At 39.3% G+C, this 144,179-nt stretch overlaps 1 pseudogene; it reads left to right on the top strand.

Moving 5' to 3' along the window:
* Positions 1-31,838: 31,838 nt before the first annotated feature.
* On the top strand, positions 31,839-95,632 carry LOC113254906 (nicotinamide phosphoribosyltransferase-like; annotated as a pseudogene).
* Positions 95,633-144,179: the final 48,547 nt, after the last annotated feature.

Below are 144,179 nucleotides of genomic sequence, written 5' to 3'. Positions count from 1 at the left end.
AGGTACCAAAGTGATAGCTGCTGCTCCTTTATCGGACTTCATTTGGGGATGGAACAAAAGCTGAGACCTCCATTCTGTACGTTTAGGGTATTGTCTTTCATCAAGAGCCCTCCTGGTCTCCTTCAGAGGGAGCTGAATGGATATAGCCATGTGTTAGGGTAGTCACTGGAAGCCTACACAATTTTGAAAACCTTTAAGAGGAGAGCACAGGGTAGAAATTGATTAAAGTGTTCAGCAAAACTTATCTTCCAGTTGGATCCAAATACATAAATTCAGTATGAAACCGCGTAATGAAGCATCGGGGTCTGAAAGTTGAGGTCTGAACACGAAGGCCAGAAGACAAGTTTCCCAATTCTCCATCCACAAGCCTTGCTTGTGGAGAACGTCCTCAAGACCTCACCTGCCGTCTCCTCATGCCGTCAAACTTAACATTCTCATTCCCACGGACAACCACAGGAACTACGGCCACGTGGAATGTTTGCCGTGTGGCAGGGTCTATGCTGAACTTGTACATACGGTATTTCTTTTCATTGCCATTAAGAACCTATGAGGTAGATATCATTTTTGACATGTAAGCATGAGGTGAGTGAGGCACGGGGAGAGGAAATAATTCCTCCAATCTCACCAACAAGGATAGTTGCAGAGCAAGGATTTGAACTCGGTTTGTCAAACTTAAAAGCTCTTAGTCTTCCTCCCAGTATTAACCTGTAGCCTTCTGCTATTTCCCCCTGGACGAGAGACAATGAAATAAAATTGAAAGAGAGGACTGAACACTGAGTGCCCTCTTTAGGCTCCACAGACTCAGTACATAGAGACGACAAAACACGGCACACAGACCACCTTCAGTGCCCTGCTCGGGCACTTTTCTACTAAGTCCCGATGTAGCCTCAGAATTCTTTTCAACAGAGATTCACGAAATTGTGATCAATCCCAGTTAATAAACAGGGTGTATACTGTTAGCAACCTTAGATCTATTTCAACTGGCCCATTTTATACAGGAGAGGAGAGTCACTTTCCCACGATCACAGCCTGACAGAGGCAAATACGGTATGCGCACTGGATTCCAGACTTCCAGCACAGGCGATTTCCACAAACTCCCAGCGCTTCTCCTGACCAATTGGGCTCCAGGGAGGCCTCGCCTCTGTTTGGGCAGCCTGTGGAAGTCACAAGCAAGATGCCACTAATACCAAATACCGTGTCTACATATCTGTGGACAAACCAACTCTTGCCGTGGACAGGATATACACCAACGTTCCGTTAGTGTTTCTACTTGGTTCTGAGCTTCCCGTCTGCCTTGCACAGAAATCGGCCTCATGGTTCAGAAACGGTACACGGGCTAATTCATGTGCTTTGATCCGTCCTAGTTATAAATCACTTGTTAAAAAGAAAGCAAGTGAGACGGGTGGCTACTTGCAACGTGTAAGAAGGCATCAAAACATACCCTGGGGAAGCGGCAAGAGGAGTAGTCGCGATAGGCTAAATGCTCTAACAAACAATTACCAAACCAGTGGCTCAATACAATAAAAAATTAGGGTTTCACTGTCTGAAGCTGGTTGGTGGGATGGAAAGATCGATGATGAAGGGAGGCTAACCTTTAGGCAATCTTTCAAGGTCTCACGTAACTCTGTATGTAGCAGGTAGACCGGAAAAGAGAAAGAAAATGGTGATTCTTGCGGGATATTTTTATGGGCCAGGCCTCGACATGATACGCACTTCTTCCACTTCCACTGTCCGGAACTCAATCCTAGGACCAAAATTAACTGCAAGGAAAGACGGGGAATGTGGTGTCTCGCTAGGTGCCCAGGAGTTAAAATGTTGGTGAACAATTTGCTAGCGTCTGCACCAGCCATCAGACTCCCTCCCTCGCAATTTGCACACATAGGGACACACACAGATAAGTGGCCTGACTCAGGGGACATGCGAAATTTGGCCATATTAACAAAAAAAACCAAACAACAAATCAGCCGAATACTGCTTTTTCATTGGAACATGAGGTACTGAATATCCGAGGCAGGGGAGGAGAAACATGTATTACTTTTAAATGTGAATTGCTTTTTATCCACCCATCCCTTTTCAAGGTGTGGACCTGACGTCAGTGGAAAATGCACAACATGTGTCAAACGGTACTCATTACAGCATTATTGGAGGAGGGAAATAGTAGATTGCAGCACACGTCAATAAAGAATTGATTAGGTAAATTATGATGACAGCACTCTGTAGCCTTTACATCTAATATGTTTCCACATATACTAACATTTCTCTAATAACCAGTTGCAAAATCATGACTAGAGTGAGTTCTAGACATTCCTCAGTGCCACTGTGGGCCACAAGCACTGCATGAAGGTGGTAGGTGGGGCCGAACACAGCAGCAGCCCTGGCAATATCCAGATCAATACCTGTGTTGACAGCTCTATGGCTGCGTCACTCCTGCCATTTCTATCCGTAGACGGTGCCACACTAACGTGGGGAACAAATACAGTCACACCTCTTATATTTTACCCAATTCACTGAAGTTCCCACGTACCTTAACTGCAGAAAACTCACAATCTCCTTTAAAAGGGTCTTTAGTCTCCCTAAATAATCCAAGAAAATTGGGAGCACATGTGACGCAGACATCGGGGTTTATGGAGAAGGGATGGGTGGGCTTGGCTTCCATTCCCCAGCGGGAGGTCACCACAATACACTGCCTCGCGGTGGAGTGACTGATAACAGTGGCTCATAGTGCTGATCTCCCATGTGGGGTCCTGCACAGACCAGCACCACGAAGGCCTATAACGGTACTCTTTTCTCAAAGGGATCTCCCTTTGAGCTGCTCTTCTCAAAATTATCAAAAAAAAATTCTATACATTTGTATTAACTGTCCCTTATTAGAGACAACACTTACCAATTCTGTGGCAGTGTTTCCTCAGTGATTTCCAGCCATTTTGTCCTCCTCAGGAGTGCTCTTCAAGGGATTTCAAATTGTGCTCACACACATCCTTTCTAGAATTGAAGAAGAAAGAAATTCCATCAATGATGAGTGATTATGGCATCACTCGCAGTAGAAAGTGGGCAAAAATCCCAGATGTAAAATGTATTTATATGCACTTGCATAAAGTATTTTCCTTCATATATATTTGTGTATTATGCATATGAATTTTTATATGTGACCTACAATCTACAATATATATGTTATGAGAGATATCTAGAAGGATATTCCCCAGATTGTACCAGTTGTCCATAATAGTGATATTGTTTTGCTCATTTTAACTCATTTATTAATAAATGTTATTTATAAATAAAATTATTTCTTTTTCATACATGTGTTTTTACTGTAAAATTCTCCCTTCCTCGCATTTCCATGTCCTACACATTGTCTTCCTTTAGCAAGGAAGTGGGTGTAGTTTCATGTGTATGGATTCATATTTGAGTAAATCCACATGTAAATTTGTTTTAGGACCCTTAGGTGAAAAGCGTTAGGACATGAATTAGCAGAGCTCTGTGTTTAGTGCTTCAGGTTGAAGCAAACCGAGGATCTCAGAGGCTCTGGGTGAAATGTAGTTGGTCACTTCATTCTCGAAGCAATCATAATTATGTGGCTCCTTCTCGTTCTCAGTAAAATACACATCTCCGTTCACCTGCCATCATCCCGGTCCTCTCCCTCCGCCCTTTACAGAGAGACATTAGTAATCAGCAGTGGTGACATCACGCCATGCCTGTGGAATGATTGTACTTGCTCATCATTCCACAAACAGTGTGCTGATCCTAACAGCTGGAAACCTGCAGATGATGTGTCTGTAAGCACATAGCTCCAGAGCATAAGAGTGCAGGTGGATGATGGGGTTCGAATTTTTAGAACAAAAATAGATTCTTGTTTCTCTGTTGGCCATATAAGGCAGTGCTCGTATTATACAGTAGGCCCTCCATTGTGCGTTTGTCACACTGAACTGACCTGAAATACTTTAATAATTATCAGTTAATCTGCTTCTTTCAGGGTTGGCACTATCTTATAGTTTTCTCTTTCTGAGTAAACTTTCAAAATATTTCACACAAAGAAAATGAAGCCCTTGTTTCATGTACCTTCAGCAACATCAATAAGAAGGTTTCTTGTTGGCTCTAGGTTAAAGGAAAAAAGAAAAAGGCAACCCTTTCTTAGCAAGCAGTCCACTGTAGATATAAGAGAAGGAGAATACTGCTTGAGGTCAGGCTTCGGTGAGACGGAAAGATGTGCAGATGATTGTGTAAATAGGTTCTCCTTGACGACTTATCCCACAGGGGCAGAGAGGTACGTCTGAAGTTCGCGACTGTGTTATCAGAGCCCACCAGAAGCCGTGTGGCGAAGGCAAGACTCAGATTTCAAAGTGCTTCTGTCTGAACATGATGGAGGTTTCCTGGGTAATCTGGATTCTGACGGAGGATTTTGGGGATCCTAGGTCTCCCCTTGAGTCCAGGCTAAGGGACGCAGAGCTGATCTTCAGCTCTCAACTCACTTCCCAGAGTTTCAGCCTAGCTCAGTGTGGGCAGTGACAAGCTTTCCCTTCCCACCACCCCCTGACTGTTTGCTGCTGCTGACTTCAGCCCCTACTGACTCAAGTTTTAAAAAATAAATAAATAAAAAACAAGCTTTATTTTCTAATACAAAAGTATTTTCATTGTCAAAAATTAGGAAATAGTATAACTGAAAGGATGACAATAAGAAGCACCCGTAATCTCACCAAATACACACATGGGCGCGCACACACACACACACACACACACACACACACACACACACAGAGGGAGGTGAGGCAGAGGGAAAGAGAAACACACAAATACTACCTGGCATCAGGAACCATAGGTAGATCATTGCTTGGGATAAATTTCTCCTTCTCTCATGGGAAACATTTCTGCATTTGTAAACTAAGGGAAGCACTACATGGCCTTTTCTAACCAGTTGAAAGTTATGTTACTCTAAGATTTTAAAAAACTCTAAAAATCTCAATACATATTTCTTTAAAAAAAAAAAAACTTGGCAAAACCACTAGAGTAGCGTTTCAAAGTTAAAATAGGGGGTTAAATCAATCCTTACAGAATCAGGAGGATATTAATAAATTCACTCTTCTAAAAAGTACGTGTAGGAAAGGGACATACCAAACTGAGATTTTTGACAGGGCTTTACCGTTTTCTTATTTATGCACATGTGCTATGATCAAAAGCATCTCCTTTCCCTTTTTCTGCTTCTGATTTAAGATGTTAATGCTCTCTGATGTGACATTACCAGTTGTGGTGTCTCTAGTCTCACCTTCTGAATTCTATGGAACAAGTTCTGCATCTCAATGAGAACAATTCAAGGAAAGCCAGAGCCCTTTCTGATTTCTCTCCAGAGACACACCCACAGTTTCAAATTCAAACAGAACAGGTAACACAGATGCCTCCACGGCACTGCCTACGTATGTCCTCTGAACGATGACTGTAAGTAGACGTGAGTCATTGTCAAAAAGGCAGGCTCAGACAGAGGTAAGAAATGGTTCTGCGCAGCGGAGAGGCCGCTGTGACATAATGGAAAGGCCCGGATTTAACTCTTGGGTCTGTGAATTCCAAGTTAAGGGGTCTTGGGCTAGTCCTTTAACCCTCTTGCTCTGGATTTCATTCTCTGTGAAGAAGGAAATGCAATATTTCCTTGAAAGTGCAGATAAAATAACAGATGAAAATAAAAGCATGCTGTATCAGAATTTGTGGGTTTAAGTTAAATCGGGAATTATTACTAGAGAAAAAAAGGATATAAAATTAAGATTGATGTGTGCATCTTAAAAATACAATAAAAGATAGGAAAATTGAACAAAATTAACAGAAGAAAGGAAAATTTAAGGATGAGCGCAAAGCCGATAAAACAGAAAAATGACAAAATAAAGATTATGAGAACGATAAAGTCGATTCTTTCAAAAGACTAATAAGATTGATAAACCTTTAGCTAGACTGATGAAACAAAGAGAAAGAAAATGCAAATTAACCATATCAGTAATAAATGAGAGGATGACATTTAGATCTTCCAGTCATTAAAAGATTAACAGGGGAATATAACCAACAACTTTATGACAATAAATGTGTCAATGTAAATGAATACACAAAGCCATGTAACTCACAAATTGGCAATGATGACATGAGCAGAATTAGAAAATATGGCGAGTTCTAAAAACGGTTTTAAAAAACCACGTTATGTATAATGAAAATGCTTACTATTGTCATGGAATCCTTGTTAAAAGTTGATTGGCTCTAAGTGTACAGGTTTATTTCCGGACTCTCACTTATATTCCATTGATCTTTATGCCTATCCTTATGCCAGGACCATGTTTGATTGCTGTTGCTTTGCTTTAAGTTTTGAGATCTGGAAGTGTGCATCCTGCTCTATTCTTTCTCAAATTGTTTTGGCTACTTGAAACCCCTTGTAATTTCACATGGATTTTTTTAGGTGAATTTTAAGTCAGTTTTTATATTTCTGTAAAAATAGCTATTGGAATTTTGATAGGGACTGCCTTAATCTGTAGAACATTTTGATAGTATTGACATCTTAACAATATTAACTCATTCTACCTAGGAATATGGGTATGTCTTTCCATTTATTTAAGTCTTGAATTTCTTTCATCAATGTTTCTGCATGTGTGTGTGTGTATAGAATATTTCATATGTACTTGCGAAGAATATTCTGCTGTTGTTGGCAGTATCCACTGACTTTTTATTTATATATAATTTTGCTTTTCTTTACTAATTTCTCTATGGATTACTATACATCTACTTAAACTCTCACAGTCTACTGAGAGTCAATATCATATTATTTCATATACAATGTATAACTTTGGCATCCACAGTTTCCTTTATCCCTCTCACCAGTGAAATTTTTGCTCTACTTGTCCTGTTTATTACACTGACGTATGTTGAAAATTCCAGAAGACAATATGATAATATTTGCTTTAAATAATCACATGTATTTTAAAGTATTTAAGAGTAAAGCTCTCTTTTCTCTTTTTTCATTTCTCAAATATGTACCATTCCTGTTGTTTCTATATTTGTAAAAATCCAAGTTTCCCATTTCATCTTTTTCCTTTAGCATGAAGAAGTTACTTCAGTGTTTCTTACCGAATAATCTGTTGACAACACTTCTCTTAATTTTTCTTCATCTGGATATATCTATCTTTTGCCTTCATTCCTGGAGAATGTTTTTGTTGGACACAGAATTCCGTACTGATAGTTCTTTTATTTAAGCACTTTAATGTCTCCCATTATCTTCTGGTTTCCGTGATTTCTGTTCATCAAAGACATCATTAAATACAATGAATAGGCAAGCCACATACTGAGAGAAAGTATTCACAACACTTATTTCTGAAAATGGACTTCTATCCAGGTCAGACAGAGAACTTTAACAACTCAATTATATAAATACAGTTCATATAACTCAAAATTTGGTGAAAAGTCTTGAATACACTCTTTATGAATAAATATTACAAATAACAAATAAGCTCATGAAAAGTGCTCAAGATCATTAGTCATCAATTAACTGCAAATTAAAACCACAATGAGATACTTTACACAGAGAATTGCTAAGACTGACACAACAAAATCCTCTATATATTGACAAAGGCATAGAACATAAAAATTCTTCTACTTCGCTGATGGAAGTATAAAGTGGTATATCTACTTTGGAAAACTGTCGGTTTCTTTTAAAGTTAAATATGCATCTTCCCAATGACCCTTCAATTTCACTGACAGGTCTTTTACCTGAGAGAGATAAAAACCTCCTATAAACTGGAATAAGAGTGTCCATAGTAGCTTTCTTGATAAAAGCCACAAATTAGAAAAAAAAAAATACAAATGTTCACCAGCAAGAAAATGATTAAACAAGTTATCAGATATTGAGAAAATGGAAAATTATTCAGCTTTTGATACACAGAATAACTATATTCTCAAAAATATAACGCTGAGCTCTAATAAAACGCTCTATATAGTTTATAGCTCTGTTTGTAAGGAGTCCTAGATTAAGCCGCTCTAGGGAGGAACTGAGGAAAGGGAGGAAGCCTCCATACTGGTGCGGGTTACATGGTTGTATTTGCCATGACTGAGAAACTGTATATTGGATTCGCACCTGTTAAGTTAGTTAAATGACACTTAATTTTTAAAAAAGAGTGAAGGCATGAAAAAAAGGGATCAGAAACCAGACCCCCCCCCCCCAAAAAAAAGTAAGTTTCAAAAGTTGACGAGCTTTGATTTAGCAATATCTGGGGTTAATGTGAAAGAAGACATACTCTGAAAATAAGCCTCTCACTTGGAAATCCAAAATATCGACCTGAGGTAGTTACTCCAGCTAAGTCATAACGAGCTTGGTTCCTTGGGTCATGGTATGCCCAAGTTCCCCTGACAAACTCTAGTCTAAGCAGACCTTATTCTATTCACAGCAGCACCACAATACCAGCTGGCAGACAGCTTCTAGTTTTGGTCTTGCAGGTACAGAAAAAAATAGAGGAAATACAAGAGAAAGCAGTCAGCATCCCTCCAGGCTACTAAGCAAACAGGTGCAAATCTTTTCATTTGGTGCTCTGTAAGTGCAGAGTGCAGATAGAGAAAAAATGTACCCAGTTTCTCTAAGAATGAAAAATCTAAAAGCATTGTCTGCCATTTTAAGTTTAAGTTAGGGTCCAATTGGTTGATATCTATCTATGTATCTGTCTACCTACCTACCTACTTACTTATCTATCTACCTAATACACGCGTACGTATTACGTGTATGTATTACAATCCTCCATGTTCAAAGAGAATGAGGGACAGAGTGGGTTAATACAATAGTAATATATAGACAGGCTATTATATACATTATCTCAATTAATAGCCTTCCATTCTCTCCCCCTGCCCTTTTTTTCCAGTCAATTTCATCACACTATTTCATGTGTATTTCAATATGCCATCTGCCCTAGACACACCATGAAAACAGCTCTCATGAAGGTTACCAACGACATTCACTTGGCTGTATTCAGTGGACACTTTTCTGTCTCCAGCGATGACGATTTCTTTATTAGACTACCTTAGTGTTTCATAATACCTCCTTCTTTTTCTAACTCCTTTTTGGGCTCATCTGCCTTTAAACTTTAAACTTTGGCAGTGTTCAAGCCTTGGTCCTACACTCTCTGTTCTTTTTATTCTATAATCTCATGAGAAACATCCATCATTTATACCCTGATGCCACTCAAGCTTCTATTTCCTTCTGGATCTTTTATTTTTCCCCTCAAAGGTCAGACTTGCATGTATATCTTCTTTTTTAAGTTTTAGTTTGGCTATCTCACAAATGCCTCATCCTCAATACACTGACAACTGATCTCATCATCTTTATGCTGGCAATCCCTCAGTTTACTCGTCCTCATCTCAGTGTCACATCTTCCTAAGTTATCCAAGACACTTCTCTCTCACTCCACCATTGATAGACTTCATCGATCCTTGGGGCATCGCTGCCTCCTAGACTGTTGTGGGTTATCTTCTAATTGGTTACCAATCTGTTCTCTGCAGAGTGACAAGAGTGATCTTCTTTAAAAGCCAATCAGGTCTTGTCATTACCAATGCCTGAAACATTTCCCCTCCCTTTGACCCCATCCCCATATTCAAGTTAGTTTCTCACTAATGTACTTTAAAATCCTTCAAGACTTAAATAAAATGTAAAAAAAAAAAAAAAAAAAAAAATCCTTTCCTGACCACCTAGTCTGGTTCTTATAATCATTTTTTGGAAGACTTCACCCTTTTTCCATGGCCCTTACTTATTGCAATTGCCTTGGAATGATTTTGAAATCTTTCCAATTAGAATGCCAATTTAAGGAAGAAAATAACATGTCTGTTTACTTTTCTGTTCTATTTCTAGCATTTATTTATTTATTTATTTATTTATTTATTTATTTAAAAGAGTTTTTATTTATTTGACAGAGATAGAGACAGCCAGTGAGAGAGGGAACACAAGCAGGGGGAGTGGGAGAGGAAGAAGCAGGCTCATAGCGGAGGAGCCTGATGTGGGGCTCGATCTCAGAACGCCGGGATCACGCCCTGAGCCGAAGGCAGGCGCTTAACGACTGAGCCACCCAGGCGCCCCTATTTCTAGCCTTTAGTCCAGTACTTTGCACATGGTGTGTAACAGTAAATGTTTATTAAGTTACTTTGCTGTTCCCTCCAATTACTATCTTCCTCCATTCTCTGCCCTAGTTCCCTTCACTTAGCCAATCTTTGTCATCTTTTAAGACTCATCTCAAACATCATTCACTCAGAAAGCCTTACCTGTTGTCCCCAGCCACCCCACCTCTGTGCTCCTAAGGCTCCTTGCATATTCCCATTTTATAAATGTTATCATGCTACCATAGAATTTTTGTTTTTTTCTGAATACCTATATTCCTAACCTGTGAAATCCTTAAGGAGAAGAACTGTGTCTTTCATGTATATACACTCAGGGATTGGCCATGGTAAGACTCAATAAATATTTATTCAATGAATAAAAAAGTTAGTAAATTGGGGTCATGCTTCACTTTGGAGATAAAGAAATCTACGCTCAGGGAGGGGAGATGATTTTCAGAATATCTCATGTTAGAATCCAACATCTTTTCACTTACCTCATTCTTCTTCTTGGCCCTAGGCAGTGAAATTCTAGGTAATTCCCGAGGTTCCTAGCTCACAGAACCTCCCCTGTTGAATCCCAGATTCAAGTTTCGTCTACTTCCTTTTACCTTTTTTCCCACTTTGGGTAGAAATTCTAACACTATTTTTAGGATTAAAAGTGGGATGAAAAAGGAGAAGAGCAAAAATAGTCTTGCATAATTTGCTGATGGAATAGCAAGCCCGGCATAAATGAGAACAGCCTGGGTTTTTTTAACATGCTTCAAATCTCCATGAATCAGGAGGCATTTGCACTTGCATGAGTGAAAATGTCAGGGAATGATTTTGAAAGGCCCCGTTTGAGGGTGAAATGTTTCTGCATCTGAAATCCATTTTACTGAGCAAACTACAGTAGTCATAAAGGCTAAGAGGTTTTCATTTCCATAATTTTACCAATTTTTTTTTCAGGAAAAAGTAGAAAAATCCAAGCTTACAAATTTGGGCTTTCATAGCTCAGCAAGAAATGTATTTTAAATAAGAGTTCCAACTGCCCTGATAAAGAAAACTGACATCTCTGTGTGAGGCATCTCATGAAGCTTTGTCCAGTCTCTTGGCTACATAGTTCCAATACCTTGGAATTATGTCATGTTGCATACCATTTCCAACTTTGTAGTACGCTCATTTTGTTTCCTGGATTCCTGAGAACAGCGAGTTCTTTCAACAAAGCTTTATTGAACATCTTCCATGTGTGAAGGCCTTCTTTAGAAACCAGGGAGTGAGCAACGAACAAACCACAGAGAAGTCTTTGCTTTCATGGGGTCAATATTCTAGTAAACAGAGACTGACCATAAACAAAGAAGTAAATAAGAAGTAAAGAATATTTAATTTTCTTTAGTTGAAGAAAGTAAAGCAAGAAATTATAGAAGAAAGCCTCTGGCATTGGAGGAAACTGAGTTATATTTTTAAATACAAAGTTCAGAAAAGACTTTACTGAGATATTATTTGAGCAAAGAGGTAAAGGAAGTGAAATAGTGAAGTTCCTCTTATGAAATACCTAGTATGCCCAATGGTGGGCACTTTACAAAATGAAGGGGCAGTACTTTCCCAATCTCAAGGTCTTCAGTGTGCCCGGTGGCTCAATCAGTTAAGTGTGACCAACTCTTGGTTTCAGCTCAGGTCATAATCTCAGGGTTGTGAGATCAAGCCCCCCCCCCCCCCCATGGCCCCAAGATGGGCATGGAGCCTGCTTAAGATTCTCTCTCTTTGTCTGCCTCTCCCCCTCAACACATGTGCATGCTCTCCTTTCTCTTTCAAAAAACAAAACAACAACAACAATAACAACAAAAACTCTAGGTCTTGAAAGACGCAAAAAAACAAAGGAATTGTTGCAGATTGGGGGAGACTAAGACATGGAGACTAAATGCAAGCTGATAAGTGGGTTGGACACTGGAACAGAAAGTTGGGACTTGGTGGACAAACTTGTGAAATCTCAATAAGTGTGCAGTTCAGTTACAGTATTATACCAATATTAATTTCTTAGTTTTGATGATTCTATCATGGTCATGTAGGATATTAATATTAAGGGAACCTGGGTGAAGGATAAATACTATGCTATGTACTCTTTCTGTAACACTTCTCTAAGTCTTAATTTCCTCACACTAGGAAGGAAAACCAACTTCACATACCATGAGAAGAGACTTCTGAGGAGAGGGAATAGCTAGTGCAGAGGTTTCTAGCACGTTAGAAGAGTCAAGGACACAATGTGGCTGTATCTGAGCGAACAATGGGGCAGACAAGTGGGACGTGTAATGGGGGCAGGAGTGTGTAGGGCTCTTCAGGCCAGCTAAGGACTTTGACTTGTACCATGAGTTACATGAAAGCTGTTGGAACTTTTTGAACACAGAAATGTCACGATCTGATTGAGATTTTAAGAGAACCATTCTGGTTGCTGTGTGCATAAGCTAATGCAAAAAGTTGGGGGAGAAATCGTGGTGGCTTGGACCCGAGTATAGCAATGGAGATAAATTAATGAATTGACAGACTATTGATTCTATCAAACTGAAAGGAGTGCTAACAGTTCTTTGTAAAGTTTAAAATTTGTGATTTTTTTCCTTCTCTCTGGCTTGCCATGTTCCTCCATCTTAAGTATATATGTGTTATTTTCAATTTCTCAATAAAATGGGGGAAGGACTTGATTTAGATGAGCATAGTTCTCTTCTAATTCTAGGAAATAGGGCTCCAATACTCACAATATACCTTTTTCTCTTAGAATGGAGACAATTAATATGAATGATTCATTCACTTTAAGGTATTAAGAACTTCATGTGTTCCCCTTCCTAGGAAATGTTTAAAAGGCTACCAGGAGAAGATAAATATATGAAAGAATGAATAACTACTTTTGGACTGACGCAGCAGCGAGAGAAAGAGATTTGGCCATGAGGCTTTTCATGGCGCCTCTCCCCTTCCCTCCATTCCACCACATTTCCATGAGTTTACTCAGTATGCACCCATGGGGGGCACTGCTAGCCTTTTTTTTTTTTAAGATCTGTAACACCCTCAGGATCCACCACAGAAGCTGAGTGAAGGACATGCTCTTCCCCGAGAGCTCCAGCCATGACTACGTATAGTGGGTAACCAGGTCCTCCAAAGGGTCATATTTACCAGAGGGCTCTCCTTTAGGCTGGCTGAGACTCAGCCAGATGGCCTCGCGGTCTGAGGCAGTCCTGGCTCAATCTTGTTGCTTTTTCGGTTTCCGAAGAATCACATATACATTTCACTCTGGAAGCTAACACAGTGCTCCCCTTTTCCCTTTCACAAGCAACACCCCCATAAACTTCTTGCACTTCTACCTCTGTGTCAGTGTCTTCTTCCCAGAAGATCTAATGCAAATACTGGACTTATTCCAAAACTCAATCCTCGCTTCCATCTACCTCCTCTTTTTTTCACTATCTCATGTTCAGCACATGATATAATTTCTGGCACATACAGATGCTCGATAAATGCTTGTTTTATAGCATCCAGAGAACTTGGGTCCCGGTCTAGGTTTTTCCCCAAGTGTTGTGTGTGACTCACAACTAGCTATCTCACCACTATGATAAGGGGTGGAAGTAGATCTTTTGAGTATCTTATCAGCCTGAAAACACCACACCCTTAGGGAAGAACTCACCTCTGTACATCCCTACACTTGTCTCCCGAGGAGACCAAGCCTAGCCCCTCCAGAAGCATAATCCGGTTTGACAAGAGACTGAACCCACTGTGAAGCGTATTGAGCTTGCCTGTCTCCAGGGAAGAAATGTGGCAGCAAAGGCACTGCTGGCAGCATCACCACGAAATGGTCACTGCTGAGTTGGGCAATGGCAAAACAGAAGTCACAGCCAAGTCTTCCAGGGGTTGGCAGACTTTCCCTGAAAAGGGCTAGTTTTAAGTATTTCAGGCATGTTGGGCCACACATGGTTTCAGTTACATTTTCTTTGTTAATTTTTACAACCCTTGCAAAATCCAAAATTCATTCTTAAGCTTGAGGACCACGCAAAAACAGATTGGGTCCAATATGACCCGTGGGCCCTAGCATGAGAACTCCTTTTCTAGATGACCATCTTCTGTGTCTATAAAACAACATGGGTAAACACAAAAATGAATGGGTATTGTGTCTTTCTCTGCATTTAATGCAAACTCATGGCTCCACCTGTGCTGTTCCCTGAGCTGACAGTCGTCTGGTCTACAGGTACTTGTGTCCCCAAGATGACCCTGTCTTCCTGGTTTCCAGATTAGCTGCTTGGGAACGTCCCAGGAGTGCCTTAGCGGTTCATCAGGGTGGAATCCGATAAGAACCGAACCACTCGGACCCGCATTGTCCAGAGGGCTGCTCTACACAGTCACTGCAGCGGATTTCCATTCCGCAGAACCTATGTTCTTTCTTTCTTTTCTTTCTTTTTTTTTATAATTTTTATTTTGTTATACTAGTTCTTTCTTTTCTTCTGTCCTTCTTTCCTATTCTCCTTCCTCCTTCTCCTCCCTCCATCCTCCCATCTTTTTTTTTTTCCATCAAGTTCTTGAATCAAGAATTTAAAAAAGAATTTTTCTTGAATCACAAGTGTGATCAAGGAGCAATTCTCTGAGGCACTAATGACTAGAGAAAAAGCAAAATGTAGGGCAAGTGGGTGGACTCTGGAATCAGGCCCTCCTGGCTTCTCATTCGAACCATGTTCCTTTTGCAGCTGTAATAAGTGACTTGCTTTCCCCCAGGCTCTGCTTCATCTCCCCTTGGGGATTCCTGTTCTTCCCTCATAACCTTTGCATGAAGATTAAACAATCGATCCATGGGAATATGCTCATCGAGTGTCTGGCACGTGCTGGGTGCCTCTGCATCCCTTGGTGGCCTGTATGGTGCCCCGACAAGATGCCTTCCACAGCTCACAACGACAGCACATGTGTGTTTTATGTGTAGGCCACGCTAAGAACACAAGGAGTGAGGCCAAGTGATGTGAAATCCTACAAAACCTCATTGTCAACACACATTTTCTCACAACTCCAATAGATCCCATATTCTCATGATTAGAAAAACTTGCCCTTATCTGCTGTTCATTGGAGGAGGCAGGAGGACAGGACTCTACACTTCGAACCTTCTCTCTCCCGTCCTGTGACAGATCTACAGAAGATCCCCAGATTAAGGCATTGGACCTTCAAAGTCCCCAGGCAAATGCGAATCACCTAATGATGTCGGAAACATTCATCTGAGAGAGTTACGGCTATCTGCGCGGAGCTTTGCCCTTTGCATGACTCAATGGGCCTCATGTTTTTTTCTCTTCCGATAAAGATGATAGAGTTCCTCATTTCATGGCTTTAAATATTTGTCTGACAAATGTGAAGGATACACAAGAGTCACCAGTCTTCACAGAACTTGAACATCTGCCTGGATGCTTGGAGAATGCAGCCTGTGTGGTACACTGTGTTAGTCACACAGAAATACAAAACAAGAGGGACAGGAGAGTAACAGACTCTTAAAACATAGACGGCTGGCAGCAGGAGAGGGGAGGAGACCTGAGGATCAATGGAAGCTTCAGATTTTTAATTCAGAGAATCTTTCCATTCACTAAAAATTATGTCAAGTGACAGAGGGGTGTTGGCGAATGTGACCTGGGAAGCCTCACAGGATAAGTCTTCTTTCTCAGGGCATCCCTTAGAACCCAAGGGATGTTCAGTCACTAGACTTGGATAACGAAAGGATTCTCTACCTTCTGATTTCACTTTTATCCACACTGCCTCTGAAAGGTGGTAAACGAGCCAGCGTCCCTAACTAAAGAAACTGTTCTCTGGAAACCAGTGTGGCACCATTTCTTCAGCGTCCCAATGACTGACAAATGATCCACTTGACTGAAGGAAACAATCTTACTTCCCCAATTACCTACTCCATTCTCAGTGGGGCAGAAAAGAGCTGACCTGGGGCAGAAAGTGCAGAAGCAGAGACTGAGTCCATGGAGAACAGACTTTTGACAAACAATAAGGGTCAATCCCAAGTCATTCTTCTTTTTGTCTTACATTTACAGATGACCCCAATTCACTACAACATATTTGATAGTTCCAAAAAATTTTGATCATGTTCATTTTTACAAACCTACAAATATAGGAAAGAGGATCAATATTTATATGACTTATCAGCGGTGAGAGCTGAATCTAAGGTGTTTTCAGTTTGAGCTCAAGGTAACCAGAATTCTCTGAATTCCTTGAACACTGTGAATGAATGACATTTAGCTGCACAGTGAATGGTTGGAGCTGTTCCTTTTCAGCCCTTCAACTGGAATTTTATGAGGATAATATGAGATAATTGATGTCAAGTGCTTAGCCCAGGACTATACTCAATGAGGTACTTAGAAGTTAGTCATTATTGGGCACCTGGGTGGTTCAGTCAGTTAAGCATTTGCCTTCTGTTGGGGTCATGATCCCAGGGTCCTGGGATCAAGTCCCTCATTGGGCTCCCTGCTCAGCAGGGAGTCTGCTTCTCCCTCTGGCTCTCCCCCTGCTTGTGCTCTCTCTCTCTCTTTCTCTCTGGCAAAAATAAATAAATAGAATCTTTCAAAAAATTAGTCATTATTACTTCTATTTTTCTCAAATACTTTCATTGCCACAAGTTTTCAGTTACCCATAATATCTACCAAACAAAACCACCATCCATATGAAGAGCCAAGATGACTACCCCCTAAATAATCTAGAATGTCATGAGAAGTGAGTTTGTCAAGATTAGACACATTTTTATTTAAGATGTTTCTCTTAAATATGTTAGTATTTTGGTGCCATTTAGGTATGAACATAACTGTTACATAAAAAATAAAATTGCAGAATGCCAAAGTTTCGTAACTTTATAAATGTACATTTCATGGGACAAATACTCTGATAAATTTCAGTGGAAAGGTATGGGTAGCATTCGTTGCTTAAAGACACCAATCATTTTAGACAAGAAAGAGCTACCGGAATCAGATAAGTCACCAGCAGGCACCAGTTTAGCAACTTCTTGCTGATCACTACAACGTTTCTGTGCTTCTTATTTACCATTAAATAGTTTTCTAAGTATATTTTCCTATCCATTTCTTTGTGTTTAATTTTTAATTTGGACCATTAAACCCCTGGGACAGAGGGTGAATCTTAAATAATGCCTTTTAAACACCCTGTCCCATCTTTTCATGGTTAATTTCTCATTGCTGCCTGGGGCTCATTTGTGCTTTTATCTAGAATTAGCCCATTAAAATGGCATTGACTTTGGTGGTACTAATAACAAGCGTATATTACTCTGGTGTAGCTGTCCCTTTATAGAATTCTGATGGACAGTTGAACTTTTTAGTGCTTCTTTAGTGCCTCCTACAAAATGGGTTGTGTTTGCCTTTGCAGGCCTCATGGACAGCCTCTCAGCAATATGTCAGTTCTGCCTCTCTTGACATTCCTGACCTGTACGGTATCATGATAAATCGACGACCAACACATTTACTTTGACAACTGGAGTGAAACAGAGTCAAGAGACCCAAATCCATGTGCATGGCTGAGCTGATACTAACAAATTTTAATTTGTCTTATTTATCTGCTTGTCACCTAGAGTTCTAGGTAGCATTTTTGAAGGAAGACCTTTCCTATAGGAAATTTAAAAAATAAAGCCTACAAGCCATTGAAATTTCTACTACTTAACCAAAATCTAATCCAACTGTAATAAGCACTTTCTTCTACTTCAAGTTAAAACAAAACATAAAACCAAACTTATATTAATATTTCCTGTTTAGAACAATATTTCATGTGTAAAAAAAAACCCCAAAAACCCTTTCTTATCTAAATAAATGGCAACCAGTTTCCAAGTGACATTTTTTCCCTTCACTTCTTATCACTCCTATGAACAGCTGCAGTCCTACTACCAACAAGGCTTACTGGATCTGGCTACAAAACACACTGTATCATCAGTACACTTCTCTTCCCATCTACTGCTACCATCCCAGTGTAAACCCTGTTGTCTTTACCTAGAACATTGCAATAATCGCTAATATTTCTCCCTGCTTCCCCTCTTGCCCCTAAGACTAACTTTCCATGCAGCAGCCAAGGTGATATCCTAAAAACATAATTCACGCCATTATCTTCCTCTGCTTAAAATTCTCCAGTGGGTCCCATTACAATTTGAATACAGGTCAACAATATGTGACAAGGGTCTCAATGATTGGGCTCTGCCTACACCTTTAATGTCTTCAATAGCACTTTCTTGCTTTCCATGCTTCAACCACTCTGACCTTCCCATTGTCATCGAACCCACTTGCTCAGATTAGACGTTAAGCATCAAAATGAGAAATAGACAAGACTCCTTAATTGATGCTCTAACTGAAAGCCATTGTTCTTATTTCTTATTGTACTTTCTTGAGGCATAGATGAAGATGTTTTGCAATGACAAGAGCATTCGAACCACCAGGCCAGAAAACCTTGATAGCAATGGAATGCCAGAAGACCACATCCCATGTGTCCCCTTCTCTGCCCATGACCATGGGCTGAACACTTACTGACCCCGACCCATGATCATGTGCTCCCTGCCTGCTCTCTTGCACGTACTCCACCCCAACCTCTTCCTATAACACTGTAGGTATCCCTCTCGCTGGTGGAGAGGTTGGTAGTTAAGGCTTGAGCCTGTCACCTCCCCCAGCTGCCCACACCTGGAACAAATCTCTCCCTTTCTCTTTCCCAAATCCACCTCTCTCGAGTTATTAGCTGCTCTTGCCACGAATTTATCTGAGTTTTTTGGGCAACGATGTTGGCAAACCCAGCCAGGAGCTATGCTTCTGATTTGTCCAGCCCCCACGGGATTTTCTATTCAAAGCAGTTGGCCCTGCAGTGCCAGGGCTCACCTGCTGTCTCCTGAGGTAGCGGGTCAGTGACAGATTGATCAGTAATACCATCATTGGCAACTCGGAACTATTCCCATTTCATAGTCATTTGCTAAAAAAATGTTCTCCACTTATTTCTTCATGTGGTTCCACTTATACCTTCATCATTCACGTATCACCTCAGAGATGTCTTCACCTAAATACTCCATCTAAAGTAGCACCCTTGGGGCACCTGTGTGGCTCAGTGGGTTAAGTGTCTGCCTTCGGCTCGGGTCACAATCCCGGAGTCCTGGGACTGAGCCCCGTATTGGGCACCATGCTCAGCAGGGAGCCTGCTTCGCCTTCTCCCTGTGCCCTCTCTCTCTCACTCACTTTCTTTGTCAAATGAATAAATAAAATCTTTAAAAAAAATTGTTAAAGTAGCACCTTTCACTCCAATCTCCATCATGTAAGTTTGTGTGATAAACCCAATTATTGGCCCCAAATATTTATCTTCCCTGCACCTTTTCCTTTCCAAAGCTTCATCTTCAAGCAGTGTTTTTCTCTGCTCCTTGACTTTGGCTTGTCCATATGTTTTTTTGTATATGGGTGTGAGTAAGAGTTTGCCAGTTCCAAATACAAGACCTAAAAGATCTCCCTTACTTTTACTTGCTTTCTTGTACTTCTGGCATTGCAAGACAGAGCTATGCCAGTCCTACAGCCTGAAGTCAAGCCATCTATCTGAACCTACTTTGAACTACCTGAACCCCAGATCACTCCTAGATAAAAAAAATTCTCTGCAAGCTACTCAGTTTTGGGTTGATCTGTTGCACATTTTTATTGTTGTACAGGTTACTAAGAAGTTATTTTTTTTCATAGCACTTATATTTTAAAGTTACTTCCACTTATTTTTTTCTTACCTATTTATATGTCTTTACCATTACTACAACACAAATTTCATAGAAGCAGGACTCTTATCCGATTTCCTTTCCCTGAACCCACAATAAAATAAATAGTGCCTGGCACAAGAGTCATGTGCTAGCTGTTCAATAAATCTTTGCAGAAAGAAGCAATGAATTGTTGAAACAGTTTTTGCCAAAGGGCCTAATTAACAATGTAGAAGTAAGGGGAAACTGAAAAAAAATCATATGGCCATGGTAAAGAGAATAACTGGAGTACAATACTCTGAAAAACAAGTTACCATCTATTGGTCCCAATTTTCCTATTAATAGTTAGGCTTAAAATATCAAATATACGAGATTACATAGAAGTGAAACATACAACTTCAGGAGAATGTAGAGGTGATTTCCAAGTATTGTTAACGTGATGTGATAAAAACCCTCAAACCTGAACTTGAACAAAACTGAATTCTCAGGGAATAACTGTCTACATCTAAATGCTCCTGGCATCACCATCTTCCAAGCGATGTATTCACTGAGTGTTTTGTGTAAGAACATACATCAGTTTCCAACTCAAACTGGCTTAAACAGCAAAGAAAATGGAATTTTTCATATTTTAAAATTATCTACAAGAAGAGTAAATTTCAGGAAGAGTATGATTCAGCATTTCAAGAATAACAATGAGGACCTATTTCATTTTTTCCTGTCTAGACTTTCCCTTCTATAGTTAGCACCATCCTAAGACTGACTTCCCTCACAGTTATCCGGGAAGTGCCAACTCCCGAGACTGATTCATGTTTCTTGGTCCATGTCATTTTTTTTTTTTCTTTTTCTCCAACCTTTGAACATAACTCCTGGCTTCCACTCTGACTTAACCATCTTAGCCACGTGGCCACCCCCCAAACCAATCACCATGGCCAAAGAAATGCTATGTACTAATTGGCTTATTTTGGGTAGTATTATCATGCCTGGAGACAGACGTAATTTAGTTTCCCTGAAAACATACAGCCTTTAGTGCGTGTGATTGGGGGGAGACAGTCACAGGGAGCTCCCAAGGTCCTGCCATCTTCCTCGTTTCTGATTGTATCTCCTCCTCTGTGAGCCTGACCTGATGCCCCACCCTTCCTGGAACTCTACTCAGCCAGCTTCAGTTCCCATCCCATGGGCTCCAGAATGCACCCTATCTATGTATATCTTTTATGCTGATGTGACTTTAATATCTAAATTGCCTTTTTCTTTTAGATAGAAGCTTTAGCCAGCAGAATAAAGACCCCTCCAAAGATGTCCATGTCCTAATCTCTAGAACCTGTGAACTGTTAAATTATCAGCTGACCCTGAGATAGGGAGATTATCTGGGATTATCCAAGTGGGACCAATGAAATCACAAGAGGCCATAAAAGTAGGAGGAGGAGGCAGGAGAGTGAGAAAGACATTTGAAGATGCTATGCTGCTGGTTTTAGAAGTCAAGGAAAGGGGTGGCATCCAGGTGCTGGGAAAAGTAAACAGATGGATTCGCCCCTAGGACCTCCAGAAGGAATAAGCTCTGCTGACACCTTGACTTTAGCCCACGGAGACCTGTTTTTGACTTCTGGCCTCTGGAATTGTAAGATAATAAATTTGAGTTGCTTTACGGTAATTGTGGTAATTTATTACAGAAGCAATAGGAAACTAACACAGAAACAAATATACTCTAGCAAATCTTTCCTTTTGCTCTTGTAAGAAAACAGGCTTTAGAGGAAGGTGACTGCAAGTAGAAGTAGAATGTAACCAGCAAAAACAGAGATTCATTGGATCTTTGCTTCTGAACCTCTCCTAAAATCTTTCCAGAAGTTTCCACCATCATCTCATCTGGTCAGACACGATTTCTAATCTACTCCTCGGCTGCTGCTTCTTGCTTCTTCTTGCTTCAAGGTTGAGTTTGTGCCAATAATGGGCCTTTCCTACCTAATCGGAGCTCTTGCAGACATGCTGGTTGCAAATCACGGCCTTACCTCTTGTGAGCTGAGTGTCCTGAGGGGAGTCACTTAACCATTCTGGCCTCAGTTTCTTCATCTTCAAAAGGGGGCTAAAAATAGCGTTTATCTCAAGGAGGGTGTATTAGTTTGCTAGGGCTGCTGTAACAGAGCACCACAGCCTAAATGGTTTAAACAAAGGAAATTTATTTTCTCACAGTTCTGGAAGCTAGAAGTTCAAGGTCAAGATGTCAGGAGGATTATTTTCTTCTAAGGCCTTTCTTTTTGGCTTGTAGAATGGCTGGCTGTCTTCTCTGTGTCCCCTTATGATCTTTCGTGTGTGTGTGTGTGTGTGTGTGTGTGTGTGTATTCCCAGTGACTCTGCCCCAGTTTTTTCATATAAGAATATCAGTCATAATGGATTAGGGTCTACCCTAAAGAATTCACTTCAAATTAATCACATCTTTACGGATCTCATCTCTGAATACAGTCACATTCTAAGGTACTGGTGGTAAGGACCTCAACCAATAAATTTTTAAAAGACACTACCAGCCCATCATAGAGGGATTTTGAGAGTGACGAGATGTGATCAGTCAGAAGACCCTAGCAGGGTGCCTAGCTCGCTGTAAACCTTCGCCATTACAGTATTATCTTTCTTTCACGGCAAGGCTTTTGTTTTGTTAAGCAGCATGGCTATCCGCTGCAGTCTTTGAGAGGGAAACACTTCAAGTGTGAGAGTTAGAACCTCTTAAAAACTGGGGGCCGGAGAAGGGACCAAGCCCAATGGTCAATAGGCTGGGACATAACACCCCTGTTTCTGGGATCCAATGTGACTGTCTTAGAAACACATCTGGGTTTTTAGCTGTCTTTGTATAAGACATGTGTGTTCTGCAAGCCCAACTCATTTATAGCACAGAGAAAAAAATACCCTTCAGAAGCAGGTATGTGAAACATAGCTCACGGTGCACTGAAGATGCGGCTCGCAGCCCCACAAGCCACTCCCGGGTCAGAGAGACTTCCTAGACCCCAAGGTAGCCAAGCTGAAAATCTAACTACTCAGTTTTTGGTAAAGACGGATAAAACAGATGTACACCGATGTCTCAGAATTTGATTCCAGTTGACATTTAGGGAATTTAATGGAAAAAAAAAAAAAACTATTAATGATGGTAACATTAAAAATACCACACTACCACTGGCAGTAGTCTTAAATCTAGACACTATGCGTAGTGACTGATGTACATTATTTAATTCCTCCATCCAATGCATATTTATTGAATGCTTATTATGTGCCAGACTCTGTTCTGGTTCCTGGAGATACTGCAGTAAATAAGAAAAATGAAATTCATTCCATCAGGGAGTTTATGTATTAGGGGGTAATGAAAGACATTAAATTTAAATATATATATTTATATTATATACATATTTAAATTTAATGTCTTTCATATGTATTCACATAAACACATTTGAGTTATAAATATATTTAGTATGTCAGTTGATGTGAAGTCAGGCAGAGAAAGTGGGTAGAGGGAGGCTGTAATCCCATAGGCTATACAGGCTCACTGAGAAGATAACTTGGGGCAAAGACCTAAAGGAGGGAAGGGCGTGAGCCATGAGGACGCCTTGGAGGAGAACATTCCAGGGAGAAGGGAGAACATTTCAAAGGATCTGAGGTGGTAATGTGCCTACTGTGCTCGCTCTGTAATTGGTCCACGTGTGGTATCTGAAAGGAAGTGAGAGAAGGGGAAACTTATAGTAGGTTACATCAGAGGTAATGGGAACACACCAATTAGGTAAGGTTATTACCAGACCTTGTAAGGACTTTTTATTTTATGGATATGGAGTGACAAAGGATTCTGAATAGGAAAGTGATATGATCTGACTTGTCTTATAAAAATATCACCCTGGTGCTCTACTGAAATTCTAGAGGGGCAGACAGGGTGTTTTAATCCAACCCGCCTAACACCAAAGCTGGTATCTTCCACATACTTCCATTTTTACAATTTACATTACTTTTACAATGTTCTCTATGCCGTGGAAACATTGAGGATGAATAAGAAGTCTTTATTCAGGTGTTCAAGATGTCAACCTCCTTACTCAGGTCTTCCTTTTAGTCATCCTACCAAAAAGTTTTTGAGCTCAGTTACAGGAGTTCAGAATGACCTACTTTCATGCTGTGACTGAGCCATTTCTTCATTCATATTTAAAATAACTTCAACAACTGTTTGAGGGGGACTAAGAAGGACAGCCAAGCACCCACCACCAAAATCTAAGGATTGTTTTTGAGAACTACATAAGCTCATGCTATCTGTACTTGTAAACGTTTTGTCTACATACTTGACAATGGCCGAAAGCAAGGACTGGATGATAAAATTCACAGTGGAATTCTCTTGTCATTGACCACTTCCTACCAGTTACTGGGGCAATTACTCCTTCTCTTCCTCAATTCAATGACACAGGGTTCACTTTCCTATAAACCCTCTTTAGGCAATCTTATTCCATACTATGGTATTAAATATCACAAAGACCCAGTAATGCCCAAATATAAGTCTTCAACTCCTATGTCTGGCTCAGATCACCGCTCTGAACTTCCTTTTGTAGTCATCTAATTACCTGACACTTTGACATGCATGGTAAGAGGCATCTCAAACACAGCACGTCCAAAGGAGACTCTCGATTTCCAACTCTATTCTTCATCTGTGGATTCCATTTCTCTCCTTGCCCCAGTTCCTCTTCTTTCCTCCCACCTAATGTCTAATCTTTGGCAAGTCTTTTCACATCTACCTTCAACTAACATCCCAAGACTGGTGTTTCTTACTCTCTCTGGCCATCTTCATTCACAACCCTGTCAGCTATCAACTTGACTATCGCAATAAACCTCCTCACTGCTTTTTTTGTCTTCCATCCTTGCCTGATATAGTTATTTTCCATTCACCAACTAGAGTGATATGTTAAAAACAAATTCTGAAAGGCAACAACCAAAAAAAAAAAAAAAGACAAAACCCTGTGTAGGTGAAAATGCAAAACACCTGGAACTCAGGCGTTGCTCATGGGAATGCAAAATGCTGAAGCTACTCCTACCTTTGCACTTAGACTCGTCGTAAACACTAGTAATCCTACTTCTTTATATTTACCTAAATGAAATGAAATCATGTGTTCACACAAAAACCTGTATGAGGATCTTTACAGCAGATTACTTTGTAAATGGGGGAAAAAACTCAGGAAAAAGTGGAAAACAGATAAATTGTGGTACATGTATTTAACTGTGTACAATTCAGTAATAAAACAAATCACTGATGCGCTCAACAACACGGATGAATCTCAAATGCATTATGCTAGGTGAAAGAAGTCAGACTCGAAGGCTACATACCATATAACTGCATTTATAGGATATTCTGAAAAGGCCAAACAATAGTAAAAAGATTTAGTGGGGGTGGAGGTTAGAAGGGAAAGAGTCCATCCTTTTGGGTGGTGGAACTACTGCGTATCTTGCTTGTGGTGATAATGACACAATCATCTGTGTATGTCAAAATAAGCAGAACTATACACTTTTCGAGAGGGTAAATTTGTGGGTAGACTATACCTTAACAATTAAAACAGGAAAAAATGTTACATTCAATTCCCTCTTTATTTTCTTTATAATTCCCTGTTTAAAACACCAGAGTGAATTCCCACTGATTTAGAATCAGACTAAAATCTAAACTCCTTATGTACGTAACCTGCTCAAACCTACTCTCAGACCTCATCTTGTTCTGAGAAGATATGAAGTTAGTTCTAGTTTCAGGACATTTATGTTTTGTACCCTATACTGGGAAAGTCTTTTCCTAGATCTTCCCATGGCTCACAACTTACTGAATGTAGCTTTTCTACTCATATGTCCGCCCTGGCTTCTCAAGCTAATCAACATCCTCTGGCTTCTTACTCTATTTTTCTTTGTAGTAACCTAACGCAATCTAGTGTGTTTCCTAATTAAGTTCTTTACTCGACTAGAATGTAAGTCCCACTAGAGAAAGGACTTAGTCTGATTTGACTGATCACTTCTATTCCCCCAGCTCTGAGAGGTAAAGAAGTAACACATATTATTAATACATTTTGTTGAATATATGATGAATACTTTGATGACTGTTTGGAGACCTGACAATCACATAGACTATCTGCCTAGATACCTGTAAAATAACTGCTAACTCGCTATACACTGTCTTGTCTGTTTCCATTGGTGCTGGCATAGAATCAAAGTGTACATGAAACCCTACTTTTCACACACAAGCTGAGTGGTTATTTAGGAATATAGGAAGAGTTACCTGGAAAGTCCGCGGACTGAGTTCTCTGAGTACTTTAACGTTGGTTCTGTGTCTACCTTCCGGAGTGAATTCTAGGAACACAAGAAAAAAGTAAAACCAATTTACCTCACAGGAATGTACAGATGCATAATCAATTAGATGGTTTTTTTTTTCCTTTGCAAAAATGAAGTACTGTTTCTGTTTTTTTCCATTCAGTCTGATTTCACTGATTCTATAATTAGTTTTCTCAGATTCAGTGATTGTGGTATAATTAGGCTACGGCTAATACTGATTGTCATGTGCACACAGACATGCAGTTAAAGAGTTTAAGCGTTGCTGGGATGTCTAAGAATGTTATTTCACTATATATTTACGGCTAATACATACAAAGCAATTCTTACTCAACATTGCATTTATAACCTTGATGAGATCAAGTCCCGCCACCTCTGCCTTTTTTTAAAGCTCTAGATTTTACAAATTCTAAATAAATCAAGAAAGCCAACCTCTAAAACACACATACAATTATATTAAAATTGGTAGGGAAAAGAATAAAATAGTCTGTAATTGGTAATTCATATTGTTGGTGGGTAAATGATGCTACAAAGTGGGCAAGGCTGCTACACACTCTTCCTTTTTACTCGAGGCAATTAAATTATGTAGAAACTGATTCTTCATCAAACAGAAACAAACTTTAGCTGGTATGAATTACCCGAAGGTCTGAATTAACAGTGCCATGCCATAATTAGATTTTACTGAGGATGAAGTCAATAATTGACCATTGGTACACGGCCCCTTCCATCCAATCTGGGTGGAGGTAAAAAGGGGTGGAGGGTAATTGGCTGAGCTCAGTTCACTCCTGGGAGAACTGCTAGGACAATTAGAGAATAAAAATAATTCTATGAATAGCTGTGTAAGAGTGTTATTTCCAAACTCAATGCTTAGCTAATATCCAATTAACTGGCAGGACGTTAGGTCTCTGGGCATCCCCTCTGGATCAAGGGGAGAAAAAAGGAGAAATGCTGACTTCATTTCTTTCTAATATTTATTCAGTGCTGTAGCCAGGAATGTATTCATTTTTAAATAGTGTTATAGTCTGCTTGATTAGTCTCTACAGGATGCCAAACATATGAATAAAACCTGAAAATTACATCCAAAATATCCTTTATTTTCTGTGACCACTTGCAGATGAACATACTATTACTTGTTAATTGAGGGCTATTTGAGCCTCTGGGTGTTATCCAATCTGGCTCTTTTCCCACCAGTGGGGGCACTAAGCTTTAACGTACCCTCCCACTGGCCCTCATTTGTACTCCTACCATCTTGGTTAGTGGTACCATAAACAATTGCACTTTTGGTGCAGCTCAAACTCCTAACTCAAATCAAGTTTATTTCTTCTACTCTCGGGCTTGTTTTGAAATCTCTGTGAGGAAGGTGGCCCCCCCTCCCCATTAACTGATCTCTGTTAGATGCCAGGCACTATAGCACTGCAGAAATCACTTTATAGGCAATATCTCATTTAATTTTGATAATGCAGAATGGAAATTATTTAAAAACAGGGAAAGTGAGCATCCCAGAGCTGTATTTTCGGGCTACTGCAGTCAAAGAGAACCAGGGAAGGGATTCAAATGCACTTCTGTCCATAGCCTGCCTTCCTATCTTGCTTTCATATGGCAAGTCTCAAGTCAGTCCCCAAACTAATTAACCAGCATTTTAAAGAGCTCCAGGCTCTGGTTTAAGTAAAAATATTCAGGAACTGGATCTTTAGCTTTCTATTCAATTCTGCCTAATTCCATTCTTATTCATGTGCTCACCCACAGTTAATAAAAACTATTTAAGAAGCTTTCAAAACCACTCTGAAGCCTATCACACTTGCTGCTAATAAAGTTGCAAAAATGAAAAGCCGTTGTTTTAAATGCATTCACTCAGTTGTTTGAATCTTTACCTTTCTTTGTCAGGCACATGGTTGGATTAGAACACAGGTGTTGAATTTCATTCACTCTGTATTAGCCTCAAAGGTCAACCATCTAGTTTTATCCCAATTAGTTTCAGGAAGTTGGTTGGCATGCTAGCTCTGAAAACTCTAACTGGGATAAAAGAAAAGCCGAAAAACTCCCTCCAGAACTAAGGGAAAAAATTGTATCAGGGGGATTTAATGAGAAGTAAAAGAAAATGCTGTCATCTTTACTACACTGGATTTTGTCCTCATACTCCTCCAATATTATAAAATCTTAAAGCTGCACAAAAATATATGACATAATCTAATCTAAATGTCTCATTTTCCAGACAGGAAAACAGGATCAGGGTTCATGGATATGCTGTAGTACCATTATTGCTCTCATTGCACACACTTCACATGGCTAGCAAGGGAAGGGCTCAAAACCTAGTATATACGGCAGTATTCTGCACTCACGTGTTTCTGGAATTGTCCTATCTTAGGAAACTGTAAGTCAAAAATTAAAAAGAAACATTTTAATAATAAGGATTCAATCAAGAAAACAGAAACAACTATCGATGGAAACTTCCTTTTCTCCACCCATCTTTACCCACAGCCAGCACCTTAGCTGCCCATGATCAAGTTTTCATGTGCGGCAAGCCAAATCGCCACTCCTCAAGGGTCTCACCCATTGAAATTATGTCTCCGATAGGCTGCTATGAACCTTCATTAACATCTACCACTCTACATGGAAGTAAACCTTGATGACCCTCTTGGTTCCAGACATATTCAGACTTATCTCTTTGTGTGGCAATACCCTATTTCCCCTTGTTAACTGGGATTCTTTATTTCAAGTTCTTCTCTGCCTACTAATTCAGTGGCAAAGGAAACTCAAATCATCCAGGTGGCACTCTCAGCTTCTGGTCATTAGAATCATTTTGTATTTCCCGGTCAAAGAGATTCTGTGTGTCTGGTTGGTTTTTTACCTTGAAAAGCAAGACCTCACAGAGCCCACAGGCATGGAAACATGCAGGAACAAAATGCAAAAGTTTTGCAAATGGTCATCTAGGCAAAATAGTGAAAGGAACTTCTCTTATTTCAAACTCTAGGTTAGATGGGAAAGATAAGAGGCACTGGTCACTGGTTCAAAGCATATACTGCAGCTTACAGGTCAGCTTTCCTACCCTCCTAAGTGTCATTATCTAGTCAGCTCTACAACTGAGCCCTTAGTACCTTTTCCATGTTTCCTTTTGGTACGTTGCTTCTGGATGATGGGGGTACATAGAGAAGTAAATCACAAAGTCCTGAGCTTATTGTCTGACTTCTTTTTGCTGTAAAGTAAGTTCCCTTGTTAGAAGCAGTGATGTTGTATGAGACCATGATGGTGAAGAGAGTGTTAAAAAATCCATAGATGGGGTGTTGGGAGAAACAAGGTGAACACTGAAGGAAAAGTCATGTACTATGTGTTTATTTCAGTTGGGAAAAATCATGATTAAAGTGGTCTTGCGTGAGCAACTTGCCACGGGAAAAATGGTGATACATCCGTCCTGGTCTCTGTTGTTGGCAGGTTAGGCCCTTAGCACTGCTGGCATCCAGTTCAGTCATGGTGAGGGAAATCCCAGGCAAAATCTGTGTCCACGTAGCCCTGGCCACTTTATTCACAAACCCTTTGATAGAGCACTAAATAGTTGGGAAAGATTACGTATGGCATCTGGAGACTGGGTCATCTTCAACGTCTGAGTGCTGAGATTATTCCATGAAGAGGATAGCCTTTAATAAGCATTCAGGTGAGATATAAATATTCTCACACTCTATGCCCATCTCAAGGGTCTATCTACAAACTATCCTCCTATCTTGTTTCACCCAAGTCTCTGACCATCTTATCGAACTGTTAGCCACTGTCTATGTATCATTATAGACTATATTTCAGGCTATCTCTCTTCCCAGAAACAGTGCTCAGCAAAATGCACTGTTCCATGTTCTGCTCACTGGAAGCGTTTCCTTTCCACGGTATTGCTTAGGGCCACCGCTGAGTGGGGTTCTAATGCTACAGCTGTGTGTTTTTAGCCAATGTCAGCATATCATGCAATACACTCAGTAATGGGGCTTTAGTTTTTCTCCTTAGTAATCTGATGGAGGAAAATCTCTATGAGGCCGTGGGTGTGTGTTAATGGAGAGGCGGCAATGCAGATGTAAATGTGAAGAAAGTCAGAGCCAACAGTTCATATAACTTGCTTGCACCTTAAGGAGCTGCTTCTTATACATACTATTTCAGGGTCTTGAGAAATAAAGCTTCTCAAAAAAAAAAAAAATAGAGTTTCTCTGCATGCTCAAATTTATGAGGAGTAAACAGCCAGTTAATGACTGGAAGGTCTGCTTAGGTTGCAGAATCCCTTACAAGCATTATCCGACTATTACACATTCATTTCTACCAGTTTCAGTAACTAGCAGGAACTACGTCTCAAAAGAAAAACAGTTTTGTGATGTTCCTCTCCAATCTGGGTATCCGTGTTGTGATTAGCCTATCAGGGTTTACCAGAAGCTCAGCAGCACATCCTAATCAGTAACGCACACTGAGCACCTCACATCAGGTCATTAGCCTAAATACAAGAACAGCTTGAAATCCGGCCTGAATCCAACCGAAGACCCTCTTCTTTCCCTGGACTTCACTCCAAACAGCCAGTCCTACAGATCATTTCATAAATGGGCTGAAGTAACACTTTCAACTACGGTGTCTCTTGATCTAGGATCTAAAGACACCCTCCAGGTATTGTGCCTCTTTCTTATTAAAAGAACTAAAAGGTGGAGGTGGTTTTTCAGGTTGAAGGAAACACATAGTTATGCCCTAGACTCAGTGAACCACTAAAAATCTCAGTGAGATCAAAGAACCCTGAATATTTTTCGATTTTTATCTCTTACTCTGTGACACACATGTATCTTACCATATTATTCCTGCTGAATAGATCTGATTGACATTATATCATCCATTTACAGGCCAATATGATGCCATGTGGGATGGAAAGATGAAGATTCCTCCATGCTAGATTTTGACAGAAAGCCACATAAGCCTGAACTAAGGTAGTGAAATAAGCCATTATCCCTATCAAGTGGAAGAAAACTATACCTGACTCTGCTAATTGGCATAAAGCAAAAAGGCATTTGTTAGATCAATAGCTACAAACCAGAGGCTACAGTCTCTTTGATTTACACTCATTAATGGACAATACTTGGAATACCAGCTGATGTTGAAGTGACTACCTGATTAAGTCTATGAGAATCCAATCTCCAAATACCCAATCCCAAAGATACAGATCTAAAGAAAAGAAAGGGCACATGCACCCCAATGTTCATAGCAGCAATGTCCACAATAACCAAACTGTGCAAGGAGATGAGATGCCCTTCAACAGACAAATGGATAAAGAAGATGTGGTCCATATATACAATGAAATATTACTCAGCCATCAGAAAGGATGAATACCCATCATTTTCATCAACATGGATGGAACTGGAGGAGATTAGGCTAAGTGAAATAAGTCAAGCAGAGAAAGACAATTATCATATGGTTTCACATATATGTGAAATATAAGGAATAGCATGGAGGACATTAGGAAAAGGAAGGGAAAAATGAAGGGGGTGTCAGAGGGGGAGATGAACCATGAAAGACTATGGACTCTGGGAAACAAATTGAGGGTTTCAGAGGGGAGGGGGGTGGGGGGATGGGTTAAAGAGGTGATGGGTATTAAGGAGGGGACATATCACAAGGAGCCCTGGGTGTTGTGTGCAAACGATCAATCATGGAGCACCAAATCGGGAATTAACGAAGTACTGTATGGTGACTAACATAAAAAAAAAAAAAAAGAATCCAATTAATTCTCTAAGACATGTCTGCTGCAGAGGCCAAAGAGGTAAGCAAAATGTTGTAGGTATCACTACTTCGTATTTCACATCTTTGATATTGCCAATAATATCTTTAATTTCTCAAGGAATGCAATATATTGCTTTTGGCTTACTATTTTGTGATCATGTGTGTGCATGTTTTCTGGGGGTGGTGGGGAAAGTTGCAAAGGTTTCTGATTGGTTATTTCTACCACACAAGGTCTCACCCCATAGGTTGGGAAGTGAAAGCAGGGACTCATATAACAATCAAGTATGTATGTCCCTACTATGTATTGAGGAACTGAGAAATGACCAGTGTGAGTTCCTAAACCCATTTGTCCCTCTGTGAGATGGACTAAAGAAAAATCTACATTATCCACGTTGATGGTACTCTTCTGGGTGAACCACAGTGGAGGTTTAATTCCTAAGGGATTAAAAGAGTCTCAAAGCCAATATGACATCATTCCTCAAATCTGTGTTTCCCTTTCCCTTGGAAATAGCTATAGGTTCCTTTGATAAATAATGGGTGAAATATTTGGGATGCTGAGTCTTGGACTCCCTTTCATTCAAGGGATTCTGAATTTGTGAAATGGCTTATGTCTGAGAATTAGGTGAGGAAGCAGGTGGTAAATTTTATTATTTTCAAAACCCTGCTTCCACAAGGGGAATAGAACGCTTGAGTTAGTTTAAACAGCGCAATTTTTCTTCTACAGACAAGTTACATGGGAAACCAAATGATCAAAAGACTGGTTGGAGAGGATGGAGTCAGAATTGCCTCATGTTTATAGCTTCTTGTAGTTATAGCATCTAATGGTCCCCTCATTGAATATAATTACTTCAAGGACAACCTTCACAGAAAAGCCAGACGTAGGTGTGAACGGCATGGATCCACTTATACATGGATTGTTTTCAATAAATACACTGGAAAAGTTTTTGGAGATTTAGGACAACTTGACAAAAGTCACAGACAAACTGCTAGCATAGAAATCTTTTTAAAATTAAGAAAAAGTTAGGTATGTCATGAATGAGTAAAATACACGTAGATACCAATTCTTTTTATCATTTACTCTCCTAAAATATGCACAAATCTGGTATAAAAAACTGAAATTTATCAAAACTTACACATTTCAGCACAGACTGTAACTATATGGTACCAAAGTCAAGAAAAGGTAAAGAAATGCAGAGATATGGCATTAAATCACAAATGTAGAAAACTGACTAACCGACTGTAGTACTACTGGAATAACACTTTTGTGCTGTGCAGGCACCCCCGTCGCTCCTGTGGTAGGCTCAACCGTTGTCTTCGCTTCAGGTGCTGTGTGACTCCAGTCATCTCTGCTAGAGAAGTGCGTCTCTCCAGTAAATGGCACATATCACCGGAAAAAGTGATGTCTTGTGCTTTTTGTGTGTTTTTCATCGTGTTTAATGCAATAACACTACAGACTGTAAATGACACTGTGGGACCTATAGGAGGTGCTGGACCTATATAGTGATGCTGCAGGTGCTCCCGAGAATCAGAGAAAAGTTCTGACATTACAAGAACAAGTTGCATTATTTGCTATGTACTGTACGCTGAGGTCTGCAGTTGTCCTTGTCCACTTTTCAAGGTAAATGAATCAAGCCTAAGAACCGTCGTAAAAAAAAGAAAAGGGAATTTGGGAAGGTGTCACTGCAGCTAGTTGAGCAAGTGCGAAATCCTTGCACTTTTTGCAAAATACCTTTTTATCTCACATTGAAAATGTAGCTTTTATGTGGGTGCAGGATTGCTACAAGACAGGAGTACCTGTAGAGTCTAATACAATTAGAGAAAAAGCCAAATCCTTATACGACAACTTAAATCAAAAATAAAGTGCAGGATCTGAAGCTGGAGAATTTAATGCCAGCAAAGGATAGTTTGATAATTTTAGGAAAAGGTTTGGCTTTAAAAAAATGTCAAGATAGCAGGAGAAGCAGCTTCTGCCGACAAAGAGGCAGTAGACAAGTTCCCAGATGCCATAAAGAAAATCATTGATAAAGGATATCTGCCTGCAACAGGTTTTTAAAGCTGATGAAAGTGCCCTAGTTGGGGGAAAAAAATTCCACAGAGGACATTTATTAGGAAGAGAAGAAAGCTCAGGATTTTAAGGCAGGAAAGGATAGGCAGGCTAACTCCACCGTTTTGTGCAAATGCAGTTGGGTTTATGATCAGAGCTGCCCTTATCTACAAAGCTGCTAAGCGACCAGCCTTGATGGGAAAAGATAGACACCAGCTGCCCGTCTTTTGGTTGTACAACGGGAAGGCACAGACGACAAGAAACCTTTCTCTGCGCTGCTTCCATTGATGCTTTGAGCCTGAAGTCAGGAAGTACCTTGCCAGTAAGGAACGGCCTTTTATAGTTCTTTTTATATAGGATGATGCCCCTGACCAATCAGAACCCCATTAATTCAACACCAAAGGTGTTGGTCTATTTGTCCCCAAAATAGTAACTCTAATTTAGCATCTAGATCAGCATATCACAAGAACCTTTAAGGCTTATTACAGAAGGTATTCTGTAGAAAGGACTGTCAACATTATGGGAGAGAACACTGATAGTGAGAATATCATGAATGTCTGGGAGGATGACAGCAATGAAAATGCCATCACTGTGACAGAAAAGCCATGAAAGCCATCAAGCACAAAACAATCAATTCCTGCTGGAGAAAACTGTGTCTAGATGTTGTGCGTGACTTTACAGGATTTTTGACAGACACAATCAAGGAGATTATGAAAGAGATTGGGGATATGGGGCGGGGTGGGGATGAAGGGTTTCAGGGTATGGACCCTGTAGAAGCTCGAGAGCTAACAGACACCGCAGCAGAGTAACTAATGATGACCTGCTGGAGATGAGAGCTTGTGAACCAGAATGTGAGGAAGACGACACAGAAGAAGCAGGGCCAGAAAACAAACGGACGGGAGACAATCTGGAAGAGGCCTTCTGATTATTCGGGACTGCTTTTGACCTCTTTTATGACACAGACGTTTCGCTGATATAAGCACGGAAACTAAAGCAGATGGTGGAAGATGGATTGGTGTTACAAAGGGTCCCTTTTGGAGAAAGGAAAAAGCAAAAAGGTCGGGCAGACATTACGAGGTATTTCCATCAAGTTACACTGCGTGCGCCCGCCTCTCCTGTGTCCTCTCCTCCATCCTCCACCTCTGCCGCCCGAGACGGCAAGGCCCACCCGTCGTCTTTCTCCTCCTCCTCGGCCTCCTGAATGTCACAGCAACAGGGACGAAGACCTTTATGATGATCCACAACCACTTTACGATTAGTGAGTAATCATCATGCTGCACGGTTAATCAGCTTACCCGCTCTGTGTGTGTGTGTGTGTGTGTGTGTGTGTGTGTGTGGAAATCTACTGGCTGTCCTGCAAGAGCCCTAGGACATGCTTCTGTGTCCTCGTCATCCCCACCTAAGTATTCAGTGAGTAGAACATCAGTGCAGGGCTTGGATGGCAGTGCAGAGCCTGTCCTCACACAGGCATAAGGGGAGCGACGTTCAGTATAAAATTCATCACGTGTTAGTTTTGTTACTGTTTTAGAACTTTGCTTTCAAAGAACATTACCATACAATATGTCTCTCTCTGTCCTAATTGGAGAAACTGGGTAACACCCTATCATCGCAAATGATTTTTTAAAATGTAACAATGTTTCCAATACTGTATTATAAATATGACTACAATATGCCATAAAATTTTCATAATGATGCATTCGTTAGTGGATAGGCTAGACTACCATGAAACAAATGTACTGGTTACATTAAGCTACCATAAAGTAATCGTACTGATGCTTCTTTGCTACCAATACATGGATCATTATATAAATAAAGTAAATAAATATGAATTTCTTTTTCATATTATCTTTTCATTTTTGGTGTGTAGTGTTATGAATATGTGTAATCTACAGTGTTTTGTATCATATAAGACAATATTGATGTAGGTACTGACAATTTATTTTGTAAACAGTTGACGTAAACTTACCGTATCAACAAATGCCGAGCAGTATTGTAAAGGTATTTCTCTCCCTTACGATTTTATTAATATTTTCTCCTCTAGCTTACTTTACCATAGGAATACAGTATATAATACAAACACAAAACATGTGTTAGTCAACTCTTTATGTTATCAGTAGGAGTTCCAGTCTACAATTGCCATGAGCAGTTAAATTTGGGGAGTGAAATGTTGCATGTGGATTTTCAACTGTGCAGATGTCGGTGTTACTAACCCCTGCATTGCTCAAGGGTCAACTGTAAATATAAAGGATCCGCCCTAGACTAATATTTTTGCAGACAGGGCTTATGTGGGTATTGGTGAAAGACTTCTTTATATTCCCTTATGTCTGGCTAATCTTCTTTTTGATCTCATTTATTTTTTTCAAACAAGGTATACATGCATATGATGATGATGATTATTACTATTAATTTGCTTTTACCTAACATTTTCTAGCTCTGAATTAGAAATATTCAGAAAACTTTTATTCAAACTATTAGAAACGGTTATGCTAATTTGCTCCCACAAACATTATCACAGAACTAATATGGTAATTTTATGACTTTAAAGAAAGCCACTTTATTTCTAATTTAGGGGGGAGTGTGGAGTACAGACACCTCGCTATAGCTTTCATTACCACCAACAGTCATCATTAGCTTAATCTAAACAAATAGGTATCTAATACTGTCTGAACACAGTATTTGTGAGAGTTATGGAGCAAAAATTTTCCTCTCATAGCATAGGCGAAGCCAATCTCAGGGCATCATAGTCTCAGGATAATTTTTTCTCTTTCTGCAAGTTTACAGAACAAAGTTTGTCAGACTTAAAAATGGAGGAGGGTGGATTGAAATCCGCATCTTCACAGTTGATCTATAATAATGGTGATATGCACTTTGTGCAAACCTATTAAAATGAATAATGGTGCCCTGATACACCATTCAAGTCATTTTGCTATGGGAAATCATTCATCAAAAATGCATATAAATCTGGAATTCAATTAATCATCTCATACAATGGGTTAGTCTCTTGCAATTTTTATTCTAATACCTTTTTTCTTTGAATAAAATGTAGTTGTCACTGGAAAATATCAAACCAGCAATTCTTAACAAATACATATGGATTTGTAATTAAACCCAATAAAATCTACAATGAAATATAGAAAGTAAAGAGCTAAAATCCAATTAAAGTTATTATAAGAAACAATAATAGGTTACTTTTGGACAGAGCACAACACATTTTGGTTTTTAACAAAATGCATTATTAGGGGCTTTAATGATGAAATGTAACATGAGATCTAATGGTGCATTCAGTGAATAGCTGATGGCAAGAAACGTGTAGGAGCTATTAAAAAATTCCAATCGTGATCTAATACACTTTATTAAAATAGTCAGACATGCTACATGTTGACTTTAAAATATCTTTTAAGTCAAAAAAAGGAGAGTGTGGCTGGAAAAATTAAGTGTATATTGATGCTGGGGCTGTATAGCTGAACAAGTAGAAGTCAACAGAATTTCACGGTTTTAAATATATATATATATGTAAATGATCAAATGTTGCTGCCAAGAAAATAAGTGATCCAAAATATTACTTAGTTTGGGAAATCTGACAGTGACTGCTTTTTTTTCCCATTCTTTTTCATTTGATACAACCCTGATGCCATCTGAACTCATTGAACTATGCAATTAACTTATAAAGAAATGATACATTGATGTCAAGTACCATTTACAGGAAATTCTGATGATACTACTAACTGCTTCAATCTTCCTCTTGATTTCCCTAGAATACACCTGATACAAATTTCATACAATCAAAATGCGATATATAGGTCCATCATCTCCTAATGCTATCCTTGCAATGATATACTCTCTTTGATGTATTTGTGCACATAATTAGTATTTATCCCATATAAATGGGATATAGGAAGAATTATGGTATACAAGTTTTTGTATTACCAACAGGATTTTTCATAGAACTAGAACAATCCTAAAATTTGCATGGAACCACCAAAGACCCAAAAACCAAAGCAATTTTGAGAAAAAAGAACAAAGCTAGAGATCTAATAATCCCAGATTTCAAGATATACTTTATTTTCCATGCCATAAAGCAATAATAATCAAAACAGTATGGTACTAGCACAAAAAGACACAAAAATCAATGGAACAAAATACAGAGCCCAGAAATCAACTCAGGCTCATATGGTCAACTGATTTATGGCAAAGGAGGCAAGAACACAGAGTGGGGAAAGACAAGTCTCTTCAATAAATGGTACCAAAAAACCTGGGCAGCTACAGAAACTGGACCACTTTCTTATACCATACTTAAAAATAAACTCAAAATGGATCAATGATCTGAATGTAAGACATGAAACCATAAAACTCCTAGAAAAAAATATAAGCCAGAAATCTCTCTGACATCACCCTTAGCAATACTTGGCGAGCTATGTCACCTCAGGCTAATGAAACACAGGCTAAACTATGGGAGCTACACCACAATAAAAAGCTTTAGCACTGTGAAAAGAACCATCAACAAAATAAAAAGGCAGCCTTCTCATAGAAGATACTTCTAAATGATACAACTGGTAAGTAGTTAAAATCCAAAACATATTTAAAAAAATTATACAACTCAACACACACACAAAAAAATTCAGTTAAAAAATCAGCAAAGCACCTGAACAGGTATTTCTCCAAATAAGACTCATGATGGTTGACAGGCACTTGAAAAGATGCTCAACATCATTAATCACTAGCAAAATGCAAATCAAAACCACCATGGTATCATCTTACACCAGTCAGAACAGCTAGTATCAAAAAGACAAAAAATAATAAGTGTTGGTAAGGATGTGGAGAAAAGGGAACACGTGTGTACTTCTGGTGGGAATGTAAATTGGTGCAGCTACCATGGAAAACAGTATGGAGTTTCTTCAAAGAATTAAAAATAGAAATATCATACAATCCAGTAATTCCACTACTGGATATTTGCCCAAGAAAATGAAAACACTAATTTGAAAAGATAAATGCACCTCTATGTTTATTGCAGCATTATTTACAATAGCTGAGACACAGAAGCAACCCACGTGTCCGACGACTGATGAACGGATAAAGAAGATGTGGTATACATATACAATGGAATATTACTCAGCCATAGAAAAGAATGGGATCTTGCCATTTGTGACAACGTGGATGGACCTAGAGGGTATTATTCTAAGTTAAATAAGACAGACAGACAAAGACAAATACCATATGATTTCACTTATATATTAAGTCTAAAAAACAAAACAAAAAAGAGCAGAAAGAGATCCATGATTACAAAGAACTCATGGTGGTAAGAAAAATGGTAAAGGGGAAGAGGAGGTACTGGCTTCCAGGTATGGAAGGAATAACTTACAGGGATGAAAGATACAGGGAAGGGAATATAGTCGATGACACCATAATAATTTTGTATGGTGACAGAAGGTAGCTACGACTGTGATGAGCATCACATAGACAACAGCTGAATCGCACTATGCTATTCACCTGAAACGACTGTAACATGTGTGCCAACTGTATTTCAATAGAAAAAGAAGAGAAAGAAAGTTAGTATTTTAAATGGCATGTAATTAATCCAGTTTTGTGTCCTGCTCCAGAAAAATATACTCTGATGCAAGAGGTTGTTTGAAATAACTCGTCCAATGAACTAGGGGGAAAGATGTATTTAAAATGGACTCAGTATGAAGCAGGTAAGATCCCAAATAGGAATTAATTTATCCGTATCCACTTTCTGTCCTCGTCCACAATTTTCTGAAGCACCTATTATATGAGAAAAACTAAAGTATATTGTATTAGTTCCCTACCGTGACTATAATAAATTATCACAAATTTAGTGGGGTAAAAAGACAGAAATTTATTATCTTATAAATTCCAGAGGTCAGAAGTCCTAAAATCAAGTTGTCAGTAGGGCTTTGTTATAAACAGAGGCCCCTATGGAAGAATCTATTACCCTGCCCATCTCAGCTTCAAGAGGCTGCCTGTACTGCTTGGCTCTTGTGCCCTCCCTCCATCTTCAAACCTTGCAGTCTTGCATCTCGCAATCACTCTCTTTCTCCCAGTCACTGTCTTTTTCTGTCTCTGTCTCTCTGTCTCTCTCTTCTGTTTCCACCGCCATAACTCCATCTCTGATTCTCCTGTCATCATGTATCCTTCTTTGACTTGGCCCATTTGCTTCTCTCTTACAAATCCTCTTGGGCCCACACAAATAATCCAGGATCATCTCCCCCCACGAAGACCATGAATTTAATTATATCTGCAAAGTCTCTTTTGCTATGGAAGGTTACATTGTCACAGGTCTGGGGATTAGGATATGGACATTTTGGGGGTAAAATGCATTATTCGACCTACCAAACAAATTCGAGATACCAATTTGTTTTTGTTTTCATTTTCTGTTTACTTGGAAAAACTGCTCAAATATTTATTCATTCTTTTTTTTTTTTTTTTTTTGTACTTTCTGGGCAAGAATGATACTACATTGCAACGGTGGTCCATTAATGAAAATTATATCGGCACTTATATGCGCTAAGCACTGAGGAAAGAATTGGAGTCACTGATGAATATGGAAGACAGATCCATGCTATCAAAGAGTTTACAGTGTATTCAGTACAAAAGCCAAGGAAAGAGAACATTGTGCTATAGTTTACTAAGTAGTTTGGGATCGAGGATAGATGCCTAACCATAGACTTAAGAAACCAGGGAAACCTGCATGGAAGAGGTGCCACCAAGGTTGAACCTTGAAAGATAAGCAGAGAAAAAGGATTATGGGGAGCATTCAAGGCAGAGAGAACAGCATGTACAGAGGCATAAACGTAAGACAGAGCAGAGTGCATCCGAAGATGCAAAGGTGCTTCTAGAATGTAGCTAGTAAGGAAAGAAGTGAGAAGAGAGGCGAATATAGAGTTGTTAAGGTCCAGCCATTAAGAAATTTAGGTGAAGCACTGTGCAATCAGATTTTTATTTTATGAAAACTATTCGGGTTACAACACAGAAAATTTACTATAGAAATTAAACAAGATTTGAGACAGAAAGCAAGTCCAAAAGACTTTTAACTTGAGTCACTTACTCCCGGTAGATGTCTAGAAATTATTTTTTAGATTCTCTCTCCAGTTCTATGGTGAATCACCTTCCCGTTCAACATTTAGGTGACTTACTTTCTATGAAGTGCCAACCTCTTTCCTGCTTCAGGGCCCTGATGCAAGTTCTGCTCTCTGCCTGGAATACTTTCCTCCCTCTCTTAACTTGGGAAACTGCTGATCCTTATGATTTACTCTTGGAAGTCATTCTTTCAAATACCTCTGCCTGGAACTCCCAAACACATCAGGGCTTCTGCTATCTACTCTCATCTTGTCTGACACCTTTTTTGGTGATATTTATTATACATGCGATTGATTTTTATTATCTTCCAGCCTGATACATCGTAAATCTCATGCGGGCAGGATGACCGAAGAGATGGCTATTTCCCCAAGGCCTTGCATTCCACATGCATTCAACAAGTGTTTGTTGAGTGAATGAATCAAAGAAAGAATGTAAAAATACAATGAATTAAATGGAATGATTTGGACCACAGACTAGCACTTCTTCAGTTAAAATTACAGAGGTGAAAATTCATAGTACAGTAACAGTTGGCTTCTGTTCACTAAAATTATTACAGCTCCAATAATTAAAAAATGTTTATGAAAGTACATTGTGCAAACATAAAATGTACATATCATAAATGTGTCCCCTGATGAACTGTCCTAAGTTGAGCAGATTCCTCTAACTAGCATCCAGATAAAAGTAAAAATATTGTCAGTCTTCCAGAAGCATCCTTCCTATTCCCATTAGTTACTACCCTATGCCCGCAAGAGCAACCACTATTCTGACTTCTAACAATATATCTTAGCTTTGTCTGTTATTTCTTGCTTTCTTTTTTCCTATACAAGGAATTATTCTGTCTACATTTTCAGTATGTCTGGCTTTTTTTTCTCACCGTCATTATTTTAATATTTAACAATGTAACTATAGTCTACCTTTTTAAAAACATTTGCTGAGACATAATTCACCCACTACATAATTCACTGATATAAAGAATATAATTCAATGATTATCTTTAGAGCATATGTGTCCTTTCAAGAAGAAACCTTATACCTATTAGCAATCGCTTCCCATTCCCCCCCCCACACACACACATATCCTACCCCTACACCTGTGGAAAAGTTAATATACTTTTTGTTTCTAGAGACAGATATAGACCCAGTACGCATATTCCATACAAATGGAATCATTGGTGACTGGTTACTTTAGCGCTCCTTTTTGGTGCTACATTCCCTACTGTATGGGAATTGCACACTCTACCACTTCATCATTTCATGAACACTTGGGTGTTCCCACCTTTTTGGCTCGTACCAATAATGCTACTGTGAACAATCTCACACAAGATTATGTGTGGATGTATGTTTTCAGTCTTCTTGGATTTTTACTCTAGTAAGTAACTAGAGAGAGAATTGCTGTGTCATATGGTAACTTTATGTTTAATCTTTTGAGGGACTGCCAGCATTTCTACCAAGTGATTCTAGCATTTTTATTACCACCAGCAAAGTGGGAGAGTTCTGACTTTTCTTCATCTTTGCCAGCAATGATTCAGGGTTTTTTTTGTTTTTTGTTTTTGTTTTTTATTATAGTCATCCTAGTGGGTGTAAAGCAGAATCTCATTGTAATTTTGATCTGCGTTTCTTTAATGACTAAAAACGTTGAACATGTCTTAAGGGGCTTATTGGCTACTTGTGTTTTCTTTCTTTTTTTTTTTTTTTTTTTTTTAAGAAATGCTTGCTAAATACATTGCCTGCATTTGAATTGGAACTTTTTTTTCTTTTTTGGTCTTTTTTAGTGTGTTGTAAGAGGATAATGAAATGAGATATATCATTAACAAATATTTTCTCCCATCCCGAGGGGTGTCTTTTCACATTCTTTATAGTATCCATGCTTTGACTCTTTTCCTCGTTTTCTTTTAGTCTGAGTGCCTAGGGTTTACCCCTGGGTCAATTTAAGCCACTTGCTGGTCAGATCAGTCACGCTCCCTTAAGCAGTTAGACTTTCACCCTTTGCCGCTTGAGGCCCCTGTGACCCAGAGGCAGTTTCCACAGTTCAGGAAGTGTGCGTTGTTTTGCTCCACGTTCAGCCAGGGGTTAGTGGTTTGAAGGTTTCCCCTCTGATCTTTCTTGAGAGGGTACAGCCTTGGACATGGACACAGTCTTCCAGAATCACAGGGATTAGGGTGATTTTGTTTTTAAGCCTGGATTTCTAGAAGTTGCCACTGGGTTAGTGTAGCTTAGAGTTCAGGCAGTGTTTGGTCAGAGGTTTAAGCCCAACCTGACAGTAAGACTTCTATTCTGTTTCGATGAGTCTCCAGGCAGCTTTCAAATGTGGCCCCATCCCGATCTTAATGCTCCTGTCTGCATGCAGCCTCCTGCCTTCCAGGACATCCTCCCTGACCCCTAAAGTTGGCTGTGATCCATGGGGGCTTTTCTCAGCTTTATCTTTCCCTGGTTCTCTCTGTTACACTTCTGAATGTCCTCCTGTTTTTGCTTGTATCATGAAGCCAACATCCTCCTCTTACTTACTTTCTGCCAAAGTTATATGGTTTTTTTGACAACACATTTATTCATAGAGTTCTCAACATTTCATTGCAAGTGAAGTCAGTCCCCCCAAGTAGAACTGAGGAGCCCTTCCTCCTTAGGGTCTGACTTTTTCCCTGGGCAGAAATCTGTACACATGACTAGAGCTGGAGGCAGCGACTTGCTTTCTTGGAATGACCCTGTACTCTACATGTGAACACTGTAGGTGATGGCAGCCCCCAGGCTTCTCACCTTCTACCTCCCATCATGGAACATTGACCTGTAAGCAAGTTGGGGCAGGACAATCAGGGCCCCATTATTCTTGACTTGCTGGGCTGAGTAGAGCTTATGTCCTATAATGAGAGTTGGGTTGGTAAGTAGACCCCATCACTCTGCCAATGCTTGCCTGTAATGGAGCTTCTGCAGCAGAGCTCTGGATGGGGACCAGGAAGGCTGGGAGGAAGCTCCCTTCCTCTAGCTCCTCTAGGCTCTACCTGCAGGAAATAGAACACCTGGGGTAGATTCCTCAATACTAGCTGGGGGGCAGGCAGTGTAAAGAAAAGACTTAAATGCCATAGGCCCTGATTGTCTTGAGATTTAGTAGATTTTCATGAATGGAGTTTGTTTTTCCATTTACTGTGTGCCCTTAGGATATTTCCCCTAGACTTTAAGTGATTGCTTGTTTTTAAAATGTTGCACTAATTAAATTGTTGTTTAAGGGTCCATCCACCTCCTTATTTCACTCTTTTGGAACTCCCCGCACTCCCCCCCACCCCTGCCCTCCATAGTTAGCTGATACTCATTGTTATTTGCTAAATGCTACATAACAACTTGTTGTTCCACTGGATATATGTACCAAAATTTATCTACTCATGTTGATAGACATTTAGGTAACTTCCAGTTTGTGGTGTTGTCAACTGTACCGCTATTAGAGTGTATTCACGTCTTTTGCTGAAAATTCATGTCTTTAACATTTCTGTTAGATACACACAGAGGTGTGGAACTGCCTGTGGAACTGCTGGTCGTGTTATGTGTATGTTTAGCATTAGTGTATAATAGCTCAATGGTTTCCTAAAGCTGTTGTACCAATTTACACTCCCACCAAAAGTTTATGAAAACTCTGGATGTTCCGTATCTTCACTGATAGTTGGTGTTTTTTGTCTGTTTCATTCGTCATTCTTGTGTGCAGGCAAGTACTGCACTGTGTCTCTCATTTACATTTCTCCGATGACTAACAAAAGTTGACCACGTTTTCGCTTTCACATTTTTATTGACTACTAGGATTTTTCTCTTTGTGAATTATGAACTGTATATGTTTGAGGTTTTTTGCCCATTTTTTCTATTGGATTGTCTGTCTTATTAATTGATTAGTATAAACTCTCCATATTCTAAATGTGTTATTATTTTTTTAAGTTAATAAGATAAAATATATAAATAATGAGTCTGATATAGTTTGAGATGCCATTAAGAAAATTTTAAAACTAAGAGGTCATCTTAAAAAATTAATAAATAAAGTTTAAAAATGAAGGAGGCAATTTAGAAGTAGAAAAATATTGTGAAGTTACAGTGGTTATGGTCACTCAGGGTATGGATATTACTAAAATTGGATGTATCTCTACTCTAAAAATTCTTTAACAATAAGCACTAATTTTCAGTGAGTTCTAAGCACTATGGTAAGTGTTTTCTATCCATCATATTTAATTCTTCCAATCCTGCAGGGAAGATGATATTAAGTTCTAAGGGAGAAAATGGAGGCAAATTTGCCCAAGGTCATACACTGGGACTAAGAACTGTTGACTCCATAAGCTGGGTGATTAATACAATACTACAGAAAAAGATCAGCCAGTCTTTTAAATACACAGAACCACTGATGAACAAAAGAGCTTTAAGAGATAGAACAGAGGTCCTAAAAAAAAAATGTTAAATACAATTAGTGTTATTTATCCTGAAGAAGAAAAGTTTTGTCTAAATTATTGCTTTTAAGTACAAAAGCATCTTTTAGGGAAGCAAAATCCTTGGAAACTATAAGATATAGAAATGGATGCATATTGAAGCATGGAAGATTTTACTTATTAACAGTAACTTCCCTGGTATGGTTGACAGCAATTCAAAAATTATTGAGCGTGGCATTCAAAACTGAATCCCATTACCTGAATGCTCAATATTCCTTTCAGCCTCCTGTAAAAGCCAGCAAACATCTGGGTCCCAAATGCAACCCCATGTTTGACTTTTTGTATACAGAGTGTGTTAGTGAGTAAGGGACAGGTGGGGCTAGGTAGGGAGAGATAGTAGGGGGCTAAGTGATCAGGCTCACAGAAATCCCAGAAATGCAGAGGTGTAAAGAAACCAGAGATGAGGGAACAAATCAGACCACCCAGCCCTAGGTGTGGTCGGGGTGGGGTGGGGTGAGTAACTCCACACACCAAAGAATAACCAAAGAATAACCAAGAATAACCAAACCAGAAGTAAGCCAATCAAGATGTGATCATCAGTCCTTACTCAAACCAAGACATCACAAGAACATTAAGGGCACAAGCTCCCTGGTCAGCCCTAAATAAAAGACCATCAGTGGAGTCCCACATTGGCAGCCCTTTCAGGAGCCTTCTTACTCCTCATAGCCTTTTTTTGTATCCTTGCTTACTAAAACTCTATTGCTTTACACCCTCCCCTTTGTCTACGAGATTCATTCTTCGACTCTGTGAGACAAGAACCTAGCTCTCCCGTTTCATTATCTTGCCTTCTTCATTTAATGTCTTACTTCATCTATAAAATCTTATTTACGTACCACCTACTCTGTGACGCTCTCCCTGGTTCTCTGCCTGTGTCCAGGACAAAGTCTCACATATCTTTAAATGAGCTTTAACTGAAGCACAGATCATGTGTTATCATAACTGAAGTATTTATATATGTAATCTGACCCACAGGGTTGAGAGCTTTGACAGGGGGAAGAGGGGTCTTTTCATCATTATCTATAGCTGGCCTGTAGTAAATACTTCATATTATTAAATAAAAGAGCCGTAAACATACAAAAACTGGGGTATGCCAGAAGACAAAGCACGCTAGCACTGTGATATATGGAAGCTGACACTTGGTCTCAGTGCCAAGGGACAAGAAAGGTGGAGGACTGTGGAAAACAGAGAAAGCCCACATGGGCTAAAGTGGATCCTGCTCATGAGTTCTCATCAACTGTTGGTAAGCCAGAAAGCAGACCCTACGATGCCAAAACCTCTAATTTACTCAAGAGAAGCAGAGATCCAAAACCATTTATTCATCCGTCCATACATGTGTCTGACACCACCTGATGTTTACATCCTAATTCATTTTTTAAAAATCACTTTGCAAGCCAGAAAACAACAAAAATACATCTGTAGGTCAAATCTGGCTAGTAGGTCTTTGATTTGTAATTGCTGGCACAGAGGCGTTATTTCTGAACACCTCGTTACAACAGATTCTGCTATCCTTGTTTGCCAGGAACCTAGGGAAACATGTGAAAGACCTTTAATAAAACCAAGGCAACTAGAGCCTGGAATGGCCTGGAGAGGGCTAGTTGTCAATCTGTCTTGGATAAATTGGTCATTGACATTAAGTGTCTCAGGAGACGTGATCTTCTTGTAGGACCCATGCCCCTCTGGGGTCTGACAATCTGTGAGATTAGTCATTAAGGAAAAGCATTCAAGGAGTTACAGTGCGGGTCTACATTTGCGTTTTCTGTTCTGTAAAGCCTATGAGATTCTGCCAGGGCCTTATGTAAGCACCGTGTGTGTGTGTGTGTGTGTGTGTGTGTGTGTGTGTGTGTGTGTGTAGGAAATGACCTGGAGGCACCCAAGGGCTGACGCAACTCGGATGGTGAACTGGCTTACTCAGTGCATAGTAGCTGCTTTCTGCAACCTCACAAAAATCAGAAATAACAAAACAAAAAACAAACAAAAAACAAAAAAAAACCAGTAACAGTGACAACCCAATGTCACCCTTGTGAACTTCTCTCACGAATCCTGATCAGTAGCTTAATTCAACTAAGTTTTCAGGGACTAAAGCAAAGAGTTTCAACTTCTGCCTAAATAGGTTTAATCAGACAAAAATAAAAGGTCGTGGGACACCTGGGTGGCTCAGTCATTAAGCATCTGCCTTCGGCTCAGGTCATGATCCCAGGGTCCTGGGATCGAGTCCCGCATCGAGCTCCCTGTTCAGTGGGGAGCCTGCTTCTCCCTCTCTCAATCCCCCTGCTTGTGTTCCCTCTCTCGCTGGCTGGCTCTCTCTGCTAAATAAATAAATAAAATCTTTTTTTTTATAAAATAATAAATAAATAAAAATGAAATAAAAGATCAACTCTTATCAGGATTAAACCTGTAACTCTTGCTGTCACAGACCCATTCATTAATCAGCCTCGTAGAATTTTTTGTGAAAATTAAAGGGGATACGATAAAGGAAGTACTTCACACAGCATCCTGGAACACAGTAGTGGCCTAACAACTCTTACTAATTATTTCACTTTTGTTATTAATCACGCCAGCCAGACATAAAACGTACAAATGTTTGAAAGATAAATGGTTACTATCTGTTTAAGGATGACTGTAGGAAGTTTCTTATACCGAAGTCGACAGAATGCTGTTACAGGACGGCGAATTAGAGGCCATCAGCATGGGGTCCCAGGAAGAACGGGCTCATCTGGAGGCAATCTCACTCCCACCTGAACTCTCCCAGCACTTTGCTCCAATCCTCTGATGACCCAGGGCGTGCTCCTCCCATCACGCCAGGGAAGAGGGGATTTACTCAAGTGCTAGCAGAGAATGGGAGTCTATGTCACCAGTTCACATTAGAGCTCAAGCTGGAAATTTCTGGTACTAGGTCCAGATGAACGCTTGTTACTTTACAGGACTACAGAATTCTTAATAAAATATGAATTAATGTTGTAAAAATGAATCCTGTATTTTTGAGTGGGGAATAATACAATTACATTAAGTTATAATTTTCAGAGTTAGATTGTGAAATGTGAATATTTAATTGTAATTTGTGAAACTCTATTTTGGGATTGCTTCAAATTTTTTTTTTTTTAACATACGAGTTTACTTAAATAAATGGGGTGACCTGCGCTCTCTTCACCTGGGAGGTAGTCTGTGGTCCAACAGCCCTTCTCAAATAGGAGACTGGTCAGGGGACCTGGGTGGTGCAGTCGGTTAAGCGTCTGACTCTTGGTTTCAGCTCAGGTCATGATCTCAGGGTCTTGCGATGAAGCCTGGCATCAGGCTTCGCACTCAGAGCGGAGTCTGCTTGACATTCTCTCTCCCTCCAACTCCATCCCTCCCCCTGCTCATACTTGCTCTCTCTCTCTTTCAAATAAGTAAGTTAATCTTTAAAAAAAAAATACAATAAAATAGGAGCTTTGTCAGGACAGTAATCTCCTTGAGGTGTCAGATGTCCCTTCCTGGGATAGGGACCCTTTGCTTCACTCTTGTGCTTTTCGTACAGTCATTTCTCCGTAAAGATTCTAACAACACATAATATAACTTCATGGAAGGTTGCTGAACAGCTACGTGGGTTAGTTACGCTGCCTTACTTTACGATGATGCTGGCAGAGGCAATTTCTTTCTTGCAATTTCGGTGATGTTGCTGATACACAATTGATGTTAGTGGTAGACTCTATGCAATCATTTGGAAAAAATGAAGCCATTTCAGTAAAATGAAAAGTGTTCTGATACTCTTATGCAGCATGACTGGTATATAAAACATTGTGAGATGTTATGCTCTACTTCTCTCTTCTCGTACACACATGTGCCACATATCCACACATCTTTATATAAATGGGTGACAAACTCTTATGGAAAGGATGAATCAGCAGGAAGAAAAATGCCTTTACTCTTGCCTGGGAAGTGCAGTGGGTGCTGGACTGGGAGGAGGATGCCTAATTACAATTTGAGATAAGCAATAAGCAGTTGTCTTAGTGTAAGTGTACGGCACATATTTAGTAAAATATATCCCATATAATGCTAATCTGGCAACTCTCACTTGGAGGTAAAGAAAGAACACAACCACAATACTTGAAAGAGCCATGCGCGGGGTGGGGGAGAGAACGCCCATGGAAGTGAGCGCATGCTGTGACCGACACAGCGGATGTTCAGTGAATGCCAGCTGCTAACGTCGCCCAAACTAGGACGGGTAAATGGGAACTCCTCCTTTCCGATCCTCTAGGAGGATAACAGAAGCTTAGGAAGTCCCAAAACAAAGAACTCGGGTATATTTCAAATATTTAGATTTAACAAATTAACACCTTCAACGTCATTAAGACCCTGAGGTGATATATTATTTGTAATTACAGGATTTTTTCCCCAATGTTAACGTACAAAGTTCTAGACGTTGAGTGGTCCAGTGGATGGTTCTAAGTTTAAAACTTGCTGACAACTTCCCCCTTCAACACTGTTAGTTTATTATTTGGGCTATTAAATCCACCTGGCCCTTGTGGAGTACAGGGCCTGCGTCAGTGCTGGGCTCTGTCTCCTCCTGACAAGTGAAAAAATGGAGGTCTAGCCCAGGCTCAGAAAGCCAGACATGACGGAACAAGCTCTAGAACATGGGAGCAGGGCCTGCTTCCTGGGCTGAGATGTCACACAGGGCCCATGTTCAGACACGTCCTGCTCTTGGCGTTTAACGCTTTTCAGTTGCTGTCTTCAAATTCTTAATATAATGTGGTTTTTGAATTTGTGTTTTGTAAGTTAGGTGGGACAACAGACCATATATGTAGTACTCACATACACATAATACACAAAGTATAACCACATACGCAACAATTCCATAAATCACCAAATACCTAGTCCACTCTAAAATCCCCAAAATATGTGCTCAAAGATGCCTGTTTTTTAGCAGTTGGTTTGCTCTATTCAGCCTCTAAGCAACTTCCATCGGTTGCATTTCATTATTACGTCTTGGAAGTCTTTTTCCTTTTACAATACAGACCTCTCCCTTTTCTAACACTATTAATTTACTGGAGAAGCTGCTTCTTTTGTCCTGTCGTATGTTTCACATTCTGGAAGGAGCCTGGGTTATTGACCATTGTGGTACCTGTCCACCACGGCGAGCTTAAGCCTACCTAAAGAGGTCAAAAACGTGAAAAAGGAAAATCCTGTATTTCTTATCATTATCTATCGATGATTCACAAATCTTATTTCCAGCTCAGACCTGCCCACTGAACTTCAGACCCCTTTATCTAACTGCTTACTTGAAATTTTCACTTTCTTTACATGTCCGGAACAGAGTCCGATTTTTCACCTTCTTCCCAAAAGCACATTTGCAAAATTCCATATCCATTCATTAAATAGTCTCATCTTTCCAGTCTTTCAGACCAAATAGTTGATGTCATCCTTGCCTCCTCTTCCACCCAAACCTACGCATCTTCCTACAACAAAACCTGCTTATTGTACCTTCAGATATATACAGCACTGACCACTTCATACCACCCCCCCCCAACAGTCTGATTCAAGGCACCATCATCTCTCTCCTGGACCGGTCACAACCAGTCTCTTCACTTCTGCCCTTTCCTTGGGCATCTATTCTCAACAAAACTGTCAGAATAATCTTGTTAAAATATAAACCTAGGGACACTGGGGTGGCACAGTTGGTTAAGCACCTGACTCCTGATTTCAGCTCAGGTCTTGACCTTGGGGTCGTGAGTTCAAGCCCCATGTTGGGCTCCATGCTGGGTGTGGAGCCTCCTTAAAAATATAAAAAAATAATTTAAAAAGCATATATGTAAACCTCATCAGGTCACTGCTCCACTCACCAGCTTTGTTGGCTTCTCACCTCATTCAGCATAAAAGCCAGCGTTCTTACCATGAAGTACCTAGAGCTACAAGCTTCACATTTTCCAGCCTCCCGTTAACTTTCTGACTTTATCTCACATTCTATCGCCTCTTCTCTATTTTTGTCTTGTCGACTCTGCTTTTCCTGCTGTTGCGCCACCATCCCACACGTGCTCACGTGGGAACTTGCTATTCCCTCTGCCTTGAATGCTATCTCCTAACCCGTTTTATTGATAATCCTCATTAAAATATCAACTCCCTCAATATTTCATATTTTCCTTTGCTGATTTTTCTCTTTAGCATTATCAGTTTGTAACCGTTCTAGTCTCAATATTTATGTTGCCTCATAATTAATATGTTCAAACCTAATGCCCAATGTGATGGTGTTAGTAGGTGGGGCTTTGAGGAGGCACTGAGGTCAAGAGGGTGGAGCCCTTGTGAATGGGATTAGAGTCCTCATAAAATAGATCCCACAGAGCTCCCTCACCCCTTTAGCCGCAAGAGGACATAGTAAGAAGACATCCACCTATGAACCAGGTGCAGACTCTCACCAGAAAATGAATCTACCAGTGCTTTGATTCTGGACTCCCTCTCCTCCAGAACTATGAGAAATGCAATTCTATTGTTTATGAGCCATCTAGTTTGTGGTATTCTGTGACAGCAACCCAAATACACTAAGACAATGACTTCTCTTATTTGTTGTCTCTTCTACTAGAAGGAAAGCAACCCGAGGGCACGATTTATTATTATTTTTTTATGTACTACTATATTCTCAAAAGCTAGGAACAGAGCTATGCACTAAGAACCACTCCAGGACTCAATATGAACTCGCTGAGTAAACGTGGTATAATTATCATCTTCCTCCTCCTCCTCCTCATATTCATTTTATTCTACGCATGTGAGAACTTTTCTTTAATTTGCAGCTATGTGGTGCCTCCTTATTTATCTATCTGCTTCTCTTTCCTCTTTAGATGTTATCCTTTTCAGAAACAGGTTGACCACAATCCTGAAGACCTTCTGTGTCCACAGTTTTTTCTACCTCGGTGGTCATTGGTATGATATCAGTAGCTCTAATTAGCTCACTAGAAAATTTCTTCTTTAGTGCGCAGGACTGCTTCTGTTTCTGGTCCTCCAGGCACAGAGACACCAAGAAGACAAAGTTAATTAGGCACTTCGGAGTCTAGACAATTGCATGACAAAATCAAGCCGGAGGATTTCCATTTTACCCTGAAGGTTGGTAGAGTTCGTGACTGTGAGAAGTGCTTCCAAGATGCCGTGGTAGAAAACGCTGCTAATCAAGCTATCATTGAAAGTCAGTTCAGCCCTGAAATGGATGGTCTGCCTGTCTGCCTAGAGTAAAGGCCGCTGGCTTTCTGTTGATGATTTGCAATGTTCCTGATAGAGGATCAGCTCCCCCTTCACCCCAAGGTTTTCTTCTGCAGCCTGCTAGGCTGTCAACTTGGCAAGGGATCTAATGAGAATAATGTAAGTTAGAAGGTGTGATGTACAACAGTGGTTCTCAACTGGGGCCGATTCAGTCTGGAAAAGTAAATAAACAACGTCTGTGGACATTGTTGGTTGTCAGAGGTGGGGACATGCTACTGATATCTAGCGCATAGTGACCAGGGTTACTGCCAAACATTCTACAATGCACAGGATAAACCCCAACAACAAAAAAGTTATCTGGTCCAAAATGTCAATAGTGGTTTGGTAGAGAAACACTGTTATTGAAGACTCATACCTTGAGTATACAAGTCGTAATCCTATCACTTAAATTATAAGCAGCATATAAGAAAAACAGTCACCTCTGTCTTCACTTGGATTCAGGGATCACACACTTTCCTGCTTATTCTTTTATCTCTTTCAGCAAACTTTCTGAGTCTCCTTGGCCATTTGTCCTTATCTCCCAGATCTTTAAAGTTGTCATGACTCAGGGGTCAATCTTGAATCTTTTTGTTCTACATACGTCTTAGGCAATCTAGTCTTAGGGCTTAAAACAACAATGACATGTTATTGACTCCCAAGTTTACACTATTTCAGACTGAGAACTCTAGACTAGCATAACCAACTGCCACTTGACTTCTCTATTATGTGCTTATTAGATATTTCAAGCCCAGTACATCTAAAATGATATTTCCAGAGGAGAGGCCCAAGATGGGGGTGCAAAAAAGACCCAAACTCACCTCCTCCTGTGGACATACAAAATTCACACCTGCGTCTGCACGGCAAAGGAGAGAGGAGGTAGATAGAGAATGGCAGGAGAGATGGAGACACAGTAATGATGGAAACCCCACTCCAGTGTTACAAACTGTAGTTCGGAGGGATATCACTGAGGGCCCCAGACGGATTTGGCCAACCCGGGGCAGAACTAAAAATGAAAAACCAAACCAAACTAAAAGACCCACTGGTTTAATGGGCAATAAGAGAAGAACAAAGATGGATGTATAACAATTCTAGATTTTAAGCTATACTAAAAAACTATAGTCATCTAAACAGTACGGTACCAGCACAAACAAAGGTACATAGATCAAAAGAACAGAATTGAGAGCCCAGAAATAAACCCATGCTTGATTATTCACCAGGCAATGAATCAACCAGTGCTTTGATTTTGGACTCCCTCTCCTCCAGAACTATGAGAAATACAATTCTATTGTTTATGAGCCATCTAGTTTGTGGTATTCTGTGACAGCAACCCAAATACACTAAGACAATGACTTATCTTATTTGTTGTCTCTTCTACTAGAAGGAAAACAACCTGAGGATGGGATTTATTTTTCTATTTTATGTACTCTATATTCTCAAGAGCTAGGAACAGAGCTATGCAATAAGAACCACTCCAGGAGGTACTCAATATTAACTCGCTGAGTAAATGTGGTATAATTATCATCCCCTCTTGATTATATAAGTAATCTATGACAACAGAGGTAGGAGTATACAATGGGGAGAGAACAGTCATTTTAATAAATAGTTCTGGGAAAACTGGACAGCTACATGCAAAAGGGTACAAGTGGACCACTTGTTTATATCATATACAAAAATAAACTCAAAATGGATTAAAGACCTAAATTTGAGACCTGAAATCATAAAATTCCTAAAGGAAAATGCAGACAGTACTCTACTGGTTATTGCCCTCAGCACATACTTATGGATATGTCTCTCCAGGAAAGGTAAACAAAAGCAAAAATAAACAACTGGGAGTACATCAAACTAAAAAGCGTTTGCAGAACAAAGGAAACCATAAACAAAATGGAAAGGCAACCTATTGAATATGAGAAGGTAGTTACAAATGATATAAGTGGTTAATATCCGAAACAGATAAAGAACTCACAAAATGCCACAAAATCCCCAAATAATCCAACTAAAAATGAGCAGAGGGCCTGGATAGACATTTTTCCAAAGAAGACACACTATGGCCAAGAGACACATGAAAAGATGTTCAACATCACTAATCATCAGGAAATGTAAATCAAAACTATAATGAGATGTCACCTCACACCAGCCATAATGGCTACTATCAAAAATATAGACATAACAAATGTTGGCGAGGAAGTGAAGAAAAGGGAGCCCTCCTGTACTATTGGTGGGAATGTAAATTGGTGCAGCCGCTACAGAAAACAGTACAGACGTTCCTCAAAAAAATTAAAGATAAAAGTACCATAAAATACCACCATGGGTATTTACTTGGGGAAAATGAAAAGTCTAATTTGAGAAGATGAAGGTACCCTTATGTTTACTGCAGCAGTATTTACAGTAGCTAAATTATGGAAGCAACTCAAGTGTCCATCGACAAATAGATAAAGAAGATGTGGTAAGTGGAATATTAATTAGCCCTAAAAAGAATGAGATCTTGCCATTTGTGACAGCATGATGGACACAGAGGTACTATGCCAAGTGAAATAAGTCAGACAGACAAACTCGAACACCAGATGATTTCACTTATATGCGGAGTCTAAAAATCAAAAGCAAGTAACCAGCCAACCAACCAACCAACCAAACAGGAAACAGACTCGTAAATACAGAGAACTGGTGGTGGCCAGAGAGGAAGGGGGTTAGGAGATGGCAAAATAGGTAAAAGGGATTAGGAGGTATAAACCCCCAGCTGTAAAAGTAAGTAAATCACAGTTTTAGAAGTGCAGCCTAGGGGATATAGCCAATAATATTGTAGTAACTGTATGGTGACAGATGGTAACCACACTTACTGTGGTGAGCATTTCATAATGTATATAATTGTCAAAGCACTGTTTGTGCACCTGAAACTAGTATAAAAACGTGTGTCAACTATACTGTAATAAAAAATAATAATAAAATAAAACTTTTGTGGCTTCTTACTGGCTAACAGAAGTAAAATAAAATAAATTGAAAAAAAAATAAAATGAAATAAATTAAATTAACAACTTCTGCTTCTCTCTCCTTCAGAAACGTGTTCCACACCCAGTAACTCAGCTGAAGGTCAGATCCAAAATATTGCAGTCACATTCGATCTTCCTTTTTCTCAGGCCCACATTTCATCTGCCAGCAAAAAGTGATAGCTTTAACTTCAAAATACATCTAGAATCTGATCCATTCTTATTACTTCCACTGACCCAGTGTCTTAGTCCATTTAAGCTGCGATAACAAAATACCATAGCCTGGGAAGCTTAGAAACAACAGGCATTAAGGACAGCTCTGGAAGTTAGAAGTCTGAGAGGCAAGTGCCAGCACGGTTGACAGGCGCACACTCCTCACCGTATCCTCACAGGGCGGAAGGGGCTAGGGAGCCACAGCGTCTCTTTCACAGTAGCGCCAACCCCACTCATGGGAGGCCTACCTCATGACCTAGGCACCTCCCGAAGGCCCCACCTTCTAACACCATCACCCTGGCTGTTAAGATGCCGACACAGATTTTAGGGTGACAGCAACATTCAGACTCTAGAACTCAGGGTCAAACCACCTTCATGTGTTGCCTTAATCACAGCAAGAGCCTCCTCACCACTCTGGACCACTGCTCTGTGCAGTGAGGTCAATGAGGTCAATGACCAAAGAGCTCTCAGCATTCAAAAACATGTGAAAGCGTGTTTGCAGACTTACACAGAGAAGTCATAAACCACTATGTTTTTTATAAATGAGACATAATTATTGTTGCGAATTTTAACCCTTTTCTTTTATCGATTTCACAAATTCCCACAAATGTGGTGACTTACACAACACTAATGTATTTTCTTATAATTCTGTAGGTTCAGAAATCTGACAGAGGTCTCGCTGGACTCAAATCAGGGTGTCCGCGAAGCTGTAATCCTCCTGGGGAAAATCGGTTTCTTGTCCTTTTCCAGATTCTGGAGCTATTCTGCATTCCTTGGTCTGTGGCTCCCTTCTTGAATCTTCAAAGCCAGCAGAGATGAGTCTACTCTTCCACATATTCTATTAATCTCCACACCCACCTCCTTTCCCTACTTTTAAGGACCCTAGTGATTACACTGGACAAACTGAGATAATTCAGGAAAAATTCCTTATCAGTTGATTAGCAATCTTAACTCCCTATGCATTCTTAATTTCTCTCTGCCATGGAAGTTTTCATATTTCCAGTTTCTGGAAATTAGGACAGGATACCTGTGGCAGCAGTGGGCGGGGGTATTTTTCTTATTACCACACTGGTTAGAGTTCTTCCTACTGCAGTGCTAAAGTTGGGATCCTTGCTGCTTAGCAAGGACAAACAACTCACATTCTATATTTACAACATAGAACATCAAAGGAGAATAATTTATCATAAATGAAATACTGAAGTTTAAACCAAACAGTCTTTCATGGGAACATTCCTTCATTAAAAAAAAAAAAAAAATCAAGTCAAAGAAAAGAATTCTGTTTTGACATGGAATGTGTTCCAACACCAACTTTTCAAGACTTCAGTCATAAAAATCAAGTAACATTTCAACTTCTCTCTTCTTTGGTCAATTCATCTGCTTCTCCATATATTCATTTCATTGCGTTAATAGTAATAACAATAATCAGCTGAGCACCTGCTTCGTGCTGAGCTCAGTTGTTAAGTGTTTTATCACATGATTCATTTAAGCTCGCATAGCATTTTGAGAGAGATGACACTTCCTTGGCGCAGACTGACGTGTCTGCCCCAGTAAGACACAGAGTGGGCATTTGAACTGAAGCAAGAAAGCCCGTAGAGGTTTCAATGACTCTCCATGGGGAATCCAGAAAGACAGAAGAGACCCATCTGGCATTCACGAGTCTCAAATCCAATCCAGTCATTTTTGTCACTGATCAGGCAAAAGATAAAAATTATGCTGATGAAGCGTTTTTTGTTTTTGTTTTTTTTAAGGGCCTCTTCTGCCCTGGAGAGCCCTCCTTCGTAAACAAGTAGTTTGGGAAAAGCCAATTTTCAGTGGGCATGTTCACTGTGTTCTTCCTTTGGAGAGAATATCCAATTCCAGGAATATTTTTGCCAGCAATAAATTCATTTTAACCGGAAAAGTTACAGAGGATAATCTTAAGTGCCTGCAGAGCAGAAATGACAAGTCAGAGGAACCATCCATTACGTTCACTGGTAATTGGATACAAAGTGCTGACCCTAAAAGATTGTACTCCAATAATGCAATTATTTGCCAAAAATCTTAATAAAAAGCATATTTCTTCTCCTCATGCTTCTCAGAGGCAAGCCACAGTAAAAATCTCAACCAAAGACAAATACGAAAATTCAGAATACTTGAGGTTCTGGTTACATACCTGCTCTCTGATCTTATGCTAAGAAGATGAATATAAACGGTGCTGTCAGGAACCAAAACATTGCTAACTGTGACACCATAAATCATCTCCATTAGTAAATGTAGGGTCAGTTTCTCATCTATTTCAGACTATTTTAAACTCACACTTCATTATCTCATGATATGCCTGAATGAATCTGGGTGGTTTGATACTGCAAGTGGGTCAGCAGTCAAATCAACTTGTCTTTACTGGCTGAGCTCCCAGAGGGTCCTGGAGGCTGCACTTCCGGGGACAGGCTGCATCACCTCATCTGTCCTCCAGCTGCTGGATTGATGGGACTCCCTGTCTTCTTCTGCAGAAAACCGATTTTATCTTCCCTCCCACTGGGGGATGTGAGGATAGGCTAAGTTTGTGCCTACACACCTCACTGGTTCCGCCATCCAGGTAGAGCCGGGATGTCCATCTCCTTTCCCAAACCAGAATGACAGCATGACCTTTCACTTCAAAATTCTGTTCCATCTTTAAAGACACTAATTTGCAAAACCAAGTTGCCTTTCATGCTTTAAAGTTGAGATCTATCAGGGGATCTTTTTTTTTTTTTTCTCAAATGACAAAGATAAATTTAATGAAATATGTGCAAGACCTGTGCATTTACAAACGACAAAATATTTTTAAGAAAAATGTAAAAGATTTATTTATTTTTTATTTATTTATTTTTTATTTAAAATATCAGGGGATCTTAAACATCAACAGCTTCTGGGGTTGTTAAATCTCTAGAAATTGCATATAAAATATTGTGTGTAAAGAAGAAAATATGGGTTTTTGGGGGTTTTGTTTTGTCTTGTTTTTTTAGAGAGAAGAATTCATCAGATTTAAAACAAAAAGAAAAACAAACAAACAAAAAAGGTCTCATGGTCCTGTAGTAGTTTAAAACCACTTGGAAAGACAAAAGATAAAGGGTTTTCCTTCCCTAAAATCAAAATGTAAACCCTGAGCATACTAGTGTTGTAGTTTTGCTTTGACAGGTATTGATGCTTGTTCAATATCAGAGATCATTTGGAATAAAGCTAAACATAAACAAGTAAACAAACAGAAAACGAAAACAGATAAATTAGGTGCTTGTGATTGGCAACTGGGGGAGGGGAACCCTCCAATACACAAAATATTGTGAAAGGAATACGTAGGACTGCACAACAGAAACCAGCCTGCATCCTACATTTTCTGCTGTCAGAAGCCATAGAAAATCACCACATCCAAAAGCTTGCCATAATTAATCATAGCAGGTTCCTTCCCTCTGTATGATTTCCTCTTATGTACGGATATCAGTGAAAATACAGCAAGATAAGAGCTGCCATCAAGCTAAGTACAGAATGCTTCAAGCAATTACAAGGAACACCTAACCTAGTTTAAGGAGTCGATGGATAGGGAAAGCCTTTTTAGAGGAGTTGAAATCTTAAGTTTAATGCTCAACTATAAAAGGTCAGTATTAGCTAGGCGAGGATGAGCTAGGAGAGCAAGGAGGGAAAGAGCATTCCTTGACAAGACGAATAGGATATTCAAAAGCCCAGGGACTGAACAGAACATGGGTGTATCCTTAATAAACTGAAAGAAGTTCCAAATGGCTACAGATTAAAATGAGAGGTCTCATGTCTTCTATGATCATACTAAGTAGCCTGCTCTCAGTCGCCAGTGAATTTCCATATTAAATTCCTTTATAGTACAAATTGCCATCTGAAACCACATTTATTCGGTCATTCATTCAACAAATACCAACTGAGAACTTTGGTCAACATGTCAAGCTCCATTCTTGTTGTTGGGGAGAGAGTGGGGAACAAAACAGACCATATTTCTGCTATAATTTACTCATTTATTTACTATCTATTTATCCCACACTCTATAAAATGTCCATTCCATGTGGGCAAAAATCTTGTCTGCCTTCCATATTATTCTCTGCCTAGTATCCAGAACAGTGCTTAGAATGTAAGAGGTGCTTAGAATGTAAGAGGTGCTTAGAATGTAAGAGGTGCTTAGAAAGTTTGCTGAATGAACAAATCAAAGAAAGATATAGCAAGAAATGAAATTGGAGAGGTAATGAATTGGGTTTCTGAAGCTTTTTATAAGCCATGTTAGGAAGACCAAACCTTATTATTATTTTTTTTAAGATTTTTATCTATTTGTGAGAGAGAGACAGAGATAACGAGAGAGAGCCCAAGTGGGGAGGAGAGGGAGAAGCAGATGCCCCACTGAGTAGGGAGCCCAATGCGGGACTTGATCCCAGGACCCTGAGATCATAACCTGAGCTGAGGGCAGATGCTTAATGACTGAGCCACCCAGGCTCCCCCAAACCTTATTTTCTAGGCAATGTAGAGTCACAAAGTATTTCAAGGAACGATGTAATACAATAAGACTTCTGCTTAAAAAGACCATTCTCACTACATTATGGAGCATGGGTTGGTATGGGGAGACTGGAGACAGAATAACTGTTTTCTATCATTGCTTCCTCCTTGAACCACTTTGTTCTATGGATTCCAGTCCCCCATTATCACCTGATTTTCTGTTCTGTCCTCGGGCCCTTTTAACACTGGAAAGCCCACATGGCTGTCATTGGACTTCTCCATCTCATTCTTTTCTTACTCAACCTCATTCCATCCTTTCGTTTTAAATACCATTTATATTTGCGTATAACACCCAGTGCACCATATGCAAATAATGAATCATGAAACATTACATCAAAAACTAAGGATATATTGTATGGTGACTAACATAATAAAAAAATTATAAATAAATAAATAAATAAATACCATTTATATGCTAAAAATTCCAAATATTTTTCACCAGAGGGACCTCTTTTTTGAAGTCTATATTCTCATTAGGGATTTCGCATTAGCTATTCCTTCTATCTGGGATGTTCCTTTCTTATGAATGGATACAAGTTTTTCTCTCCTCTCTTTTAAATCTTGAAGCCCTTCTCAGTAAGGTCTTCTCTGACCCTAGATTAAAACGGACCCCTCCTTTTCCTTACTCCTTATATCTTCCCACTCCTTTTATTGTGTTCATGTAACTTAATATGTTCTAACATGCTACATGTTCTACTTATTCATTGTCTATATTCTCTTCTTCCCCAAATATAAGCTACTGGAAATCAGAGATTTTTAGCTATTTTGTGCCCCCCAACAGATTCATGCACATATACACATGTAATAGCACTAAATTATCATTACTCATTAGTAACATGCAACAAAATCGATAACAAAGCAATAAAACTGTAGTAGCTGTAAGTTATTGGGCACTACAATGTGCCAAGAAAGAAGCCAGACCCTAAGGATGTAAATATGAAAATGTCATCCTTGGTGTAGCAGACCTTGTCTGTGTGTGTGTCTGTGTGTATACATTCCTTCCAATAGCTATTCCAACAGCAAAGAGTAGAATAGGTACTTAATAAAAGTTTTTGACTGACTCATGACTCAAAATATGCTCTAATTTTTGAATTGGACTGTATACAAAGAAACTCATAAAGTGAGGTACTTAACAGGTTTTATGCAGGACAAAACTTAAAAGAATAGTGGTGAGTTATGTGTATATGCAATTTTAAGTGTGTAAAATTCCTGCATTAAGTGCAGTAAATAAAAAAACTTTAATGTTACCCTTTTACTTTTGGGGTAGTTTTGCACAGTGGTTAAATGTTAGTCTGGGTTTTGATTCCAACTCTTTAGCTGTGTGAACTAGGGCAGGTAACTTGACCTTTATGAATTTCAATTTTATTTGGAAAACTGAAATAACATTGCCTAATGCATGCTTTGTTCGGGTGAGTCAGAACTAAATGGGGTATTATCTGTAAAGATCTTACAGTGACCAGTGCTTAGTCAAAATTTCGTTTGATGACGTTCAACAAATATTATACGTGTATCTACTAACTATTTGGCACTGTCTTTAGTTTTGAATATACAGTGATACAGAGCTGGCATGTTCTCTGCATTTACTATTGTCTTCATTCATTGCCATAATTAGCAGTTACTCTCTTTTCATTAAATTTTGACTTATATATTTTCCTTCCTTTTCCACTGTGACAACTCAATCCAACTGAAGAAATTCAACTTAGAGAGCAAATCTCCTATGTTACTCTAATATGGAGACAAACTCAGTATGGTTTGGCCACTGTCTATACCTACATTCATTCGGTGGAGAATCATGTCATACTGGGGTATCGCCAGTGACCCAGAGCCTTCATGTAATGCTGACATTGCCCAGAGCCTCTGAAGGGAAGGTAACGTGGGAGCCATTTTATGAAATTGATTCACTGTCTTGAAGATTTCTTCCTTATTTTGCAAAGGTTAAAGAAGAAGGATATTCTAGACCCTGAGGAGACGCCATCATCTCTGAGATAACTTACTTTCTAATGAAGAGGCTTTGTAAGGGCAGGAGATGAGGGCAGACTAGCTTGAAGGTTTGCGCTGATACAATTAAGTATTCCCTTGCTGAGCAGAAGAATCAAAGTGGCCAAAAACAAGCAAACAAGTGAACAAGGCTTTCTGCCAGGAAAGTAAAATATTGGTTTTTAAAACTCAACACTCAAGGAAAGGCTTCAAGATCAATGTCTTTAGTTTAAGATAGTCAGCTTATGTTTCCTAAATTCTATCCCAGACTAAGTTACTCTTCCCAACTCTTTTTTAAAATATTTTATTTATTTATTTATTTATTTATTTATTTGAGAGAGAGAGTGAGAGAAAGAGAGCACACGCCTGAGGGCAGAGGGAGAGAGAGGAGCAGACTCCCCACTGAGCAGGGATCCTAAAGCTGGGCTTGTTCCTAGGACCCTGGGATCATGACCTGAGCCAAAGGCAGATGCTTAACCGACTGAGCCACCCAGGTGCCCAACTCTTTTCTAGGAGAAAATGACAAATACATCTGTCCGACAGAGGGCTTGCATCCAAAATTTATAAATAGCTTTTATGGCTCAAAGACAAATAATCTGATTTAAAAATGTACAGAAGATTTGGACACCTCACAGGAGAAGATAAACGAATGCACGCTAAGCACATGGAAAGATGCTCAACATCATTAGTTAGAAGCGGAACGTGAATTAAAAACAAAAGGAGATACCACTGCAGACCATTAGAGTAACTAAATGGTAGTGATAATAAATGATAATATTGTATAAAGGTGAAGATATAGAGCAACTGGAGCTCTTATACATTGCCGGTAGAAATGTAAAATGGTCCAAGCACTTTTGAACAATTTGGCAGTCTCGTACAAAAGTAAATATGTACTTATCATATGAACCAGCATTCCAATACTCGGCATTTACACAAGAGAAATGCAAATGTACCTCTACAGACAGACTTGTTCAAAAACGTTCATAGCAGCTTTATTCATAATAGCTTTGACCTGACAACACTCCAAATGGTGAACACATGAATATATAAACAAACTATTATAAATACACATAATGGAATATTACTCAATAGCATAAATGAATAAACTACTGATGTACAAAACAGCACGAATACTTCTCAGAAACATCATGGTGATGAAAGAAGCTAGACACAGATGACTACATATTGTGTTATTCCATTTACATTAAACCACAGAAAAAACAAAATCAACTCTACCAAACAGATCAAACATTGATTCTGGTGGGAGATATGAGATGAATTTGTCTGGGAAAAGGCAAAGAGAACTTTTGGGGGAAAATATGGAAGAGTTTTAAATCTGACAGGGATGGTATGTATATGAATGTATGACTACATTTGTTTCAACTCATTAACATGCACACTAAAATGGTTATGTTTTATTGTATGTAAATTATAACTCAATAAACCTGATTTAAAACAATGACTAAGTTAATTCCAAGGTAACGTATGGTTTTTGGTGCTATTGTAAATGGGATGGATTCCCTAATTTCTCTTTCTTCAGTCTCATTATTCGTGTATAGAAATGCAACTGATTTCTGAGCATTGATTTTGTATCCCACCACATTACTGAATTGCTCTATAAGTTCTAATAGTTTGGGAGTGGATTCTTTTGGGTTTTCCATATAGAGTATCATGTCATCTGCGAAGAGAGACATTTTGACTTCTTCTTTGCCGATTTGGATACCTTTTATCCCTTTTTGTTGTCTTATTGCTGTTGCAAGGACTCCTAGTGCTATGCTGAATAATAATGGTGAGAGTGGGCATCCTTGTCGTGTTCCTGATCTTAAGGGAAAGGCTTCCAGCTTTTCCCCATTGAGAATGATATTTGCTGTAGGCTTTTCATAGATGGTTTTTATGAGATTGAGGAATGTACCCTCTATCCCTACACTCTGAAGGGTTTTAATCAGGAAAGGATGCTGTATTTTGTCAAATGCTTTTTCTGCATCTATTGAGAGAATCATATGATTTTTGAATTTTTCCTTCTGGATAAAATCTATGACACTGATAGATTTGCAAATGTTGAACGACGCTTGCATCCCAGGGATGAATCCCACTTGGTCATGATGGATAATCCTTTGAATGTACTATTGGATTCTATTAGCCAGGATCTTGTTGAGGATTTTGGCGTCCATATTCATTAGGGAAATTGGTCTGTAATTCTCCTTTTTGATGGGGTCTTTGCCTGGTTTGGGGATCAAGGTAATATTGGCCTCATAGAATGAGTTTGGTAGCTTTCCTTCTGTTTCTATTTTTTGAAATAGCATTAGGAGAATAGGTATTATTTCTTCTTTGAATGTTTGGTAGAATTCCCCAGGAAAACCATCTGGGCCTGAAGTTTTGTTTTTTGGAAGGTCGTTTATCACTGACTCAATCTCTTCATAATTAATTGGCATGTTTAAAAAATCAATTTCTTCCTGTTTCAGTCCTGGTAGTTTATAGGTTCGTACGTTACCTTGGAATTAACTTAACCAGAGACATAAAGGATCTATATTCTAGAAACTATAAATCACTCTTGAAAGACATTGAAGAAGACACAAAAAGATGGAAAAATATTCCATGCTCATGGATCGGAAGAATTACCATTGTTAAAATGTCCATGCTACCCAGAGCAATCTACACTTTCAATGCTATCCCGATCAAAATACCAATGTCATTTTTCAAAGAACTGGAACAAATAGTCCTTAAATTTGTATGGAACCAGAAAAGGCCCCGAATCGCCAATGATCTGTTGAAAAGGAAAAACAAAGCTGGGGGCATCACAATGCCAGATTTCGAGCTGTACTACAAAGCTGTGATCACAAAGACAGCATGGTACTGGCACAAAAAGAGACACATAGACCAGTGGAACAGAAGAGAGAACCCAGAAATGGATCCTCGGCTCTTTGGGCAACTAATCTTTGATAAAGCAGGAAAAAACATCCAGTGGAAAAAAGACAGTCTCTTCAATAAATGGTGCTGGGAAATTGGACAAGTACATGCAAAAGAATGAAACTTGACCACTCTCGCACACCATACACGAAGATAAACTCCAAATGGATGAAAGACCTCGATGTGAGACAGGAATCCATCAAAATCCTACAGGAGAGCATAGGCAGCAACCTCTATGACATCGGCCACAGCAACCTTTTTCATGACACATCTCCAAAGGCAAGAGAAACAAAAGATAAAATGAACTTGTGGGACTTCATCAAGATAAAAAGCTTCTGCACAGCCAAGGGAACAGTCAAAAAACCTAAGAGGCAGCCCATGGAATGGGAGAAGATATTTGTAAATGACACTACAGATAAAAGACTGGTATCCAAGATCTACAAAGAACTTCTCAAACTCAATTCACAAGAAACAAACAAATCATAAAATGGGCAGAAGATATGAATAGACACTTTTCCAATGACGACATACAAATGGCTAACAGACACATGAAAAAATGTTCAAAATCATTAGCCATCAGGGAAATTTCAAATCAAAACCACACTGAGATACCACCTTACGCCAGTTAGAATGGCAAAAATGGACAAGGCAAGAAACAACAATTGCTGGAGAGGACGTGGAGAAAGGGGATCCCTCTTACACTGTTGGTGGGAATGCAAGTAGGTACAGCCACTCTGGAAAACAGTGTGGAGGTCCCTTAAAAAGTTAAATATTGAGCTACCCTATGACCCAGCCATTGCACTACTGGGTATTTACCCCAAAGATACAGACGTAGTGAAGAGAAGGGCCATATGCACCCCAATGTTCATAGCAGCATTGTCCACAATAGCTAAATTGTGGAAGGAGCCAAGATGCCCTTCAACAGATGACTGGATTAAGAAGTTGTGGTCCATATATACAATGGAATATTACTCAGCTATCAGAAAGAACGAATTCTCAACATTTGCTGCAACATGGATGGCACTGGAGGAGATAATGCTAAGTGAAATAAGTCAAGCAGAGAAAGACAATTATCATATGGTTTCTCTCATCTATGGAACATAAGAACTAGGAAGTTCGGTAGGGGAAGAAAGGGATAAAGAAAGGGGGGGTAATCAGAAGGGGGAATGAAACATGAGAGACTATGGACTATGAGAAACAAACTGAGGGCCTCAGAGGGGAGGGGATTGGGGGAATGGGATAGGCTGGTGATGGGTAGTAAGGAGAGCACGTATTGCATGGTGCACTGGGTGTTATACGTAACTAATGAATCATCGAACTTTACATCAAAACCAGGGATGTACTGTATGGTGACTAACATAATATAATAAAAAAAATTAAAATAAAACAATGAGTAAGAGAATTAGATCTGGGTCTGGGACAGAGATATAATTTTGACAAAGGCAATATACCAAAAATATTGAAAGTTGTGTGATAGGATAAGAATCACTAAGACAGAGCATATATACAGAAGAGGAGGAAAGGAACGAAAAGAAAGAGAAGGGAAGGTGAGAGAAACAAAAGAAAGAGAGAAGGAAGAAGGAGGGAAAGTTGGATTCTGGACACTCAACCTTAAAATGATTACAAAAAGGAGAGAAACTCTCCAAGGAACTTCAAGTAAGTCACCAATGGAATAGGAAGTAAATCCAGCATTGATGTTCTGAACACCAAAAGAAAATATGTCAAGTGGGGGGCAGTCAAATATATCAAATATTCCTGATAAAGAAGATGAGATTATGACTGTCCATTGTCGTTAGCAAGGTGTAGACCAGTGGTGATCTTGGTAAAAACAGTTTCCATGGAATGGCGAGGAAAACCCAGTTAGAGTGAGCTTAGGAAAAAAACTGAGGAGAGAAAGTAGAGACAGAGGTAGTAGAGATGACTTATTAGGAATGTTTTAAAACACAGAGAAACAAAAAATAAGTTTTTACTTTTCAAGGTAAAAGAAGTAACAATGCTAAGTTTAGGAGCTGATGAAAGCAATGAGGTAGTAACAAGAGAGGACAATTTCTGCATCTATGCCCTTGAGTAAGTGACGGGGAGTCAAGTATATAGTGAAGGGATTAGCCTTAGGTAGAAGCATGGAGACATCACCTGTGTTAACAAGTAGAAGGTGGACTAAGTGTGTGGATGCTACTAGATAAGTATATAAATAATTTCACTGGATCTTTATACATTCTGACTTCGAAATCATTGAAAAAGTTGCTTACAAACAAGGAGCCCTGTGCATTCACACTGGCTCTTTCCGCTCCCATTGACATGATCTGACTTCATATGCTTATTTGACACTAAGAGGAAAACACCTTGTAGACGATTCATTTAAACATTAATGTACGACACGAATGTTCTCAACAACATTCCTGAGAAAGCGGAGCGTGTTCGTGGGAACCCTGTCCGTGACAGTCCACTGTCCTGAAAGAAAATCTGTTTCACTGGAGCAGCCCCTCTCCTGCTCAGGAATCTCCCCAGATTTGGAGCCCAGCGTTTGAACATTCACTGCTCACTTTATTCTCCCCTCAGGAGCAGCAGAGCCAAACCAGTCGAGGGTGGAACTTCCCAAGTCGTGTTTCTAAAAACACTCTTCTGGGCAATGATGTTTGGCATCCCAGAAATAACAAGTGGGGAATGTCTTTATATACACGATCACATGTGAAGGTCTGAAAGGCCTGCAGTAAAGAGATTTTCACACTACTGACTTAGTGTTCTGAAACTGCTTACACATGGAACCACAGTTCCTCACATTTTTTTTTTTTTAAATTTAGTACAACATATTGGCCATCTGTAAAAGCATTCTTCTGAAGATCAACTTCAGGACTTAGAAGGTGACGATCCAGGAGGCATCTGCCCCTCCACAGGTTCAAGGCCTAGAGACTCTCTCTCAGAACGTGTTCTCTGGAGCTCGGGGACTTGTAAAATATGCAAATTCCTGGATCCGCTGTGTAAAAATCCCTGGGGCAGGGTCCAGGAAATTTGCATTTACTAAGCGTCCCTGGTGATTTTTATGCACTCGAGAGTTTGAAAACTACTTCCTCCAAACGTGGTGCCCAGACCATGGGCATTGGCATCATCGGAGCCTGTTAGAAATGAAGAATCTCAGGCCCCCTTGCAAAAGAAGGAATCAGAACATGCACTTTGACAAGATCATCAGGGAATTTGTATGCACATCCCAGTCTGAGAAGCACTGTCCTGAGCACTATTAAGCTCTCTCAGGGGAATATTTTATTTCTCAAATTCTTCAAAAGGGAATTTTCTAATTCTCATGGACCTTTCTTGTCACTCAAATCACGCCCAATAGGTAAATGTCATCACTTACATTTAGGGGGCCATGGATGTCACTTAGAATCACAGTCAGAGAGCTTGAAGTTCACGTGGTGTTCAGCATCGGGTGAGGGTTGATGGTAGGAAATTTATTCCACGGCCATGTACCCAAGCTCATATTTATTAATTCTTTGCAAGGCTACTTTTTTTTTTTTAAAGACTTTATTTATTTGATAGAGAGAGAAACAGAGAGAGCACAAGCGGGAAGAGCAGCAGGCCGAGGGTAATGGAGAAGCAGGCTTCCCATTGAGCAGGGAGCCCGACATGGGGCTCAATCCCAGGACTCTGGGATCATGACTTTAGCCAAAGGCAGACGCTTAACCAACTGAGCCACCCAGGGGTCCCTCAAGGCTACTTTGAAGACATGTATGTAGAACCCGAAAGGTAAGCCTAATAGCAGATTATAGTAACAATAAGAATAAAAATGTTGCCAACAGTGAGCTTTCACCATATGCCTGGTGTTGTGAGTCTATGTGTTTGTGTAAGTGTATGCATAAAAATTTATACCCGGTCACAACCCTAAGAGGCCAGTATTATTCTCGGTACCCCAAAAGAGGGCATAATCTTCACAGAATCCGTTACTGGGAAAAATGAATGAAAAGTTGAAGAAAGAAAAAAAAAACTATATGAATTTTTCTGGGCAAGTAAATTAGAATGCAATAAAGGCTTAACTGTAAATAAAGTAAAATCCAAACCATAAAACTTTCTTAAAATAAAAGGAATATGTTTTACAGTTTAATTGATTTGGAGGTAGAAATTGCTAAGAGGGATCTGATTACCTTGCTGAAGATGCGAGCAATTGGCAACAATCATACCGATTACAAGCCATTTAAGCAACCTCAATTAAATTAGTGGTAATTCTAAACTACTTCATCTTGTACAGAGATTGGTTTAATTTCATGTAAATTCAAATTCTGGTTGTGCAAATCTTAATTGTCTAGCAGCATTCAAGCTAGATTATTTTCATTTATCTCTGTGGAAATCTTGAAACTCCATTCAAAGCTCTGGTAGGTGTATACAAAGACTGAAATCATTCCTGCAAGAAAATCGTGCAAAGATGACTCAAAGATCAGGCCCATTTTGCTGCCTTTAGTGTGACAGATAGACTGCGTGAAATACGGAGGAAGTGACAGATAGAAGATCACAAGGATTTAAGAGCACGACGGAGTAGAAAATACGCTGGACCTGTAGTTGGGAGCCCTGACCGAATTCTGATTCTGCCATCTACTTACTGTGTATCTTCAACTGTGTAATGACTCACTGAGAAACTATCTATGACTTAGCAATTACTTACTGTGTGAGACAAAACCACACACCTGCAATGGATTAAAACAGCAAGTATTTATTTCTTCCTTAAGAACACATGCATGCAGGTTGGCTGGGGTTTGGCTGGTCTTGGCTGACCTCACCTGGGCTTGGCTCTAAGCTAATGTGTGAGTCTAGGTCTGTTCCACAGGTCACTCATCCTCCCTGAGCCAGGGTTACCTAAGGCACATCTCACCCTTTGTCAACGGACTGGAATGCAGAAGAGCAGGCTCAGTCACACAAGCTCATTTCCCGTTCTGACAGTGTCGTGTCTGCCAGCCAAATAATTGGCCAAAGCAGAACACGAACCAAGGCTAAAGTGAAGGGGGAGGGGCGAATCTACTTTGTCGCTACGTGGCCATAACATGGGATTGGAAGACCAATAATTTAAGCTATTACATTCTTCCTTTTGTCTTTAATTTCCACAGCCGTAATCTGAGATAAGTGGATTTCCTAAGCATCAGGATACTTCTAGTTCTTAATATCATTCTGCAAACATAGCAATCCTACGAAATTCTCTAGTACTATTTATAAACTACTGCCCTGCAGCCTGGGTTCAATCAACTTATTTAATCTGCAGAGTATTTTAAAGTACATTTGGCTATGAACAACGCAGGTATTAGGGGCATCAACCCTCTGCACAGATGAAAATCTGCATGTAACTCTTTACTCCCCCAAAACTTAACTACTATGGCTTACTGGTGACTGGGAGACTTACTGATAACAAAATAGTTAACACATATTTTGTGTACGTATTACATATGGTATTCTTACAATAAAGTATGTGGAGAAAACCCTATTAAGAAAATCACAAGGATGGGCACCTGGATGGCTCAGTCATTAAGCGTCTGCCTTCGGCTCAGGGTGTGATCCCAGGGTCCTGGGATCGAGCCCCGCGTCAGGCTCCCTGCTCTGCTGGGAGCCTGCTTCTTCCTCTCCCACTCCCCCCTGCTTGTGTTCCCTCTCCTGCTGCTGTCTCTCTCTCTGTCAAATAAATAAATAAAATGTTTAAAAAAAAAAGAAAATCACAAGGAAGAGAAAATACATTCACAATACTGTATGTATATTTGCTGAAAAACATGTGCATGTAAGTGGACCCACTCAATTCAAATCCATGTTGTTCACAGTCAAATGTGATCTTAATTAGTTGAACATGTTTTTAAAATCTGGGTGTTTCACACAAAAATCCAGAATCCAGCTTTTTCCTGCAGGCTCAGAATACTTGACAAAAATGATTTTTGACCAGCAGCTGCCTCCTTCACATGGGGCATAGCTTTCGAGACAGACAATGCTTAGCTCCCCAACCCCCCAACTATTGTCATACACCCAACCCACTTCATTTATTTTGAACCCTGTGAGCAGTTTTTTGTTTCTAGTCCAGGGTTTCAGGCTTACGCTCTTGCTCTTCTCTCACCAGCTACTCACCTGGCTGGGTCAGTCATTTGACATACCTGGATTATATGCGCCTCATTTGCAAATAGAAAAGGGGAGATCTGGAAGTCTTTTGAGGGCTTTCCAACTCTACCATACTGTAGTTCTAAAGACATTAGACAAGAGAGTACATGTTTTGAGACATCTCATGAGGAAAGGACAGTTTCGTGGGAGAAAGGGTGAATCTTCAGAGGGAGATCCACAGACCTAGGGGTACAAAGCGAAAGGGAGGAGGGCAATCAGGAGCTGTACTCGCCTGCACTCACTGTGGTCGCCAAGGAGCCCAAGAGAGAGAAGGAACAATTAGGGAAAAAGAGAAATCGCTGACTTAGGCTGAATATTGGCAAGGCTTTCCTAATAGGCAAGTCTTGAAACTGGCACACTCTCCCAGGAGAAGTGGCAGAAAGTTATTTAAAATAGGGCGGACCAGATCATTTCAATAACCTACTGTAAACAAAATTCTCACTTAAACCGGAGCTCAAGGATAGGCTGCTTCTTTCCTTTCACTTTGTAAATTGACTTAGTTTCCAAATGAATAAACAACGGAAAAGATCAAATCCTGGGAGGGGAGGCAGACAGATTCATGCTATGCTCACATGTATTCTCCAGGCCTATTAGTTGAATGCAGACGTTAAGGCATCTCAGAAATGATAATCTATTTTGCGCCAGCCATCTGTGTTAAATAAGCATATACAAGGCACGGATATGGATATAGTGTTTTGCACGTTGTCATGAATGTGAAGTTTCAGGCTGTCACCTAGTTTGCCCTGTAGAAGGCAGGGATTTTTGTTTTCCTCTTTATCTGCTGCACATCTTTTTTGGGAGGTATTTTGGGATAATGGTGCTTGTTATTCAATTATTTAAGACAGAGTGTTTGCTGACAACTCAATATTCTATTTTTTTTTTCCTCTCTTCTCTTTGAATTGTAAAGTGCAAAATGGGTAAAGGAAAATAACTGGCTTGGCTTGGGAATGGAGGTGGAAAACCAAACAAACTAGCAAACGAAAAGCAAGCAAGCAAAGCCCCTCTCCCTCATTTCATCAGCCAAGGCATTAAGGGTCACCAAAGAAGCAGCTTACAAAAAACACTTTGAAGAGCTCCATCAAATACATGTTGTCCTAGAGGATTAACATCATGAGAGCAAGCAGGCCCCTGGAATCAGCTCATTGTCATAAAGGGCAAATTTGATTAGAGGCCTACAAGAACGTGAACTGATTACATTTGTAATAATCCATTCTCCAAAGCTGCCCTGTACTCATTCACTGAACAAACATTTACTATACATCAGATTTATTCTCCTAAAAATTGAGAGGACAGCAACGCTTGTTTCCTATATACCCCCCACCTCTTCTGTTTTATTAACCCAGCCCCTCAAATCCAGTAACCCCTTTCTTTTTGTCCTTCTTGTGCTGCCAGGTGTCACCTGACATTCATGAAAGTCATCTGATAAATGTATTGAGGATTAAACAAATTCCACTGTGTGGATCTAGAGAAAAACCTGATTAAAACAATGATGTGAGTCATTAATGAGGACCACGGTGGGGAGGACCTAGGTGGGAGGATGGGGAATATTCAGAAGAGAAGAGCATTTCAAAAATCTGGAGTTTTCCACAGAAAGGTTGAAAAAGAATAAATTCAGGGAATTCAAAGAAAATAAGACACAAACCACCAAAAAGTATAAGTACAGAGGTGCATAAGTCCTCAAGAAAGTACAAAACAAAGCAACAAAATAAAATTTTAATCTATTAAATTGGGCAAAAATATAAAACCTAAAAGGAGCTGTGAGGATCTAGGAACCGCTACATGGGCTGGTGCGACTGCAGATCAGGTCAAGGACTTCGGAGGGCAATTTGGTCACAGTAGTTACAATGTTAAATGCCTGCTCCCTGTCCTCTAGCAGTTTGACATCACAGAATCTACCCAGAGACACTCATTGGTCCTTAAAGGAAGGCATGTTCAAGCAGTGTCCACATTAACAAAAATTTGGAGACAATCTAAACACACATCAAAAAGGAAAGAGCTCAATTTAGATTGTGGAATCCTCCAATTTAAAATTATTATAAACTAATCTAAATCTATAAAACCAAATAAACATGCATATATACAGTACGCAAATCACTGTACAGAGAGAACAAAATGTGGCTGAAGGCAAAATTCAGCCCAGGGAACTCAGTACATAACCTCTGTTTCAATAAATAATCAAGCAGTTCTTTGTAGTCTTTAATTCAAAATGTAACTCTTTAAAATAAATACTGAGTATCTACTAGGTGTCACCTATTGTCAGGTGTTTTATACACTGGGTGTGTGGGTGTGGGTGTGGGTGTGGGTGTGGGTGTGTATTTTTATTTATTTTCTTGTCCTTGCACTTGCCATGCAAAATAGCTATTTTCTCACTGTCACAGGTAGGGATTGTATGGAAATTTCTGTCCAGGGAGGACAAACTGTCTTTGTCATCAGTCTAATCTTGCAAGAGACTCGCAGCCAGGATGGGGCTCAATTTATGTTCCCAGGGAAATGGATCCCGTTTCAATAGCTTTAACGGTGAGCAAATCCAAGAAGATGCTAGATTCATTTATGCAGCTGCATTCGCTGAGCACACAAAGATAGTGCTTGGGGGAAATGTTCGGTGCATCTCATTTTGGTTGACCAAGACCGCCTTTGCATTTCCCTCAGCTCAACGAAGCAGACATTTTCTTGCTGACCTCCCTTTTCCTGAAGCATTTTCTTCAGAAAACTCGCAATTCTAATTCTTTGTTCCTTCAAGAGACAAATCTTTTGTATGTTGCCACTTGGGATTGTTTTCCACAAGGACCTAGAAGCCTTTGAAATGTAAACATGAAGGGAGTTTGCGGCCCATCTCCTGAGCGTCCATGGTAGGGGAGGAGTCCATCTGCGGTTCATCCCTTGGTCCTAGTTTAAAAGCACATGAAGATACAATTGTGTATATTTCTCCTCTGGTAAGGGGCCAATTAGCAAATGCAGATGACCCATGACAGCCCTACAGCTCCCTGGCCAGCCCTTAGTCCTAGTTTTCAAAACTCTTATCTTTTGTTTGAGCAGAGCTGATTTCAAACCCAGCTCTGGCCTCTCTCACCTAGTGCAATCAGCTTGAATAAAGCCTACCTTGATGCAAGTTTTGATGCAAGGTTTGCGTTCACATGATCTCTTTTGAAGTTTTTAAATGAGTAGGGGAAGCAGAGGGGGTTATTAAGGAAAAGTGCTTAAGGGAAACGATACAAGAGTTCAGTTACCATGTAGAAGCCCCCCCATACCTTTTCTGTTAGGGAAAAAATAATCAATTCCCAAAGCCCATATATGTAAAGCCGCGTCTGGCAGGTTATATAAAAAGCCATTCTGTATTTGTTTAGAATTTAGCAATGATTTATATATTTTTCACACTTTCCGTCATCTTTGTTTCAATGTCTAAACATTATCCATCTTTTAAAACCTCTCTTCCAATAGACGCTTGTTCTGTTGTAAGTGACAGAAGAGTTTAAGTAGAATTTACTGTATCAATAATGTACAAGTTCAGGGCCCTGAGGCACAGTGGTACACAGGTGCTCACCAATGTCTTCGGGGGTCCTTCTGGGTTTAGGCCCTGATTTCATTCCGGCCTCCATTTTTAAGCTCAAGCTCCTTTTGAGGCCACAAAGTCGTTGCAAATTTCACGATTACATCATACTGTTAGGAGTTAGTTGGACAGGTAGGTAATCAGTGCCATGGTCCCCAGTAAGAAAATATGGAGTCAGGACAGCCAAAATAAAAAGGTACTGACATCCTGTTTTGCAGCTTAGACAGGACTGCACTGACATTCTGCCTTGTAGCCTTTGCAGAAATGACTTCTGCAAAGCGTCCTAAAATAAGACAAATCATCACAAAAGCATTTGTCAATATCGCCGGCAAGGGGGACAGTTAAGACGCAACCCCCAGATGTCAGAAAAAAAAAAAAAAGATCATCAGCACATGGACATTTACCTAATAGGTCGACAGATATGTGACCAAAGCCCTGATTGGCACAACTCAGCACACCCTGATTGCTCAAGAAAGTTCTGCAAAAAGAGCTCATAAAAACTCCTAAACTTAGAAACTCTGGGGGCAACCCACTCGGGTCCCCTCCCTCTCCAGGAGCTTTGTACTCTCGCTCAATGAACTTTGCTTTGCTGCCCACAACTCTTCGTGTGGTCTATTCTTCATTCGGCATGACCAAGAAAGCGGGTGTTAAGAGGACACAAAATCCTGTAACAATATCCAGTGGGAAAGAATATTTCACTCAAAAGTTGCATCTAAAGGTCCAAAATTCAAGAGTGATTTGTAGTTTCTAGAATATAGATCCTTTACATCTCGGGTTAAGTTAATTCCAAGATAACGTATGATTTTTGGTGCTATTATAAATGGGATGGATTCTCTAATTTCTCTTTCTTCAGTCTCGTTATTCGTGTATAGAAATGCAACTGATTTCTGAGCATTGATTTTGTATCCTGCCACATTACTGAATTGCTCTGTAACTTCTAATAGTTTGGGAGTGGATTCTTTTGGGTTTTCCATATAGAGTATCATGTCATCTGCGAAGAGAGACAGTTTGACTTCTTCTTTGCCAATTTGGATACCTTTCATCCCTTTTTATTGTCTGATTGCTGTTGCAAGGACTTCTAGTACTATGTTGAATAATAATGGTGAGAGTGGGCATCCTTGTCGTGTTCCTGATCTTAAGGGAAAGGCTTCCAGCTTTTCCCCATTGAGAATATTTGCTGTAGACATTGAAGAAGACACAAAAAGACGGAAAAATATTTCATGCTCATGGATCAGAAGAATTAACATAGTTAAAATGTCCATCCTACCCAGAGCAATCTATACTTTCAATGCTATCCTGATCAAAATACCAATGACATTTTTCAAAGAACTGGAACAAACAGCCCTTAAATTTGTGTGGAACCAGAAAAGGCCCCGAACCGCCAAGGAACTGTTGAAAAGGAAAAACAAAGCTGGGGGCATCACAATGCCAGATTTCGAGCTGTACTACAAAGCTGTGATCACAAAGACAGCATGGTACTGGCACAAAAACAGACACATAGACCAATGGAACAGAAGAGAGAACCCAGAAATGGACCCTCGGCTTTTCGGGCAACAAATCTTTGATAAAGCAGGAAAAAACATCCGGTGGAAAAAAGACAGTCTCTTCAATAAATGGTGCTGGGAAAATTGGACAGCTACATGCAAAAGAATGAAACTTGACCACTCTCTCATACCATACACAAAGATCAACTCCAAATGGATGAAAGACCTCGATGTGAGACAGGAATCCATCAAAATCCTAGAGGAGAGCATAGGCAGCAACCTCTACGACATCGGCCACAGCAACCTTTTTTGTGACACATCTCCAAAGGCAAGAGAAACAAAAGATAAAATGAACTTGTGGGACTTCATCGAGATAAAAAGCTTCTGCACAGCCAAGGAAACAGTCAAAAAAACGAAGAGGCAGCCCACGGAATGGGAGAAGGTATTTGCAAATGACACTACAGATAAAGGACTGGTATCCAAGATCTACAAAGAACTTCTCAAACTCAATACACAAGAAACAAATAAAAAAATCATAAAATGAGCAGAAGATAGGAACAGACAGTTTTCCAATGATGATATACAAATGGCTAACAGACGCATGAAAAAATGTCCAAAAACATTAGCCATCAGGGAAATTCAAATCAAAACCACACTAAGATACCACCTTACGCCAGTTAGAATGGCAAAAATGGACAAGGCAAGAAACAACAATTGTTGGAGAGGATGTGGAGAAAGGGGATCCCTCCTACACTGTTGGTGGGAATGCAAGTTGGTACAGCCACTCTGGAAAACAGTGTGGAGGTCCCTTAAAAAGTTAAATATTGAGCTACCCTATGACCCAGCCATTGCACTACTGGGTATTTACCCCAAAGATACAGACGTAGTGAAGAGAAGGGCCATATGTACCCCAATGTTCATAGCAGCATTGTCCACAATAGCTAAATCGTGGAAGGAGCCGAGATGCCCTTCAACAGATGACTGGATTAAGAAGTTGTGGTCCATATATACAATGGAATATTACTCAGCTATCATAAAGAACGAGTTCTCAACATTTGCTGCAACATGGACGGCACTGGAGGAGATAATGCTAAGTGAAATAAGTCAAGCAGAGAAAGACAATTATCATATGGTTTCTCTCATCTATGGAACATAAGAACTAGAAAGATCGGTAGGAGAAGAAAGGGATAAAGAAACGGGGGTTATCAGAAGGGGGAATGAAGCATGAGAGACTATGGGCTCTGAGAAACAAACTGAGGGCTTCAGAGGGGAGGGGAGTGGGGGAATGGGACAGGCTGGTGATGGGTAGTAAGGAGGGCACGTATTGCATGGAGAAACAAACTGAGGGCTTCAGAGGGGAGGGGAGTGGGGGAATGGGACAGGCTGGTGATGGGTAGTAAGGAGGGCACGTATTGCATAGGTGTTATACGCACCTAATGAATCATCGAACTTTACATCAAAAACCAGAGATGTAATGTATGGTGAGTAACATATTATAATAAAAAATATGGTTATAATAAAAAAATAAAAAATAAAATAAAGTTAAAAAAAATAAAGGTCCAAAATTGCCTTATGGTAAAAATAAGTTTGTATCATATAATCTTTGACCTTGTCCATAAGAGATGCAAATGTGTGAAATGGCCAGTCCTGAGTCATACGCTGCCCCACTAACATCACAAGTACTCTAAGCAGAGAAAGAGGGCAACTCCAAAGAAAAGCAGGGTATCTTGCCCAACAAAGAAGAGATGGAGAATGTAACAATTAGGCTATCCTAACAAATTTCCACTAGAAATGTTTACAGTGACCTCCAAAGACAAACAATATATTCCGCATTCACTCAACAAACAACATTTTAGTTGCACTTCCTTCAAGGCAGGTGACTCCTCTGACTTCACGTTACAGTTCAGGGCCGTTTCCTCAAAGCGAAATCAGGTTTCTCTTTCTATCCCCAAACTCTACCTGTTTGCAGTAGGCAAAGAGTGCATGGGTTTTGTTAAGTTCCTTAATGATCCTGTGCCCCAATTTTTTCATCCTCCCCAAGAGCAATCATATTCATTTATATTCAAGCATTCATTTATTCATTCAAAAATTGTTCATTGTTTCCAATAACTAAAACCATGACCATGATAACACTAGCAATTCCCATTTGCTGAGTTCCTGCTATGTGCCAGTCAGGGTTTTAAGTATGTTCTGGCTCCCCTCTCTCGCCCACTGTATTGCCTACAATACAAAACTGGCAATCATTTCCCCATGGCTTATTGTACTCCAGCTACACCAGCTTTCTTGCTGTCCCCATGTACCCAAAGCTCATTTCTATGGTAGAGGCTGACTGAACCCTCTGACTAGAATGTTCTTCCCTCAGTTCTTCACACAACTAGTTCCTTTTCGCCATTCAAATCTCAGCTTAAATATCAGATCTGCAGAGAGGCCATCCCCCAACATTCAATGTACGTTACCCACCTATCTAAACCCACTTGCTCTTCACATGCTTTTTCTCTTCTTTCTCCTATGTTTTTTTAAAAGATTTTATTTATTTATTTGACACAGAGAGAGACAGCCAGAGAGAAAGGGAACACAAGCAGGGGGAGTGGGAGAGGAAGAAGAAGGCTCCCAGTGGAGGACCCCGATGTGGGGCTCGATCCCATAATGCCAGGATCACGCCCTGAGCCTAAGGCAGACCCTTAACGACTGAGCCACCCAGGTGCCCCGTTCCTCCTCTTCTTTTCCTTCTCCTTTTAGTTTCATTTACCACACCCTAACTTATCTTGAGTATTTGTCTCTCTTTTTTTTCCCCTCCGTTGACTCTCCCCTTGGAATATAAACATGTGAGAGCAAGGACCTCTTTTATGTTATTTATCACCATATCCCCAGGACCTAGGAACATGCTTGGCACATGGCTGCCATTGCTTTGTTTTATAAATGCATCTCTTCCAACCTTCATAATGATCCCATAAGGTAGATACTGTTACCCACCTCCACTTGATATGTAAGAAAACCAAAGCCAGAAAAGCTAACTGCCTTGCCCAAAGACATATAGCTAGTAAATGGCAAATTTGTATTTAACACAGAGGAATTCTGACTCCACTATTCAGCTTCAAAGCTGGGGTGTTAAACCTCTGTGGCTAGATTCTGTGCAGAGTACTTAGCATAGAACAAAAGAGACAATGTCCCATCATTCACGAGTTTACACTACTCGGAGGTAGCTAGACTTCTACACATCAATAAGTGTAGAATTATAATTATAAATGAGAAGAAAGGAAAGCACAGGATGCTATGGGAAACACTTAAAACCAAGAGCTAATATATGAGGGAGTCAGGGAACTTAAGATTTTAAGGATGTGTAGCTTTAATGCAGGAGAAGGAAAGTGGGAAGCGAGCTTCAGATGAATGGAATGGCATTGGCAAATCCCTGACGCATGTAACCAGTGCCACCCAACAGATAAGAACAGGGCACATAGGAATGTGACTTGTCTTCGTTCTTGAGATACTTGAGCTGGTTGTGTACAAAAAGAAAACAGGCGTCAAAAGGTATATGAAGTATGATATTAGGGGAGATTTTGAAAGATTTTTCAATTTTTTAAAGATCAAATAGGCTATAAATAAATGTAGAAGTAGGAAATAAAATAATTAATTAGGTTGATTTATACCTATCCATTGAATTTCTCCACTCTATAAACCAAGAATAGACCCTTTTTTCAGGGGCCCATAGAATATTTGCAGAACACTGCCTTGCATTATTCCAGAAGCATAATTTCAATCAATAAATCAAGAATCAAGAAAAGTCATGCTGCAGTCTACTTTCTCCATAATCGATGCCATAAAGCCACAAATTAATAACACCACACCAGCACAAACAAATCAATTCAAATAACTTAGAAATTAGAATAATAATAGCTCACATTTACTGAATGTTTACTACATACTTTCAGCATGCTGAGATTTTTTATCTTAATCAGCTCATTTAATCCTTACAAAATCTTTTTTTAAGTAGATACTGTTATTATTACCATTTTACAGGCGAATAAGCTTATGGCAAGAAAGAGATTACATAAGATGTGCCAACCTACTCAGCTAGTAATTTATGTATGTGGGATTTAAACCAAGCAGTCTAATTACAGTGTGTGTGGAGGGGAAGGGTGGGTGGTTTGGTGGGTGGCGGTGTAACCACTTTGCTCTTCTGTCTCTACTCAGTAGTTTTTGGGTCAAAGAAGGAAACAAAAGCATACAAGTATTTAGAAGGAAAAATAATGATAATATAAACAAACTTAGAAAACCAACAAGAATTACTTATGAGCAAAACCTGTTGATAATTGTTGAAGGTATATAAATGGACACACAAGGGTTTATTGCACTATTTCTGTGTATGTTTGAAAATTTCCATGATATAAAGTTATAACTAGAAGAACGGAGATCAAATAATTTTTAAAAATTGTTTCTCTCTCATTCTCTCATTCTCTCTAAAATAAGCAAATAAATCTTCAAAACAAAACATTTTCAGAAACTTGCCGAAAGACCTCAGTCAAGGGAAGGAGAAAAATGGAAAATGGAGTTTGAAACTTTTTTTATTCTGAAGTCCTTACCCTATAGAGCACAGCGTGTGATCAAAATTATATATAATTCTAAACTTTGGTGTCAGAGCACATGTCTAACGTATCTTTGAAAAATCTATCTACAGCATCTGGCATAGCACCCGTCATAAAGTTGGCTCTCAATAAATACTCTGATAGGAACAAGGGAGAGGAAAACTGAAGAGCGGTCAGCATTTTACTTTATATAAACAGTATTACTGGGAATTCAATCCTATTTCCAAGATAAATTATTAATTAACTTGCCCAAGGCTGAGCAGTTTGTTTTTAATGGATTTAAAATTGTAGCCCAGTTATTTCGAATTTTGTGCGATTATATGAACAGGAACTGTGTCCTTCATTGAATTCAACAGCATGACGGAAGCAAGGGGAAGTGGCCCATAAGAGTCAACTGTAAGATTTCAAGGTTATGATTTTTGCTTTTAATTTCTAATCATGTTTCACATCACTCTGAAAAAGTTTTGATTCTGTACCCATTTGTTCTCCCTAGCCTTGAGTCATCTGAAAAAAATAGAGTTCACCTTTGGTTTTATCCAAGTAACTGATGAAAGCTTTATAAAGAAAAACCATTAAGGAATGACCTTAGAGTCACTCTTCTGAAGGACTTAAAAATCTGGTAATTCACACATCATCTTGCCCACAGCAGAGCAAGTAAGACTTTGTCAAACGTTTTGCTGATATTTCTGATAAACTGCACTGATAAAATCCCTATCGTCTGCAAATTTAGAAAAACAACTTAAAAACTAAACTATTAATAATATGATTTGTTCATTATGGCTGCCCACGGGTGTCTAATGGGCCCTACTTTGTTTTCTGTACACTCACGAGTCTGGCAGTAAATAAGCTACCTGTGAATTTTTCCTTCTGATCACAATCAGGTTTGCTAGTTTATAGTTTTTTTTTTAAATGAAAACTGGCACAGTATTTATCTATAGTCAGTTTCTGATACCTTGTCTGTTTGGTAAGATGTGTCACGCATTCTGAAATGTATTTCACTATTTGTGAGATTTGAAAGCAAACAAAACCATTTCTCACAATGCAATTCATTTTTACTTGCGACCCTCTCATACCACATTCTTCTTCTGATTATCATAAAGACTGGCTAGAGTCACTTTTTTCCCTTAAATCCCCAAAATATCCATGCCTTGAGTGCCTCCATTTTTCCTACATCCACGGTAATGTCTACTTCATCTGATGGTAAATGTCATTGAAATATCTTCATTTATCTCATTTTGACACATTTCTCTCTTTCAAGATATATCCTGCAAATATGTGCTTAAACTTTTGCTGTGATGTGGGCAAAGAACACTCTGGCCTTTAAAATATGTACTAGCATTTAAGTGGCTTTAAAATGTTTAAAATACTATCTTGTTCATTATTAATAGAAAAAGAATTTTACTATCAATCCAGCTGAAACTACTTTATTAATTCTGTTAAAAGATTAGAAAAACTGGTAGCCATTCTCTAGCATGTACCTTTTATTTTATCATAATTTCTGATTGCTACAAAATTGAAATAATCTTCATGTCCAGCATTATAATATATGAAATTATAGTTTATCCAAGTACTGGAAGACTACGTAGAATTTAAGAATAATGAGCGCTTTCTGTGTGATGACATATAAAAATCTCTAGGTCATACTGTAGAGCCAAATTAGATCAGCTGAAGAAGAGTAAAAAATCTCTGTTTACATACCTGCATGTATGTGTGAATGTACATTTAAATAAATCTGAAAGATTAAACCCAAATCTTGGAGGTATAAAATGAGAGATGTTTACTTTCTACTATATTAACTTTTTATCATTTTAAATTTTACCACAATTTTACCATTTAACTTTATAATTAGAAAACAATACAGACTTTTTTATACTTGGGGAAACTGTAGTTTCACATTTTTTTTTTTTTACGAATATCTCTTACTACTGAAATCTTTATGTTTTTGGGTAATTTGGGGTTGTTGATACCATAGAAATATTTTCTTCTATTACATGCATATTATAAGCCCTACAACAGTAAGGCCAGGGAAAATCAACAATTACAGTAATTCATTAAACTATTAATATGTGCTGAGCCCTCTGTGTATCATCACATTCAGTCCAAAGCACATTACTTTAGGGAAAACATTATTATCCACATTTTACAAGTAGGGCACAGTTGAGATTCAAATCCTACTCTCTGTGATGTCAAAACTCACGGCCTGCTCTCTACTATCTCATTAAGTGATGTGCATGGTGAAGTTAAGAAGTGCAAAACCAACAACAATTTCCTGGAATTTAAGCCCATAAACTTCTGGTATTTCTTCTGGATAAATTTCCTAGGGCCAAGAAACAGAAGGAGAGAGGGCTTGACCGAGGCGGGATGAGAGATCCTGTCTGTTCCGGTCTTGCAGCACTGACATCTGCTTCCTTGATGAAAACGACGAAGGAGCAGAGTGCCAGATCTATCCATCCAAGGCCTCCCACTCTCCTGCTGGCCATGCTGGACCCCACGGTCACCCTCTCCAGCTGGACCTCCCTCTGACCCCCGCTCTCTTTGAAAGACAACACCAAGAAGGCCTCTTGGACTCTGTTCCATCTTCTGTAACTGCTTGGGATCCTCTGACGAAGAGATCTGATTTTCAGTGGTTTGGTCATGAGTCTTCTCCTTGACTGTCATTTCTAAGATGGATTATTTACGTAGCTAAGTGGAAAAGGAAACTATCTGGGCAGAAAGTCCCTCAGAATGCAGGGGGCAGCCCAGGTTCGTTTACACAGCTCTAGAACGCAAGAAATTTAGGTGAGGAACACGTGACAGTCTGAGAACAAAGCTCTCCCAGACTGGTGGGCTGTCATGTCTAATGTTTCTATAGTAGGGCTTCTCAGCTACTCCTCACACCCCTTAGAGTGCAGAATCAACAAAGTACAAAGATAAAGTATTTCTAAAGTTCAGCAACACGAGACACAGAGTACCTGAAAATGGCCAAGAGTGTGCTGCACCTGTGATTGCATTCGGACAGTAATATATATATGTGTACATTCTGCTGATGTACTGCTTATAGTGAAGTGAAAATACATCCTAAGGTTATCAGTTAATATAGAAGTATATTCAGCCATAGAAAGATGCAGGGGGACAGTCTACAGAATCCCTGCTTATGAAACCTCCACTGCTTTGTCCACTAATAATCATTATTTCTTTTAAATAAGCTTATTTTTTAAATCACTCACATGTGATATGACAGAACTCCTTCTGTGGGGCCTTGGTGCTCCACTAGTCCAAAGGGTTACATCGTCACAGTGAAGAAACATAAGTCAATTTTAAGTATTTTCCCAGGTCAGACATTTGCGCATTGATGATTTCTAAGATACCAACATCAGCAATAAAATACTCTGGTTGACAACGAGGCTTAGAGTATAAAGGACTAGTGCTGAACAGTCTAGCTTATGCTCAGTCTACCAGTTTTTCAAAAGTAAAATGGGGGGGGGGGATTATAAGCTCTTCCACACTTCTCAGGAGATAATCCTATAAATACAAGTGTGGTATATTCTTCGAAAACTACCCAGTCTGGACATAAATCATGTAAATTACATGGTTCTTGAACAACAACAGGTGCACTGGCTTAATTTTTAAAAGACAAAAAAGAGATTGGGGGGCGCCTGGGGGGCACAGTCGTTAAGCGTCTGCCTTCGGCTCAGGGCGTGATCCCGGCGTTTCGGGATCGAGTCCCGCATCGGGCTCCTCTGCTGGGAGCCTGCTTCTTCCTTTCCCACTCCCCTGCTATGTTCCCTCTCTCTCTGGCCGTCTCTCTGTCACATAAATAATAAATAAAATCTTAAAAAACAAAAAAAAGAGATTGAAGGTGGATTATGTGAGCGTTGCTAGAAAAGTTGAGGTCTAACCTCTATGTATATGTGTGTACTTGTGTGTGTGTGTGTGTGTTTATGTGTGTGCACACACACAGGGTAGGAGTAAGGGTATGGATGTACAATAAAATTGTGGTGGTGTGTCTGTACACATGTAAGTATTGGGAACCATATTTTCGAGAGCTCCGACCTAAAGGCTTTTCCCATACCTGGACAACTATGCATTTGGGTGTGAAAGTGGGGTTTTTGTTGCTGCTGTTGTTGCTTAACTTTAAAGTCTGAGATTTGCTGATTTCTACCAGCAAGAGTCTGCTTTGATGCACGAAGCTCTCTTAATCCTACGCAAAATTGATCAGTAAAGGAAGAACCACTCTCATCACCCTGGCCTTTTAAAACAATGGAATTAAGGCAACTTGAGGCTGACTAATTTGCCAGTGGTCAGTCTCCAACTACAGATTGTTCATCAAGTTACATAAAAACACTGCACTTAGTGAAATGATCCAGATGGAGGTTTGGTTTCGGGTAGGGGAGGGGCCAGGAAGAGGGTAACACTTTGATGAGACATTGAATTCAAGTGGCTAAATGCCTTCTCTTCAAATCTTAACACTTTCTAGGAATAAAATTCTCAGTTTCCAGCTGCCAACCAAGAAATTATTTCACACCTCTCGTTCTCACTATCGAGAACTCCCTCCTAAAGCCTCCGCGGTTCCTGAGGTCTGAGCTGGTTGCCTGACCTGACAGTGGAAAGAAACATTTAAGGTCAGCTCTCTTAGTGTCTTAAAAGCCTTTCAGTGGAGGAGGCTTTTCAAAGAAAAAACATTCTGACAGGGAACTTATACTAGGAGGTTTTTCACATCTTGCACTAAAGATCTGTTCCTCTGTTTTCTTTCCCTCCATTCTCTTTGGACCCTGGTGACAAATGTATCCATTCACCAAAAAGAAGACATTAGTCGCTGCTATATGCAAGGCTTTTATAGAGTATTTATTCCACACTTCTGCTTACCGAATGCTGCATAGCAAACCACTCTAACACGGACTGTCCTGAGACAACAATTTATTATACTGTCCCCCGGTCCTGAGGGTTGACTCAGGTTAGCGGGGCAGTTCTCCCCAGTGGTCTCTCATCGGTTTCAGACAGATAGCAGCTGGGGTTGGAGTCACGGGAAGGCTCAACGAGGCTGGAATCCACGGTGGCCTCATTACTCACACATCTGGCCCCCCACTGTTCCAGTCCTCCTTCCCTCTCTCCACATAGTCTGGCCTCTTCCATGGGCCTCTCCACGAGGCTTGGTCTTCCGACAATAGGTGGTCTTAGGATAGTCACACTTCTTACCCGTGCTTGACTTCCAAGAGAAAATAATGAAGATTGCTGGGCCAGGGGAAGCACAAACCTGCACAGGGTCCATTTGGCAACATTATATTGTGCAAGGTAGTCACGGGGCCTGTCCAGGTTGCAGGGTGAGGAGTGACAGACTGTCCCCGTGTGGGAATGACAAAACCACAGTGCAGAAGAGCCCTGGCATAAGAGATTTGCAGCTGCTATCTTGGAAAATGCGGTGTCATATTGGGTGTCTCAGGCATGGAGAGCAGCAGGCGTCTCTGGTTCATGTTCCAGGCTGTGTTTTCAAATCCATAAAGCCACTGGGAATAGCGTCTCCTCCTCATTTCTGCCATCATCCCCACCCACTCTGTTTCTCTTACATAAAAATTTATTGAGTTCCCACAAAGGGCCAGTCTCTCTGGTGCAGTCAAATCACTAATTTCACGTAACCGTCTTAGCTACATGACATTGTACTGAACAGTTCTCTTTGAATGTACCCCTGCTCTATTTTTTTTTTTTTTTAGAAAAAAAAATTAGGGTAAAGATGGTGAGGAGAAATAATACAGGAATTATGCTGCCATGTTAAGGATCTGCTCCCTGCTTCTGATAATTGTGACTACATGAATGCTAAGAAGTATCATTTGTCTGTCCTTTTGATTCTGACACTGCTGAGCACTGGGGACACATGGTGGGACAAGAAGGACATGGCCCCTGCTGTGGGCTGAGTTCTCCCCAAATTTGTGTGTTGAAGTCCTAATCCCCAGGACACCAGAATGTGACCTTATTTAGAAATAAGGCCACTGCATATGTAATTAGTTCAGATGAGATCATAAGGGTAAGTCTTAATCCAATATAACCAGTCTCCTTATAGGAAGGAGAAATTTGGATGCTGGACAGATATGCACAGAGGGAAGACGATGAAGACACAAGGAGAAGGTGGCCAACTTTAAGCCAAGGACGGAGGCCAGGAAGAGATCCTGTCATCACAGAGTTCGGAAGGAACCAGCCTTACCATTGCCTTGATTTCAGACTTCTAGCCTCTTGACTAGTGAGACAATGAATATCTGTTGTGTAAGCCGCTCATTTGGTGGTAAATTGTTGCAATAGCCCTAGTAAACGAATAGAGTCCACATTCTCACAGAGCTTATCAGGCAGGCATTAATCAAATAATTCCAATACCAGGTGTGTAATTACAAAATTGACCTAAGTAATATGAGGGAAGGGAATGGAATTCTGTGAGAGCAGAGACTAGAGAAATCTTTCCTAGGTTGGTGGGTCATGCAGAGTTTTCCCAAGGAAGGGATTCTGGAGGTGAGAGATGAAGAGTGACAAGAAATAAACACAAGGAAGAGGATCATGTCCTGAGTTGGGGGGAGGGGGAGGGAGGCAGGTGTGCAAAGGCCTCTGTCTGGGGACAGCATGATGCAATCGAGAAACCAAAAGGAGGGTGTGGCTTTAGCACAAGGAATGGACAGAGAACAGTGCAAAATAAGAATGGTAAAATAGGCAGAAGAGCCCATGCCTGTGCAGGCCTTGTCAAGACATTTTTAAGTATCATCAGTGAATGAGAATTCCTTAGAATATTTTAAGTTGGAGGTGATGTGATCATGTTTGAGGTCTAAGAAGACTACTCCCACCATTCTCGGGAGGACACTCTGGAAAGGGCAAGGATGGGACGGGGAGGGAGACTGGGACTCAAGGGCACTAACTACAGTGGCCTGGAGGGAGGAGGCCCGTGCAGGTGCAAGAAGTAGCTGAATCCAGACAAGGGCAGCAGTAAAGAAATGGATGCATTTAAGAGATCTAGATGGAGAAAAGAATGAGATTTGCTGAAGGGGTGGCTACTGCTCTTTGCCTTCACTCAGGCAGGGTAAGAGAAGACCCATTTTAAGGGAGAAGCTTATGGATTTCAGACTTGTTGTGTTCTATGGGCCCTGGGGAGGTGCCAGGTGACACGTCAAGATTTACAGGGACCTAAAAAGATGAGCTCTGTGTTAGAGATAGACATTTGCAGTCATGGTCAAATCCATGGTGACTAGAGTGGTGTGTGGGATTGGAGATGGTTAAGAAAGAGCGTTCAGAGTAGGAAGAGACTAGGGCCTACAATGGAGACTGAATCCATTCAACACTTAGATGATTTCAGTCTTACTTTGCTATTACCTCATGAGGAATGATGCTGGAATTTGCATCCAATTACCCCTGCCAAATCATTTCTTAAAAATGGAAGCCTCCAAAGTAAACAAGTATCTCCAAGTTATGGGACCACCTGGGGCAATTGTTAATTGTATGCGCTTTCATTAAAAAAAAAAAAAAGTCAATTGCAGTTTGGTTTTTCCATTTCAGATTACAAAAGGGGAAAATGGTTTCGTAAGTATTTCAGATAAAAATAAAGCAAGAATTGATTTTGCTTTTCATAGCTTAAAAAAAAAAAAAGGTATCTTGAAAAACAACCTATTGCCCACAGGGAGAAAGAGGCCTTATCTGATTATAATAGGGATTGGTTTTTTTGTACACACTGACATTTGGTACAGGCCCTATCTTTGAATCATTCTATTTCTAGCAGCATCGCGACGTTACTTGTAAGTGTTTACTGCGCTGTTAAAATAGAAAGACGTGAAAACATGCGGTCTCCTTCTTAAAGGAAACCCACTGGGGTTGCGTCACTACGTTGGCCCTCAGAAACTGTTGAATTATGTCTTTGTTAGTATGGAGGGAGAGAGAAGCCTGCTTCCTTCACCCTACTCTTATGCTGCTCTTATCAAGCTTGCAGATGTCACAGCTGCTGACTCTAGCTGGGAGAGGGGCATCACTGGCAACAAAACAGAGGACAAAATAGGCCTTCAACAGAGTAGGCAATGATATTCCACTATTACCACAGACCGGCTGTATAATTGGGTAAAAAACGCGCTGTGAGGCCGCATGTCCTCTAGATTGCTTTTAATAATGATCCCCAGTGACAGTAACAGTGGGAAAGTGCTCATTCTCTTTAACTTGGGTGGGAATCTTCACTTCGATAATATGTCACCATATCTGAAAAATTTGCATACCATATGACCTGGCAATTTTACTTCTAGAATGTGAAGAAACTCGTCATGAAATTCTGAAAGTATTCCTCTATGAAAATATTAATCTCTATTTAGCTCTCAGAAGACAACTCTTAGGAACAATTACCTTTCCAACTATGAGACCCAAGTTCAGAAGGGTAACATGATATAATAACTTGCAGCTATTAAAATTACGATGTAAAAATACAATGAAATGAAAATGGTCAATATGGAAGAGCAGTTTACAAATAAGTACACAGTGCAGCAGTTTTGTCCATGTGTGTGAAAATGGCTATTTATTTTAAGAAGTTTGAAACTGTATGCACTAAATTCTTCGTCACTTAAGTCTGAGTGTTAAATATACAGAGATTTATTCCTCTTCAATCCTGCAAAAATATTGACTTGAGAAGATTTACAAAACTGTATCTGTCACTTGCACCTCAGTTTAAATAAGCTTATTACCTCCTTCCAGAGAGCAAAGTTTGATGGGTCCAAAGGAGGATGAACAATAGCACAATAGGGCACCTGAGAGGAAGGTCAAGTGCATTCATGCAGGCTCAGGTGGCCCACAGAAACCTGGGACTTGTCTCTAGTCTATCAGTCTGGGGAGAGATTGGTAGTAATTTAGTCATCTAAGAATTCTGCTCAGGTTCTTGGCATTTAACAGTTCTATCAATGGATAAAAACATTTGGAGTTTATTATCTGTTTTTAAGCAGATCCAAATGGAGACCCTACCTCCTATTGACCGAAATGTGTCATAATGAGTACAGATCTGTGGTACATTTGTATATTGCATAGACTCTGGCCTGTTAGCTCTGTTGGTCTTCATGTGTTTAAAATAACCTGGACTATCTTGAATCTCTTCCTTCTCTTTGACATTTTCATCATTTATTTATTTCCATTGGGAAAATGCATTTTTGTGGAGGTTATCATTCAAACAACCTAGGTATTAAGTTTAGACAGAAGATTAAAGTAGAATTAGGCCCCATCGCTATGATAAGTGCCCTGCTTCTTCTAATACTTTTATTACCACTAATCCTGCATGAAGGAGAAAACATTTATTGGTTATCTCTTACGATTCAGGTGTTTTATATAATTAAATTACATGTTAAATAATTTATATGTATTTCATAAATTATTATAAGCAACCCTTTAAGGACAGCAACTAACTCTTGTTTGCAGGTGAGGAAACCGAACCTTCAAAATCCCAAGCAATGTGCCCAACTTCACACATCTGCGAAGGTTGGAACTGTATTCAAAGCCTGGCCTTCCTCAACTCCAAGGTCCCACTTTCACCTTCTATGCTCTCTATCTGGATTTTTAGAAGAAAAAAAGAGACCCTTTCATGCACTGTTAACACTAGAATCACTATTGCTATCACCACCAGCTAGAATGGGATCTTTAGGGGCCATTTTCAATAATAAAATGCATCACTGTGGCCAAGCTGACTGCCTCTCTCCTGACTTTTTAAAAACAATGTAAGGTCAATCACAGAGTGTTTGATTCCTAGGTGATGTGTGCTGTCTAAAGCACTCTCAGATAAGCCCAAAGTTGCTCAAAATTCTCAGACACCCATCTCCACTTTCCCTGGCACACCTGTCACGTCACACTTGAGTTTATTTCCACCGTCTGGCCTCAGAATCTTTGCGTTCAAGTTATTTTAGACAACTGATGATAAAGTAGCACTCAAGTCAGTATTTTGGATGATTTGAGGTTCTTATTTACCTTCTCTTGGTCGACTTTTTTTAGTATCCTGTAGGCTTACACATAGAAATGACAACCTGGGTTGAGTCTATTTTCACTGCACTTGACAAGCTCACTGGACCGAAAGACCTCCAGCCTAGGTGGGAATAAATACGCTGAAATGTCTAAATTACTTAAACATATTTCCTCTCAATCAGAAATGTGAGTTCTCACCAGGCCTGTTGAATGCGATTGGCCATTTTAGTTAAGGCCCACTGGAAGGAAAGAGAATACAATATTTTTAAGAATAGATGAACAATATCTTTGATATCATATCTGCTCTCCCACACAGGGATTTTCTGTTATAAATTTGGTGGGGCTGAGAGAGAAGCAATGGAGACTAGGGGAGAGCCAAAGGGAAATATATTTATATTTTACATATACTATATTATTTACATTATGTAAATGAAATTGGGAAATGATTTAGTTGCTTTCTCAAAAAGTCAATAACACCAGTTACTATTTAAAGAATATTTAAAAGTATAAGATATATAATCAATAACAATAACTAGCATCTATTAAGCATGTGCTATGCACAAGGCACAGTGTGCTTCACACATACACACACACACTTATATGTATACAACTCTCCCAGGAGCCTAGTGAGTTCTCATTTGACAGGTAACATAACTGAGACTCAGAGAGGCTATAAAATAAAATCATTCAAATACACCGGGTCAGGAAGTGGCAAAGCCAAGATTATAAACACAGGTCTTTGGCTCTGCAGTGGTAGTGTTCATCTATGTACCATGTATCTTCCCTGATTATACTTTGCTGGGTACCAGAGTTTCTCAAGTTATAGCCTGATGTTACCTATATTAAATTCACCTGGGGTACATGCTAAAGCTTAATTTTGGGGCTCTACCTCTGATCTTCCAAATTAGAACTCCCGAGAGGCAAGACCCAAAGATCTACATTTTTAATTTGCTTCTTGGGTGACTTCTTTAAAATGTGAGTATTTGAGAGCCAATGTGGTTAGAAGGCAAGTCCCTGACTGTTAATGTGACAGTCACAGTGGAAAGACCATGGTAAGGGAAGTCAGATGACCTGGGTTTTAATCCCACCCTGCAAGTACCTAGTTCTGTGACTTTGGACAAGTCCCTTCACTTTTCTGGGCTGCATTATCACATCTGTCAAGTGATGATGTTAGATCAGACGCCTACTCTAATATTTTTTTTTTTTTTTTTTTTTTAAGATTTTATTTATTTATTTGACAGAGATAGAGACAGCCAGCGAGAGAGGGAACACAAGCAGGGGGAGTGGGAGAGGAAGAAGCAGGCTCATAGCGGAAGAGCCTGATGTGGGGCTCGATCCCACAACACCGGGATAACGCCCTGAGCCGAAGGCAGCTTAACCGCTGTGCCACCCAGGCGCCCCTTTTTTTTTTTTTTTTTTTTTTCCTACTCTAATATTTCTTAGATATTTTAAGTAGACCTTCACAAAACAGGACAGAGTTCTATGATAGTCTGCACTAAGTTCCCTTTGTAGGGCCGGCCACCGCATTTCAGAGAGACTTTCCCTACGTGGAGCACGGTAAAGGCTGGCCAGTGCCACTGCCACGCAACACTGTGACCCGGCAGCAAGATCACGTGGCTACTTGTTCCGGGGACTCTGTGGCTCTTGCAGGCACAACTGAAGATAGGTGAGTGATGGCTGTCATTCCAAATGTGCCAGCGTTGAGGCACAGAGGTAATTTTTTGGTTTTTCTCTGGCCAGCAGCATATTTTCATAGAAAACAAGCAATATTTCCTGTTTGAGAAAGCAGGGGGATTTTAGAACTGACACCAACAGCTCCCTAATTTATTTCAGCAAAGAGGTAATCGTGTCCAGTCTCTGAAACTATTCCTGCGGATCCACCAGCATGCATTTCATTTGTGGCCCACACAACCGTATTGGCCTTTACAAGAGAAGCAAATATGCCCTCAGCGCCTGCTTTGTATTGGCAATTAACTGATCTGTGGGCAGAATCCGGTATCTGCATATGCAAATGCACGTTTAGCAGTGCACCCTAGAACGCAGGGACACATTTCATTTTGCAGGCATATTTTGGGAGCCTGGAAGAATATGTGGTCTTTGTCTTAATCGGCAGTGGCTTATCCAGTGTTTTCCATACCAACATGTTTACTAAATGAGTGTTTGATCTTTCGGTCCCAAAATAAACAGCTAATGAATATTCATGCATATTGAATGCAGTCAGAGAAAAAGCCAAGAATAGAACATCAGAGTGCCTACTCCTACTCCCCATCTGTAACCATTAGGAAAACAGGACTACATTGCCACTAGCTAGGCATGGAGTCATTCATTCAACAAACAGCTATTAATTGCACATTATGTACAAGCCACTGAAAAAAACAATAGAGGCTTTTTTTTTTTTTTAATTTCAAGGAGGACAAATTACCTGAAAGTAGAAAATAATGATTTAAGAGTATTCATTCAACAAATATTTACTAAGTACGTACTACACATGAGACCCTGATATAGGCACTGAGGCATCAAGCTCTTAATTTTTTAAAAGTGATAAAAATCATTTCCCTTACAGAGTTTATGTTCAGTTTGAGGAAGACAAAGAACAAATGAGTATAAAATATACAGTATGACTGATGATGGCAAGTACCGTGCAAAAAATAAACAAGTAGAAAAGCGAATATGGGTGCTGTGAAAGGACACTAATTTAACCTGGGAAATGAGGAAAGTCTTACAAAGAGGGTAAAATATGAATATAGATTTGATGGAGATACGGGAGTGAGCTACAGGGGTGTCAGTGGGAAGAGTATTCGAGACCTAGGAAATTTTGAGCGCGGTGCGTCTGAAGAAGGCGAGCACTCAGGAATTTAGGAGTATGCGAGGGAGGCTAGCGTAGCTCACGCAGAGGGAACACGTTTGAAGAGAAAAGCTCAAGATAAAAGGATGTCAGATCATGTAAGGCTTATAGAAGATATAAAAGCCTTTGGCTTTGACTCTGAGTAAGATGGGAGGCAATCGGGGTTTGAGCAGAAAAATGATTCAACCCGGATTTTACAATAATGTCATTAGCCTGTGAGCTCAAAGTAGACTGTAAGGGCAAGGACAGAGGAAGCAAGTCCAATGGGGTGGTGTGGACTATCATCAGGTTAAGGAATGATGAGGGTTGATCAGGATAGAAATGGTGGAAATGATGAGAAGTATCTGAATTTGGGATACCTTGAATGCGGAGCTCATAAGATTTCTTGAACCATCTAACGTTTCATTTTGAAATACAATACACATGCAGAAAAGTGCATCAAATAGAAACGTAAAATTTATTACCAATGCAATATAATGTAATATACGTAATATAAAGCAAACCCCATGTATCCACCACCCAGGTTAAGAAATAAAACACTGACAGCACTCGAGCTGCTCCACTCAACAAGTCCGAACAAAGACTGATTTAAGTAGAGTCATGGGAGATATAAAAGAGACGCAATCATACTTACAGAAGTGAAAAGGACAGTGTCTGAAATAAAAAAAAAAATTCACTAGGTAGGATGAACGGCAGAAGACACAGTGCAAAATAAAAGAGTAGTGAACTTTCCAAAATGGTGTCTTTAATGAAAAGCGATAGAACTACATTCTTAAGAAACATGACGGACATCTTCCAAGAGAAATAAAAGCTCTTCCTGAGGGTTCTGTCACTGCCAGGGGAAATATTCTCTTCACAGTAGAAAACACAGATTCAGAGTGGATTGAGACTGTTCTTGTTCAGTCCTGGTATTCAATCACAGTGGCTACAAATTCCAGAGAGCAGAAGAAAGTATTGGCCAAACATTTCTTAGAAAATTGCGATAACCTAGATGGTATACAAGTTACGTGGTTTTGGCTACAGGGGAGTCTCCTTCCAAGACACCGTTGGCTCGAAGTGCCTGCTCACTTGGTTGACGTCACAGGAACAGATACAGTAGCAGGAATTGCTCTAATTAAAAACATGGAACAAAAGATCCTGTCCCAGGCTATTCTGTTCCATTGGCAGAAAAACAGTATCACAACAGCTTGAGGGAAAGACCATGACAAAGATGCTTTTGCACACAGAGTAACACAGTTTTCATCGGTGCCTGTATCTGTGGCCAGGGAGAGCTGTACCGTTTATAATATGTGTGAGACAATAGGGGAGGAAGATCTAAGACATTCAATGGTAGCAAACTGTACAGAGGCACCACTAATAATTAGACCTGATTCTTGAAATCTTTTTAACAGTATATTAAAGATTTTAGATATTTTAGTAAGCAATGCCCTGTTACTGAGAATTCAAAGGACAACAAGCTGCTGCCATGTTATCTTAGAGTCAGTCAAGGGGATGGTATAGATAGACCTCACGTGAGATTGCAGAAGGTATAAACCAAAACAAACAAACAAAAACCAGAGTATTAAAATATTTCCTTTGGTCCTGGTGAAGCTCCGCTCCAGAAATTAACAAGGTATCCCTTGAATTTTCCCTTCAGGCACTGTATGGTCTTGGGATTAATGTCTTCAAGGACGCAGGTGCTCATCCCAACAAAAGGCCCAGAAAGGGCTGATTATCTTTACATGGGACACGACAGGAAAATTCATTGCACTTGAGAAAAAGATACCTTGAAGAATTTGGTCATGGTCTTCTCTGTACTGTCTTCAAGAGTGGGAAGATGGCAAGGAGCTACTCACATATGATGAAGAAAAAATGCAAAATTAAAGAATGAGCCAGAAACGGAATCCCATGAGGCCTTGCTTTATGAGTAGATACGTGAGCACACGTGTGTGTGTGGGCCTGCGTGCAAGCAGGCATCCGTGGGTGTATCTAATACATCAAGTTTATTGTACAGATGTATTTCTTTATGTTCTATGATACATTACAGCCATGTTATTTGTTGGTTTATGAACATACTGTCCTTTCCATTTTTTCCCCCAAAGTTTAGGTAACCTCTAATTAGAAAATGTATTTAATCATGTAAAAGATTAATGTTGAAGAAAGCTTTTTAGGGCCCTATGCCAACAGATAGTAATTCAATCTGGTACTGATCTCACAAATAACAGAACTGAGAAACTTTTATATAGAACTGGAGATCACATGAAACAGATTTGAATAAAATTACCATGATTGCTTTATGTTTATATTTAACTTGTATTTTTATACAAACAAGATTGTGAAAGATACATTTAAAGCTTTAGTGACTTAAGAGTCTTTCCTACTCTTCATGATTTTTGAGTGCAGACTTCTAAAAAAATATTTGAAAACAAATTACATTGCCTTTTTTTCCCATTAATCATTACATGAAGTGCAGCCTTAACAAAGTGGCTTGTGTCATTAAATGGTTTGAAAATTATGTTAGAACAAACCCTGGAGAAAATCAGGCTGTAAACTTACAACACATGGGAAATGTTGGGTAAGGAATTAGTAGGAAAACTCATTAAGTCCTAGTGATGTAGCATCTTGTTATACTCTAGCTGGTGAGAATGCTCCCCAGGATGGACTGTGTGCCTCTCTTCCCAGCACCACTTGCAGGGACATCGATACTGGCTTGAAATCAGTCATGATGGGAGCATGACACCATGCAAACTGGCAAATGCCACTGATGACGGCTTTTTTTTTTTTTTTTCCAAAAATCCGTTATTAAGCATTTGCCCATAAAACATTCGGAGAACTATGAGTCCACACACTATGCATTGTGGGTATCGAGATGAAAGACACCCTAGATACAGTTCCAGAGGAGACAGAATCTGAGATTAAGATGTCTGTGTAGGAAGTTGTCCTAGCCCCGTCTTTCATTTTCTGTAGTAAGATGCTTCGACATGTGGGGCCTTCCCAATACTAGAGGGGCTGCCCAATTTCTAGAGATAGTAACCAACCTGACTACAAGTGTGCTTTTTAAACGCAAACCTAACAATCCAGAATCCATACCCTCAACCACCTGTCCTCACCACCCCAGGGCTAGGTACTGGGCGAGAAAGGGCAGCCTCTGTGGCAGTCAGTGGACACTTTCACAAAATTTGCCTCCTGTGTTCCTTCCCTTGAAAATCCCAGTAACATTTCTTGCTCAGAGGACCTCCTTCTCCCACTGCCTCCTGACTGACCCCAGTGCTTCTCTGTGTTGCCCACCATGGTGCAGAGGGCCCCCTCTTCTTGAGAACTGAGTGACAAACTACTTTTCAGTGGCAATCATTTCCTTCACACCTAAATAATAAAATCTTTATTAAAACAGTAGTTTCTTGAAGAACATTCTCATGGTCAACACATTGGAGAAAGAGATAGAAATAGAGTTGGGAAGAGAAGATTTACCCATGATTTAGTCCCAAGAAAGGCCTCAGTCAATCCCATAGAAATGGGATGGTCCTTCTAAGGCATTCCGTTTGAGGCAAAGGGCCCAGCTTTCACAAGCCTGTGCTGATCAGGGTAAGGTGTGTCCAGACTGGAGACAGAGGGCTTAACCTCAGCTTTGAAGAAACCCTTTGGCTGGTAACATCACCCAGAGAGGGATTCTGCTAAGTGCTGTGAGCCGCCAATATCCTCAGCAGCTCGGGAAGCTCTTCCGTTCTCACAGGGGCTGGGGAACTGTACCCCTGCACCTACTACATAACAGGAGGATAAAATCAACGACCAACCCTAGCTCTCAAGATTCATGAGCTTTCTGATGGAGTCAACGTCAGCGAGGAGAATGAATGCTGTTGTCAAAAAGGTGCTAAAAGTTCATGCCAGCTGCAAAGTCAGATATGTCCCTTCAACCTTGGCAAAAAAATAAATGTAAAATAAATTAGCCATTTACAACTCTGCAAAACCCAACATTCTGTGAAGATTTATCAGCTGGACCATGAAAACAATTGACTATCTTCAACAAAGAAATTAAAAATGAAGATTGGTACAACTGAACTCCAAATAAAACAGGCTTCAAGAGTAGACAAAATGTGGAAATAAAAGTTGTTGGATTTCTGTGTCTCTCTCTTTCTCTCCCTCCTTCCCCGTCTCTGTCTCTCTTTCTCTTTCTCCCCTTCCCTCCCTGTCTCTGTTCCTGTCTCTCTCTCCCTTTCTCTCTCTCTCCCCCCCAATTTGACTCCATAATTTATCATTTTGTAAAGCTGGTGACTGGCCCGAGAGGCTAGGACAGCTCCTGTCCAAGGCTGATGAACTTCTCATCCCCAACAACAGTGAGCACAAGGGCATGACACCGCTGTGGCTTCTGAGCAGCAGTAGGGTGTGACGCTAAGGAAATTCTCTGTTTGTCCTGGACTGTTTTCTCTCTAGCAATTAGGGAATAAAGGAAGTGCGATCCACACTTACCACTCTTCCATTTTTCTAATAAGCCATGAAAGAAATAAAATACACCCCCAAATTAAACCGATACCATGGTTGAGCCACAAAGCCCTATAGGTTTTTCTGTAAAACGTAAAGGAAACCGACAAAAAAGAATGGGCTTTATTCAAAGAAATTTAGCACATTTATACAGGAAAAGAAAAATGCCCGGAAATTTCCTGGGAATTCACAGAAACAAGTGCAGATGAGGAAAAGGAGCTCTAGCCGAGGAAATGGCGGGAAGGAAAGACCACACTTCCTTATGACTAGTTGAATATGTGGAGGTTTGTCTAGGGACATGTTCTCTAAAACATGTTGTCGGAGTGCAGTGGTTTACTTGCTTCTTGATGCTTTCCTCGCATTATATTCCAAATACCTAGACAGCTGCAAATCCCTTACCTGGTTCTATACAATCTAACACATATTTATTGTTCTGGTCCTGTGCTTGCTGCCATTAAAGACACAAAGTTAACAACAGCTAACATATTTTCAGTATATACCATGGACTAGACCCTACATAAATCTTTTTATACTCTCACAACAGGCCTTTGGTAATGAGCTTATTATTATCTCCATTTATGGATAAAAAAAGTTAACACTCAAAAAAAAAAAAAAAACCCCACAAAAAAACAAAAAACAAAAAACCAGCTAACACTCAGGAACATTAAGTCACTTGCTTAAGGATTATGAGCCTGTAAGCTGCTAAGACGAGAACCACGGTCAATCTGATAGCAGAGTTTGAACTTTAAACCATTCTGCTATACACTGTCTAGTCTCTAGTTTCTTTTCTCTTTGCTTTTTAAAAGACTGATTTATTTATTTGAGAGAGAGTGTGCACGTGCGGGCACAGGAAAGGGGAAAGGTGCGGAGGGATAGGGAGAGAGAATCTCAGGCAAACTCCCTGCTGAGCTCAGAGCCGGACGAGGGGCTCAATTCCACAACCTGAGATCACGACCTGCGCCAAAATCAATGGTCAGACACTTAACCGACTGAGCAACCCAGGCGCCCCAATCTCTTTCTATGAGGAGAGATTCAGTATTACTAATAGGATTCTAGAAGGAAGGAGAAATTGATTTTGTCCTTGAGAAACTAGTTGAAATTAGGTAGTTAAGATAGTCATGGGGGGGGGGATGTTCACACAAACACAGAGATTTCATAATATTGTAGGACATCTTTTGAGAACACAAGTTGGTATTATATCAGCAATCAGTAGAAGATAATATTGGGACAAATTATAGAAGCTCTAGATATTTACCCTTCCCTTGGTTTAATAACCGGATTTTACAACCAGACAAAAGTCTTGGTCCACAGTTCTTAAGAACGTCCCTATGAGAAGACGTGCATTAAAGGAGATAAGAAGCAAGTTATTGCCTTAGAAAGTATGATTTTTGGTGTCATCTCTCCTCTGAATCTCCTTATGTACTCTCAGGCCTGCCAGGACCAATCATGATGGCCAGGAAGCAGTTACCCCTCACAGTCCAGCCAATCTATGACTTCATTTCCTACCCAGACTATGCAATGGATATAAAGACTGGAGGCCATATTGAACGGGTATCTCTAGCTAGCCTGAGTCATACAAATGGACTTATGGAATCCTGACTAGGATTAGGAGGTAGATCAACATGTCATCCTGCTAATGGGGACCTAACTTCTCATTTCCTTTCTTGGCTGAATTCTGGAGGCCACATGTCCATAACAGAGAAGACCATGGGGCAGAGAGAGAGAGAAGACACAACATGTGAGGTAGCCCAAATTCCAAATTAGGAAGCAGCAGAATGACTTTTATTCCATTTAGCATCTCAGCTGCCCTGCATCCCCTCAGAAATAACAAACAAAAAATCAACCGCCCTCTTTGAGAGAGTTAAAATGAAAGCAGAGCAGACATTTTTTGGTTGCTTCTCCAGCATTTATCTCTCCTTCCTGAGCAACAGCACTAGTTACTACTTGTTTGTTTGTTTTTACTAGCTCATTGTTTTTCTATTCTCAGCTATGGGACTTGAACGGGATGGATAACATCATTAAGGCAATTATCCTATGGCATTTCCCTGGTCACAATAATTATTTAATGGATGAGTGTGGCACGCCCTCAAAACAAATGATAACCAGAGAAACAGTAACTCCTAAAAGGAAACATAGGAAACCCTTGACATTGGTCTTAGCAATGATTTTTGGGTATGACACCAGAAGTATAAGCAAAAGGAGCAAAAATGAATGAATGAATGAATGAATGAATTAAATTTTAAAAAGTTGCAATGCATCAAACTGAAAAGCTTCTACACAGAAGAAGAAATAATCAACAAAATGAAAATGCAACATACAGACTAGGAGAAAATATTGCAAACCATGTATCTCATAAAGGGTTAATAGCCAAAATATAGAAGGAACTCATATAACTCAAGAGCAAAAAATAAATTACCTGATTAAAAAGTGGTCAAAGGATCTGAGTAGACATTTTTCCAAAGATAAACAAAGGCCAGCAGGCATAGGAAAAGATGCTCTACATCACTGATTACCAGGGAAACGCAAATTAAAACCACAATGAGATACCACCTCACACCTATGACAGTGGCTATTATCAAAAAGATACGAACTAATATGTATTGACAAGGATGTAGAGGAAAAGTATCCCTTGTATGCTGCTGATGGGAATGTAAACTGTCACAGCCATTACGGAAAACAATATGGAAGTTCCTCAAAAAATTAAAAGTAGAACTACCATATGATGCAGATATCCCACTTCTAAATATATCTCCAAATTCCAAAGTAGGAAGAAGCCATGGATGGATAAATAGATAAGAAAGTTGTGGGATATATATGTGCAAGCACTCATGCACGCGCACACACACACACACACACACACACACTGGAGTATTTACTAGTCTGCCATAAAAAAGAAGGAATTCCTGCCATTTGTGACAACACAGATAAACTTGGAAGGCACTATGCTAAGTGAAATAAGTCAAAGACAAATATTGTATAATCTCCTTAAATGTGGAATCTTAAAAAAGACAGAACTTACAGAAAGAGAATAAAATGCTGTTGGCCAGGGTGGAGAAGTGAGGGAGTGGGGATAGAGGAAGTGGGTAAATGTGCCTAAAGGGTACAAAATTCAGTTATAAGATGAATCAATCCGGGGATTTGAAGTGCAACATGGTGACTCTACTGAGCAGTACTGTATGTGTCGTGTACTTGAAGGTTGTTAAGAGAATAGATCTTAAAAGTTCTCAACACACACGGCAATTATGTGAGATGATGGACGTGTTAATTAACCTTACTGTAATTATTCCACTATATATATAAAATCAAATCATCACGGTGCACAGCTTAAATTTACACCAATGTGTATATCAAATGTATCTCAATAAAGCTGAAAAATATTAAAAAATTTATTTTTTAAAAAAACTTTTAAAAATTTATTTTATTGACACAGAGAGAGAGAGTACAAACGGGGGGGGGGGCAGCAAAGGAAGAGAGATAAGCAGGCTCCACACTGATCAGGGAGCCCGATCTGGGACTCGATCCCAGGCCCCTGGGATCATGTCCTGAGTCGAAAGCAGATGCTTAACCAACTGAGCCACTCAGGTGCCCCTAAAAATTTTAAAAGAAACTGAAAATCCTGGGAAAGCAAAAATTCTTCTTTACCATAATGTAGGGGTTAAAAGGAAACCTTCCATATTTTCTTCAGGCTTTTGTAGAAGGATGATAGGAGGTTTGAAACTGCTCTAATCCTTTTCCTACTAGAAGGCTAGGAAATTAGAGGAAACATAATTGAGATATGTGGTCAAATCTGAGGTCAGAATCAAGTAATACCTTATACCAGTTTTCATGTTTTTCAATTAGGAGAGCCAGTAAATACTTTTTGAGAAGCTGGCCAAGTACATTTTCCTGTCTGTAGCCACAAGAAGTGACCATGGCAGGCCCCATCCTGGTTTACCGTATTTAGCCCTTCTCAGGTCTTATAGAGAGCTGACTGCACCTGTCTACAGTATGTTGCAATGTAACTGGACTTGCAAAATGCTCAAGAACATGTCAAAAACATGCTTGTGACACTAAGAAATTTTACCAAGGCCCTAGGTATGAGATCTAGTTAATACCATGTGAAAGGTAAGGTGATGCTTGAAGTTGCCAGATGGTACTAGAGGCTTGGGAAGTCTCTCTTAGAGCTTCCTGGCATGACTTCACTGAAGACAGAGAGATCACCAAAAGCATCTCCCGTGAAGAACTGGGAAACTCCAAATACCTTGCTTACTGATTGTTCTGGCGTTCTAGACTATGCTCCAGTGAGAACATATCAGTTAGGTAATCACAATAATGCCTAAGTTCTGCTTGATTTGTGTCTCAAAGGGGTCATTTGTGCCAAGGCTCTAAATCGGTCAACTGTGAGATGCACCCAAACAATTCAGGATAGACAGGTCCAAGATGAAGACACGTGTGTTATAAATACGACTGCTGAGTGTGTAACTGTGACACCTGAAGGTCAACTCAAGGCACAGAGAAATGGAATTGTCGCACAAGGTAAATCCACATGGACAGTCATCTCAACCACTCTTTTAAAAGAGCTCTCAACACTTCTGCAACATGGACGGCACTGGAGGAGATAATGCTAAGTGAAATAAGTCAAGCAGAGAAAGACAACTATCATATGATTTCTCTCATCTATGGAACAAGAACTAGGAAGATCGGTAGGGGAAGAAAGGGATAAAGAAAGGGGGGGTAATCAGAAGGGGGAATGAAGCATGAGAGACTATGGACTATGAGAAACAAACTGAGGGCCTCAGAGGGGAGGGGGGTGGGGGAGTGGGACAGACCCGTGATGGGTAGTAAGGAGGGCACGTATTGCATGGTGCACTGGGTGTTATACGCAACTAATGAATCATCGAGCCTTACATAGGAAACCGGGGATGTACTGTATGGTGACTAACATAATGTAATAAAAAAACATTAAAAACTAAATAAATAAAGACATTATGCTGAATTAAAAAAAAAAAAAGCGGAGCTCCTTCGGCATCAGGGAGATGCGGTCTACGTCTTCCCTGGGCTGCTAACTCCATCAGTGAATATATGCCCTGCCTCTGTTCACACGCCATAGGAAAGGGAGATCTGAGGAGATGTTTCTTATTGATTCCTCACAAGGCAACTCCCCTCCATCCCCTGCTTTCTCATTAGTTCCCATGAGCCACCATAACACCTTCTCACCTTTCCTTTCAACTTCTTCCTCTTCCGTAGCCTCTCTCTGCTTCCTCTTGGTTCTAGAGTCATTAGGCCTTCCCTCTCCTTAGGCTCCTTGTATTACCTGGACCGTTCCCTACATTCTGTGCCTTGTTAAATCTTCCTTATGTTTCGGTCTCTGCCGAAATGACCCTTCCTCAGCTAAATCAGGTGTCCCTGCTATCATCAGTCACTGCACCCCATACTTTTTGCTCAGAGGCCCTTGTGTTTATTGACATGTAAAAGCGTGTGATTGTTCGATGTCTTACAGACACACTAAACTAACCTTATCAAGGGCAAGGACTTTTATGTGCTTGTGTTTTGCTGTTTCTCACAGGCCTAGCACAGTGCCCGGTGCTAAGCAGATACGAAGTAAACGGTCTCTTTTTTTCAAAGAAATAATTACACATTCCCTCTTTTGTCCTCTAGGAAAAGGCTGGATTAGGACCTACGTGAATACGAACTAGAGCTTTAATAACAAGTGAGTGCTTTCTGTCCACAGTCACTCAGCACACACAGCAACATCACGTGCAGTCTTCCCACTTGCATTCCGGCCATCTGACTGCCAGAGGTTTCAAAGGGGCCACTGGGGCAGGTTGGGTGTATCCAGCAACCCAGGAGCCCTGCCCTTGGCCTTCCCACTGTTGCCTTCTGAACCTGACTCGTGTGCTCAGGCTAAATGCATTATTCTTTTCCTGTCCGAGGGCTTTTGAGAAAGCACAGCTGCAAAGCCTGATGAGTCCTGGAAGCCTGAAACAAGCCTGGATACTGTGGTCGACTGTCAGCCCCGAGGCCGAGCTCCCTAAATGCTGGTGGCTTTGACATGCGATGACTCCCAGCACAGCCCCCAAGGAGGCATGATCTCCGAGGTTCTTCTAAAAACCAAGTCTTTTAAATCAAACTTCCTGGCTTCAGCCCCTCCCTCCCTTTCTTGTCCTTATGAACAAAACAGTCAGACTTTGGCCAACCCGCTCTTTTCTGTCCTGGTCAAGCCAGGACACCTCGACAATGAGGCTCATATACTGTGCCTGACAGACAAGGGAGAAGAGAAGTTGCCCTTTATCCTCTTTCTTCCCTCTGGACCAAGAAATCACCCACTCACCCCAGGTGACTTCCACATACAGTCCCCTTAAAGCCGTATTTCGTGATTGAACAGGTATAATATTTTTTCAATAGACCACCTCTAACCATTCTTCCTGCAGTCCAATGACTTTTTTTTTTTTCATTCTTATTTTCAAATCAACTAAGAGCCAACTGGATGAAGTTTTGGGGGAAATATGGTCTCTGACTTCATGTTGCGGGTGTTTTCCCTAGTTTGCATTGCCAGGAGCAGTATTTCTTTACAAATAAAACCACTGTATTGGACTGGAACAATGACTGCGGGCTGAGGCGCAATCTGCCAAACCAGGTGACCTGTTGTTGTTTTAGAAATAGTGGCTGCTCTCACTTGTTTGCCTTTTAATTTTTACAATATCTGTTAAGTGAAATTTGACCTTAGATTAGAAGAGAGGCTTAAACCGATCTGTCCTGGAATCTCAGCTATTAAAAAAAAAAAAAAAAAAATCTTACTGTGTCCATTGACCTTAAGGAAAAGTAATTTCTGTAATTTAGCACGGAGGGGATTTTACTTTTGCTTTTCTAATAAATTATACATAGAGCTTTAAGGATTCTAGGGAGGCTTTACACGAGGGGTATACTCAATAGGCATGCACAGGAAAATATATTTTGCTGTTTGCTTAATCTTCTGGTTTTATGTTAAAACCTTTAATTTAATTTTCCCATTAATATCCAAAGCTTGACTGTGCACAAAATGACACAATATTAAGGGTGGATTTTATGGTATTTAAATTCCATTCTCCCCTCCTCTTTTACCCATTCACATTAAGAAGAAAATTTCAAAATAAGTAAAATATAACATTTAGGCATAAATGAGGCAGGAGACCAAAACCAAAGCCGTGTCACTGGCTACAAAGACTCGCACGTTCTGTTAGCATACCGCAGTTTTTCCTCACTGCTTCTAGGGATAAAAGAACTGAAATTTGCCAAGGAAATTATCATCATACTGCCAAAGTGGGCTTCCAATTTATTACATTTGTGCTGGGAAACCCTTTTACGCTAAATCTTAAATCTCATTCTCTGAATTCAAAAATCTTTGTTAGTGTAAGCTCATTAATTTTAATTAAACAGAAATCTTTTTTTTCACTTGCAAGAAAATGAGGATTAGTCTCAATAACTTTCATTAAATAAATAGAACAAATTAAAATTTATAATGCATCTCTAGATGTATCTAAAATGGTCTCATCAAAAGCCTATTAATTGGCAAGAAGGGAAGATACTCAGTGGGTTATGGTAAGAGATATACCCAGAACTTAGCAAACAAGATGTGTTTGCTAAGCTAGTGTCTGCAGCTAATTTAACTTCATTGTTCCATTAGACTTCCATTTTAACATTATAGTCGGGAAGTTTAAGATGACATCAACTTTATAGGCTACGGTTAAAATAATTTACTGTAACTGCAATCTGTATTTGTGTAGCTTTTGACAGCTTACAAAACACTTTGATAAATATCAGCTCTTTCTGCGTGATTTATTAGAAATAGTATATGCTTTAGACATAAATGTGCCAGATCACAATTCTATCTGTACCAGTTATTAATTCTTACTTCAGGAAAATAACTTCAACTCTCTGAGCCTCCACTGTCTTATCTTAAAAATAGGAATAATAATTCCAACCTCGCATGGTTAGCCAGCCCTCTTTCCCTCCCTTCCATTTCATTTATCATGGGAACCTATTTCCATGATATGACCCAGAGGAACTGCTGGTTCAGCGTGCTCTCCCAGGACTTTAAATGTGAACTCTTTAAGGTTTGGCCCTGACTCTTCTTACTCTCTATTCTTTTCCTAGGTGTTACCACTTACGACCTTAGCTTCACTTCTAAGGACATTTCTCACATGGACGTTTCCAGCACAATCCCCTCCTCTGGGTTGCATTCCACCTGTCCAACTTCCTAACCAACATCTTCACTAGGTGTCACACAGCTACTTCCCATTCATCACATGCCAACATGAGTTCATAATCTTCCCCCACAAAATTGGTTCTCCTCCTTTCCTATCTCACGAGCACTGCTCTATATTAAACAAAAACAAAACCCTCCTCTCAGTTTGTAATACCACTATTTATAGCTGTCTGGGACCACACGCTATTAAGTACTGGGCCCAGATAGATTACTCAGTAGTTATTGGGATCAATATATCATAATGTTTGAAAGCAAGAACTTTTGCATCTGACTCCAAGTTTAAATTCCCACTACTTCTTATCAGATCTGCAAGATTATGAAAATTAGTTAATCTCTTTGAGTTTCAGGTTCTAAGAATATAAAACTGGGAGAGTTAATTTTCTTAAACTACCCTAAGAACTAAGTTCATTAATAAAAAGCATCTTATTTCTGTGCTGAGCATATAATAAGTGCTCAAGAAATGCTTATCACGGATTTTAGAAAGGTGCAGGATTGTGCCTGGCCTTTCCATTTTGAGCATTCAGACTTTGGTAATGTCACCTGATCAATATTTTTTCTTTATATGTAAAATAGAATTTTTTAAAGATTTTTTATTTATTTGAGAGAAAGAGAGTGCACGAGCATGTGCAAGAGCGGTGGGGGGTGGGATAGAGGGAGAAAGAAACTGAAGCAGACTCCCCACTGAGCATGGAGCCTAACAGGTGGCTCGATCCCATGACCCTGAGATCACGACCTGAGCTGAAACCAATAATTGGACCCTTAACTGAAGGCACCACTCAGGTGCCCCGTAAAATAGAGTTTAAAAGTAGATCCCACCTAACATAATTCTTTTTTTTTTTAATTTTATTTATTTCTTTGAAAGAGAGAGAGAGGAGAAAGAGAGCACATGGGAGGAGGGGGGAAGGAGAAGCAGACTCCTCACTGAGCAGGGAGCCTGATGCAGGACTCGATCCCAGGACCCTGGGATCATGACCTAAGCTGAAGGCAGACACTTAATGGCTGAGCAACTCAGGTGCCCCCAACGAACATCATTCGTTGTGATGATGAAATGATATCATGTTGAAACATCACCAAGTCTACTTCTGCACATATGGCAGTTTCAGCACCTGTTGGAATGGTCTTCCACATTTCACTCCTTCAACAAAGCCCAGTTTGTGACTTGAGCAAAAATAATTAACATGTTACTAATGAAAGAACAACATTAACATGCACGAATTCAGCTGCTACAATCTTTTACAAAATATTTGCTAAGTTCTGGAGTAAAGACAAAAACTGTATAGTAAAAATCGATCCAAGAGAATATCATACTAACTACTGTTTAAGACAGAAGAGGAAATGTTTTAAAAGTCAATACTCAGGGGCGCCTGGGTGGCACAGCGGTTAAGCGTCTGCCTTCGGCTCAGGGCGTGATCCCGGCGATCTGGGATCAAGCCCCACATCAGGCTCTTCTGCTATGAGCCTGCTTCTTCCTCTCCCACTCCCCCTGCTTGTGTTCCCTCTCTCGCTGGCTGTCTCTATCTCTGTCAAATAAATAAAATCTTTAAAAAAAAAAGTCAATACTCAGGCATAACTGATTAATTAAATTCTAGCTGAGATCTTGGTTATTTTTTACCATTACTTTTGACGCTATTAAGCTTTCTACCTGCAGACTTTGTTAAGTACTTGAATTCATAAACTGGACTGAAAGGAGCAGAGCTTCATTCAGCTCCCTGGCTTGGGAATGTTTATCTATGGCATCGACGTTAACGGTAGGTCAGAAGCCACCTGTTAGGTCTATTTGGAGTAGAAGCTAATATGAACTGTGATGTGAATTCCACAAGGCGAGGCATTTTACGTGTTTATCAATGTGTTCCCAGCGTCTAGACCCCTGTATGGCACATAGTAGGTATTTTGACAACTATGTGTTAAATGAATGGACATATGGTACGTAACCTGCCTTCTAGGTCTGTACAACCCATGATCCCAGCTTATTATTTTAAGGGGTTTAAATAGAACCTCTATCAAACAAAATCTCCCTATTTGAACACATACACAGTATAAAACCACCAGATGGAAAACAGCTAATATGGGCCCATGTTCTACTGCTTTATAAAAAGCCCTTTCAATGTTGAGTACAGTGTCTTGAGCAAAGTGGATGTTCAAACTTTTGTGGATGCGAAGTTGATGTTCAAAGCATTTGTTAAATAATTGAATGAATTAAAAGTAGGTGTTGAAACTCACTACAACCAAAAGCAGTAGCAACACCAGATACAGGAGTGAACTTTCGATGAAACTATATAAAGGAGGTTCAAACCCTCTCAGACAGGATTTTAAAATAAAATTTTTCTAAGGACAAATATTGAGGTACAACGGTACATGCCTCATAGGTTAGCTTTAAGAACTGGTCACTATTGGGGCACCTAGGTGGCTCAGTCAGTTAAGAGTCTGACTTGATTTCGGCTCAGGTCACAATCTCGGGGTCATGAGACTGATTCCCACATTGGGCTCTGCACTGAGCATGGAGCCTAATTGAGATTCTCTCTCTCCCTCTTCTGTTGCCCCTCCCCCTACTCTCTCCCTCTCTAAAAATAATATATATATATATATATATATATATATATATATATATATATTATTCACTACTGAATTACTTGTGCCTATTCTTTTTCATCCCTAGATGGAAAGAATAATATTTACAATTTTAAAGGATTGAAATAAATGTCGAGAGACAAAGAAGGTTAAAATAAAACTTTCTATAGAAAGGGAAATTTTCTTATTTAGGAAACTTTTCATCTATGTTTTAAATAATAAATGAAAGCCACTACATAAATGACGGTTTCTACTTTTTACCAGATGACACTATTCAGCAAAGGACATTATTCTCTGACAGGTCTAAGGAGGTCAGTGGTTTTGGAATCTGTAGGTGGGGGGAGTTTCTGGGTAAACAGCTCGTTTAGAGCAGGATATGGCCTGCCTGGCTTAGAAAGTAGCTAGAAAAACCACTAATTTCTCTGCAGCATGACACCATACACACATGCTAAATAAAATAAACACACTTGTTTCAAATCGATGGACATTACAAATGATGCAAATTTGCAGTTGGAGCTGTTCCCTCATCTTTCCACATGGCTCTGTCCTCCCACTGTGTTCAACATTAAAATCACAAAATTGGCTTTTGCTCTGGCTGGATATCTTTTTCATCAAAATTGTCCCTAACCCCTATTACATAGTTAATAAATAATGAAAAGAATTCAGCTTTCATGATTATGTTTTCATGATGAACTCTCCATACAGTTTTTCAGATGTGTATGTGTCTGCATGCATTGAAATTACTTTTAAAAATAAAGAAAATAGAAATTAAGAGTTATTTACAAGTTTGCCCCTTCCTTCCCCTCTTTTAATTCTGTAATGCCAAATAGGAAAATAAAAGAGCAAAGAGCCAAATTAATTTAATCCATTTTGTGACTAGAAATTGTCTAAACCACTGCTTGGATGTGAAATAAAATCCACTGGTGTTCTTTTATCACTAATTACCTTGGAGTTTTAAAGACATGGCTCCTATGTCACTAAAAAGCAGCGTGGTGTGTTTCCTTGTGAAACAGATAGAAAATTATACCTTAAATAAATAATGTGTTTATCTTGAGTAGCTCCCTCTCATGGCAGAGATTTCCTTAATTACAGCATCTATTTCTAGAAGACGAAAAGGAAACTGCTGTCACCTTGCTGCATATTGTAAGATCATTTTTATTTTATCCCTTTCCTATAGGAGCAATTCCTAGCTCCCTGAATTGGAAAGAAAGAACAGGCACTCCATTTGTCAGAAATTTACCTACGGGCAGAGTGTGGTGGTCTCATAGTTTGTGAAGAAACAGCAGATCCATGATCCAAACCTGGGCTGTGTGGCTTCAGAGACTGTGCACGTTCAATATCATGGTCAGGAAAGACCATATTGGAAAGCTGACATGTGAGCAGAGACTTCAACAGTGCAAAAGAGTGAAGCACGCAGGTATCTGAGGAAATGACATTTCCAGCAGAGGGAATAGCAAGTACAAAGACCTTGGGGCAGGAGAGTGCTTATGTGAGAGAGAAAGGAGTATGGGATAACTTTAACTAATTTTGCTTAGTAACTAAAAGAGTTGCTATCATCTGAAATGGGGAAGATGTGGGTTATATACGTTTGGTGGGACAATCAGGAATTCACTTTCAAGCAGGTGAAGTGTGAGAAATTTATTAGATGTTCCAGAGGAGATGTCAAGTAGCCAGTTAGGTAGCTAAGTCTGGGTTTAGATAAAGTTTTTTTTTTCTTAAGATTTTATTTATTTATTTGAGAGAGAGAGAGAGCATGAGCAGGGGAAGGGCAGAGAAGAGACTCCCTGCTGAGCAGGGAGCCCTACATGGGGCTCGATCCCAGGACCCTGAGATCATGACCTGAGCAGGTGCCCCAAGTCTGGGTTTAGAGAAGGTTATGAACGTGCAAGGGCTTACCTTGGTGGATGCACTTATAGCCATTAGACCAGCAAAGAGCATCAAGGGAGTAAATGAAAACGGGAAAGTGGTCCAAGAGCTAAGCCCTCCAACATTTACAACCAGAAGATGAGTCACCAGTAAAAAGACTGACATAGAGCAGCCAGGGAGGTAGGAGGAAAACCAGGAATTGCGGGTTCTTGGATGCCAGGTGAAAAAAACACTTTCAATGAGGAGGAAGAGATAAGACTTGTCAAATGTTGCTGGTAAATCAAGATGAGGACTGGAAATGTAGCAATGTGGATGGCATCAGTGACCTTAACAAAAGAACTTTCATTATAATAATAACAAAATTCTAATTAGAGTGGATTTATGAATGATTAAGAATTTTCCTCAAATCACACAACTAAGATTTGTCAAAGAACTAGTCATTTTCCATATCGTTATTAGTTGTATCTAACAGTGTATAGTTCTACAGAAATAGAAAACTTTAAATGTGGCAAATAATAACTGAATAAAATATACAATTCAGTAAAAAAAAAAAAGTGGGGGGGGTGAAAAATGTACAAAAAGGAGAGAGATTTAATAGAGAAGTGCATCTTGAAAGGACAGAGTGGACACAAGAATGCAATTGCATCCCAGGCTTACATTGGGAAGTGTCAAATACTCAATTCAATCTGAATTAGGAAAAAAATGGGGGAGATTTCTTAGCTAACCTAACTGCCAAGTTCAGGCCTAGCTACATCAAGGTGATTCATGCCATTGTCTGGCGTCAGTCAAGCTCCAACTCCCAGTTCTGCTGTCTCCTCCTTGGCTTCAATGTCGGGCAAGCTCCCCAGTCATGGTGGTCACCAATGACTCCAGGCTTACTACCTCTTACCGTCTAGCAGTGCTTGTGGAAGGGACTTTTCTTCCTCAATAGTTCTTGTAAACTGCATGTTTTGGTTCAGATGAGCTTTGCTTGTGCTATGTACAAGTCAATTACCATTTACTGTGGAGTACCTAGATTTAGGTCTCATTTCTACCTCTTGGCGGCTGCATGGTGAAGTCCACACTTTTCAAACCGCAGGTAGTACCAATTAAGTAGGGAGTTACCTATAAGAAAATTAAATTTCTAGTACTATAAAAATGGGGGACTAGATACTGTGAGCAGAAAATAAGATGTCCTTTATAAGGGAGAAGGAAGAAGATTTAAAAGAAACAATAGACACAAGTAGTTATGTAGCATTTGCTGTGACTTTACCTAGATTGTTCACATTTCCTCACCTAACACTTATGACAACCCCAAGGGTTGAGGAAAGCTGCGAAATGGGAGAGAGACTCTAATAATTACTTCAAAAATGTTGTCCCTAGTTCTCTATTATAAACTAGTATTTCAAAGCTTAAGGTAACTATCTTCATAACCGTATGCTGGTAAAAAATAGATATGGGTCATGTGTGCAGCATTATAATCAGCACCACGAAAACAAAAAAAATATACACAAATAAATGTGACAGGACGTTGTCGTCATGTGGTCTGGTACCAATCCAGAGGTATCTGGTTCAACTTACCCAGCAAATGAAACCCTTATCTTCTGAGAGTGAGCCAGGAATGGCGGCACGTGTGTGAGGACTGAGAGAGGAGCTGTAGCATGGGGTGGGGTGGGGTGGTAACTCTATCTCACATAGTTTCTCAAATAACCCTCTCAATTCAGCTGCACGTCTCTCCTTTTTCTTTAGAATTACACAAAAGCTGCAAATCAGAACGCTTCTGAGGTTCTAGGGCTAAACACTCAATTGTTGCGAATTGGCGGCTTCATTTTGGGCAGGTGGAGTTCAGCTTTATTTGCTCTACTAGTCTGCAGCCATTCTCTCACCCACGTTCTTCTGTATACTGTTGACATCTCTCATCTGGGCTCTTCTCTGTCACTCTTTCTTTTTCTTTTTTCTTTTTTTTTAAAGATTTTATTTATTTGACAGAGAGAGAGAGACAGCCAGTGAGAGAGGGAACACAAGCAGGGGGAGTGGGAGAGGAAGAAGCAGGCTCATAGCGGAGGAGCCTGATGTGGGGCTCGATCCCATAACGCCGGGATCACGCCCTGAGCCAAAGGCAGACGCTTAACGACTGCGCCACCCAGACGCCCCACTCTTTCTTTTTCTTTGTAGACTTTTATCTTTATTTTTCTTTTAACTTCTACTTTTTTCCCACTGGTGTTTTGAGAGGTAACAAGCATAAACACAGATGTAGATTCAATCTACCTCATTTGACCGGAGCTTCTTTAATCCAATTCTACATCATCTATTCACAAGTTCAGTAATTGAGAAGATTGAACACGCTATTAGAAATCCCTGTTAGCGGTCTAAAGTCCCACCTTCCAATTTCAACATATCTCCGCATCCACACCATGTCCATACATACCACCCTCTAAACCCACCAACATCCTTAAATTTGAAGATATTCCTGGCCTACATCCTAACCCTGTATTTGATTACTCTGTTTTCAGGTTGCTTCCAACTCTGAAGTATCACTATGTATCAAACAGAATTGTCAGTCTGATCATCATGTAGTTAAGATGGCAGAAAATAGATGGCAACGTTAGGTAAGTGTTTTGAATTGTGGTCACTTATGTTTCCAAGCACCTAGATAACGTGATTGATCCAAAGTAAGTTCTCATTCTATATGGACTTTTTAAAACTACTATTACAAAGTTATACCCCAAATGGTCACATCTATATAAAACAACAACAACAACAAAATAGACATAATGAAATATCATGAAGGCTGGTACAAAGTGGTGCTGAAATGAAAATGCCATGCATCTTCTCCATGAGGTTTTAATATCTCAGAAAAAAATATACATTTGGGAAGGAAGGACACTGAATCACAGAACCAGAGAAAACGCAGCTTGAAGCAGCCTATTTCTTTTAGCTGTCAGTGAATTTTTGGTTGTTGGTTTGCTTTGTTTTATAGCTTTTCTTTGGCTCTATAAAGTATCTTGACATACTGCTTGAGACCTCTGGCTTGCTATCTATTCCATTTTTTTCTTCTCTTTCCTTTTCTTTTCTTTTTTTTTTTTTTTTCCAGAGTAAGTGAGATACCATTGTGAAAGGCACTGAGGCATCACTGTTAAATTACACCCACTGTATGTGCAGACGGCCATGTAGTGAACTTCCTCCTACTTACTCATTCACCCTTAATTTATTCCTAGCATAGAAGAGCAGTGGTGGTCACCATGTTATGATAGACTTGATCCTTGGGTATCTGGACATTCTTCCTTGTAAGGTCTAATCATTACTCTGTATTTTACAGGTTAACATTTTTACTGGCAATTCAAGTATTCTATTCAAAGGAAGAGTATGCTAAAACGTGGAACACAGGTTAATAACTTAGCATTTTGACTGACATACAGTTGCTCAATACCTGTCAATTACTCTAATTCATTGAATATTCATTGCCAGTTTCCACACTAAGGCCTCTGTCCTAACTGTTCCACTCCCCTAAATACTCTTGTTCCAGATCTTAGTATGATGGCTCTTCCTTATCTTTTCAGCATCAGCCTAAATGTGCCTTTTTCAGAGAAATCTCCTCTAATCGAGTTATCCTCTTCCCTAACACCAATTTAAATTAAATTTAAATTAAGTTTAAATTTTTTGGTACTTACCAGGGCTTGTCCTTTTCTTGATTATTACTTTGCTCATATAACAGAAAAAGATAATTCAATTTTGTCCTTCATTGTGTTTCTAGTGCTTAGAACAATGCCTGGAATATGGTAGGCATATCCATGTCTCCATATTATATACAGAAGGGGACTTTCCTGGTATTGTCATTGTGGTAGCTTTCATGCTTTATGCAGGTATGGCCTTCATATGAGTTCAATTAACTAATGAATGACTTTCCTGTGTAGTTTAATGCCTAGTTATATTGGATCTTTAAAAGTAAAATACCCTAATTTTGATGTTTACTCAAGGCAAATGAAAACAGAATTAACACAAACAAAATTAATGTTTTTAGAGGATTCACTTATAATTAATTGTTCAACACTGGAAAAAACAAATTCTGGTGAATGGAAAAATAAATCGTGGTACCTCCATTTACTAGCATACTATGGAACAATGAAAAGGAACAAAATATTGAAACACACAATACCACAGATGAATCTTAAACACGTCATGTTAAGTAAAGAAGTCGGACTCAAAAGATTGCATACTCTGATTCTACTGAGAGGACCTTCTGGAAAAGACAACACTATAGGGACACAAAATAAATCTATGGTTGCTAGGCCATGGGGATGGAGGAGGAGTTTACTATAAGGGAATTGGAGGGGGGCAGGTAATAATTGTAGCGGTGGTTACATGACTAGGTGTGTTCGTCCAAATTCACAGAACTCTACTCCAAAAACAATGAGTATTCCTCTATGTACATTATACCTTGATTTTTTTTTTAAAGTAAAATAGGTGAGAGATTACAATCTACTATAGTTCAAAGAACTATTTGGCTGTTCTATAGCTGCCTATTTTCCTCTAAGTGACACTTTGAAAATGCATCCTATCATTTTAGTCCTCCAATGTCTTCCCAACTCAGTTCCCATAATGGTCTACACAGCCTACCTCAACTGCTAACTAGTGCTTTTCTGACCTCATTTTCTATCACCCTCTCCCTCTCTCACTGCTCTAGCCAGAGGAGCCACCTTACTGATCCTCGAACACATCCAGCGCCATGGGGCCTTTGCAATTCCTGTTCTCTGCCAAAACGCTGATCTTCCTATATCCACATGCCTTGTTCCTTTACTTCCTTCAGCTTTGCCTACAAATATCAGCTCATAAGAGATATTTTTTTTGGCTATTCTATATAACTAATATCTCCCTCCTTGTTTACTGCTTTTTTTTTTCTCCACAGAAATTTTTTCTTTTCTTTCTTTCTTTTTTTTTTAAGTCTCTATACCCTCATTAGGATATAAGCTTCATGGGGTTTGAGATTATGTTTTATTCACCAAAGTTTCTCCATATTTTAAAACAATTCCACATTTTAGTAAGTGATAAAAAATATATATGTGTGAAAAAATAAATGAACTAATGATCTAATATGTATGTTTTGACAGTGACTGACTGACTAAACACTCCTAAAACCCATCTTCTCTTCCCAAGCACACGATCTTCACTTCCCAACCTAGCTGACTTTTAGGGGTTCATGTGACAAATTCTCATCAACGGAATATAAATGGAAAAGATACTTCACAATATGGTTTGAGCAGCTATGATCAATTTATCTTTCCTTTGCTCTTTTCTCATACTTTTCCCTCACCCTGCCAAATGGATGACACCTACATATTTTCAAATTATTGAAGCCATTTCCTGAAAATGGAAGAGGCACAGCATGGAAAGAGTCTAGGTCCCTGAAGAATGTATGTAGCAGAGCCCTCCTGTCCTCCCACCTACACTTGATTCTTTAACAATAAGAAAGAAACCTTCATTGTGTAAGGCACTATACTACTGAGTTGTTTGTTACAGCTGCTAGTGTTACTTACCCTGACTAGAACACATGAATTTAGAATCAAAAGGTGTTTCTAATCAGAGGTTTGCCACATCTGGCCACAGGTTAGGATAAGAACCTATTTCCAGCATTTGTACACTGGAGATAGTAAACACTAGCCACGTCATAGGATGAAAATGTTCTGCAAGTCAAAAAAGAAGCATGCAATGTATATATTTTTAAAGAATACCACAAATACAGATTTTACAAAGGGCCACTTCTTTTACTTTACTGACTTAGGTTCTATTTTCCCCAAACACTCCTACACTAACTTCTCTTTCTGCTCATTCTCTCAACATTTAACATTTACTTAATTAGTATATTCTCCATACCAAACACTGCTGAACAAGAAAGATAATGCCTGTTTTCAAAGGAATTGAGTGCAGAAAATAGCAATGAAACCATCAATCGTGGTGTGAAAAGTATCTTTGAAGGAGAAGGGAAGTCTATGGAATGTTTTGAGAACACAGGATAAGAAGGCCTGCCCCATAAGTGAGAGATGAGGGATGGTGTCTCAGAGGAAGTCACATTAAGCTGATACTGCAACAATTAGAATAAATTTGGAAAGTAAACTACATGATGGGATTTGAGGTAGAGTGCTCTTTAGAGTCCAGGGCACCATGAAGGAATCGAAAGAACTAAGAGGGAGTAGAGAGTAATATGCTAGCAGGAAAGGGGCAAGAGATATGGGATGAGCTTAAGAGTAAGATCAAATTCTGAAGAGCTCTCAAAGTTACAGAGGCAAAGTTTGGCTTTACCTAAAGGGAAGTGAGAACTATTAAACGGCTTAAAATGAATTAATATGATTCTATTTTCTTTCAGAAAGAGTGATTAGGCTGAATTATAGATAACAGATAATGTGACTGTGGGAATGGCATCATACTGAAGGCTGCTATTACAATTCTCAAGGCAAAAAAAGATGGAAATTCCAAATGGGAAATTGCAGTGGGGATGGAGAAAAGTTAACAAATTGGGACAATTTAAAAATGGTGATGCCAGGACACTGCTACTGTAATTAGTTTTATGCCTGAAACAAGAGGAAGAGGCAAGGATTACTGCTAGTTTTCTAGTTTGGGCATATCCTACATCTACAGGAATTCTTCAAAATCCTCTCTCATCTTGATTCTCTGTGTTTTCCTCTTTCACTTTATTGTCTCTAAGTGAGATAATCGTGTATCACTAAGTCTACACTCAGCCATGGTCACAATCTGTGTCTATCTAAAATATATCTTAATTATATATATTCTAACTAATGTATGTTAATATTTATATACCTATTATATACCCATCATACATATACATACATAATTTCCCCCTTATCTTACTGTTTTGTCTGGGGCATCCAATAAAGTTTGGACAGAGGTAAGGAGTACTGACAATCTTCCCTGCTTTCACTATAAAGTGCTGTATTAAATTGCTTTTGAGTTGTCCTTTACTAGACTGAGGAAGTTCTTTCTGTTCCTAACTAGTTGAGAATTTTTTTCACAATAAAAAGTTATTAAATGTTATCAAATCTTTTTCTCTGTTATCCCCTTAATATGGTCAACTACACTGAGTGACTTTTGTATGGTAAACCAACCTTGCATTCTTGGGATAATATTTTTGGCCATGATGTACTATTTTTTGCATATATTGATGAACTTAATTTGCTAATATTTTGTGAACTATTTCTACACTTATGTTTTTGAGGGATATTTAATTTCAGGTTTTTTTTTTTTTTTTAATCTTTCCACCATAAACAACTAGAAAAGTGGACAACATATACGAAATAACTGTTTTAAAATATCACCTATTAGGAATGCCTTAAAATATGGTAAATACATAAAATGAGCCCTTTGAGCACCCTGGACAACTTCTCAGAAACATTTTCCTGCCCTTGTGTAAGCAGAGGTATTCTAAGCAGAGCAGAGATATGTTACTGAATTAAGGACAAAGAGGTAAAATTCAAGGCTTCAAGGAAGAGACAGATATGCAAGAACAAAGCATCTGCATACTCTTGTATCTTTTACTAAATACAAGACATGCAAGTTTAAAGTCCAGCTGAAAAACTGGTTTTTTAGTAATACTCTACATGCTTCTCTATTTAACAAATTATTTGTTGTAACGGTGATTCAATCTTGAGTTGTAGGTACTTGACCCAAAATGATGACTTGGAAACTACAGAATTACTCAACTTGCTCAATGTTTTCATATGCTCAACAAGTTTATTTTCCCATTGAATTGGTAGTCTCCTTATTCTGGAAGAAACAGAAGACTGGCCTTCAGAAACATCTTGTTTCAACAAGAGGATAGATGAAATGATTAGGCATGGTATGGTCTTTTTCCATTTTTAATTGCAGTGATGATTGCTGGCAGAAGGCAAGCAATATGTAGTCTCCACCTCAGGTGTGCTAGCATATTGCAATTACAGAAAGCTACTCTTACCCAGGGGGAAAGTGATTGATCAAAGTGTCTAATGATTTACTTCCAGTGTAAACTACAATTCCCTGCCCCAAATATCAAGATCTATTTAGTAAAAAGAGGGTATCATTAAAACCAAGACACCTATTATTCACAAATTGTGGTCTAAGGGAATGTAAATGACATAATTATTCTCCAACAGGTAAGCAAATTCAGTGGCTTCTCTACATCCACCCTTATTATAAATAATTGTACCAATTAGTGTTATCCAAACGCTGTGCGAAGCTAATTTAAACCAATACAAGTAAGATTATTTTTTATACTTAGTGAAATAAATCCAAGTCAGACAAGGAAGGGGCTCATGGCAAAGCAACAGAGATGCACCTGGTAAACCAACCTGAAAATTACATAACCAAATTAGGTCCACAGGAAGAAGAGTATGATCTAGAAGCAAGTCACTCTAATTACCATTATTGTCATCAATACTTTATATTGAGCAACAATGAACAATGACCCAAGATCATGTGTTAATTTGGCTTGGAATCAATCCCAAGATGTGGGACTTCCCTAATTATAGAGTGTAGAACAATAGTAATTGTGAAGGAATAACTACAGCATGCTTCTCATACCGGCACTGTGTGTTATATTTTGAAATGGCATTTAATGTCTAGTGTATTATTTTAGCTTTTCATTGACAGTATAACATTGTTGAAGGGCTTATGCTCTAACGCCAGACTGCTTGGAGGTTCAGTGTGGGCTCTGAAACTTAACCTCAGAGAACCTCAATTTTCTCAGCCGTGAAATATGGGCTAATTAGGGAACATACTTATTAGATGTTTAAGATGAAAATCAATGAAGATGTGGACTGATTAAATAACCAGATAAAGTTCTTGGAGCTGGCTGGTGATGGAATTGGGATGCAAAGCAGACAGTCAGCTTCAAGAGTCTGCACTGTAACCACCACGCATACCTCTCTACCCTTTCAGGAGTTTGGAGCAATTTAGCAAACCCACAAATGCGGGGCACTTAGTCTCCTGTTAGGTGTGTGGCGTTCAATGACTAGCAGCTAAGAGGAGGAGAGGGAGGAATTAGAAGACAATGAGGCAGAAGAAACAGACCACTATAATCAGATTAGGGCAGGGGGTTACACATCTTTAGTGTAAAGGTCGGATATAAATATTGTAGGCTTTGCAGTATATACATTCTCTCTCAAATCCTCAATTCTGCCATTGTAGTGTATTAGACTAGGCACCTAGAATACATAGATGAATGGGTGTGTTCCAGTTACATTTTATTTACAGTTACAAGTGTTGGACAGCATTTGTCTCTTGGGCCAGAGTTTGGCACCTTTGTCAGAGAATGAGAATTTATATGCTTTTTTTCCCCCCAGCTTTTTAAAGGTATAATTGACAAATACGAAAACCATTTTTTGGTAAAGTCCAGTATTCTTTCCACTCTATCCCAGCTGCTTCACTCTTGCCTACTATATCCTTGGGAACAATGAGACCATATGACTCTAGGCTCTTTCCAGAAATGATGGCTTAAGATTATATGTTGTAGTCCCAGGGCATTACCTGAAGATGACTTAGTGACTCTCAACCAGAAAAAAAAAAATAATAAGCAATTAAATATTAATTCTAGGCATGATGGACAGAGCTTAGACCATGGTGAAAAATATACCTGGGAAACCACATTCTCTGTTCATATCAGAATTATGTATTTGTTTGAAGGGAGAATCCATATTTTTACTTGAAACCTTTCACATTTTTCAGCCACTGGCTGCCAGGTGATGTTTGTAGTAGGGTGAATAGATATCTTTCCTTGCCTGTGAAAGCCCCACTATAGGCCGGTTGTTTCTATCCAATTATTATTAGCAACCTTTTTCACTCTTCTAAAAGCGTCCCAGTTTGGATGAAAGTACGTGGACAGTCTTTTAATAGGAGATAGATGTCAATTCTATAGATTTCTACTTGCTTTGGAAGCTACGCAATCTTCCCCCTGCCTACCAAGGGATGGAATACAGTTCTCATCTACTACTACCTCTGTTTTAGCAAATACTTATTGAATACCCATATATGCCACTGAAGAGAAAATGCTCTCTCAGAAGATACCATTTTATTTGGAGACAGATTGTCTGTGAAAGTTTATGTGAACGCATTCTCTGTCTGAAATCTTTCAATTCCACAGGCACGGCCTGTCTTTCTGTATATTCCCTCCACTCTTACATATCCCCCATGAACCAAAGCTGCATGAGAACAGTGGCAGGGTGTAGACTTCTACCCCTATTACCAGCATCCCATCATGCTTGCTGCGTTCTAAGTGAGACCTAAGTAAATACTTGTGGAATGAGTAACACAGCACTAGTCAAAGGTTTCCTCATTAAGCAACGATACCTTTCTGTTCCCACTTTGTGCGGGAAGAGAAATGAATTACTACATAGAATTTAAAAGGTTTCTATGAGCAGCTGCATATACACCCCTTTATACTTTAGGCCTATTACTTACTGAGGGCTGACTGTATGCCAGGCCCTAAATCGAACTTTTCTATATTGCATGGCGCTTAATCCGCACAATCACTCTGTGAGGGAGGGGCAATTATTTTCTCTATTTTGGGGATAATAAAGCTACAGCTCAAAGAACTTAGGAAATTTACACAAGGTAACATAGCCTGTAAGCAATGGAAACAGGACTCCATCCCACATTTGATTCTCACAAACACTGAAGTATTACAAAAGCTGCTAGGCATCATCCAAGTTAGATACATCAAAACTCAGGGACAGTCTTGACTAAACTGCCTGATTTAATACTACTAGTATCACTGCTGTAAAGATTGCATGGACCACACTTGTATTAAACACGTTAATTTGTGGTGTATCTGAAATTCAAATGCAACGGGTGTGTTAAATCTGGCAGCATTACCTGTTACTCATGCTGTGTAAGATATTTGTACAGGGAAAGAAGGAAGATGCCCTAATTCGGTTCCCATCTCAGTTGTTCTAGACCCCATCCCTGATTTCACGGCTCTGGATATATATACAGAAAATAAAAAATATTCCTAGTGCAACTGTGACAAAGTACAAAGAGGACACTGTTTCTCTTCCATCCAATCTCAGCCCAAAACTGCCAAGTACCAAAATGTCCCTAGAACAGTCAACATTGTATTGGGTCTGTTCCCCCACTGCAAAAATTAATCCCCGAGGGTAATTCCTCTAGCTCTCTTTTCGTGGTGATGAGATGTAGTATAGAGCCCAGCTGTACAAGTGAACTACCACATAAATTACACCAAAGGCCATAAGCAGGTAGGCTGCGTACCAGCTGGGAGCCTGATATTATGCTGGCTACTGTGAAAACTGTGAGAAAAGCCCAAGACCAACCCCGCACTTCAGGATCCTAGCATCACCATGCTAGCACCTAGATGTGATTAAAATAATTATGGAAAAAACTCCAAAACTTCTTATTGTAGAAAATATTTGTCAAGTTTTTGGTCCCCGGATTCTAACTCCAACTTCCTAACAGTACCCCAAAATTCCTTTTTAAAGTCGCCCTTCTCCCCTTTAAACAAGATTTCTTTAAAACAGTGACTGTAAAGCTTCCTGTATACCCTTGGAGGTAAGTGATTTGCTCAAGAAAAGATGTATGTCCCAATTTGAACCAATGAGATAAGACACATTTATTTCTTAAGAGAAAAGCATCTTATCTATCTTACAGAAACAATCTGAGGAAACCTTCCTTTTTCCTATGAATTTAGTGGTTTGGATGCTTGCGATGCATAGTTCCATTTTGCTCCCCAGAGGAGAGAGGTTGGAACCTCCAGATGCCATGATGGTGAGGTCTGAGAAGAAAGTCATGCTGCAGGAAGCACAGAACAATGACTTACAAAGTAGCCAGGCATTGCGTGATGAAATTTGAACTTCTAGATCAAGTTTCAGCTAAAGCCTCTACATTTTTTTCTAGCTGAATCAACAAATTTTGTCAGTTGAGCCAGTTTAAGATGGGTTGCGCTTTGTCACGTGCAACACAAAGACTTCTGGAATCTATCTTGTAGCTACTCATTTGAATTTCAATTTGCACTCACCCTAGAAAAATTACATAAGGAGGCTTATTAAATTACACAGAATACCAAAATGAAACAGAGATTAGGGCAGTATGATTAAGAAAGGATCAGGGGGGTGTGTGTGTGTGTGTGTGTGTGTGTGTGTGTGAAGGGAAAACACGTGGATGTGAAACAGAACCAGAAACAAGGCTCAGATAGAAATGCTTCCTGTGAAGGCTCTGGCCTTGCTCTGGGCAGCCCTGAGAGTTGTTCTAAGCTTCCTAGCATGCAATTCAAAGGAAACAGCCTGTTTATTCACCCAATGCACAGCATCCTCCAGCTCAATTCCAAGCAATTTCTCAGGAGAACCACAAGTTATGAAAAAGTGAAAGTAAAGATAAAAGAAAGAAGAATGATCACTTTAGTGTAGAGTAGTCAAGGAAAGCATCCTCCAGAAGGTCAGACCTGAACAGAGCCAGGAGGCAGGGCCTGAGCTGTGAGCAGCAGAGGAGGACCAGCGTTCCAGGAGGCGGAACAGCATGAGCAAGTTTAAAGGAGAAGTGAACTTGTGCAGAGGACTGTGAGGAGACTAGCATGGATAAAGGTGAGAAGTTATGGTAAGATGGAATCCGTGATTATTTGAGCACACAGGGTCAAGCTGGGGAGCAGGCACACAAACAAAACCCCCACTATTAAGAGTAGTGTTATCTCAAGCTTATCAAGTGCTCACATTTCTTATATTCTAAAATATAGCCGTGCCAGTAATTTTGGTTTGATAAAAAATGGAAAGTCCACAAATATATCTTGACAAAAAATACAACTGAGAATAAACAAACACCCCTGCAAAAAATAAACAACATATTGAGCTTAATTTTCCTGTTGTGTAAATGAGTCCTTAGGAGTAATTTAGGTAACTTTCACTCCCTAACTCAGAGAACTAAGTCTTCAACAAAATAATTCTCATTGACACCCTGTCAAGGTTTATGTATCAGAAGTTTCAGTATTATTTTCTTAGTCTGGTAGGATGGAGTGGAAAGTAATAGTAGCATTATTATACGCTCATATGTAATGAAGTCTTACGGCCAACATTCCAACTAGGGTACTCTATTAACTGGTCCTTTTACATAAAATTGTAATACCCATAACTCACTCAGAAATCATGAATTATCAGTGGTATTTTGTAAAAGGCATCCACTAAATACTTGTTAATTTCATTTATATTTTGACTTAATTACCATATAACCTCTGTGATCTTGAACAAGTGAATTAACCTCTCTGAGCCTTGGGTCTCTCGTTTATAAATAGGTTCAATAAAAAATAGTCATCAGGATTTACGAGTATTAAGTGAGAACAAATATAGTAAGGGGCTAGTATGGGGTAACTATCAATTGAGTGATTACTGTGGGCCGAAAGTCTAAGGATTTTATGTGAATTAATTCTTTTACTTCTCATTAAAATCTGATAGAGATTTTTTCCCACTCTATAGATGAAAAAACTCAGACACAGAGAGATTTTATCAACGCAAATTGTAATTTTAAAAAAATGACATGTATTACTTCTATATTTAAAAGATCACTTTATTATCATTAGCATGCCAAATTAGTAAAAATTTTACCACTATTTCTAAGGAACCAGAAAAAAATTTTTACATTAAATGAAAGTATTGGTCCTCTAAGAGCTCTTTTAGGTAGCTGAGGTCATATATTATTGTCTCTATTTTATAGACAGGCGTAAGGAAGTGACAGTAAAATGTAGTATATTAAATCAAAGCTTTATTACAGGAGAAATTATCTTCATTATGTGTTTCAATGATTTTCAAACTTCAGTATTTTTAAGAATCACTTAGGGAACTTACTAAAAAGGCAGACGTCTGGATATAATTCTCAGGTTCGGGTCCATTTTAACATTACTATGGAAAATTCCGATTTAAGTTGTCCACTAACCACATTTTATGAAAAACTGACCTGGAGTTCAGTAAAGCCTTGAAGCCAGGGACTACACACGCCATTAAACCGAAAGAATTGAGTGGAAAGAAAAATAAAGAAAGAAAAAAGAAAGGGATGGACTGTCTATGTATTGCTTGCCTCCACTGCAACAGCAGCAATTTTTCTAGTATGCATTCACCCATCCCTCACTCTGGGACCCTGGTCCCTGGTGGCACCGTCTGCCACCTCTGGGGTGATCATGTGATGTAAGACCAAGCCAATCAGCACACCAGATTCCTGCTGTGTGCCATGATTGGACCTGCTCTGGACAGCTTGAACCAATCAGAAAAAAGCACAGGACACCCCCCCCCCCCCAGACCTATGGCAAGAAGTGGTCTGTCCTCTGCTCTGCTGAGAGTTTTATGGATGTGAGGGTACTGCAGACATCTAGCCTTTTCTTGGCGACTGAGCTTAAAGCTATCATGGCAAAGTTCAAGGCCTGAAGCTATTGTGTAAGCTTGGAAGCCAGCCGTGCCTGAAATTGCCATCTACTTCAGGATTTTTCAGTCTTGTAAACTAATAAATCCCCATGTCGACTTGGTATGTAACCTATAGATACACAGACGATTTCATCAAAACCGAGGGAGGAAAAAATGAGGCTGAGAATTATGAAGAAACTTGCCCAAGATCATCCAGCTTGTAAATGGCAAAGCTGAGATTCAGTGCTTGGCTGTCTGACTCCCAGGACTGAGATCTTAGTCACTGCAATATATCATCTCTAAAATTTTGGGGTGTACTGAGCTACTATAATTAGGCTTGCTCAGAAAATAAAATACCTTAGAGAATTCACTTTTTCTGGACTTAAACTTCAACTTGACTCCTTTATTGGGGGCAGGTGGATTTATACCACATTAAACCCACCTTTCAATTACTTGTGGTTGGCAGGTCACCATTCATCTCTTCCCATTCTCTAGTGGCTTAACATCTTTTGTGAAGAACCTGGAGTACTCTTTTAGATCTTACTGCCTGCAGAATGCAGGGGATACAGGGATGGGTAGTGGGGGAGGGGAGGGTGCCACATCCACACATCTCAAATGGCATCTTTCCTTCAGTTTCTATCTGCTGACCGGGTTGATGCTCTTCTCCTTTTGTTCAATTCATTCATCATCGCCAGCCTAATATATGTTTGGATTTACATCCAAGGTTCCATTTGTCTAGACAGCAAAATTGCAAGCCAATAGATCTCCTGATTTGAGCATGGTGCTTTGATACAGACAGACATGGCTTGCTAATGCTCTGGATGCAAAATGCAACATCTATTTATAGTAACACTCACCACCTTTTGCAGCAGAACCATTTGTAGCTGCAATCTGACAGTTTTAGTCTACACTTAGGTTGTTAAAAAGGAAACTTTTTCTTTTTTTTAATCACCTGGGCATTGTTTTGGACTAGTCAGTATCCTTAAAGTCATCTTCAAATATGACAGAATCTTAGAATATTAGTGTCAAAATGTTTAAGATCACAAAAGTGATGACGTTGATAATCACTTAAATGCCAACCATTTACTTGTGTATTTTCCGTGTGTTATCTCATTCATAACAGACCAATAGGAAAGATACTATTACTGCTCCCATTTGATGGTTCTGGAAATAGAGGCTCACAGTGGCTCAGTGACTTTCCAATACTCATGGAGCTAGTGAAGTGTGGTGCTTAGATCAAATCCACGTTTGTTTGACTCTTAAATGTTTATTCATTATATTTGATCTCCAGTCTATTGGTCCTTGGAGTTTGGTATATCAGCATCACCTGGGGGACCTGTGAAAATACAAATTGCTGGGCCCCACCCAGAATTTCTGATTCAGTAGACAGGGGATTTGCCATGATAATTTGCATTGCAAATAAATTCCCAGGTGGTGGTGAGGGTTGCTTATCTAATGACTACACTCTGAGAACTACTGATCTAGTCCAACTGCCTCACTTTTTTGCTATGAAACTGAGACTCAGAAAAGGAAAAAATCTGCTGACGATGACAGCATGTATTAATTGCAAGAGAACATTTGAATCTAGGTCTTTTTGGTGCTCAGGCAAATGGTCTCAAATGTGAGGAAGCCCCTGTCCTCTTTCCCTTTTCCATTTACAATAAAGAGATATATGTCTAAAGTTGGAAATAATAATTCCACTGACATGTCCTGATTCATTAAGATGACAGGTATTAATGAATTAGAGTATGGAAACAACCTTCTTGAGCTTTAAATTCCTATTAAATTGGGGTGATCGATTCTTACTTTGTAGCTATGTCATAAAAGTTGAATATAATTGGTAATTTCCCAAATTGGAATATAAGCTTGACTCTAAGCCAGGTATTTTGCTTATCTTTATTCCCTGCTGCATTCCTACATCCAGGAATTACTGAATAAAAATAAGTACCTGGTATACTAGAGAAACTCACAAATACTGACTTTATTGTTATTTTAATATAATCACCAAATCAGAGAGAAATAGAAAATTTGAACATATCTACTAATAGTAACAAAATTTGAATTGGTAATCAAAACACTCTCAGCAAACAAAAGTCCGGGAACAGATGACTTTACTGGTGAATTTTACCAAATGTTTAAAAAAGTGTTAATACTTATTTCTCTCAAACTATTCTAAAAAATAGAAAAGGAAGGAAAACTTTCAAATTCATTCTGTAACATCAGCATTGCCCTGACAAAGATACTACAGAAAGAGAGAATAGGCCAATATCCCCAATGAACATAGATGCAAAAATCCTCAACAAAATATTAGCAAACCAAATTCAACAATACATTAAAAGGATCATTCACCACAATTGAGTGGGATTTATTCCAGGAATGCAAGGGTAGTTCAATATTCACAAATCAATCAACATGGTACATCACATTAACAACAGAAAGGATAAAAACCACGAGAGACTATGGACTCTGGGAAACAAACTGAGGGTTTCAGAGGAGAGGGGCATGGGGGGATGGACTATCCCAGTGATGGGTATTAAAGAGGGCACGTACTGCATGGAGCACTGGGTGTTATATGCAAACAAAGAATCATGGAACACTGCATCAAAAACTAATGATGCACTGTACGGTGACTAACATAATAAAATTTTTTTTAAAAAAAGGAAGGATAAAAACTATATGATCATTCAGCAGAAAAAAGAAAAATTATTTGACAAAATACTATATCCATTCATGATAAAAACTCTCAACCAAGTGGATTTAGAAGAAAGATATCTCAATAACAGAGGCCATATATGAAAACCTACAGTTAACACCCTACTCAATGGTGAAAAACAGAGTTTTTGCTCTCAGATCAGCAACAAGACAGGGATGTCCATTCTCACCATTTTTATTTTACATAGTACTGGAAGTCCTAGTCAGAGCAATCAGACAAGAAAAAGAAACGAAAGGCATCCAAATTGACAAGGAAGAAGTTAGACTGTCACTATTTGCAGATGATGTGTACAATATATAAAAGAACCCCTAAAGATTCTACCAAAAAAAACTGTTAGAACTGATAAACTAATTTGGTAAAGTTTCAGGATATAAAGTCAATATACAGATATCGCTCACATTTCTGTACACTAATAATGAGGTAGCAATAAGAGAAATTAAGAAAATAATCCCATTTATAATCACACCAAAAAGAATAAAATACCCAGAAATAAATTTAGCCAAGGTGGCGAAAGACCTGTGCTCTGAAAACTATAAACCACTGATGAAAGAAATTGAAGATAAAAATAAATGGAAAAGTATACCACTCTCATAGATTGGAAGAATTAATATTGTTAAAATGTTCATACTACCCAAACCAATCACAAGATTCAATGCAATCCCTATCAAAATACCAATATCATTTTTTTTTCACAGAACTAGAATAATCCTAAAATTTTTATGGAACCACCAACACCTTAAGTAGCTAAAACAATCTTGAGAAAGGTGAAAGCTGGTGGTATCTTAGTACCGGATTTCAAGATATGTTACAAAACTAGAGCAACAAAAACAATATGGTGCTGGCCCAAAAATGGACATGTAAATCAATGGAAAAGAGAGCCCAGAAATAGACCCACACCTATGTGGTTAATTAATGTATGATACAGGAGGTAAGAATATACAGTGGGACAAAGAGAGTCTCTTCAACAAATGGTGGGGGGAAAACTACACAGCCACATGCAAAAGAACAAACCTGGACCATTTTCCTGCACCATACACAAAAATGAAATCAAAATGGATCAAAGACCTAAATGTGAGATTTGCAACCATAGAACTCCTGAAAGGAAACATGGGCCATAATCTCTTGGACAACAACTTTAGCAGCCTTTTTCTGGGTATTTCTGCTCAGGAAAGGGAAACAAAAGCAAAATCAAACTATTGGGACTACACCAAAGTAATAAACTGTTGCACAGGAAAGGGAACCAACAACAAAAGAAAAAGGCAACGTATAGAATGGGACAAGATATTTGCAAATAATGTATCGCATAAGGGGTTAATATCCAAAGTATATATAGAACTTATACAATACAAACAAATCAAAGCAAAACAAAAACCCAATCTGATCAGAAAATGGGCAAAGGACCTGAATAGATTTTTTCCCAAGGGAGACATACAGACGGCCAAGAGACACATGACAAGATGCTCAACATCACTCATCTTCAGTGAAATGTAAATCTAACTACAATGAGCTATCACCTCACACCTGTCAGAATGGCTAGGATCAAAAAGACAAGAAATAACAACAGTTGGCAGGGATGTGGAGAAAAGGGAACTCTTATACACTATTGGTGAGAATGCAAACTGGTGCAGCCACTGTAGAGAATAGTATAAACGTTTCTTTAAAAGTTAAAAACAGAAATACCTTATGATTCAGTAATTCCACTACTATTTATGCAAATAAAACAAAAGTAAAAACACTATTTTGAATTGATATATGCACCTGCCATGAACATACGCAACATTATTTACAACAGCCAAGACATGGAAGCAGCCCAAATATCTATTCATAAAAGAATGGATAAAGAAATAAAGAATATATACATTTCTCTCTCTGTACACACACACACACACACCTTTATTCAAAAGATATACCATATATTCTGTTTATATATATATATATATACACACACACATATATACACTATATATTTATGTATATATAAATATGTTATCTATTAAGATAGACCATATATTCTGTTGTATGTGGGTATATATATATACCTACACACATACATACACACACCCCACATCTTCTTTACTCATTTATAAATATAAATATAAATATATAAATAGAATAAAATATTACTCAGCCATAAAAAGGAATGAAATCTTGCCATCTGTGACAACATGGATAGACCTAGAGGGTATTAATAAGTGAAATAAGTCAGACAGAGACAGACATATATCCTACTATTTCACTTACAAGTGGATTCTAAAAAACAAACGACAACAACAAAAACAGAAGAACAAACATATTCTTCAATACAGAGAATAAGCTGGAGTTTGCCAGAGAGGAGGTGGGTGGGGAGAATGGGTGAAGTATGTGAAAGGGATTAAGAAATACAGAATTTCAGTTACAAAATAAGTCACAAAAATGAAAAATACAGCAGAGGGAATATAGTCAGGAACACTGTAATAACACTGTATGGTGACAGATGGTGACTGCACTGATGGTGGTGAGTACTGTGCAGAATTATCAACTCAATATGCTGAAAATAATATAACACCTGAAAATAATATAACACCTGAAAATAATATAACACTGTGCATCAATTATATGTCATTAACAAATTAAAAAGAATATCATCACCACTACCATCATCATCATCAATTTACAAAATTTACTGATTTCCTATCCCATTTTCTCCTTCTCAGACTTTTTCACACTCCCTTTACCTGCCAAGCTCTATCATATTTTCTGGTAATGATGTTTCCATTTTATGGCTTCTGAAAAACATGCCAGATGTTAAGTTTTTTTTCTGTTATTCTTTCAGCAAATTCACACTGCAACCATTGATGTCCTGTTTTCAAATGGGGAGCTCTAAATTACTGCAAACATTATGCCTTGGCTGCCTCTTAAATCTTTTCCAGCTGCCAACTTTGAAGGGAGTACGGCCATTAGTCATTTGGGATGTATTTTAACCCTTCAGGTAACAGTTAGATATCTACTCATACAGTGTTGGAAGTGGATCTCCCACTGCCCCGCAGAAAATTTTCTCTTGCCTCAGTGAATAGTCGGGCGAACACGGAAGACACTACTGAATTTATTTTGTAGACACTCTTCAAGCCTAAGCTGGAGTGGCACTAAATATCCATGCTGCTTGTGAAAGGACGTGTCCATGTGCAACCCATGTAAGATAGAGCTTTGAGCGGGACAGTTTCTAGACGAAAACAGTGGAAGAGGGAGAGAAATGTTCCACTCGCTATAGACCTATGGTTCTCAACCCTGGTTGCCTTCTATATTCATAAGAAGAACATTTTAGAAATCCTGAAGCATAGACACCTTTCATGACTATTTCAATCTGGCCCCATGAGGGTTGGGTTCTAGGCCTCCGCAGTTCTGAAGAGCTTTCTGGTTGTCCAGTTCCCTCCAAGGACCAGTGCAGAGTGTTTCACAAGTTTTTCATTGGTCCTCAACATAATGAGAAAAATAAAGTCAAAGTAGCAGAATTTTCATAATCCAGATTTGGTGGTTTAATAAAGACTGTTCTTTATTCTGATAGCAGCCATCCTCCCATGCAATACTTGAGAAAAATCTTTAACCACCATTGACTAAATAAAATGTCGCTACCACTCAGCTTGTAGCAGGCTACATACCCTGAGAAAAGCAAGATTGTAATCAAGTCCTGTAATTTAGAACATCAGCCCTTCTGGCTTCGCTCTGGGGCTCCCATTTAAATCAGTGCTGTTTCCTCCGTTTGTAAGAGGCATGGGACAATCTCAGTAGTAGGCAATGCCTCTGTCTCCCCATCAGCCATCAGGAAGGTGCTCCTGTAGGCTCAGTTTCCTCTGCTCTGCAGGTGTCTCTTTCTTTGTGGGGCACCCCCACTCTGCCAACATGAATTTCATGTATGACACCCAGCCTATACTGTCAATCAGGTTGTCCTAGACATATACTCTTCATATTCTGAAAATCCGTATGCTTACATATGTGCAATGCATTAAAAGACATATAAAGAACAACTTCATCTTATTTATACAGATTATGTTCTTCCTGCTTTTTACAAATATGACAGCAATAACAACTGTAGCTTCAACAAATTATACATTTCTATGATAAAATTAAAATCTTGGTAACGCTCTTTGGGAAAGACTCACTAATATATCTTTAGTTGTACTCAACTGTGTAATGCAAAGTCTGGGATACCATATTGGGAAAAAAGTATCCAGAACATGCTACCCCTCACTATTATTGTTTTGCTAGTAAACAGTGATGGCTGTTTACTATTCAAATCTGCTTCTTAGAGAGGTTTCCCCTCTTCTCTTGGGCCTCCAGAAACTAAGAGACAAACAACATTTACCTTACAAGTTTCCATTTCATACAATTCTGAGGACTCAAACCAGTTCCGTTAAAACTAAGTTCAGGTATCAAATGGTAAGAGATAAATATGCGCTTTCTGAGAAGGACATTCTTGCTGCAGCCTTGAACAGCTTCTGAAAATGCCATCTTTCCCTCCTCTGACTTCCTGCACACCTGCTCAGTCCCCTTGACTGGCATTTATCATTTGCTTGCTGGAGTTATGTGTAATTATGTACAAACAGATCCCTGGCATTGTTGTGAATTTAACATTTTCAGTTTCAACTCTTTGTAAGTGACCCTGAAGAGTCCATAATTTGTAAAATTTGTCATACTGTTGTGTATGAATTTAAATCACACTCACTTGGAGCTAGTGTTAAAAAAAAAAGTGAATACAACAGCCTGGACAAACGCCCAGCATCTCCCCTCAATAGAGCTCTGTTATTCTCGTTTGCAATTTGTATAAGATCAAAATTTTTATTTTTGTTGAAGCAACTAAGAATATTTTAGTGAAAATTGTAATAGTAATTAATCGGTGGTATAAGGCTGTTCGTAGAAAAAGTTGGACAGAAATGAGACTCAGAAGAAATCGTGACGAAAAACAACATTAGGTGCTTACTGTCTGCCTAGCACCACAAAAAAAGCTTTATATTCCCGATCTTATTGGACCCTCACAACCCCAAAGTTATATTATTAAATTCATTTAACAGAAGAGGAGAATAAAGCTCAGAGGGTTTGGTTTAAAGTGAGAGAGTCAGGGCCAAGATATGAGATAGCGTATGTCTAACTCCCAAATATGTACGTTTTGTCCCCTTTTCCTCCCTTGTAAAAAAAAAATTTAGATATAATTGACATATAACATTATGTTAGTTTCAGGTATACAAAGTAGTGAGATGATATTTGTATATATTGTGAAATGAGCACCATAATAAGTTCACATCTATCATCACACAGTTACATTTTTTTTTTTGTGATGAAAACTTAAAATCTACTCTATCAGCAACTTTTAAATGCAAAATACAGTATCAGTAACTTGAGTCGCCCTGCCATAAATTACATGTCCAGGCCTTAGTTATAACTGCAAGTTTGTACTTTTTAACCCCCGTCGTCCATTCCACTAACACTCTTGCCCCTGGCAACCAACCTGTATTCATAAGCTTGCTTTTTCGGTTATGATTTCATTTTCTTCAATTCAGGTGTATTTGACATATAGCAGTATATTCGTTTCAGGTATACAATATAACGATTCAATATTTGTACTTATTTGGAAATAATCACAATAAATCTAGTTAATATCCATCACTACACATCGTCACAGATTTGTGCATGTGTGTGTGTGATGAGAACTTCCAATGTGTACTTTCAAATTCCTGGTGGTCTCAGTTCTACTCACCTTCCCATCGCTCCACATGATTTTTTATATTCTTTCTATATTGTAAGTTCTACTTGGCCATGAGTTTTACTCTATTCATATATTCCTTGGAACACATAAACCAAAACTTCTGCTGCAATAGGATTTGCTGAATACAGATGGATGGGTGAATACAAGAATGAATAATGCATTTGTTAATTTCATTCACTTGCCTTCTCTTTACTTCATCAGCAGAAACTGAATGAGAACAAATATTTTTCCATGTGTATTTATTCCATGTTCTCCAGCAGTGCTACAGAAATTCTAAATGTTGAATAAAGAGAAATTCCTTTGTATTTAAGGGCTTCCCAGGTCAAAGAGAGTAATGAAACACTTCCTTTACCAAAGATATTAAACACTATGAGTCAACCTCCGTAGTTCATCCAGTTGTGTTCCAATGTCATTTATAGATTTTCAAGGGAGGGCTGACTCGAAATCAGTAAGTGTCTGGAGGCCCTGCCTACTTCACTTGGAGAGTAAGGAAACATCTTATTCTTCCACAATAAACTAAAGCCCCTGAAATAACACAATTTTTCTATGTGTGTTTTAATCAGAGTTCTCCAGAGAAACAGAACCAAGAGGAGCTACATAGATATAGATATCTAAGTACAGTTATATAGATATTAAGAAATTTCTTAAAGGGATCGACTTACATGGTTACAGAGGCTGAGAAGTCCCATGATCCCATCTGCGAGCTGAGGAACCAGGAAAGCCAGTGATGTAATTCAGTCCGAGTCTGAACTCTAAGAACTAGGGGAGCTGATGGTGTAAGAACCAGGAGCATCAATCTGTAAGGGCAGGAAAAGATGAATGTCTATTTAAGCAGAGAAAGCAAAATCACCCTTCTTCCTAGTTTTTGTTCTACTCGGGCTTTCAATGAATTGGATGATGCCCACCCACACTGGTGAAGACGACCTTCTTAACTTAGTTTACTGATTCAAATGCTAATCTCTTCCAGAGACATCCTTACACACACATACAGGAATGTTTTCCCAGATATCTGGGCATTCATTACCCAGTCAAGTTGACTTGTAAAATTAACCATCACAAACTTCACATATTGCCATGGAAATAATTAGAGAGTTTTTTTTTTTTTAATTATAATAAATGTCAAGAAGGAGAAGGACAGTGGGCCATGAGGGCACATGGCAGGCAGATACATTATTATTGGGGTGTGGGGCTCTGGGCAAGCTTCCCTTAGGAAAGAATACATGAACTGGAACTGAAAGAGAAGGCAGATATCTAAATTAGAAAATTAATTCAATATATGTGGGAGCTGAGTTGTTGAAACAGGAAGTGCCCAAGGCAGACGGAACAGCACGTATAAGGGTTTAAAGCAGATAGGATCAGGAAACGCTTGAAGAATTGCGAAAAAAAATGTGGGTGAATTTTGGTGATCGAAACCCTAAACAAATCTGAGTAAGATCCACACTTCAGTTTGTAGTGTTGTACCACTGTCAGTTTTCTGGTTTTGATGAAGTATTATTATTATGGAAGATTATCATTAGAGGAACCTGGGAGAAGTGTTCACAGGAACTTTCTGTGCTATTTTTTCAACTTTTTGTGAGTCTGAATTCAAAATAAAACATTTTCTTAAAAAAAGAGAACAGTTGGAAAATGACTTCGGGAACTCAGCTTGAAAGTGGAAGCCCGAGTTCAGGGTACGAATAAAACTATGCAAAAGTCATGACATTCTCAAATGTATTTACTGTGTTCTTTTGACATGTGGAGTGTTGCTTTAAATTATTGGTAGTGCTTCACATGTGACATACCTCTCCCAGGCATTCACGATAGTCCTCTTTAAAGCAAACAGTAATCAGGATTCTAACTGAATTAGCTGTCTACTAGTCTATCTTCAAATGTCAGCACTCTGCTGTGGAATATATGATATGTAGGCACCTACACTCCATGAACTGAAGCTCAGAGAAAGTAACCGAATGATGTTGCATGACAATCTAACGAGAATGTACTCATGGAAGTCCAAAAGAACTACCACCTACAATATTGTGTAACAGCTACAATGACAGCCATGCCTACTCCTAGATACAATTTTTTGTCAGTTTAGTGATTGTTACAGGACATAAGACACAGAACCAGGGGACCCTTGACATTGAGCCTCATAAATTGCTAGAACTGAACTAAGATTGACTTACTATCAATAGAACAATTGTCATTTCTCTAAAATAAATGTGGTATTGAGCACTCACACCTAATTAAGTCATTCCTCTGCTCAAAATTCTGCAGCTGTTTCCTGTTGCTGGCATGATTAAACAGAGTCTCCTTGGGAAGACGTTTGGTTCCTCCATGATTCAGCCACTGCCTAGTTTTCTAACCTCATTGCTTTTTCTTACATTCCGCTTGCATCAAATTCTTGCACTGATCTTCAAAGACGCTGAGCTCCTTTATGCCTCCAAACAATTGTGTTTTCTTAATTTTTGTGTCTTAAAACCTCCTGAGTTTGTGAAGCTTTCTTCTACCTTGTCCAAACTTAGGGACAGCTTCCTTATACTCTCATCCATCCTGTAAGTGGCTACACTGCAGCAACTGTCATTCTGTATTAATGTGCTCTCTGTCCACTACACTGCAGACTGCTTGAGGACCAAGTTCTCTCAGGTGTCTTCAATACCTAGAAGACTGCCTAACACAGTGTAGGTTTTAATTAAAAAAACTGATGAATGAATGAAAAAGTCTATGGAGTGATACTTGCCTTAATTAAAAGAAAAAAATGTTATAATAGCTTCTGATAAGAATCATCAATATTAGTACAAAGGAATTTATGTCTATGACTCTAGAACATCAACAGGAGATCAGACTGTGGTTACTCCAGATGGACTTGCCTACCATCATATCCCATGCATGTTGGTTAGGGAAACCACGTGGTTAAAAAATATTATTTCAAAAGTACAAAACAAAAGCAGAATTCTTGTGATACCTATATGACACAATTTTTTTTTTTAAAAGTATCTAATTCCTTCTTGCTTGGTTGCTCTACCATGGGGCTATAGATATTTGCTTTCTATTTTAATGAAGTTATTTTAGATGATAATAGTTTTTTTTCATTACCTTATGAAGACATTTGGTGAAAGGACAATGGTCTTAGGGAAAAAAATGCCAAAGCCTATAATCCTTTTAGGGAAACTCTTACGTAAATTTATTTCCTTTCTCAGGTCATAATTGCAATATACTCCAATTCTAGAAAGGACTTAGCAAGAACAAAGGCATGAAAGTGCCATGTAAAAAGAAGCTATAACCATGTATGATCTGAGGCTTGCAAAAATATCCCAAGTACTGCAAAATATTTATTTCAAAATATCCCCGAATAAGTGTTTTATAAATATTCAAAAGTGTTCAAAAATATTCCGCAGAGAACAAAAAATTAAGAGGGGGATTAAACAGGTAATATATCTCAACACTGATAATAGCTGAACACTGATAATACTGAAGAATCAAATTGAATTCACTGATATAAACGTTTATAAGATAGAATTCAAATAGATATTTTTGAAATTTATAGTCCAATTTAATTAAGTAGACATTTGTGCCAATCATATGATAGATGGTTTATTAACTATTGGGATATTGTGGTCAATAAACACGGACCTGCCTTTAAGAGGCTCACAGTCTGGAACGAAGCAGAACAAGCAGCCCATAAAGCCCACAATTTCCATGGAATTCTATGCACTTGGACGTGAATGCCATAATATTAAATTATTAGCTGTGTGACTTGCTGGTTTATCTGCCTGGAGAAGGCAAATAATACTGCCAAATCACAAGGTGTTCTGAAAACTATACATGAAAATTCCCATAATGTGCTTGGGAATTCCTGGCTAGGGGTAAAAATACAAATATATTTCAACTGACAAAGTGAAATAATCTTTTTCCTAATGTGTACTTCTGCAGGTGCTAGGCCTAAAAGAAAAAAATAGGAACCCATAGTAATCTAACTAATTATAAGAAAAAATAGCCTCAATTTCAAAGACAATGTTTTAAAAATCACCAAAAAATTGTAACTCATATCTGAAGAAGGAAGGGTAAAGATTCTATATGGTTCCCATGAGAGGTAAATACAAAGAAATGGCTTTTAGTTCAATTTCTGAAAAACTCCACACTGATCAGAATTGGCTCTCCAAAAATGGACTGAGCGGCTTCACGAGTTAATATAGTCTCTGCCATGCAATTCATCAAGCACCATGAAGAACAGTTTGAGATTGTAGAGAGATTAAGGTAAGCAATAATTTAGGAATAATTAGTAAGAAGCAGTTGATCCAACCAGATGCTATAAAAAGCCTCCAACACTGAATGTGCGGCCTGACTCTATTTTGCCACAGAGAGGAGGCCATAATCAAGTTTTGGCTGTGACTTTATCAATCAATCTGACTGTGTACTGGTTGGTTATGAGCTAATTTTAGAGCGACTTACTAACCATGCTGTGAAACGACTGATTTCTCAATGACTGGCCATCATTTTCCTTCCTGGTCCCCCAAAATGGAATCAACAAAATCAAAATAATGACAAATCATTGATGAAAAGGCTGTGCACTATTATTCCAAACTGAGCTTTCCCTTCATTAGGATTGGTCCTTGAAGCTCTAAAAACAATGTGCTTTTTCCATTACCAAGTACACTCATCAGCACATATTTTTACTTTTGCCAGAATAAAACGATTAGTTGCAAGGGTCATCGCTGATTATGCCTAAAAGTAGTCACTGAAGGGGCGCCTGGGTGGCACAGCGGTTAAGCGTCTGCCTTCGGCTCAGGGCGTGATCCCGGCGTTATGGGATCGAGCCCCACATCAGGCTCCTCTGCTATGAGCCTGCTTCTTCCTTTCCCACTCCCCCTGCTTGTGTTCCCTCTCTCGCTGGCTGTCTCTCTCTCTGTCGAATAAATAAATAAAATCTTTAAAAAAAAAAAGTAGTCATTGAAAGCTATTATTTGGCTCTAAACATGATGAAGTCTGGAATCAGAAGGACCAAGAGCTGAGCACTAGCTTTACCCAGCACAGCCTTGAGGGAAGGTAACCTGCCTATCACTCAGCTTCCTATGTGGCCATATAGTGTTGATATACTTACGGCACTGGAAATTTATGGAGTAAAAATAGATCATGTTTTACCATGCTTAAAATGGAATTTAACATCTTCAATATTAAACAATATAAATAACTGTTTAATTACCTTAGCCCCTTCCTTTCACCTCTTGGTGTCTCCCACCATTTATTGACCCTTACACTATAGAGAAGACTAGAGAAGTCAGATCTGGAGTAAGTTATAAAGGTACCTACTTTAAGTTTCTCCTTTATAGAGAAGAAAACAGACCTCAGATTCTACAGCTCAATAAGGGAAGAGCTAAACAAAGGAAGAAAATACATAGCCTATCTCCTACCTTCCAGCCTGTGCTCTTTCTACAACACATGCCATCTCTGATCATGTCAGATTTCAAAGATACATTTTTCTTGTTTTAAGAGAATGAAGTACAGCATAAGGGATTGCAAAGAACATGAATGTTGAGGTAAAATCATTCTGGATATCACCCTCAGGTTTGCCACTTATCGGATGGGAGCCCTGAGCAAGTGACAACCTTTCAGACTTCATTTTCTCACCTAAAGTTGTGGGTGTACCTCATGAGGATTCTGTAAAAATGTGAAATAAAGAATGCAGTATCCTCAGCATAGCTTTTGCCACATTAAGAATTCTTGCTACCTATTAGCTAAGAATAATAAAAATAACAGTAAGAGGTCTGGGTATCGTAACAGGCTCAAGAAGGACAGGGAACAGGAAGTCTTCTTGGTTCTTCCCGATTCCCATCAACATTGTGGTCACTCTTGGAACAGGAATTAGCTTCTACCATGGAAAAACACTCGTGCATCATGTCTTCCTCCTGCTCCAGTAGTTACAGGAAAAAAACACAAACATTTTTCTTAACCTCTGCCCTTAAGCTTTTCCAAGTTCTGGTTCCTTCTCCACTCCTAATAAATATTCTCCTCAGGGAACACCCACACAGTACCTGCAATTTGCTCAACTTCTGGCCCGATTCTGTTTCTGAAGTGCATGAGCACCCCTGAACACTACGCATCCAGAACGGAGACATCCATCAAAATCTCCTTTCAGTGGCTGTGGCTGCCTCCAAGGTCTGTTCACTGTTCTGATGAATTAACTTACACCCACAACTAAACCTAATCCTGCCAAGTTCTTCAAGGGATTTAGGGCTCTGTGAGTTTAGCTCTCTAATCTCTACACATGGTAATGTTACATGCAACCAGAGACAGTGTGTACAGTTTCACAGTATATTCCATCTGACTGCTTCTGCTTCAGCTGCTATGCTATCCAGAATGCTCTGACCTGTAGTTTCAGTTCAGGTGTGCATTTCCTTGTTGGCCAAGTACTTCTGTTGGATAAGCTGGCTGTAGAGTGATTTCTTTGTAGAAAAAAAAATGTCTTGAGTTTTATGATACATACAGAGGTAAGTTTCTACAAGGATTTTTTTAAATGTCCCCAAAAGGAAATTCAAGCTTTCAGTTCGGATATTAGAAACAACCAACTCCTCTGTATTGTGCCCATGACACTGTGCTTGCCAGAAGTACTTAGAGTTATTTCACAAAGTCCCTTAACTTTGGTAGCTACTGTCTGCTACTTTCTCTTTCACTCTTCTCTCATGTCCGAATTCTCTAATTTCACACTTTTTATTTCCTCTTGATACAGGCTGAAAATATATAGATACTTTATGTATAAGGCTGTGGTTAAGAGTTCTGTTTTGTAGTCAGATAATCTTTGTTTGAATTTCAACTCCTCCATTTTTTAAAAAATTAAAAAAAATTTTTTTTAGTTTGTGGAAAATGCTTAGCCTTGCCTCAGTATTCTCAGCTGTGAAAAGGTACTACGGTAGTACCTACTTAAAAGTTTTAGGGGAAATAAATTCTGCATACAGAATACATACACAGAGTCTGTACAATTCTCTTCATGGAGTGTGTTCAGTATATGTTTTTTAAAGGACTGTTAACACTTAGCCTACTGGGCTAGATGTGATAAAACTCTAGCAATCAGATTAGTGAGAATTTTGAAGATACATTTGTTGATCACCACTAACACTTGACATATGTTATCTCATTTTTACAACTCTAAAACTTAGGTTTTTTTTTTTAAGATTTTATTTATTTATTTGAGAGAGAGAGAGAGAATGAATGGGGTGAGAAGAATGGGGAGAGGGAGAAGCAGGAAGCCCAATGTGGGGCTCCATCCCAGGACCCTGATATCATGACCTGAGCCGAAGGCAAACACTTAACCGAGTCACCCAGGTACCACTAAAACTTAAGTATTATATTCTTTTCACAATTGAGGTAACTGAGGCTCAGGGAATTTTAGTAAATTCCCAAGATCACTCAGTGAATAGGCATGGAGGAGAGATTCAAACTAGGCTGTGTTACAAGTCTGGGTTCCTAATTATTAATCTATATAACTTTCTTAGTTTGAAAATTTAGATACATGGTTCAAACTGGCAATTCATAGATATGTCTTGGTTGGTCTAAGAAAGGATTTTTTTTTTAATGATCTTATATTAAAACCTTAGGACAAAAATGAACATCTAGCACCTTTGGGTTACATTCCTACTTGGAGACAATTGCCTAAAACTCAGAGTCAGGGTCTTTTTCAACTAGACATGCATCTCTACTTCTTACCATCCCCTACTGCTTCATGCATTTCTATCATCTGCTTGGCTTCTATTGTGTGTAACTTCCTATGCACTTGGGAAGAGGTAAGGTACGCAATGTATATTATTTTCTTTGTGTAGCAGAACAATTTTTTTAAAAGAGTTTATTTATTTATTTGTCAGAGAGAGACAGAGAGCACAAGCAGGGGGAGTGGCAGGCAGAGGGAGAAGCAGGATCCCCACTGAGCAAGGAGCCTGATGCGGGACTCGATCCCAGGACCCTGGGATCATGACGTGAGCCGAAGGCAGACACTTAGCCAACTGACCCACCCAGATGTCCCAATAGCAGCACAATTTTAACCTTAGGTACACTGAATGGATATCAAACCAGGCACACTGTAGGCATTATCTGCCTTTCAAAAAAGGATAAATTAATATTTCATTTATTGGTTAAATGCTCATATATTGCTCTATACAATCGTTGATGATATGCTTCTGCTTCACACATAAATATTTTAAATGCATTGCCTTAGAGGAACAGAAGATTGTAGAGTAGGAGGATCCTCAGCTCACCTTGTCACATGAACACACTGGGGTAACAGCTACATCTATACAACAAACTCTGAAAATGACCTGAACTGGCAGAACAGACCTTCCACAGTTAGTCATAGAAAGAAGGCCACATCAAAATGGTAGGAGAGACAGAGACATGGTTGGGAATCAAATTCCTGGTGCAATTAATCACAAAAAGGAGGGACATCAGAAGCAGAAAGGAACAGGTGATGAGACCTTACACCAGGCACCTCTAGTCCTGGGGAACCAAACTGGGAAGAGTCCCCATAACATTTGGCTTTGAAAAACAGTGGGTCTTAACTCTGGGAGTTTAAAAATCAGTGAGCTTAATTTCAGGAGAGCCAGAGGGTGACACAAAACCAAGACTCTACCCTTAAAGAGTCAACATACTAAATAACTCAACCCAACACATAGGAGAGGAGCAGCAGTTTGAAAAGCACCTGGGGTATCTGTGAAGGAGATTTATTAACCAATCTTAGAACGTATGCTGGAAAGGCAGAAAGCTGCAGGAGTTTCTCCAGGAACAGAAGTGCTGGTGGGTGTCATTTCTTTTCCCTTCCCCCAGCCTAGATAGCTGGATACTTAAGTAAGTCAGTGCTGACACTCTCCATGTACCTGGCTCTTTTCCATGTTACCAGGAAGCATTGCAATATGACACCTCTTCTACACAAGGTCAGTACTTCCAAGACCAAGAGGTTTAGCTGACCTACCTAATATACAAAAATAAACAGATTGTTAAGAGAGGGAGAAATATGCCCCTTAAGAAAAAAATAAGAAAAAAAAATACAGCAAAAGAGCTAAATGAAATGGAGATAAGTGATATACCTGAAAAAGAATTCCAATTACTCTCATAAAGATACATGATAGACTAGAAAAGAGAACTGATGAACTCAGTGAGAACTTCGACAAAGAGATAGAAAATATAAAAAAGAACGAGTCAGAGCTGAAGTATTCAATAAATGAAATGAAAATACACTAGAGGGAATTAACAGCAGATCAGACAATGCAGATAGTGGATCAGCAATCTGGAAGGCAAGGTACTGGAGAGTGGAGAAACTAAACACCCACCCATCAATCAATAGAATAGGTCAAGGGAGCTCTGCAACATCATCAAGTGTAGTAACATTTGCATTATAAGGATCCTAAAAGGAGAAGAGGGAGAAGGGGGATGAAAACTTATTTGAAGAAATGGTAGCCCAAAAAGGACAGAGGATTTTTTTTAAAGATTTTATTTATTTGCTTAGGGTGATTGAGTGTGAGCAGGGAGAGGGGCAGAGGCAAGAGAATCTCAAGAGCCCCAACATGGGCTCAATTTCACGACCCTGAGATCATGACCTGAGCCAAAATCAAGAGTGGGATTCTTAACTAACTGAGCCACCCAGGCACCCCAGGACAGAGAATTTCTAACAAGATAAGCCCAGGGAGGCCCACATCAAGACCCATGTTAATTAAAATGGCAGAAAGTAATGACAAAGAATTTCAAAAGCAGCAAGAGAAAAGAAGACAGTTATATACAAGGGAAACGCCTTAAGGATATCAGCTCATTTCTCAGCAGAAATATTGCAGGTTAGAAGTGAGTGGCGTGATATATTTAAAATGCTGAAAGGAAAAAAAAAAGGCAAACCAACAACCAAGAATACTCTATCTGGCACAATTATCTTTCAGAACTGAAGGAGAGATAAAGTTTTTGGAAAATGAAAAGTTAAAGGATTTCATCACCACTGAAACAGCCTTATAGGAAATGGTAAATGGAACTCATTAAGTGGAAAGAAAAGGCCACAGAAAAAGGAAATTATGAAAGGAAAAAAAATTCACTGGTAAAAGCAAATATATACAAATGGTAGAAGAAAAATAAATTTAAAAACCAGTCCATAGGTTAAAACATAAAAACAATAATAAAATCAATTATATTTACAAAAATTAGTCAAGTGATACACAAAATAAAAATATGTAATTTAAGACATCATATACATAAAACGTGGAAGGGGGTAGTATTTAGTACATATAAAATTTGTGTACAAACTTAGGCAACCATACACTCCTACACACATAGCATGTTATATATGAACCCAACAGTAACCACAAATCTAAAGCGAGCAATAAATACCCAAAAAAATCAAGAGAAAGAAAGCATAACACTAAACAAAGCCAACAAACCATAAGGGAAGAAAGCAAGCATGAGAAGAAAGAAGTGGAAAGAACTATAAAAACAAATAGAATACAACTAACAAAGTGGAAGTAAGTACATACCTGCCAATAAGCACTTTTTTAAAAAGATTTATTTACTTATTTTAGAGAGGGGGAGGGGCTGAAGGAGA

Source organism: Ursus arctos, unplaced genomic scaffold, assembly GCF_023065955.2.
Source record: "Ursus arctos isolate Adak ecotype North America unplaced genomic scaffold, UrsArc2.0 scaffold_5, whole genome shotgun sequence".
Lineage (NCBI taxonomy): Eukaryota > Metazoa > Chordata > Mammalia > Carnivora > Ursidae > Ursus > Ursus arctos.
The sequence above is the reverse complement of the archived record's forward strand: the minus strand, read 5'-3'. Positions and strand labels throughout refer to the sequence as shown.